This window comes from Schistocerca piceifrons, chromosome X (genome assembly GCF_021461385.2).
Source record: "Schistocerca piceifrons isolate TAMUIC-IGC-003096 chromosome X, iqSchPice1.1, whole genome shotgun sequence".
Lineage (NCBI taxonomy): Eukaryota > Metazoa > Arthropoda > Insecta > Orthoptera > Acrididae > Schistocerca > Schistocerca piceifrons.
In genome coordinates, this window is record NC_060149.1 from 744,008,939 (window position 1) to 744,153,117 (window position 144,179).

The 144,179-nt window shown below is 43.0% G+C and overlaps 1 protein-coding gene across 1 annotated transcript; it reads right to left on the reverse strand.

Annotated features, from left to right (window-relative positions):
• Positions 1–13,402: 13,402 nt before the first annotated feature.
• LOC124722914 (protein obstructor-E-like) lies at positions 13,403–98,342 on the reverse strand. The gene is made up of 4 exons (XM_047248065.1): positions 98,237–98,342; positions 43,607–43,834; positions 30,489–30,677; positions 13,403–14,099 (listed from the first exon to the last, which is right to left on the reverse strand). Exons 1-4 carry the CDS (start codon positions 98,283–98,285, stop codon positions 13,798–13,800), a joined length of 768 nt encoding a protein of 255 aa, XP_047104021.1. The 5' UTR covers positions 98,286–98,342; the 3' UTR covers positions 13,403–13,797.
• Positions 98,343–144,179: the final 45,837 nt, after the last annotated feature.

Here is a 144,179-nt window from a genome sequence, read left to right on the forward strand (position 1 = left end):
GAGGAGTCAGTTAATGGCGAGGACGAAAGAACTCATACAGGAGCAGTTGAGGTATGTACGCATTATACCGTGGGAGACTGAGTCTGGACAATCCACCATTAGGTTATTTAAAAATCCGATCACACCCCAAAACTTCCTTTTCTGTTTTCCAGTGCCATGTCTTAGCGTCATTGGATCACCATAGTAATCACAATAGTAATCCTCAACCCCCCCCCCCCCCCAAGAACAATGGACCTTGCCGTTGGTGGGGAGGCTTGCGTGTCTCAGCGATACAGATAGCCGTACCGTAGGTGCAACCACAACGGAGGGGTATCTGTTGAGAGGCCAGACAAACGTGTAGTTCCTGAAGAGGGGCAGCAGCCTTTTCAGTAGTTGCAGGGGTAACAGTCTGGATGATTGACTGATCTGGACTTGTAATACTAACCAAAACAGCCTTGCTGTGCTGGTACTGCGAACGGCTGAAAGCAAGGGGAAACTACGGCCGTAATTTTTCCCGAGGGCATGCAGCTTTACTGTATGATTAAGAAGCTTTCGAAATGTGGTGCTACAGAAGAATGCTGAAGATTGGATGGGTAGATCATATAACTAATGAGGAGGTATTGAATAGGATTGGGGAGAAGAGAAGTTTGTGACACAACTTAACTAGAAGAAGGAACGGTTGGTAGGACATGTTGTGAGGCATCAAGGGATCACCAATTTAGTATAGGAGGGCAGCGTGGAGGGTAAAAATCGTAGAGGGAGACCAAGAGATGAATACACTAAATAGATTCAGAAGGATGTAGGTTGCAGTAGGTACTGGGAGATGAAGAAGCTTGCACAGGATAGAGTAGCATGGAGAGCTGCATCAAACCAGTCTCAGTACTGAAGACCAGAACAACAACAACAGTAATCCTCAATAACGACTCCACAGATCTGAATCAATTTAAAATGCTATTTATCTTGAGAAGTTAATATGTCAGCGTCGTTGCTTCCATATCCAGTGTTATTCGCAAAGAGCGGCTTGTAATTCTGAGAGCTACCAGCGTTTCGTGTTCAACAGAGAAATACTCGATTTTCAGACATGGATAAACAACGCGCCACGAACTGGGAGACCCTCAGTAACCTCAATCCTGACGTCTCACACACGTCGAGATATTTGCGTATTTGTCTTTGATAATTGTCATTCGTCATTGGAAGTGAAAGTAGGATAATTGGTGTGCAAGTACAGATGTCATGTGACGCCGCTCTCTCCCGTTCTTGGTTGCTCGTTATGTAACAGTTGCGACGGCAAATGTCTCTACTTCAACCAGGTTTCCACCAAATTTACTTAATGCTTCATTGCTATAAGGGAAAATTTTCTCCAGTAGAACGTTTTTTTGTGTTCGAATGTAACGCCAGTCTCCTTTACCGACAAACAATATTTTCTGCGTTAGCCGTATAGATCACTGTGAAATCAAACACGAAATACTTTGTGAGATTATAGGTAACCTTTCGACATCAAGTGACTTTCCTTCCTTCTTCGCTTGGAACGAATCCATTTTTTATGGCGGCAGTTTTTCCACGTAGTGTCATGTGTTGATCAAATTTTGATTGTTTATCGTTGATGTTGGACATAGCTGTGCTCAAAGGGCCAATGTTTTGTGGAGAACTATAGTTCTAGATTGTGAATGACGGTAGCGAATGCTCCAAACTGGGGTACGTAAGGCATTGGCGGTACAATTTCCCGTTTCAGTATTACCTTAAGATAGTAAGTAGCGACGAAAATCACTGGAGTGTCGTGAGCCATTAATTCGATTGCTATCAGTTTTAGACGGGTCCATAATTTCTGTGCAAGATCATCTCACGTCAGGAATGGATGTAAGAGACGCTCTGACAAGGCTACTTAAAAAACCCGAATTTCTTGTGATTGGTGAGAGTGTCTCTCCTCTGATGTACAACTACACTCCTGGAAATTGAAATAAGAACACCGTGAATTCATTGTCCCAGGAAGGGGAAACTTTATTGACACATTCCTGGGGTCAGATACATCACATGGTCACACTGACAGAACCACAGGCACATAGACACAGGCAACAGAGCATGCACAATGTCGGCACTAGTACAGTGTATATCCACCTTTCGCAGCAATGCAGGCTGCTATTCTCCCATGGAGACGATCGTAGAGATGCTGGATGTAGTCCTGTGGAACGGCTTGCCATGCCATTTCCACCTGGCGCCTCAGTTGGACCAGCGTTCGTGCTGGACGTGCAGACCGCGTGAGACGACGCTTCATCCAGTCCCAAACATGCTCAATGGGGGACAGATCCGGAGATCTTGCTGGCCAGGGTAGTTGACTTACACCTTCTAGAGCACGTTGGGTGGCACGGGATACATGCGGACGTGCATTGTCCTGTTGGAACAGCAAGTTCCCTTGCCGGTCTAGGAATGGTAGAACGATGGGTTCGATGACGGTTTGGATGTACCGTGCACTATTCAGTGTCCCCTCGACGATCACCAGTGGTGTACGGCCAGTGTAGGAGATCGCTCCCCACACCATGATGCCGGGTGTTGGCCCTCTCATCGCTGAAGACGAAACGTCTCCATTCGTCCCTCCATTCACGCCTGTCGCGACACCACTGGAGGCGGGCTGCACGATGTTGGGGCGTGAGCGGAAGACGGCCTAACGGTGTGCGGGACCGTAGCCCAGCTTCATGGAGACGGTTGCGAATGGTCCTCGCCGATACCACAGGAGCAACAGTGTCCCTAATTTGCTGGGAAGTGGCGGTGCTGTCCCCTACGGCACTGCGTAGGATCCTACGGTCTTGGCGTGCATCCGTGCGTCGCTGCGGTCCGGTCCCAGGTCGACGGGCACGTGCACCTTCCGCCGACCACTGGCGACAACATCGATGTACTGTGGAGACCTCACGCCCCACGTGTTGAGCAATTCGGCGGTACGTCCACCCGGCCTCCCGCATGCCCACTATACGCCCTCGCTCAAAGTCCGTCAACTGCACATACGGTTCACGTCCACGCTGTCGCGGCATGCTACCAGTGTTAAAGACTGCGATGGAGCTCCGTATGCCACGGCAAACTGGCTGACACCGACGGCGGCGGTGCACAAATGCTGCGCAGCTAGCGCCATTCGACGGCCAACACCGCGGTTCCTGGTGAGTCCGCTGTGCCGTGCGTGTGATCATTGCTTGTACAGCCCTCTCGCAGTGTCCGGAGCAAGTATGGTGGGTCTGACACACCGGTGTCAATGTGTTCTTTTTTCCATTTCCAGGAGTGTACTTCATTGCCTCCTTTCAGACAGGTGCACCAGCACTGAAATAAAATTTACGTGTTACGTTGTTCACTTTCAGGGCACCAAGTGTATACCACTGTAACTGTGGTAACTTCGTTATGCGTTGTACCGACTAAATTTATACGCTAGGTGTCACTAGTTTCATATTTTCGATCACAGGTCTTGATTTACACCGATTCTACGACATTCATCCTGTCGTGCCGTCTGGTAGTCATTAACTCATTCGTCATGGAGGTGGTGCTCCGCGTTCGTCACTTGGATATACGGAGGAACTTTTTACTGTACAGTAAATATGCATAAAAAGTCCAGTCAGTAATTTAACCCTTAATTATAAATTCATCTTATCATTTAAAAAAATCACACGTTCGTCGCTACTTTTGACTCCATGATCCTAAGACTGCAGCGTGCCTACACTTCAGCGCTGAAATACCGTCTCTCTCCGAGTGCCTTGGGCTGTGTCTACGGCGATGTGATAACCCTCCACGCACACGTGTTGCTTTCCTCCTGCCTCCTGTCACTACGACCTGGCTTGCTAATTGTACAGCGCTCAGCGCTCACCATTCACCCTTTCTCCACGATCGTGCTTTACAGCACTCACGCCCAACGATGTGCTGCTTAATGTCTGCTGAGCAGCAGTTGCTTTTCCGTGAAGGCTTTCATTCTTCATCTTCACTTAGTATGTGTCATTACCTCTACTGGCAAAACTTCGTTACGTTGCTGCACAATACATCGAGAGTATGCAAATTACTGAGATATTTCACGTGGTTTATACGAGGGTAAGGTGGACAATTCTCGATGTGGTTGTAAGATGGCGCTGTCCTTATATTGTTCGATGTTTTCTAGAGTTGGCTCTGAGCACTATGTGACTTAACATCTTAGGTCATCAGTCCCCTAGAACTTAGAACTACTTAAACCTAACTAACCTAAGGACATCACACACATCCATGCCCGAACCAGGATTCGAACCTGCGACCGTAGCATAGTTACGAACTGTTCGTCCGGTCATTGGTGTGTCTGTTCACTGCATTGAAATCTGTGTATGTGTCGTGGCGTAATGTCCATTTGCAATAGCGATGTTTAACAATGGGACGTCCAGATGTGCGTGCCTCCAATTTGTTCTACACAGGTAGCGCATGTTATGCCTCTTACGTTCAGTTTTGGAAGTTTTTGACTCTTGAATTCCTTCGTGGTAACATAGTTCATACCCATTTATGTGTTGTTTTCATTTCTGTGACAGGTCTATGTGGCATCTCGCAGTCATCACGGAATATGAGTCATGTGGTAAGAGTATGTTACCCTCGCATGTAAATGTGACGAATATTGAGACCAGGCGAGATGCCACATACGTCTCCTGAAAACAACAAATAAACTGGTGTGAAGTACGTGACAATGAAGGAATTCAAGAGTCAAAACTTCCAAAACGAACGAAAGAGGCATAACATGTGGTACCTGTGTAGAACAAATAGGATGTATGTACGTCTGCAGATCTCTCCGTTACACGTAGTTGTTGCAAACGGACGTTACGCCACAGAGATATGTAAACAGGCAGAATACGGCGCTGCGGTCGACAACGCCTATATAAGACAACAAGCGTCTGGCGCAGTTGTTAGATCGGATACTGTTGCTACAATGGCAGGTTATCAAGATATAAGTGAGTTTGAACGTGGTGTTACAGTCGGCCCACGAGCGATGGAACACAACATCTCCGAGGTAGCAATGAAGTGGGGATTTTCCCGCTCGATCATTTCACGAATGTACCGCGAGTATCAGGAATCCGGTAAATTTCAAATCTCTGATATCTCTGCGGCCGGAAAAAGATCCTGCAAGAACGGGACCAACGGCGACTGAAGAGAATCCTTCAACATGACCTTCCGCAAATTGCTGCAGATGTCAATGGTGGGCCGTCAACACGCGTCAGCGTGCGAACCATTCAACGAAGCATCATCGATATAGGCTTTCGGAGCCGAAGACCATCTGACGTACCGTTGATGACTGCTCGACACAAAGCCTGGGCCCGTCAGCACCGACATTGGAATGTTGACGACTGGAAACATGTTTCCCGGTCGGATGAGTCTCATTTCACATTTTATCGAACGGATGGACGTGTATCGGCATGGAGACAAACTCATGAACCCGTGGACCCTGCATGTCCGCAGGGGACTGTTCAAGCTGATGAAGGCTCTGTAATGATGTGGGGCGTGTGCAGTTGGAGTGAAATGGGATCCCTGATACGTCTACGTACGAGACTGTGACAGGTGGCACATACGTAAGCATCCTGTCTGATCACCTGCATCCATTCATGACCATAGTGCATTGCGACGGACTTGGACTATTCCAACAGGACAATTCGACACCCCACATGTCCAGAATTGCTACAGAGTGGCTCCTGGAACACTCCTCTGAGTTTAAACAGTTCCGCTGGCCACCAGACTCCGCAGGCATGAACATTGTTGAGCATATCTGGGGCGCCTTGCAAGGTGCTGTTCAGAAGAGATCTCCACCCCTCGTACTCGTACGGATTTATGGACAGCTCTGCAGGATTCATGGTGTCAGTTCCCTCGAGCACTACATAAGAGATTACTCGAGTCCATGCCACTTCGTGTTGCGGCACCTCTCCGTGCTAGCTTGCGGGAACCCTACACGGTATTGGGCAGGTGTACCAGTTTCTATGGCTGGGGCACGGGGGAGATTTAAACCCAAATCTCCCCCTTCGTAGTGTAACACCGTGACTACACAACAACGACAAGACGGTCAGAAACGTATTGACTGTTCACTGTTTCTATTTTGCTTCTTTTTTCCACAATTCAGTACTCCTTCTGCCTGTTTTCATGCTTGATCTGTGTTCAGTTTTTGACAGGCTATCCAAAGGGCCCTTACCACTAAATCTGAGGTGGGTGCGATGGGGGGTCTCCCTTGGAAGCAATACTGCATGGTCCAGTCATATTAATGTGTAATCACAGCCTATGTTAGACGTCAACGTGCAATAATCACTCGCTCACAGCCGGTGGCAGAACTTACGGTGGAGGATATAGAAAGCGCATCGGTGGGACGCGGAAAACAGTGCAGTCGTTGTCGTAATGCGGAAACGGAGCGATTTATTTGGTATCCAAAGGTCGCATGGTCATTTGGTTTCGAGCCAACGGTGGAAGCATTTTCGAAACGGATAAGTTTGTAAACCGTTCGCGTACCACCATGGTTAAAGTATACCGTGCGTGGGAAAGTGGCGCTATCGAAAACTTGTACCAAGGTAATTGTGGTGCACCACGGGCCATAGATGACAGTGGTGAATGACGTCTGCGGGGAAGTGTATAGGAGAACAGACGTGTAACTGTTTAGCAACTAACCGCCCAGATCAACTAAGACGCTACCAACAGTGTCTCCTTAACGATCATTCAGCGCACATTGCTGCGTAAGGGCTTCCGCAGCAGACTTCTGGTTCATGCACCAATGCTGACTGTTGTTCATCGATGGCAAAGACTGGAATTCGTACGCCAGTACCGCAACTAAGCGTCCACTGAGTGGCGACAGGTGACCTTTTCATATGATCGCGTTTTATTCTCGAACGGACAGACGGCCGTTGGCGAGTATGGCCCTACGACAATCGTCGTAAGGGTCCAGGCCGGAGTAGGATGCGATGTGATCTGGGGAACGTTTTTGTGATATTTCCTGGATGTTCACACCATTCTGGAAGGCACTAAGGCTCAACACAAGTATGCATCTATTTTTGGGCACCATGTGCACCCCTACACGCGGTTTGTTTTTCTTTGGCACGATACATCTACCAGCAGGACAATGATACGTGTCACATAGCTCGCAGCGTATGTGCGTAGTTCGAAGAGCACAAGCGTGAGTTTATCGTACTCCCTTGGCCATCGGCCACTGGCTCACAAATGTTATTTTTTTGTAAGTGGTCAGACGGTCACATACCCCTGTGTCGTTGTTTTAGCTCCTCTGCCGATTTACGTCAGATATAATCCCTAATGTAGCATCTTTCACGCTTTCTCCTTTGTGTTAAGGTGTGTGAGATAGAGTGTGTGAGAGAACGCAACTGAGTGGGGATAAGTGCATGAGAGCCTTTTGTGTAGGTTCCAGTCTCACTCTCGTATTATTACAATCAGTTCCCATTAAACGATGGAAGTGCTGTGAGCCACCCTATTGCATGATCACTGTACGTAATTTCGTATCTGTGAGGACGCTTTCCACCGATGGGAAGGCTTCGCGGATTGTAAGCCACAAGGCTGACCTAGTTTGAAATACCATTTGCCATTCTGTTTCCTGTATTCTGATGGGGTGAGTCTTGTCCTGTGTACAGACTCGGGAGGAAGACTGCCGTGGTCTTGGTGGTAATCTGTGCTGGTGTGGAGATTATACAATGATGGAAGAATTGGATGTGACTATTTAACTTGCTAGCTTAAGTATAGTGGTTAGGTTATTTCGGGATTGCTTGGTCACGATTACTCCACAATTAAGAATGTGGCAGTGTGCTTGCAGGTGGTAAAGTAGAAACTCGTAGGTTGCTCATGCTTGATTGAATGGTAGTTTATTATAGTGCCATACACTATTTTTCAGTTCATCGTGCTGTAAATCAAAGTTGTCACCCTCTTCTGAATTATGAAATAGTTATTGTTTTGTCGAGAGTCGTGTGATGGAAACGTGATGTTCGGATTACTTGTCGTGGATTTGAATTTTGCGTTTGTTGCTTTGAGGACGCATGTGAGCTTGTAAATCATTTACCTGTGTTTAGTAATAACATGTGCGGTTCTCAGTCTACTTCTTCTGGAATTATTTCAATGTAAACCGAATCATTTTTGTTAGTGATGCATAGTATAGTGCCATGCTGTACGGCCGTCATCTTGCTGTGTATCGATGATTCGCCTTACGCTCCCTGAATATTGTGGCATATCGGAAACCACATACTGAGCTGCAGTCGCTGAACGTCAGTAGTACGAGAGGGTAAAAAACAAAAAAACAAAAAAAAACAAAAATAAAGGAAATATATTGCCATGGATTGAGCTTGTGTAGTACGCATTCCTGCCGCTAGGTGTGTGTAGTGCAACTCATTGCCAGTTCAGTACCGCCTGTGTTGTCGATCTGGCTTGTTCTGTGCATGTGCAGCGACTGTTTCTGCAAGCGCTGTTTTGTTCTTGTTTCGTTTTGTATGACGGAATGTTTAAGTGAACAACGTGTACCTGTGAAATTTTGTTTTCTACTCGGTAAAAATGCTGCTGAAACTGTTTTAATGTTGAAAACAGCTTACCATGGTCACGCTATGGGAAAAACTGAAGTGTACAAGTGGTTTTCTCAAGTTAAAAATGACAACATGTCGATTGATGACAAATGTCGTTCTGGACGTCCATCAACTGCCAGAATCGACGAAAATATTGAAAAAATTCGAGAACTTGTGCTCACAGACCGTGTCGACAGACAATTCATCACCTGTCAGAGATTAGTGCGTTTTCTTGGAGCCTGGTCCAGCGAATTTTAACGGAAGATTTGGGCAGACAAAAGACTGGTTCTTCCACCACGAAAACGCACCTGCAGAGACAGCCATCGCTGTTAGACAGTTTTTGACTCAAATGGCTTGATTCCGCTGCCCCATCCACGCACCTTACTCGCCTGACCTGGTGCCGTGCAACTTTTTTTTATTTCCGCGCATGAAAAGGGGCATGCAAGGACACAGATTTGACAAGAAGTCAAGAAAAAACGAGGGAGGAGCTGTCAGCCGTTTCTAAGGATGACTACTAAAAAAATGTGTCGAACAGTAGAAGCACCGATGGGACAAATATGTTAATTGTAATGGAGAGTATTTTGAAGGGGATAAGGTTGTTTTGTAAACAATTTGAAAATATGTAGTTTTTAAAAAGTAATTACGATTTTTTTATACCCCTCGTTAGTAGTTCTTCTTTGGATGCTATGAGTTTTCAGGTGCAGATAATGAAAATCGACGGGTGGTGTTTCGACGACAGTTGCGTGCTAAATATCGTGCGCAGTGAACTCGCACTTTACCCTGATGTTACGTGAAAATGATATTCATGATTTGTGTACTGGTTCTCATGGTTTAATTATTCCCTGCATTTAAAGTCAATGATCAAAAAACTGTGGAAACATTCTCAATTAATGGCCTCTATAAGCAGCGAGCTAGATCTTGTTTAGTTCTGTATCGCTACATCGATCAATCATTACTCACTGTGTAGTATTCTACGTGCTATGCTGCATTACGAAATGTGTATGATTGTAACTACTTCTGGAAAACTCCACGAGTCATATAGCATTTCTAAACTGATTTCTGTGGAATAAGAATTATTCGGTTGCATAGCTTGAAGGTTTCAGGCCTTAATTATCATTAAGTGTGGGAGTAGTCATTCCTTTATATGGTAACACACGGTTTTCAGTTTCTATCGAATTTTGGTTAAAATGTTGGATTGTGATGTCGACCAGTAATTTGTAACAACCCTCCTTGTAGCCCGCCCGGATGGCCGTGTGGTCTAACGCACGGCCTTCCGGGCGGGAAGGAGTGCCTGGTCGCCGGCACGAATCCGCCCGGCGGACTTGTGTCGAAGTCCGGTGAGCCGGCCAGTCTATGGGTGGTTTTTTGGCGGTTTTCCATCTGCCGAGGAGAATGCGGGCTGCTTCCCCTTATCCCGCCTAAGTTACACTATGTCGGCGACTGCTGCGCAAACAAGTTCTCCACGTACGCGTACACCACCGTTACTCTACCACGCAAACAAAGGGGTTACACTCGTCTAGTGTGAGACCTTCAGTGGGGGCGTCCACCGGGGGCCGAACCGCACAATAACCCCGAGTTCGGTGTGGGGCGGCGGAGGGGTGAAGTGGACTGCGGTAGTCGTCGTGGGGTTGTGGACCACCGCCGCTGCGGCGGGGACAGGGCCTCTCCGTCATTTCTAGGGACCCGGTTAACATAAAATACAATACAATACCCTTCTTGTAAAGGTCTTCTTCAAGATTTTGGCTGCAGCGTAGTAGTGCCGGTATTATGAGAAACGCAATGCTATCAAGTGTATCTCCCCCTGTCCAACTGTCATTCGAACGATTCTGAGTTACATTCTAAGGGAAAAAAAGACGCACCACGAATGAATTATCGGAATGGTACGGAAATCGGTAGATATGATGTACGCGTACAGACAAACAAATTTTTGTAATTTCAGCAAAACTGATGATTTATTCAAGAGATAGAGCTTCACAAATTGAGAAAGTCAATAATGCGTTCGGTCATCTCTGGTTCTTATGCAAGCAGTTATTCGGCTTGACATTGACTGAGTTGTTGGACATCCTCCTTAGAGATATGGTGCCAAAAGTTTGCTGAATTGGCGCGATAGCTCAACAAAGCCCCGAGCCGGTTGGAGGCCCATGCCCATAATGTTCCAAATATTCTCAATTGCGGAGACATCCGGCGACCTTGCTGGTCAAGGTAGCGTTTGGCAAACACGAAGACAAGCAGGAGAAACTCTCGCCGTGGTCAAAGGATATTATCTAGCTGAAATGTAAGCCCAGGATGGCTTTCCATGAAGGGCAACAAAACAGGACGTAGAATATCATCGTCGCACCGCGAATGACAACTAAACGAGTCCTGCTGTTAAACGAAACGGCAGCCCAGACCATCACTCCTGGCTGTCGGGTTGAATGACAGGCGACAGTCAGGCTGGTATCCCACCGCTATCTGGGGCGTCTCCAGACCTATCTTTGCTCGTCATTGGGTCTCAATTCGAAGCGGGACATATTACTGAAGACAATTCCACTCCATCCAGTGAGATTCAGGCCGAAAGTGCCCGACACAACTGCAAATGGGCATGTTGGTGTACAGAGGTCAATGGTAGTCGGAGCAAGGGGTGCCGTGGCCTCAGCCCCCATTCTGTGAGCCGCCTAAAGGACCTCGTGGTCATCGATGATAATGTGAAACCAGGGCTCTGAATGCCTCTCTGACGATTGCTCGGTTCTGTCGTTCTATCGTGTCTCTAGGTCGACGGCTTTCTTCTTGAAGCTTTTTTCGGCCATGGTTCACCCATCCCTGCCAACATCTTTTAATAGTGGGCATCGCTCGTGTTCAAATGTTGAGAGATTCGCCGATTACTCCAACCAGCTTCTATGAGACCAACTAAGCGTCCTCTCTCAAATGCTGACGCATGTATGTAATGAATGTTGGGCTCCATAAGGTTCCCTTTCTGTGCAGCGACCGTGGAATATAAACTTGTAATGAATGTAGCAACCAGACGCGGAAACCTAATTTATTTATCTTGTTGCAAATCGATTTCGACTGATATCAGTCATCATCGGTGCTAAAACAAATACAAGAAACAGGGCATAAACAACAACTGCTTTAACAAACGAAAAAATTGACAAAAAAACATAGTTACATCAATTACAACATATACAGATGTCTGAAATTAAAATTTAGAGTCATAACATACCATTTTCCAAACCGATATATGCCATAAGTAGAAGTTTGGGTAACTTCTTCGTTGTACCTCGTTTCTTTGTCTTAGAGTGGATTTGGAGTACTGTACTTGCATGTATACCCTCAATTAATTTTGGTAATAATGCTGCTTTCTTCACGTGCACAAGAAGAAATTAGCAAATGTGACTGAACAGTAAGTAGATTTGTGACCCACACATAAGAAAGTGTTTCAAATAGAGATCCCGCGTGTCTGGGTTCTGTTCCTTCAGTGTGAGAGGCAAAAAATACAGATGATCTGCATTTCGCCTCTCACGTGTGGTAGGTCTCTGTACTTGTTCAAAATATGTCCTTTTTATTTTAAATTTAAGGCGTTATTTACGTCAGCAGGAGGCATTATTTCACATTATTACGAGCTGTAACTTGTGTAATGAAGCTGCTGTATTGTCTGAAGCTGACAATAAACTGAAAATTTTATGTACGCTTTTGCCACTTTGCAGCGTTGTCGCAGTAATACTCCAATTTTATTACATTATTACTCCCTTGTACAGACTGACTATATAGGTAACACTCAAAATTTTAAAAAATGATAATAAAGTACCGTGAAACGAAAGGGAAATGTCCTGTTAAGTATGCAGTTATCTGCAACATTTGCAGCTTTCCTCTAATGATGTGTTTTTGATAAAGGACTTGGCAGTTAAGGAGCGAGGTCTGTGCGTAGGAACATACAAACAGTTAAAACTATTTATGATTTTTATTGTAATGTTCAATGAGAATTACAATGACAATGGGAACTGTAACAATAAATTTATCTTGACGAAATTGGAAAATATTCACAAGTGAAATACTGGGTACAAGAAAAATTTACAACAAACTGTTAAGTTGTAACTAGAAACATGAACAAAACGATTTATCTCTATTGCTGGTTGGGAAAAAGCTAATACAAAATCAGTCTTAATTAGAATGAAAAGAAATCATTAGTTTCCTTTGACAAACATTAATGAGTAATGAAAAGGTATACGAAAGTGAGGAGACTTTTACGGTTGAAATACACGGATACAAAGTGATGGGAAATACTATGAGAATTCTACAATGAATATCAAATAATTACACAACAGAAAATGTAACACATTATTTAGTCTACATATATAAGATAAAATGTAAAGAGTATTTGAACTTTTCAAAGTGTACAGAGACACTGGAAGACTGAAAATGAGGATCTTCAGGCGATTAAAGTTTATTTTAATTTTATATACACCACAGGAAAATTATTTCGGGAAGACATCTGCCGTAAGATTGAAAACTATTGTCTAAAGTTTCATTTGCTGTTTGACTACATATCACAAAATTTATGTTAATGGGTGAGGTACATCAAGACTCACACCGTCGGTTTTTGGTGTTAAAATGAGCGACATAATTTTATTTTCTTCGAATTAGCTGTTGGCAGCAGCAAGGCATACTTATTCGATAAATATACCGTAATGTGACAAATATTGACCCGTAGTTAAATCTGGACGGAAATTTAGCATTTATTTAAGGTAAGGGGAAAGACGTAAGTCGTAACGAGGCGGTTTCGTTAATGTGTTGTTTATAGCACTGGGTAATAACGCCGCCGCTCCCTCCTACTTATCTCTTTCCCTCAACCTTTTCATATCTATTAGCAATAATTTTGCCCACGGTTGGTGAGCTTTTGTTACTATTGGCATTTAGCGATAAGAAAAGCTTTCCACTTCGCACAGGTTGCCATTTCTAAGTAAAAACCCGAATGATAACTGACTCTAGAGAGGAGTACGATTTTTTTTATTTTTTTTTTCTCCACATAATCGTTTAAAGTTATCCTCAGGTAAAATAGCTGCAAATCATGTGGCTGAGAGTTAACGGAATACGCTCTAGAGTCCTATCGTTGGCAGATTAATGAAGAAAAAAATTTTTTAATCGGGTTTTGCTTTCACACTCGGCCTCTCAAATGTGAGAGTGTGGAAGAAGTAAACGACGCTATTGCCCGGATAGGACAACAGCACACGGCGCGCCATTCACGCCCGTTCTCTTATACACTAGAACAGAGTCCATTAGATAGGAGAGGTGAGCTACAGCTAGAGCACGATAAATAAGAGCGGCGTGCGGCCTAGTTGCGCGGGCGAGGCCGCAGCGGGATGGGCAGGGCTCCGGGCGGCAGGTCGAGCGGCTGCTCACGGCCGCGTGCCGGGCCCGGCACGTTGCGGTCGTCCAGCTCCTCGGGCGGCGGCGCCTGCGTCGTGGGCACGTCGCAGTCCTCCGTGGGCGGCACCACGCAGCGCAGCGACCGCCGGTCGAACACCAGCATGGCCGGGCAGCGCTGCAGCCGCGGGTAGCCGCCCTGGCACTGCCAGTACCGGTTGCATGACTTGCCCAGCGGCACGTTGCCGTTCGCGTCCTCGTTACACAGCGCTAAAAATCACAACAAAACATACTTTACCCTTCTCAAAAGCAAATCTAGTACAACGGGGTGTACTCGAATTAAATCAGTTTATTGCCGAACCAACTACACTACTGGCCATTAAAATTGCTACACCAAGAACAAATGCAGATGATAAACGGGTATTCAATGGACAAATATACAGGGTGTTACAAAAAGGTACGGCCAAACTTTCAGGAAACATTCCTCACACACAAAGAAAGAAAATATGTTATGTGGGCATGTGTCCGGAAACGCTTACTTTCCATGTTAGAGCTCATTTTATTACTTCTCTTCGAATCACATTAATCATGGAATGGAAACACACAGCAACAGAACGTACCAGCGTGACTTCAAACACTTTGTTACAGGAAATGTTCAAAATGTCCTCCGTTAGTGAGGATACATGCATCCACCCTCCGTCGCATGGAATCCCTGATGCGCTGATGCAGCCCTGGAGAATGGCGTATTGTATCACAGCCGTCCACAATACGAGCACGAAGAGTCTCTACATTTGGTACCGGGGTTGTGTAGACGAGAGCTTTCAAATGCCCCCATAAATGAAAGTCAAGAGGGTTGAGGTCAGGAGAGTGTGGAGGCCATGGAATTGGTCCGCCTCTACCAATCCATCGGTCACCGAATCTGTTGTTGAGAAGCGTACGAACACTTCGACTGAAATGTGCAGGAGCTCCATCGTGCATGAACCACATGTTGTGTCGTACTTGTAAAGGCACATGTTCTAGCAGCACAGGTAGAGTATCCCGTATGAAATCATGATAACGTGCTCCATTGAGCGTAGGTGGAAGAACGTAGGGCCCAATCAAGACATCACCAACAATGCCTGCCCAAACGTTCATAGAACATCTGTGTTGATGACGTGATTGCACAATTGCGTGCGGATTCTCGTCAGCCCACACATGTTGATCGTGAAAATTTACAATTTGATCACGTTGGAATGAAGCCTCATCCGTAAAGAGAACATTTACACTGAAATGAGGATTGACACATTGTTGGATGAACCATTCGCAGAAGTGTACCCGTGGAGGCCAATCAGCTGCTGATAGTGCCTGCACACGCTGTACATGGTACGGAAACAACTGGTTCTCCCGTAGCACTCTCCATACAGTGACGTGATCAACGTTGCCTTGTACAGCAGCAACTTCTCTGACGCTGACATTAGGGTTATCGTCAACTGCACGAAGAATTGCCTCGTCTATTGCAGGTGTCCTCGTCGTTCTAGGTCTTCCTCAGTCGCGAGTCATAGGCTGGAATGTTCCGTGCTCCCTAAGACGCCGATCAGTTGCTTCGAACGTCTTCCTGTCGGGACATATTCGTTCTGGAAATCTGTCTCGATACAAACGTACCGCGCCACGCCTCTTGCCCCTCGCTAATCCATACATCAAATGGGCATCTGCCAACTCCGCATTTGTAAACATTGCACTGACTGCAAAACCACGTTCGTGATGAACACTAACCTGTTGATGCTACGTACTGATGTGCTTGATGCTAGTACCTTAGAGTAATGAGTCGCATGTCAACACAAGCACCGAAGTCAACATTACCTTCCTTCAATTGGGCCAACTGGCGGTGAATCGAGGAAGTACAGTACATACTGACGAAACTAAAATGAGCTCTTACATGGAAATTAAGCGTTTCCGGACACATGTCCACATAACATCTTTTCTTTATTTGTGTGTGAGGAATGTTTCCCGAAAGTTTGGCCGTACCTTTTTGTAACACCCTGTATTATACTCCAACTCACATGTGATTACATTTTCACGCAATTTGGGTTCATAGATCCTGAGGAATCAGTACCCCGTAATAACGGCCTTGATACGCCTGGGCATTGAGTCAAACACAGCTTGGATGGCGTGTACAGGTGCAGCCGCCCATGCAGCTTTAACACGATACCACAGTTCTTCAAGAGTAGTGACTGGCGTATTGTGACGAGCCAGTTGGTCGGCCACCACTGACCAGACGTTTTCAATTGGTGAGAGATCTGGAGAATGTGCTGGCCAGGGCAGCAGTTCACCATTTTCTGTGTCCAGAAAGGCCGGTACAGGACCTGCAACATGCGGTGGTGCATTGTCCTGCTGAAATGTAGGGTTTCGCAGGGATCGAATGAAGGGTAGAGCCACGGGTCGTAACACATCTGAAATGTAACGTCCACTGTTCAAAATGCCGACAATGCGAACAAGAGGTGACCGAGACGTGTAACCAATGGCACCCCATGCCATCACTCCGGGTGATACGCCAGTACGAATACACGCTTCCAATGTGTGTTCACCGCGATGTCGCCAAACACGGATGCGACCATCGTTATGCTGTAAACAGAACCTGGATTCATCCGAAAAAATGACGTTTTACCATTCGTGCACCTAGGTTCGTCGTTGAGTACACCATCGCTGGCGCTTCTGTCTGTGACGCAGCGTCAAGGGTAACCGCAGCCATGGTCTCCGAGCTGATAGTCCACCTGCTGCAAACGTCGTCGAACTGTTCGTGCAGATGGTTGTTGTCTTGCAAACGTCCCCATCTGTTGACTCAGGGATTGAGACGTGGCTGCACGATCCGTGCCATGCGGATAAGATGCCTGTCATTTCGACTGCTAGTGATACGAGGCCGTTGGGGTCCAGCACGGCGTTCCGTATTACCCTCCTGAACCCACCGATTGGGGTAGCAATTTTAATGGCCAGTAGTGTAGATGTGAGTGTTAGGAAGTCTTTTCTGAAAGCATTCGTATGGACTGCAGCCATGTATTGAAGTGAAACATGCAGATAAACAGTTTAGACAAGAAGAGAATAGAAGCGTTTGAAACATGGAGCTACAGATGAATGCTGGAGATTAGATGGGTAGATCATGTAACTAATGAGGAGATACTGAGTAGAAATGGGGGATAAGAAATTCGTGGCATAACCTGACTAGAAAAAGGTATCGGTTGATAGAACACATTATGAAACATCAAGGGATTACCAGATTAGTATTGGGTTGGGTTGTTTGGGGAAGGAGACCAGACAGTGAGGTCATCGGTCTCATCGGATTAGGGAAGGAAGTCGGCCGTGCCCTTTCAAAGGAACCATTCCGGCATGTGCCTGGAGCGATTTATGGAAATCACGGAAAACCTAAATCAGGATGGCCGGATGCGGGATTGAACCGTCGTCTTCCCGAATGCGAGGGTTCGGTTGGAAAGTGTGTCATAACGTCGTCACGTCAGGGACTGCACGACCCCTCCCGCCGGGGGTTCGAGTCCTCCCTCGGGCATGGGTGTGTGTGTTGTTCTTAGCATAAGTTAGTTTAAGTAGTGAATAGGTCTAGGGACCGATGACCTAAGCAGTTTGGTCCCTTAGGAATTCACACACATTTGAACATTCGAGAGCTAAGATTTTGTTGTTGCTGTGGTCTTTAGTCCGAAGATCTGCAAGCCTCTCCATCTCCGAATAACTACTGCAACTTACATCCTTCCCAGTCTGCTAACTGTATTTATCTCTTGACCTCCCTCTACAATTCCCCCCCACCCCCCACCCCACCATACCTCCATCCAATACTAAACTACCGAGCGAGGTGGCGCAGTAGTTAGACACTGGGTTCGCCCTCGATCTTGCATTCAATACTGCTCCGTTTCGTCTACAGTTTGTGTTTTCGGCAATGTCAGTTGCACGCTAATAGCTACACCCAGCAGTAAGGGTACGTTTACCGTTGAAGAGGTGGCGGATGTGCACCTCGTGTCTGGGTTCACATGTGCAATGGTGCAATTGCAAAACGACGGTATGCTGAGCTGTTCTACAGCGATGACTACTGTTGTGGGTTGGCAGGAGAGCCAACACCGGGTTACTAGAGGAGGCCGAAAGGCACGCGTTTTAGCTCACGCAGGCTGGCGTGAGGTCTGGAACAGGTCAAGGAAATTAGAATTTAGAAAAACGGACGTAGCTGGTGGAATACTTAACTTTAATCCATAAATGGTGAACGTCGGTCTTGACGATACATTATTACAGTATCAATAGTAACTGGTAATGGTGCCTTGCTAGGTCGTAGCAAATGACGTAGCTGAAGGCTATGCTAACTATCGTCTCGGCAAATGAGAGCGTATTTTGTCAGTGAACCATCGCTAGCAAAGTCGGTTGTACAACTGGGGCGAGTGCTAGGAAGTCTCTCTAGACCTGCCGTGTGGCGGCGCTCGGTCTGCAATCACTGATAGTGGCGACACGCGGGTCCGACGTATACTAACGGACCGCGGCCGATTTAAAGGCTACCACCTAGCAAGTGTGGTGTCTGGCGGTGACACCACAACTACCACAGTAATTTTTGTGTGCAAGTGTTGCAAACTCTTCATGAGTAAACGTATCCATACTGCAGTGTATCACTATTGACATACAACTAAAACTGCAGGAACAATAAACCCAAGATATATCGCTCGTATATGTGCAAGAAATTCATTGATACCTTATAGCGTGTAATACGTTAAGTTAATTAGTTAGTTAAGTGTTCCATAGATCACCTACACGGTTCTTTTATCGTAATGGTGTGGAAGAGTCAGGATACGGGATAGGTAACATTAATGTTAACATCAATGAACACATCACTTTTTAGTCCTACTCATGCCACACATTTTATATTATTGGGCAAATGGTTTGAGGTTTTTGCTGCTACATGCAGAACTCTTTTCTGAGCCACTGACAGCTTCAATAATAATAATTAGGGTCATTTTTCCTCTAGTATTGTAGGCGTGGACATCACTATTTTTCTCGAATTGTGATGGGATATTTACGGGGAATTTCAGTAGCGAATATAGAGGATGTCTCTCCTAAGAGTCGCATTTGCTCTAGTATTTTGCAATTTTGTTTTTTCAACGTGTAGGTGGAGTCAGCCCAAACAAATGCAGCTTATCACGTCTTTCATGCGACATCCAGCGTCGACCAGTTTGTTTGCAGTTACAAAAAAAAAAAAAAAATGATTTTTGAAGTGAAATTTTACCAGCACATTTGACAAAACTGTCCCAAATTAGTCTACTGCGGTATTCGTTTGACCGATGTGTTGCAACAGGGACAGTGAAATGAACTGTCGCGTGGCTAGGGCCTCCCGTCGGGTAGACCGGTCGCCTGGTGCAAGTCTTTTTAGTTGACAGCACTTCGGCGACTTGTTTGATGATGGGGATGAGATAATGATGATGATGAAGACAACACAACACCCACTCCCTGGGTGGAGAAAATCTACGACGCAGCCGGTAATCTAACACGGGCCTCTTTGCATGGTATTCCGTCACGCTGACCACTCAGCTATTGAGACGGACGCAGGGACAGTAAAACACGAGGGATAACTACTATTCCAGCAGCGACAGCAGCGTCCTGGACAGCGGTGTCTACTATCGCTATGCAGAACCACGATGCTCAATCACTGCTAGAGTACTGGTTGTTCTTCGTGTTTAACTGCTCCTGTTAATACATATTTGTAAAACGAATATCACACTAGACTAATCTGAAAGCGCTCTGTCCAGTTGGCACGCAAAATTACAATTCAAAAATCATTTTGTTTGATGCGGGAAACAAACCAATGCATTACGTCGACGCTGGGCGTCGTTCGAAAGACGGGATGAACGCGATTTGTTTGGACTGACACCAGCTACACGTTGCAAAAACGAAATTGCAGATATCTGCCAAAACACCAGAGAAACTTCGCCTGAAGACTTTTAGGAGAGATACGCTATATGTGAAACTTCCTGGCAGATTAAAACTGTGTGCCGGGTGGAGAGTAGAACTCGGGACCCTTACCTTTTGTGGGAAAGTGCTCTACCATCTGAGCTACCCGTCCTCACAGCTTCAATTCTGCGAGTACCTCGTCTCCTACCTTCAAAACATCACAGAAGCTCTTCTGCGAAACTTGCAGAACTAGCACTCCTGGAAGAAAGGATATGCGGACACATGGCTTAGTCACAGCCTGGGGGATGTTTCCAGAATGAGAAACATCCCCCAGGCTGTGGCTAAGCCATGTCTCCGCAATATCCTTTCTTCCATGAGTGCTAGTTCTGCAAGGTTCGCAGAAGAGCTGCTGTGAAGTTTGGAAGGTAGGAGACGAGGTGCTGGCAGAGTTGAAGCTGTGAGGCGGGGTAGTGCGTCGTGCTTGGGTAGCTCAGATGATACAGCACTTGCCCGCGAAAGGCAAAGGTTCCGAGTTCGAGTCTCGGTCCGGCACACAGTTTTAATCTGCCAGGAAGTTTCATATCAGAGCACACTCCGCTGCAGAGTGAAAATCTCATTCGGGCTACCCTGTATGTATTGCAGTTAAAATGCCAACTCATTGGAGAGGTACCTAGATGTCGACAGCGAGCGAACACCACACATTATTATTATTACAGCTCGCTTTTGCGCAATACATACTTTCTTTCTAAGTGATGAGTTACAGCAGAAAATTATTCGATAAAACATTATTGAGTAGAAATATGCATAGTATATTAGAAGTGTGATTCGTTTGTTTCCAAGACTAAAAATTATACGAAGAACGTAACTGAACTTAATTGTTTTAGAAGCTCTGTAGTGTGCTTCTCCAAGTTCAAGTTTTTGTCAATATGCACACCCAAAAATTTGGGACATTCTACCCTATCTACTGATTCCTGTTTATGTGCTACATCAACTGTTGGTATACTGGTTGTTGTACGGAACTGAATACAGCGTGTTTTCTCAAAATTAAGGGAGAGTCCATTTTCAGAGGACCACTTAATAATTCTTTGATAAGCATTATTAACATCTCATCGTCAGACATGAAAGGCGTACATTCCACACGAATCGACAGTTTTCTTTTAGTTAGAAGATCACTCTCTAACAAAGCTACGAACTGTTATGTGTGCGCCACAAACACAATAATTGGGTCTTCCCATCTGAGATAAATGTCATGCAATACATGTTCGTGGAGCATAATTCCATCTCCTGTTAAAATATCACATTGCCTAGTGAGAAATATGTCCTCAAACTAAGGAATAGTTATGACACGATACGCCTCTTTACCGCTACAAAAGTTTGTTTGTAACCCCTGATTTATTCATGCTGTGGCCCATGCACCAACATAATTCGTCTTTTCCTATCTTTTTAAATCACTGGAAGACGGTAAGTGAGGACGTTACAAATGCGCTCTTACAATCATGCAAAAAAGCAGGTGCTTTGGTAATCACGAAGCTAGTCAATTAGTTGCAGTACTTTAAAACATACACCCAGCGTAAGAAATTCTGCAAGTAGTGTTCTCCACTCTCTACTGGCTCAGAGCATCTCTTGTAGCGACAAGACTGGTTCTCCGTCTCCGATACTTGCCAAGGATAGCTGCATTCCGTAAAAAGAGTTAGTCACGGTTCGCTGTCATCGAATAGAATAAATGTAGAGCTGGAACAGTTTAGCAAATTTTCTAATATCTAGTTCTTCCTATAAAGCTTCTGTGCTTGACCCGTGAAACCCTTTGACTATGTGATGTGAAAGTAGAGAGTCCTCCCAGGATTCGCCTAAATGGCGGGTTAACTCTGCCTGTAAACTAATGAAGGGTGTACAGAGTGTTAGACTTTCTATTGCCAATCCGAAAAGCGTACTCGGTTTGTGCTTCATTCACCGCGTTGTTATGCTCGATGAGTACGTAATGGCAGTTTTAGACAGATACTAACCCGTCCCTTACCATTCCAGCTGTCTGATAACAATTCCACGAGACTCAGCCGGTGCGACTAGATTTTTACAAAGGCCACTGAATTACCGGCTTCGTACGAGAATTACATACGTCTCTTAGCTTAATATCATTTCTGATATTTTAATGCTGGAAGCGGGGCAATATATGGTAAAAACGTAAATAGTTAAGTCCCTGTTAATACTGAACTCTGGTTTTATGTGGCAGTACTACTATAAAGACGTCAATGGCTCTACAGCGTCAAATATTTTCATTTCTCGTAATCTTAATGGAATTAGCTGGTTAGTATGGGAGCTATGTATCTGGATGCATTCCTTTGCGTCTTAACATGCCTAGCAGCAGTTACATATTTTTGGTTGTGCGATTTGTCTTTCAGACAGCGATTTACATCCCATTGATATCATTTGAGACAGATAATTAACCCATTACATGGCTATAACTTGTTGTCGAGAACTACCCTGACAATCCCAAGGAATGATTCATGAACAGGCAGGGAATGGGTTAGTTAGCTAAGATTTCAGTTACGTTATTTCAACAGTTTCGTCATTATGCCGAAGCATACACGGCAAGAATCTCAAGTATACGGGACGTTTACAGTCTTAATAGCCTGTAGCTGACATCCAGATAGATGCAGGATGCAGTAATTGAGATGAAGATCCACAGACCCATATCTCGCAGTGCTTTCTGATAGACTGAGATAGTGCCCTCCTTACCCGTGGCCTCCGGCTTCAAGGTAAAAGTAGTATCGCCACTGCCACAAATGCGCCCGCCTTTCACTAAGTCGCCAGTCCTACTCGGCCTGGAGGGAGTACAGCGTAGAAATATGCGGAACTCTTAGACCGCAGCTATACGTCTTACTAATAGGCTCTATCGGCCTGTTACACAAGTTAGCTGGACTAGATTAATATTTCACTGGAAAATTAAATATTGAAAAGGTCCAGTATCGATAATATCGTGGAGGCGCCCACCGAAAACAACTTGATATCGTATGTTCTGTCCCAGTTGTGTTAACAAGGAGTGAAACGGACAAGCACTACTTTCTACGTGAACGGCGGCTTGTTAGGGCTCCTAACGTCATCCCTTATATGCCTGAAAATAATAATCGACACCTATTTCAAAAATCGTAATCAAATATCTCACACGTGAATATCCAATCTGCTTGTCGATTGCTCCACGGATACTTTTACTGCATTCTGAGAGGACATATGTTGATAAGCGGATCACAAAAAGTTGATTTTCTTAGCTTCGTTCTTTATCTTAACAGATATTTCCATTAACTACTGTTGCCAGAAATGTCACTTGAGACACTTTAACGCACCGATAACTTCTTTTCATGAGAGCGAGAACCATGCTTGTAGAAGCAATCGTAGTAATTGGTTCGCTTCCTATTGCAAAACACTTTTTCAGATTTCTTTCTCCCAAATATGTTTCAGCAGATTTGTACCACCGTCTATGAGTCCTTGTTTCTATCGTAAGACTGCAAATTTTAAAATATTTCAACACTACCAGAGAAAATGAAAAATGAAGACCACACGCTTCTGTTGTCACTGTTGTAGTTTCTCTTTTTCTTTAATTACTATTTTGTTTGGTTTGTAGAACAATCATTCATTTTGTCTGTGTAGGCTCTCATCTGTATTAACATGACCAGTTCCATCTTGCCAGACAAGCGCAACTCATTTGTATATTTAAGACATCGTTTTTTTTTTTGGTCATCAGTCTACTGACTGGTTTGATGGGGCCCGCCACGAATTCCTTTCCTGTGCTAACCTCTTCATCTCAGAGTAGCACTTGCAACCTACGTCCTCAATTATTTGCTGGACGTATTCCAATCTCTGTCTTCCTCTACAGTTTTTGCCCTCTACAGCTCCCTCTAGTACCATGGAAGTCATTCCCTCATGTCTTAGCAGATGTCCTATCATCCTGTCCCTTCTCCTTATCAGTGTTTTCCACATATTCTTTTCCTCTCCGATTCTGCGTAGAACCTCCTCATTCCTTACCTTATCAGTCCACCTAATTTTCAACATTCGTCTATAGCACCACATCTCAAATGCTTCGATTCTCTTCTGTTCTGGTTTTCCCACAGTCCATGTTTCACTACCATACAATGCTGTACTCCAGACGTACATCCTCAGAAATTTCTTCCTCAAATTAAGGCCGGTATTTGATATTAGTAGACTTCTCTTGGCCAGAAATGTCATTGGTTATTTTACTGCCTAGGTAGCAGAATTCCTTAACTTCATTGACTTCGTGACCATCAATCCTGATGTTAAGTTTCTCGCTGTTCTCATTTCTACTACTCCTCATTACCTTCGTCTTTCTCCGATTTACTCTCAAACCATACTGTGTACTCATTAGACTGTTCATTATGTTCAGCAGATCATTTAATTCTTCTTCACTTTCACTCAGGATAGCAATGTCATCAGCGAATCGTATCATTGATATCCTTTCACCTTGTATTTTAATTCCACTCCTGAACCTTTCTTTTATTTCCATCATTGCTTCCTCGATGTACAGATTGAAGAGTAGGGGCGAAAGGCTACAGCCTTGTCTTACACCCTTCTTAATACGAGCACTTCGTTCTTGACCGTCCACTCTTATTATTCCCGCTTGGTTGTTGTACATATTGTATATGACCCGTCTCTCCCTATAGCTTACCCCTACTTTTTTCAGAATCTCGAACAGCTTGCACCATTTTATATTGTCGAACGCTTTTTCCAGGTCGACAAATCCTATGAAAGTGTCTTGATTTTTCTTTAGCCTTGCTTCCATTATAAGCCGTAACGCCAGAATTGCCTCTCTCGTCCCTTTACTTTTCCTAAAGCCAAACTGATCGTCACCTAGCGCATTCTCAATTTTCTTTTCCATTCTTCTGTATATTATTCTTGTAAGCAGCTTCGATGCATGAGCTGTTAAGCTGATTGTGAGATAATTCTCGCACTTGTCAGCTCTTGCCGTCTTCGGAATTGTGTGGATGATGCTTTTCCGAAAGTCAGATGGTATATCGCCAGACTCATATTCTACACACCAACGTGAATAGTCGTTTTGTTGCAACTTCCCCCAATGATTTTAGAAATTCTGTTGGAATGTTATCTATCCCTTCTGCCTCATTTGACCGTAAGTCCTCCAAAGCTCTTTTAAATTCCGATTCTAATACTGGATCCCCTATCTCTTCTAAATCGACTCCTGTTTCTTCTTCTATCATATCAGACAAATCTTCACCCTCATGTAGGCTTTCAATGTATTCTTTCCACCTATCTGCTCTCTCCTCTGCATTTGACAATGGAATTCCCGTTGCACTCTTAATGTTACCACCGTTGCTTTTAATGTCACCAAAGGTTGTTTTGACTTTCCTGTATGCTGAGTCTGTCCTTCCGACAATCATATCTTTTTCGATGTCTTCACATTTTTCCTGCAGCCATTTCGTCTTAGCTACCCTGCACTTCCTATTTATTTCATTCCTCAGCGACTTATATTTCTGTATTCCTGATTTTCCCGGAACATGTTTGTACTTCCTCCTTTCATCAATCAGCTGAAGTATTTTTTCTGTTACCCATGGTTTCTTCGCAGCTACCTTCTTTGTACCTACGTTTTCCTTCCCAACTTCTGTGATGGCCCTTTTTAGAGATGTCCATTCCTCTTCAACTGTACTGCCTACTGCGCTATTCCTTATTGCTGTATCTATAGCGTTAGAGAACTTCAAACGTATCTCGTCATTCCTTAGTACTTCCGTATCCCACTTCTTTGCGTATTGATTCTTCCTGACTAATGTCTTGAACTTCAGCCTACTCTTCATCACTACTATATTGTGATCTGAGTCTATATCTGCTCCTGGGTACGCCTTACAATCCAGTATCTGATTTCGGTATCTCTGTCTGACCATGATGTAATCTAATTGAAATCTTCCCGTATCTCCCGGCCTTTTCCAAGTATACCTCCTCCTCTTGTGATTCTTGAACAGGGTATTCGCTATTACTAGCTGAAACTTGTTACAGAACTCAATTAGTCTTTCTCCTCTTTCATTCCTTGTCCCAAGCCCACATTCTCCTGTAACCTTTTCTTCTACTCCTTCCCCTACAACTGCATTCCAGTCGCCCATGACTATTAGATTTTCGTCCCCCTTTACATACTGCATTACCCTTTCAATATCCTCATACACTTTCTCTATCTGTTCATCTTCAGCTTGCAACGTCGGCATGTATACCTGAGCTATCGTTGTCGGTGTTGGTCTGCTGTCGATTCTGATTAGAACAACCCGGTCACTGAACTGTTCACAGTAACACACCCTCTGCCCTACCTTCCTATTCATAACGAATCCTACACCTGTTATACCATTTTCTGCTGCTGTTGATATTACCCGATACTCATCTGACCAGAAATCCTTGTCTTCCTTCCACTTCACTTCACTGACCCCTACTATATCTAGATTGAGCCTTTGCATTTCCCTTTTTAGATTTTCTAGTTTCCCTACCACGTTCAAGCTTCTGACATTCCACGCCCCGACTCGTAGAACGTTATCCTTTCGTAGATTATTCAATCTTTTTCTCATGGTAAGAAGTGTCAAAATATTAGCCCGTACGTGGGGCAGAACATAGCATTCGGTGAAGATTTCATTTCTATCTTAGACCAGAACGGAAAGGCGCCGAACATATAAAAACTGGCTTCTTCGAACTACGATCATGAATTCTGTACAAATTCTTCCTCAACCAAGGAAAGTTCGATGAAGCAGCTTAAAAAGATGCAGATTTTTCTGTGATCTACATACAGATTGTCAGAGGTAAGGTGACCATAATCACAATTTTACAAAGACAGTAACGGTGCAGTTAAATAATATCAAACGTATTTTTCATTGTTTGAGGTTAGTGACATCCCTTTCGACAACCGTAATTTGGATTTATTATGGAACAAACAATAAAGAAAGGCAAATAATTAATCTCCATTTGCAAAAGTGCTGTCTAAAAGTAAGCTTATTTTTAGACTTTCTGTGCTGTATGAACACCTGTGAAAGAGGGAGGCTAACACGAAAAAATTCTGATTGTGAGAAGTATGAGGAGTGGAGGAACTGTGCTCAGTGATGATACGACGTATCTCTGCCAAAACTTTAGCAAATAATATGATTGTGGAGTATGGACACTGGACAGTACACACTACGGAGCTTTCGGCATGGCTAGAACGGGATCGCGGGAGGGGATTCCGAATTAACATAATGATTTTTTTTTTTCGTGTCACAGATCTGCTGAAATCTAAGATCGCTTCAAACTTAACAAAAAATCATAAAACTTGTAGAAATACTCGAAGACTTTGCAGCTAAACGAGTAAATCGTTACATGTCCACTATCATTGGGAACATTACACTGCAGTTTCTGATTAAATATGCCAGAACCGGTGCCGCTAAGAGAAAGGCTACATAGGCAACGCACGTTTACGTAACGTTGTGTACCGTGTGGCAGGAAATCCCACTAGAAATTTTCGGCACGGACTCAAACCACTCTCTCTCTCCAGTGTATTCGGTGGATGTTGGAGTCCTGCGACTTTCTATCGCTCAATAGCTCGCAATTATTTCTCAGAGGTGATGTTAAATAGTTGAAGAGATATCAAATTAATTTTTCGGAGGTGGTAATTGTAGCTAAATCTGCCACATGCGTCTGAGTATTCTTACTGCCCACCTCAATCATCTACAGTATTTTACGGACTACAAGACGCTGCGGACTATAAGATTCACCTTAATTTTTAAGAAATTTTAATTTTTTTAACCGTTTTTATTATTAAACTGCAAAGTCTGACTACAAAAAAATTCTTAGTTTATTAAACCGAACTGATCCCTTAAAATATCTGAAAATTGTCATCTGACCTTTCTCCTTTTTTTCTTCTTCTTCCTCTTCTTCGTTGTCATCGTTGTCCGCTTCGTATATAAGATGGTCTTCACTGCCATCGAGAGCGTTACTTATGCCGCACTTCTTGAAAGATTCAACATTAATATCTTATCTCACTCTAGGCCACGACTGTTTTATCCACTTACGCACTTCTTTGATTGAAGGTCGTTTTAAAGCTCCCTTCGGCGTGAATTCATGTTGGATTTCACCCATCATCCATTTGTTCCATTCTTCTCTCATATATACTTTAAAAGGTTTATTTTTCGAGACATCAAAAGGTTGCATTTGTGGAGTAAGTTCTCCCGGAATAACAGGAAGCTCCATACTTCCCTGTCTCAATTTCTCTTCAACAGAATTTTTCTAAAGACTATTAAACAGATCTGGTACAAGAAGAGAACATTTCTTCAATAAAGTACCTTTCCTTCTCTCCTACACTCTGTTAATCAACAATTTCATACAATTTTCGTCCATCCAACCCTTGTCATGTATGTGCTTTTGGCACTGTTTTGCGCTTGAAAACGATCGTTGGATTAAGTTTAGTACCGTCGGTACAACATGAAAGGACAACAATTTAATGCATTTTTTCATGTCCACTTGTTTTTATAGCTACAGGTTTAGCACATTTCATGGCAACAGTTCTATTACTCGGCACATCAAATGTCAGTGGAATTTCGTCAATATTCGCTATTTGAGTTAGTTCCACATTGTTTTCTTTCGATGTTGAATAATAAAGCGATGGAAAGATAATATTTTCCCTTAATACTCTTGTGGCATTCTCTGAGATAATTTCGTTTTGGTTCGCATGCTGAGTCCATGACGCTACATAAACCTGTAGCACCAACCAAACTCCACCCGTAAAGTCTGTTAAGTGCCACTGTAGCGCAAGCTTACGAGAGTGTATTCCTGTGTTAATTCCAATACCATTTTGACGGTGTCCTTGAATCCATTTCGATACGTCATTTTCTAGTTTTGGCCATATCGCATTCAATGTTCTATTTGCACCTTCTGTCTTCTTCATTTTTTCCATTTCTTCTTTACTAGCCCGCCAATCGCCAATGGTTTTTCTGTTGGTGGAGGGTCGATATGCCACTCAGCTGCTATAAATACCTTTTATTTTTCCATTACGAAACTAGCTACAAAAATATTGCGCTCTTACCGATAACACTAACCACTTTCAATTCAAGTTCACTGGCACTTTATACAGTAACTGCAGTATTTCATCATAGGCTAGACAGTATTCCGGATTTTTAATGGCGGAGTGGGAGGGACACTATATTAGCAGGCTTGTGAATCCCCGTAACTCATGTTCATCGCGTCGGTACACTGCTGCTCCCAGTTGAATCCAGTGTTGCCAGATAGAGATAGGTTTCCCGCTGCATCGAATATATGGCCATTTTTAAGACTCGAGGGAATTTTAACTTATATATAAATTTTATATAAGTTTCAAGTATAGGAAGCATCTGAATTTTGAAGTCAATATTTCGAAGAAAAAGGTGCGTCTTTTAGTTCGTAAAATACGGCAGTGCTCAATCTAGCTAGCTACTGACGCGGAGGTTCCAGGTTATGTTCCTGGAAACCACATAGGGTACGAGTCTGAAATGAGGCTCATTTAGCCTTTTTATTGTTTAACTTGTAGTTATTTGAATAAATACGTAGTAGTATCGAAACGACAGTGGCATCAAATCGAAAAGTTTACTCTGGTATCCAAGTCACGTCATCAGCATTATTCTCATATTCGCATTAAATTAAATTTAGCAGACATGGACACAATGTCTGGCAGTATTACGTAATTATGACTTACAACGACCAATCACAATCCGTATACGGGTTATGAATGATCACAACAACAGCAGACACGAGAATCACTTGTTCCTGACGAAGCAGTTGGGCGATTTCGTCAAAAATTCTAGCTTCAACACAGACCTGACTCGGAAAATAAACCGATTAATATTTTATACAAGGATTTCGGTGCGAGAAACTTCGATCCCCGATCAGAACTTTGCCGGTACACGATTTTCATTGATTTCCCTCTCTCGTCTGGAGTCAGAGCTGTAATGGAAGATCCTGAATCATCGCGGACTGGTATGAAGAACGCCCAGACGTTTCGAAGGCATTTTCAGAATATGGTTTCCTGTATATCCCCCTTATATGGCATACACCTCGAAAAAGATCTCGAGAATCTGGAGCGTGACGAACTAATTTAATGAGTAAAAATTTCATTTTCAATCTTTATTCGATGGTCTTTCATTTACGTGACGGTCATTAGCTCCGCAATTTGGGATCGCAGGCAAATATTTTTGTAAAGACAAATTTTATGGGTTTAGCTAATGTAGAATGATGATATTTCAGACTTCTGATCACATTTAATGTCAAAATGACTTGAGTAATGGGCATCTTTCATCGTCCAAGCCGTTCGGGGTAGCCGCGTGGTCTTATGGCGCCTTGCTACGGTTCGCATGGCTGCCCCCGTCGGAGGTTAGAGTCTTCCCTCAGCCATGGGTGCGTGTGTTGTCCTTAGCGGAAGTTAGTTTATGTTAGATTAAGTAGTATGTAAGTCTAGGGACCGATGACTTCAGCAGTTTGGTCCCATAGGAACATACCACAAATTTCCAAATTATCGTCCAAAAGCTTCAGGTTTAGCTTTAGGTAAGTTCCCAGGAAACCCAATAAACACCTACTAATGGAGTACAGCCGTCATTTCAAAATGTGTTGAACCATGCTTGTCGTATGGCAGAATACGGCGTAGCTTCGGGTCATACCAAGTATCGAGTTATCGCGTGCAGGTCACACTGAACACTATCCCTTCTCGTTATTGTAACTAGTAATGCCGAGAGTAAATTTCATGATGCGTGTGTTGCTTACGGTGCTTCTGGCAGCCGTCTACGTTGTCGGGCCAGTCGCAGGAATGTGTGTCCTCATTGTAGAGAAGGCCGCCGATGCAGAGCTGCTCGGTGGAGGTGCCGTTCCAGCACGTCCAGTAGCGCGTGCAAGACGTCTCGTGCCCGAAGATGCCGTACAGCCAATCACAGTGCTCCGTGGAGATGGGTGGGTCTGCAAGATAGGACATGCGCTAGAGCCACGGCATACATATTATTTTATGGTACTGAATCCCGATGTTCACTGTGTTTGTGGGTCTGAAAGAAAAATAGACAATAAAAGAGGGATTAGTGCAAAAGAGCTCCGTGTCTCATAAGCAGAATTTTATAGCAGAAGCATACAATTTATTACTCGAGGATGAACAGGGAGATTGCACGAAGTGCTGCATGGTGTCTTCGAAATTCAACGTGTAAATTTTTATAAGATTGACTATTTGAGTAAGGTTGTCATATACCAGGTGGTTCCGTGATGATGTTACAAACTTTTAGGGATAATGGAGGAGGGTAAAGGTATCAGTTTGGGGTAAAGGACTCTGGTCCGAAAACAATCGAGTCGAAGGTTGTATGCGAAAATCGTTCTGATATCTCTGACAGTAGATTACATGTACCTATACTGTTGTGGTTTCGGTTTTAGGGTAGGAAACTTTCAGAGGTGGTAGTATCGACCAAAACAGGAAAGAAAAGTGTAGTAAACATGGACCATACAATGCATAACTTAAGACCTATGAGCACTTGTTAATCTTGGATACTGTGAAACACATCTCTTCTACTGGGAGATATTTGGTTTCCATGTGTTTGGAGGACGTAGTATGCAGCAAAACAAGGGAAAAGTCTAGTAAACACGGTGTATAACATCCATACTTTAAGAGCTATGGGCACTTGTTGAGTAGAAGAGTTGGGTGTCACAGTAGCTCTTAAGGTATGGACTTCAGAGCCCTTGTTTACTGAACATTGTTTTCATGTTTTGGTCCATACCATCTCCTCTAAAAAGTGAAAACCAAAGAATCTGCAAAAAACGAGATGGGTTTCACAGTATCGGAAATGGAGTGCTCATAGTTCTTAAGGTACGCACTTCGGGACCCATGTTTTCTATACGTCTTTCTTGTTTTGGTTCCTGCTACCACCTCTGAAAATTGCTTATCTTATAATCTTAGCAGCCTGCCAGAGTGGCCGAGCGGTTCTAGGCGCTTCCGTCTGGAACCGCGCGACCGCTACGGTCGCAGGTTCGAATCCTGCCTCGGGCATGGCTGTGTGTGATGTCCTTAGGTTAGTTAGGTTTAAGTAGTCCTAAGTTCTAGGGGACTGATGACCTCAGATGTTAAGTCCCATAGTGCTCAGAGCCATTTGAAGCCAATCTTAGCAACAACACTACCGGCACATGTATTCCACAGTCAGGGGTATCAGAAAGACTTTCACTTGTAACTTTCGACTAGGTCGTTTCGGGACCAGCGTCCCTCATCTCAGATTGATAGATTTACCGTTCTTCATTATCGCTAAAAGTTGGATACATCATCACGAAATCACCCTGTGTAACTGAAGTGCGCACCTCATTTATACAGCGACGGGTGTGGCGTGTATGGCAAATAACGAGTTCTGCAGTTTGCTCTTTACAGAAGGGATCACTTCCCCTTCTTTCAACCCTTCCTGAACTGTCTTTATCTCCTCCTCAACATATACTCTAATTTTGGGATGTTAAGGTAAACAGTGATAAAAAATTATTTTACAGCAGTGTATAGTCGTATCTATAATATACTGTGTGATATTTCTTGGGCGTAGATATAAGCTTCTAATATGATTGATTATGCGGAACAGCCACGTAAAATATCGATAGGAAATTGTCAGTCTCGGCCGTCACCGGTAATTTTCAGATCTGAGGGACAAGCCCAGGCGTCGATTCGGAATTCAGCATCAGCGGTGAGGCTAAACAGGTGCTTTACGACAATGATACTCAATAACTCGTTGAGCAAAGCATGAAGCATCGGTTGATATTCCCAGGCAAACTTCAGTGTGTATGCCCAAGACTTAATATAGCTGGCCTGACAATTGCATATTTAAATCTGTCTGGGAATATCAACCGGTTTGGTCACCAAGTCACTGAATGTCAGTAATCGAAGAGCACCTGTTTAGCACACCGCTTTCGCCACCGCTGGTGCTGCGTTGGATTCAGAAATGGCGCTGGAGCTTATCATTCAGATCTGATGGTGGCCGGTAACGACCGAATTTTATCTGAGTGCGTCGGACAATAAATAATTTCAATAAAAATGTTATCAATGACAGACTTCTCCATTACTACTGAAGTGTAGTTCTTTCGAAAATTTGTATAACTACTTTCTAGTTTTATTCCCATGAGTACATCTGGCGTGGTTTTAATACTCAGTGTCACTGATTCATAATTCCCCAGCTAGTAAACAGAGGGAATAACTGTGACAAAAGTCAAAGCAAAGTCATTAATCTAGAATTAAGCAGCAATATGAAGCTGCAACATTTCACCAGTTGCGCTTAATCCGCAAAAACTGCCTGACCATGAAGTTAATTACTTATAAATGCAAGTAACATTGTCTTATGAATACGGTAAGGTACAGGTCGATAAGATGAAAACATTGCAGAAACGAACAGAAGGAGCAGATAGAACACCAGCCGTGTTCTGCAGCCAGAAAGTAAAAAAGGACAACGTATTCCTGCAGGAAAAAAACAGGAACTGATATAATACTAAATATTCAGACTTCAAACCAAATAACAGAGGAAGAGAGGAAAATGAAGGTTTACTGCCGCGTCAACATTGAGATCGTTAGAGACGGAAATTGGACGTATGGCAGGAAACCGATACTAAAAATTTAAAGGAGCTGTCAGGCCTTTTTGTAAAATCAAGGCAGAACTATATCCGGATGTTCGGACGGTGATTCGAATCCTGCTCCTCCCGAACGCGACTTCAATGCCCTCATTGCTGCACCACATCACACCGTAATACAAGTACAGACAGCTCAGATTGGTTTACTTAGGCTTCAAATGACCACTTCATTCAACTGCGGTTACTAATACAGTGAGTAACTAGTCGGGTTTCAAATACACACATCAAAAAAAGTTTTGATCGTCTCAGTTCCCAGAACTCCTCAAGATAGACGTTGAGTGCGTATATTATATCACAGACACAGTCCCTTTGACTGTTCAGAGATGTCGCTAAATCCGCCAAAAGATGTAAACAACTATGCATGAGCAGAGCCTATTAGACGGAGGGAGTCCGACAGCTGATCATTTCCAATCAATCCACCAGGAAGGAGGTATACAGCTCGTGTTGTCTGTAGTTCAACCGTGCCTAGACGGTCAATACCGCGGTTCGATAGCGTCCGCATTGTTACTTCGTGCCAGGAAGGGCTCTAAACAAGGGAAGTGTCCAGGTGGAATGAACCAACGCGATGTTGGTCGGACATGGAGGAGATACAGAGAGACAGGAACTGTTGATGACATGCCTCGCTCAGGCCGCTCAAACGCTGCTACTGCAGTGGATTACCGCTACCTACGGATTATGGCTCGGAGGAACTTGGAAAGCAACGCCACCGTGTTGAACAATGCTTTTAGTGCAGTCACAGAACGTTGAGTGACGACTCAAACTCTGCGCAATAGGCTGCATGATGCGCAACTTCACTCCCGACGTCCATGGCGAGCTCCATCTTCGCAACCACGACACCATGCGCGGCACAGATGGGCCCCAACAACATGCCGAATGGACCGCTCAGGATTGCCATCGCGTTCTCTTCACCGATGAGCGTCGCATATGACTTCAACCAGACAATCATCGGACATTTGGTTTCAGGCAACCCAGTCAGGCTGAACGCCTTAGACACACCGTCCATTGAGTGCAGCAAGATGGAGGTTCCCTGCTGTTTTGGGGTGGCATTATGTGGGGCCGACGTACGCCGCTAGTGGTCATGGAAGGCGCCGTAACGACTGTACGATACGTGAATGCCATCCTCGGATCGATAGTACAACCATATCGGCAGCATACTGGCGAGGCATTCGTCTTCATGGACGACAATTCGTGCCCCCATCGTGCACATCTTGTGAATTACTTCCATCAGAATAACGAGATCGCTCGACTAGAGCGGCCAGCATGTTCTCCAAACATGAACCCTATGGAACATGCCTGGGATGGATTGAAAAAGGCTTTTTATGGACGACGTGACCCACCAGCCACTCTGAAGGATCTACACCGAATTGCCGTTGAGGAGTGGGACAATCTGGACTTGTGGATCGTATGCCACGACGAATACAGGCATGCATCAGTTAAAGATAATGTGCTACTGGGTATTAGAGGTACCGGTGTGTACAGCAATCTGGACCACCACCTCTGAAGGTCTCGCTGTATGGTGCTACAACATGCAATGTGTGGTTTTCATGAGCAATAAAAAGGGCGGAAATGATGTTTATCTTGATCTATATTCCAATTTTCTGTACGAGTTCCGGAACTCTCGGAACCGAGGTGATGCAAAACTTTTATGATGTGTGTATCAAAAATGCCGAGAAAAAGTACAAATAACTTACTTTCCAAGTTAAAGATTGTAGCATGAACCAATAAGATTGGAAGATGAATGTGTGAGAAAGTTCAAAATTTCAGATCGTCCTACAAGATCTACGGCACTCATTGCATGGTACAGTCTCTTAGAATCGAAGACGTTAAGTATAAAAACATCATAGAAGTATTAAGTGAATAAAATGAGATATAGGAACATTTAGAATACAATACGAGGTTGAGTAAAATACATCAGCGTAGATGGGCACTGGCAAACGCCCTTCTCTACGTACGCTTATGTTATTAATCATACTCACATTACTTCACTGCACCTGTGGAATGAAACATAACAAGTATAATTTGCGTGTAAAAGCCTTTAAATTTCGTTAGTTCTAACGTGTATGAGATACAGATGAGTCAAATCCACGTTACACACCAAGACTCGCAGTGACAGTTACTTAATAGGAATGCTTTCTGTTTTGGATGATTGTGCGTTAACACGTAGCATGCTCGCCGGGTATAGTGTTTTGTAAGTGAACTAACATATAATTATCACCACTACACATCTGACGCTTATCGATACATCTATGCACGTTTCCAAACGTATGAAATTGGACTATGAAGCTTATGGAAAGAAATTAGGAAATGAAGTCTGACATTTACTGAAATAACGCAGATACGTTCTCGAACTGTACCCTGTTGCCTTAATTTTCTTTGAGACTCCACCTGCACGATACGGTAAGTGATAAGGTCTAAATAGTTACACGAGCGTCCCTTCACTTTATAGACATATAAGAGATATGAAAAGATAATGAGAGAGCAGTCTTCTTGTTAATCACTATTTCTGCTTGCACACTACATAAATAATATAACTACGGTTAGCGTTTACATCAGAAGAACGTATTTCCACATTTTCTTCACAAATCTTCAAAACTGTTTCTGAATTGTGAAGACTGATTACTGACCGTAAAAGAAAATGAAATTACGTATCCCTGCATTTGATGGTCCCCATAAAATGTGTTTGTGTTTATGAAATAAAAATGATATTCAAACTTGACTGCATTCCACGGACTTCATATCTTGGATGAATCCAAAAGTAAGAATGCTGTTGGTAGCGCTGGTGCAGAAAACACACGTGGAAACTTCCGTTAGACATCTTGAAACTATGAGGATGTTATTGGAAGAGGCACAGAAATACGGAAGTTCCTAATTTTGTTACTATGTTGTTTAACTATAACATACTGAAATGAGTGCGGGCTGAAAGAAAGTATTTTAATACCACACCTGGTTACACTTTTATAGAAAGAGACTGCATGAGTACTACAGTTGTCCTTAAGCCTGAACTCATTCTTAAGCCATTACGTGAACCAGAGCTTCCTTTATCAACTTATAACGTACTCTGTGAATGAAGACGTGATCCCATCCTGACAGGAAAACATTTAGCTGAAGAACAGAATGTAGTAATCCTCGGTGAAACTCATTACCGACGAGGTGCTGCAACTTGACGTTGCTTCAGACAACCGTCGCCCCATTTTCCGTTGTGACGACATACGAATTGTTCTTAGAATTGACGAACAGGAGAAAGCAGTCTACTCTCTAATCACGGTCTGCGATGGCATTGCGTTAATTTGAAGGTTTCGCTAACAAGGGGACCGCACCATCTCGCATGAGCGCTTTTGTCCAGAGTTATAGTACGTACAGGGCTCGGACAAAAATGAAAGTGATACAAGTGGGAGCTCCAGATGGCCAAGCGTGAAGAAAAAATTGCATTTTGTGGAGCGCCGGGAAAGGCATGAGCCATTTATCTTAGTGTAGTTTCCAGGCAACGGGTGATACAGCGGAAGAAGTACAGAATCGTAATCCGAGGTTCGTGAGGTCGAATCTCTAGACGGAAATTTATCTTTATTTTCAACTTTTTGTTACTTACTCAGCAAACAAACGATACACACTAAAGTGCCAAAGAAACTGGTATAGGCATGCGCATTCAAATACAGAGATATGTAAACAGGCAGAATACGGCGCTGCGGTCGACAACACCTATATAAGACAACAAACGTCTGGCACAGTTATTACATCGGTTACTCCTGCTAGAATGGCGGGTTATCAACATTTACGCGAGTTTGAACGTGGTGTTATAGTCGGTGCACGAGCGATGGGACACAGCATCTCCGAAGTAGCGATGAAGTGGGGATTTTTCCGTACGACCATTTCACGAGTGAACTGTAAATATCGGGAATCCGGTGAAACACCAAATCTCCGACATCGCTGCAGCCGGAAAAATATCCTGCAAGAACGAGACCAACGACGACTGAAGAGTATCGTTCAACGTGACAGAAGTGCAATCTTTCCGTAAATTGCTGCAGATTTCAATGCTGGGCCATCAACAGGTGCCAGCGTGCGAACCATTCAACGAAACATCATTGACATGGGCTTTCGGCACCGAAGGCCCACTAGCGTACACAAAGCTTTTCGCCTCACCTGGGCCCGTCAACACCGACATTGAACTGTTGATGAGTGGAAACATGTCGCCTGGTCGGAGGAGTCTCATTTCAAATTGTATCGGGTGGATGGACATGTACGGGTACGGAGACAACCCAATGAATCCATGGACCTTGCGTGTCAGCAGGAGACTGTTCAAGCTGATGGGGAGGCTCTGTAATGATGTGAGGCGTGTGCGGTTGGAGTGATATGGCACCCTGATGCGTCTAGATATGACTCTGATAGGTGACATATACGTAAGCATCATGTCTGATCACCTGCAAATTTGGACAACGAGAGCGGTGTCCGGTGTGGCAAAAGTTGGTGGCTTAGCTCTTCTGCTGATTTACTTGTAGTTTGCACGTGTTACATTACTCGACCCATGGATTAAAGTAACACTGGATGGTGGCATGGGAGAGTTGGAGGGTGTGGTGTGCAGCTAAGAAAGCCGTGTCGTCAGCATATAACAGGAAGCAGGTTTGGCAAGGGTGTGTGTGTGCGGGTGGGGGAGGGGGGGGGGGGGCAGGTTTCGGAACGTTGTGGTGTAAAGGATGGGCCGGTCGGAGCACTATGGGACTTAACATCTTAGGTCATCAGTCCCCTAGAACGTAGAACTACTTAAACCTAACTAACCTAAGGACATCACACACATCCATGCCCGAGGCAGGATTCGAACCGGCGACCGTAGCAGTCCCTCGGTTCTGGACTGCAGCGCCTAGAACAGCACGGCCACCACGGCCGACTCGGACTTAACATCTGAGGTCATCTGTCCCCTAGAACTTAGGACTACTTAAACCTAACTAACTAACCTAAGGACATCACACACATCCATGCCCGAGGCAGGATTCGAAACTGCGACTGTAGCGGTCACGCGGTTCCAGATCGAAGCGCATAGAACCGCTCGGCCACAACGGCCGGCTTTTGACACGGGAAAGACTGTGGTGGAGGTAGGATGGAATTAGGTGGACATAGTTAACTTAAAGTACATAGGTTAGCAGCTTGAAGAGCTGTCCCGAATGCCATATCCGATCTCAAGCTTTTATTATGTCAATGGACACAAATATGGTGAATCTTCCTTAGTGCAATGATCGGAAATAAAATGTGCAATGTAAAAAAGTTGTTCATCTGCGGACTAGTTGGAATAAAAGTCACATTGTAAATAGGTAGGCGTGTTGGCAGGTATTGATAAATTCTTTGAGTAAGGATGCTTTCAATTTTGTTACTGATAACTGATGTAAGGTTTTAGGGAGATTTTGGCTCTGGATGTTTTCGACTGCTCTGACAATTAACCTATACAGAGGGTGATATTTTAAAGGTTGGCAAGAGTTTCGTGATAAACTCTGGGACATTTCTGAGTTGGCCGTAGGTAACTGAATATTGAATGAGAGTAGTGTCTCGGTTTTTAGCGAGTGTTCTAAGATGTTATTGGTGACTTTAGTCCTACTGGTGAAGTAATATGTAAGAACTGGAAGTTTGGTGTGAAGTGTGGGATATTTGTGTTAAAATTCATTATAATAAATCAAGAGAACAAAAAGCCAATTTTAAATGCGGGTATGATAACACGTCTTGAGAGACATAATGAACAAATCTTAAAATATATAAAAGAAAACAAAAAGAAAAGGCTTTCTTAATATGGACATCGCAAGATGAAGGGTTAGACAACAGCATTAAAAATTTGGAATTGGATGTATCCTGGAATATTTCTACGGAGAAGATCAAGGAAAGTATGCGAACATTTGCACAAGAAACTGTATACGAAATCCCAATGAACAAGATGAGTGAAAATAGCCCACTACCAACGTTATAGTCTTATGACCATCAAAAGCTGCCTACTGCCAGAGATCTACGTTACAGGGCATCTGTTTAAGTGGCACGTGTTATGTACAACGAGGTAACGAAAGTCATGGGATATAGATATACACACGTACAGATGGCGGTAGTATCGCGTACGTAAGGTAAAAAGGGCAGAGCATTGGCGGAGCTATCGTTTGTACTCAGGTGATTCATGTGAAAAGATTTCCAAAGTGATTATGGCCACACGACGGGAATTAATAGACTTTGAATGCGGAATGGTAGTCGGATCTAGATGCATGGGACATTGCATTTTAGAAACCGTTAGGGAATCCAAGATTCCGAGATCCGCAGTAACAAGAGTGTGCCGAGAATACGAAATTTCAGGCATTACCTATCACCACGTACGACGCAGTAGCCCACGGCCTTCACTTTACGACCGAGACCAGCAGCGTTTGTGTAGAGTTGTCAGTGCTCACAGACAAACAACACTGCGCGAAATAATCGCAGAAATCAATATGGGACGTACGACGAACGTATCCGTTAGGTCAGTGCGACGATATTTGACGCTATCGGGCTATGGCAGAAAACGACCGACTCCAGTACCGTTGCTAACAGCACGACTTGCTCTGCAGTGCCGGCCGGAGTGGCCGTGCGGTTCTAGGCGCTACAGTCTGGAGCCGAGCGACCGCTACGGCTGCAGGTTCGAATCCTGCCTCGGGCATGGATGTGTGTGATGTCCTTAGGTTAGTTAGGTTTAAGTAGTTCTAAGTTCTAGGCGACTGATGACCTTAGAAGTTAAGTCGCATAGTGCTCAGAGCCATTTGAACCATTTTTTGCTCTGCAGTGCCTCTCCTGGGCTCGTGACCCTATCGGGTGGACTCTGGAAAATCGCGGCCGGCTCAGAAGAGTTCCGATTTCAATTGGTAAAAGCTAATGGTGGGATTTGAGTGTGGCGCAGATCCAACGAAGCTTTGGACCCAAGTTGTCAACAAGCCTCTGTGCAAGCTGGTGGTGGCTACATAATGGTGTGGGCTGTGTTTACATGGAATGGACTGGGTCCTCTGGTCAAACTAAACCAATCATTGACTGTAAATGCTTATTTTCGGCTACCTGGAGATCATTTCCAGCCGTTCATGGACTTCATGTTTCCATACAAAGATAGAATTTTCACCGGGCCACAGCTGTTCACGATTGATTTGAAAAACATTCTGTACAATTTGAGCGAATGATCTGACCACCCAGATTGCGCTATATATGTCCCATCGAATATTTATGGGTCATAATCTAGAGGTCAGTTCGGGCACAACATCATGCGCCGACAACGCTATCTCAATTACGGATGACTATAGAGGCAGGATGGCTCAGTATTTCTGCAGAGGGCTTCCAACGTTTGTTGAGACCATGCACGTCGAGTTGGTGCACTACGCCGGTTAAAAGAGGCGTGAGACGATATTAAGAGATATCTCATGAGTCTTGTAACCTCAGTGTATTGAAAACATTGCTACAGACACGAGCGACAGAGACGTTCAACTTCGGTTGGGTAGTGAGCTGAATACTACTGTGATCGGTTGAATCGACCGCAAAAGGTTAATACTTTTTTATTATGCAGCAGATGTCGTTGAGATAGTCACTGCAGGAACCGATTTAAGGACCGTCCTATCACGCTTTTTGCGGCTCCCCACGTCGGAGTTTCGAGTCCTCTCTCGGGCATGGGTGTGTGTGTTGTCCTTAGCGTAAGTTAGTTTAAGTTAGATTAAGTAGTGTGTAAGCTTAGGGACCGATGACCTCAGCAGTTTGGTCCCATACGATCTTACCACAAATTTCCGATTTTTTAAGGACCTTGAGTGCAATGCCTCGCCGGTTCAACCACCCTGGCGTTCATCTGAAATGATTTAGAGAAACTGCGGAGAACCAGTGTCTGAATGATCGAACCGACATCTGTAGCCCGCTTCTCCAGAAAACAATCTCGATGTTTCTATCAGCGAGCAGCTTCGCCCTATCCACGAGTTCTATACTAATCTGTCTTGGTCTCGAAAACATCTCTTTCTGCAGTCTTAATCTTATTCATTCATATTCCTCAAAAATGCACAGTTCTTGAAATAAATAAAAAAAATACAGCTCTAAGATACATGAGCTAGAAGTCTCTCTCTACTGAAAGGCAAAGACACACAATCTTAAAGTCATAAAGAATAAATTTTATTAATTTGGTTCGTTACTAATATTATTACTGCATTTCTGCCTCTTCTTCGTCTCTTGAAGCAGACTTGAGAAGCGATTGATTTGCACGACCTTCCTTTCTTGATCTAGACTACAATGAACTACCCAAAAGTTTTTCCCTTAACAGTAATGTAATAAGTTTTCAGACGGAAAGCGTGGCTGTTATTCTGATTCAGTAGTTAGAAATACTATACGTCTTGTTATACTTATAAGGTCATTTAGATCTTAAACGTTATCGTTTAACGTGTATCAAAACTTTTCCATCTCTGTTTGAAATCACTCACTTAGGGACGCTGACGTAAACAGCTTAGTCCTTAAGGTCGAGACGATTTATCCACAGAGCGAACTTACGAAAACTATGTAAAGCGGATAAACACATTTAGAGTTACAGATGAGAAAGCGAAAGTCATTATACGGGGGAAGTTCTTAGCCAGCAGGATTACCTTATAATGGCATCATTGGTCTGTTTGTTTCTATATCATTTGAGCACGTGTCAGCGCTCATGGTACGTAAAATAAAGCGTTAATACAATGCGTAACGCTTCTCTTGTGCATGATGGGATTTATCAGAATCTCTGTATTATCGTTGGTTTTTCTTCTGAATTGGTTTAAGAAGATCTAATTTCGGACAGTCTGACTTTTTTATGGTGGTTGTGACATCCCGGTCTCTACGAATACGAGTCGAGAGTACTAACCATTGGATCATCTGTTTCGGTGTTGGCCCAGATGTATGGGCAGTATGGCACGTTACGCAGACGGCCATAACGTTTCAAAAATAGCTCAAAAATCGGAACACGGTTCTCGACAAGTTCTAGTACTCATTGGGGCGAGTGTTTTATTGCGTGGTCAACGCCCGTCACCTTTTATTCCCAGAGATAGCGTATGTTCCGAAAACAAGGCAACGTATTATTTTCACCCACGTGAAGTTGATGGGAAAATCAGAGGAATTAGACCTCATGCAGAGGCTTACCCGAAGGAACAGGAAAGCGGGGAATGATGGTCATACCCTCCGCCACACAACATAATGTGCCTTTCGGAGTATAGATGTAGATTCTGAAGCAACTGTGCCTTGTTAGAAGACTATTTAAATGTATTGTAGATCTCTTATAGAAAGGATTTTCGTTATACGGCTTTGGCCGCGACTGTCGATGGAGCACAGTTTCATTTACTTTGTAACGTAAACGTCATGTTTCCCGACACCTTTCAGACAAATTTCAAATCGAACTTTACTGACAGTTATATCTGCACATTCTTTTCAGTAACTCTTCATTTCTGTTATTAAAGAACACAGCTTCGTTAAACAAAATGAAGTTTTTTTTAATATCTTGGTGCAGAATTTAAGAGCATTGACATTCAGAAGAAGGCTCAGCATTTTGCCGAAAACCATCTTTCGATATCTTGAGATTATTGAATACTGGTCCGCCTTTTATGCAAAAACACTGTTTCGCCACCTCTGTGCCATCCTCAGTGGGTTTTGTTTTTTGAAAACGTTATTTTACATTATATGGTTTTGCAGGACCATCTGTATGGTGTCCTGCATGGATAGTTTGTCATGTTTTGTTGTGACTGATCTTTCTTCTTTTGGGTTCTGAGGGCACTCCACACACATGTTAATGTACTTTGTGTATCACGTTTCCAATAAACAAAACTCACTGAGGATAGCACAGAGGTGCCAAAACAAATCTGAATAACAAGAAAAACAGTGTTTTTGCATAAAAGGCGGACTTATATCCAGTAATTTAACTGCAAACACGGAAAAAAGACAAGAGCTGCAGATCCAAAAGACGAATATATCTTGAGATGTTTACGAAGTACAAAATTTGTCTAAATCACAAGAGACAGCCTGTATATTGAGATATAGACGTACGATTGGAAAGATCGTTTCTGGTGGACGCTGTGAGCCGACGGGAAATGGAACAATCTGCTGGATAGTGCATTAGTGAAGAGTTGCGTAAACGTAAGGGAAGCAGTTGTTCTAAGGAAGTGATGAACCTGACAAAGTTTGAGACTTCACGGGCAAGGCAAGTCCTTGACCATTTTATTTCTCCAAAGGATCAACGGGAGTTCATGTAGAGTTGGGGTAGACCACTAAGACTGCTGGGTACTTACTGGCTAGCTGCTTGCCGTCACAGTAGTTGGAACGCCAGGGGTAGTCGCAGCCCTCGGTGACGCCACGGTGCTTGCCCGCGAACACCAGCCCGTTGGGGCAGTCGTAGAGTTCCGGCTGGCCGTTGACGCACTCCCAGTAGCGGTCGCAGTACGTTACGTCGCCCACGACGCGCGACTTCACTTTGCACGGGTCTTCCTGGTCACGCGATTTCTGCGCCTCGCTGCCTCCTGTAAACAACAAAAACTTGCATTTTAGACACCCAGTGTTAAGATCGATGGTGAACGGTCTTGCCGCAGTGGTATCGCCGGTTCGCGTCAGATCACCGAAGTTAAGGACTGTCGGGCTGGGATAGCACTTGGGTGGGTGATCATCCGGTCTGCCGAGCGCTGTCGGCAAGCGGGGTGCACTCAACCCTTGTGAGGCAAACTGAGGAGATACTTGATAGTGAGGTAGCTGCTCTGGTCTCGTACACTAACATAGGGCCGGGAGAGCGGTGTGCTGACTACATGCCCCTCCATATCAGCATCCAGTGATGCCTGTGGACTGAGGATGACACGGAGCCTGCTCGGTACCGTTGGGCCTTCATGGCCTGTTCGGGAGAAATTTGTTTTTATTGTTAAGCTTGTTAGAAAAATAGAAATTTCTTCTTAATCAAGTGTCATTGTATACAACAAAGTTTTGAGAACCACTGTGTCTGGTCAATAGCAGCGCTTCAAACAACAAAAAGAATTGCCGGAATCCAATATAACCTGCTACTGCAAGTTTCAGCAAACAGATCCACAAGATATAAACCCATTATCGGTCATGTAGTACAAACTGCGGCATTTTGGTAGGGAGATTTCTTACGTTTGCAAAGCGGGTATGCGGGTGAACCAGTGTAGTTGGTGATTTAATGTGTTCTCTGGATGTTTCATCTTTTTCCACACACTCCACAAAACTCTCTTCAAGAAATTCATACCCCAGGAATATTCCCCAGATAGACAGCTCGATAACATTATTTGTAAAGTATATTAGAGGGAGCACAGCTATGAGGTCTACAAATACGTCTATACTCAAAAGGCCACCTTGTGGGACATTACAACATAATCTTCATTCTTCCTTCCTTTTCTGGTGTATTTCGATTTTCTTCCTCAAACCAACTTAGTATATGTTCCAGCTTGCCAAATAATAATCAAAATTTCTCGGAAGAGAGTTTTGTAAACGACGATGTCCAAAAATGAATTACTCTTAAGTATCTTTCCAGTGGATGTCAAGTTACAGTTACGCTGTCGTTTCGGCTCAAGTTGGTCCGTATGGTTGGTCGCAGATATATGACGATTATGAGTTGTTCCCAATGACTGATTGGCGACTTAGTTAAACAATATTTGGTCTTTTCACTTACCTACACTCTTTACATTGGCTGTGTTGATTCCAACCAACCAATAATAAAATTTCTGTATTTAGCCAATCAGGCCATTCCGCGCACTAACTGAAGCGGCCCGCTAGAGACAGTTAGTGTCAGTTGTCATAGCTTAATTGATAACGCACGAGACTGCTCACCCTTCGGCTCGGATTGGATCATTACCACCGTCCAAGTTTTATTGCTGTCTTGTTCGGTTTTAGGAAACAAACCTAAGAATATGTTTGGCGACACCGTGTCTGGTGGGCTGCTTGAATTTTATTTGGGCGCGAAACGGTCTTATTGGCTAACTTCAAAGCTAATTAACTCGAAAGCGGCGCAACGTATCGAATTTTTTCTTAATAACTATTTCTCAGCACGACCTACCCTGTAACATCCTTACAAGCTTTTCAGTCTGTTTCTCATCACTCTTTATATGGATCTGTTTCACTGTTTTGCTAATATGTCCTAACAACCGTGAGCTTTGCTAAAGCCTTCAAACATTTTCTCAGAAGTATTGCACATGCTTACACAGAATTACAGTTATTGAACTATATGAAAAAAACGTAAATTACTTACAAACTACGGCGTGCGCACACTTTATTCAACATGTAAACGTCCCTATAGATATTCGGATTTGGGTTATGACAGGTTCGATATGTCTGCCATCATTGGCGAAGATGTGGCACAGACGAATAGCGAAATTCTGCATGACCAGCTGAAGCGTCGGAACATCGACGCTGCCGATGACCTGAATGGCTGTTTTCTGCTCAGCAATGGTTTTGCGGCCTCTGGGTAATCCAGAGCCAGAACGCGGTCCAAAAAGTGCCCTCCACGACATCAAGCACTCTCTTGCTCCGATGGGGTCCAGCTCCATCTTGCATGAACCACATCTTGTCGAAATCGGGGTCAGTTTGATAATGGGGATGAAATCATTTTCCAAAACCTTCACGTAGAGTTCGGTAGTCACCGTGCCATCAAGGAATATCGCACCGACTATTCCGTGACTGGATATTGGACACCACACAGTCACCCGTTGAGGGTGAAGAGACTTTTCGATTGCGAAATGCGGATTCTCTGTCTCCCAAATGCACCAATTTTGCTTATTGACGAACCCATCCAAATGAAAGTGTGCTTCGTCGCATTCTTGCGCATACTAATTCTCATCATGCCCCGTGGCCAACCGTGCAGTTTGAACGTCCTACCGCAAACCGTTCAGAAGTTATGACGATTTTATTTCATATAATTCAATAATTGTCACCCTGTATGTTTCACTCGATATTCTGTCATCGAATGTCATTTGAGAGGAAGTTAGTACTTATGGATACAAAACATTCATTCATAAAAATACAGCCATAGCTGCGGTGGGGGCAACGCAGAGAACAGCAACACTAAAGTGAGCGACAAACCTAATGTAAAACTGAAAGTACCGGGCTAAGAAAAGAGCGAGGGTTATCAGATTTTGTAATACGTTTTTTGCACTCAATGCGGCCACAGTCTAAAATGTTAACGACATGGCCCATCTACAACCAATCCTCTCAAGACACGGTGCTTTATTTATACCCTGAAATCAAGACCGTTACATAAATAAGTGTGGCACTCAGATACTGGACAGACGCAGTAACTTTTTATACCTCCAAATTCCTAGAAACTTCCTTGAGGATCAAAAATTTGTGCCGGATCGGAACTCGAACTTGGAACCTTCACTTTTCGCAGACAAGTGTTGCAGCGATTGAGCTTTCCGAGCCCAACTCACACTCCGGCCTCGTAGCTTTAGTTCCACCAATACCTCTTCCCCTATCTTCCAGTTACTGGACTAGAATTACTGAAGAAAGGATACTACTGAGATATGGTTTAGCTACGGCCTAGAGATGGTTTCTAGAAAGAATTTTCACTCTGCAGGAGAGTGTTCGCTGATTTCAAACTTCCTGGTGGATTAAAACTGTGTGCCAGACCTTGATTTCCTTGTTGACACGAACTTGCATCATCGCAACTTCTACGTTTCTAGCCTCTCTTATCGGCATGTGGTTAGGTCTTCTTTTTCAGTCCATTTTCGGGAGAGTTTCGTGAGCCTGGGTTTCATCTGTATACTTCTCTATCTGCCTTTACCAGCTTACACCACGTAGCGATATTTCTTTTCACTCCCAAGCCACAATTTCATTTTCGTTCACAATGTGTGTTGACGGCGACTCGTCTCTGTCCGGCCTCTTATTCAGCAAACATGTAAACTTAATGTGAGCCTTTGCAATTTTAAAGACATAAAACTAAATAAAAACGGCCAAGTTAGTTGCGTCTCAAACTTCTTTATGTTAATTGCTCCTTCGGTTCTGAATTAAATATTGTCCTATTTGTTGATTTTTGACTGTACTTGACCTTGCGATCCAGAAGGAAAGCGATAAATAACCATATCGTATCTGGAAAACAGGAAAACCGGAACAAACCTTGTCTGACCTCCTACTCTATCTCGATACGCTTGTTAGTTCACTTAGGGCTTCGCTGCGCTGGATGGGAAACGATTATACGCTAATTTGCACAGACCTCTGGTTCACATTTAACGAGCAACAGCGTACCTGAAAAGCGTATAGCTACGTTTAAATCAGCTCTTTCCGGTTTCTACATGACAATGGAAACTCATAGCTTCTTCTATCCTAAAAGTGAAAAAAAGCCCGTTTAAGAGCAAAACCATTTCTAACGTGGATCGATGTAGAACTCCGTGATAAATTAAGTGCAAGGACGAAGGTCGAAAGAACACAATATAAAATGGGCTTTCTTCTTCTTCAGGGTGAAAATTATATCGTAATTACACATTAGATTTGTTCACTTTGATGTCTATATGGAGCTGATTAACATTTTAAATAGAGAAAAGTACAAGACCAACGTTTTGTCTTAGTGTCGCCTTGTTATTAGCTACAAAAATATTGATGAAATATGTTAATGGATTACAGCCTAGAAAACGTCAGACATGTCGGAGAATTCGAGTGCCACAAAGTAATTCGAAGAGGTAGCGTGTGATATCCAGTAGTTTGTGCACTGGGATTTCATCCCACATGGTAACTAAGTCGTGTAGTTCGCATTTAAGTAAAAAATAATTTTTTTGACACAAAATAAGGTATTATGTTTCTAGCTAATTATAGGATAGAAAGTTCTCGTGCTATGACATAACTACAGAAATTCTAGCTAATCTGATTTGGTTCTTCGGGTTTCCGATGATTAGTTGCACTTACTGCTGATTCTTTCTGCTAGCAGCACTGCTGTGGATGCCACTAAAACACGGTGTTTATATCGACTACCACATTCAGAAGAACAGCATGTTCTAACGAAAATATTATGAGTGTTGTATGACATTTTGATTGCTCGGTATCAGTCGGTAAGCCGGCCGGAGTAGCCGTGCGGTTCTAGGCGCTGCAGTCTCGAGCCGAGCTACCGCTACGGTCGCAGGTTCCAATCCTGCCTCGGGCATGAATGTGTGTGATGTCCTCAGGTTAGTTAGGTTTAGTTAGTTCTAAGTTCTATGCGACAGATGTCCTCAGAAGTTAAGTCGCATAGTGCTCAGAGCCATTTGAACCATTTTTTCAATCAAAAACCACAACAGATAATATTTAAGAGACGGAAAACATGTTAAAACTCACTGAGTATAGAAAACGTTTGCCTAAACCGCCCTGGGTTAGACGAATAACAGCGGCTATTATAGAAGAACTAAAAATCCCAGGTTGCCTTCTGCAGCCACGCACTATTGCAGGTAAGATCCGAAGGTGGTATAAAGACAAACGCAAGCAATATACTTGCCGGGACAGAAAGTACTTATTACTCCCCAGGGCAATATTGGCAGCCAGCATAACCCACTGAACCTGTCTTAAAATGCGTAACTTTCTCAATGTCGTCTCTTCCCCTCCGCTCATCGAGAGGTATTTGTCGGAAACAGGTGTAGCAGAACCAAAGTCAGATGGATTTGGAGTCGGAGCTACGGTGACCTTCTTACAATACAGCTGGCAACACCGCGAATAGCGCTAGCGTCTCTTTCTCCCATTCCTCTCCCTTCGAGTTTCTGCAGCCGTTTTATACATCAAGGATAACCGAGAGTCTGGGAAGAAAATGGAAGTAGCTCCTTCCTTGTCGCCTCCAACCACCAAACGCTTCTTTAGCAGCTGGGAAGACTTAACAACTCACTGCAACCGCTTTTTTACTTCCACTTCAGAGGAGGACTTTTACTTCCACTTCAGAGGAGGACGTACTCACTTTCATCTGTTGCGCAAAACAAGCATCTGCAGGAGTGTTATATAAACAACAGGGCTTGGCGGCGTACGGCGAGCCTCCGTAACAGCGGCAGACTAATGAATGTGATTTTTCGTGTGTCCCGTTCGGTCGCAAACGTGCTGCCCTATACAATCAAGCAACTAAAGAGAAAGAAAACCTGTTTTCGTTCATGACTCCACCTTAATACTTCTACTGAATGAGTAGATTGCTAATCAAGACCAAATAAACTGGCGCAACACAAGACCACAAAACATTTCAATGGACATCGTGTAAACATTACGTCAGAAGTTTGTGGCGGACCATCATTCGAATACGAGTCTATGCGTCGCCTTCGTGTTGAGATATCTGAGTGGGAATGGCGACCCCATTCAAAATTCACACTGGACTGCAATCACTTTTTTTTCTCTCCCTAGCTGTTCAATCTACAGCATACTCTTAGGTTAATAATTTCAGTTCTTCATTGCTTGCAGTTGTTCTTCAAATATGGCAACGTAGTAAAAGGTACCGGAGCAAATACCGTCGAAAGTAACTGAATAGTTTTCGGTATTTGTCAGCGCAGTGGAAGCATAAAAAAAATGGTTCGAATGGCTCTGAGCACTATGGGACTTAACTACTGAGGTCATCAGTCCCCTAGAACTTAGAACTACATAAACCTAACTAACCTAAGGACATCACACACATCCATGCCCGAGGCAGGATTCGAACCTGCGACCGTAGCGGTCACGCGGTTCCAAACTGACGCGCTTAGAACCGCACGGCCACACCGGCCAGCAGTGGAAGCATAGCAGAAATCTTACCGAGATATCGTAAAATCATTCCACTTTTGCGGTGTTATGGATGTCGTCGGAATACGTCTGGACACACACATTTAAATTGTTTTCCGGTTTTGATATTTGAACCAAAATGTTTCAAATGGCTCTGAGCACTATGGGACTTAACTACTGAGGTCATCGGTCCCCTAGGCTTAGAACTAGTTAAACCTAACTACCCTAAGGACATCACACACAACCACGCCCGAGGCATGATTCGAACCTGCGACCGTAGCATCAGCGCGGTTTCGGACTGAAGCGCCTAGAACCGCTCGGCCACAGCGGCCGGCAATCTTTGAGTCAACTGGTGCTGACCTCTATATGACTAAATTCACTTTACGTCCAAATTTCATTCCAGTGCATGTAAACGGGGGTTGCCAAACTTTTCCTCTGACGGACCACTTTGAGAATGCAGATGCTTTGACGGGACACCTTGTTTAGTTTGAAAGTTAATATAATTTTTTAAAAATGAGACAAATTTGTTTTATTCAGTGATTACTTCAATTTTAAATCATAACTAATAACGCAGATATTATAATAAAATTTTAAAAAGTAATTAGCGCCGTCAAAATGTGGAAAAAACGCATGTTATTAATAGTTTTTCGTGGAGCCCTTATCCTCTTCCACCGGAACACCAGACTTCCGTGGAATACAGTAATAATCTACTGTAGCTCCCGAAACCTAGAGCTACAAAGCTGATTTTCCTTATACCAATTTAAACTCGAATAAAACACATAATTTACGGAAAATAGAAAAGTGCTGTGTGAAGAAAGATATAAAGAAATGTTTCCTTGTTGTGTTTCTGTTCCGCTAAAACCGAGAAATCCGTGGACATCCTAGAATTATCTTAGAGAAGTGCAAATAGTGAACATGAAAAGGCATTTTAGCTAAGAAAAACACAAAATATAGACAACATCTACGGAGTCTGATGAAAAAGAAAACATGTAGAAGCAAAAAAAGGTAGGAAGTTTAAGGCGTAAACTCTCGTCAACTACTAGGTCGGTACGTCCTCTTCGAAAGCTCGGACTGGACAAGGCTGTAGCAAGAGATCAACTGTAGCCTTTTCGAAGCAACGACCCCGGCATTTGCCTTGCGTGGCTTGAGTAAGCCACCGAAAACATAAATGTGGATGGCTGGACTGGGACTTGTACGCCGCTCCTTCCGAATACGAATCCCGTGCTTTTACCTCCGCGCCGCTTCTCGCTGAGACAGAAGAGACCGTGACAGTTAAGAATTACATATGCAAAGAAACCGTGATAATGGTTCTTTAAGAACAGAGCAGGAACAATGACGGACATATGAATAGAGTTTTAACGTTCCCCCGACGATGAGGTCATTAGAGACGGAGCACAAACTCCGAAAGGGGGAAGGTAGAGAAGATAAATTTGGCGTGTTCTTTCACGGCATTAGCCTTACACGATTAATGGAAACCGACGGAGACTAAAGCTGAGCGGCTGGACGGGATTTGAACCATGGTCCTACCGAATGAAAGTAGGCATTACTACGGCGCCACCTCGCCCGACAGATGCTGAAACAGGCACTCAGATTACAGCCGATTAGTGAAGCCAAACAGGAAGAAACGTGTGGCATACACCGAACGAGTACAGCGGCTAACACGCCTCTATCCTGTGGTAGGCTTTCGGTCCTACATCCTGCTGATACTTGAGAATAGCTTCAAATGATTGTAATTCGTTGTCCTTGTGCGTCAGGTCTATAGCAAATCATCAGCACCATTATTAAAACTACAGTCCAAGTCGAAAAGGCTAAATTTGTAACTCAATTTCCCCTAAAGTATCAGTACACTTCTTCCAAAACCTTTCAGAGATATTGTTCAATTCCTGTATTATTTTACCGAAACGACTTCTAAATAATTATGTACTCCCACACATCATAGGCTCTCAAGGCCGATGTTGAAACCCCAAAGTTCCTTCCGCGTCTGCGGAGAACATCTTCAAGGGGGCTTTTAGCTTTTTCGAAGGTCTGCAATCCACCAGTGAGCCACCGGACTTTCGAGAAATCTACAATCCCGCTTGAATATGTCCTCTGAAAACGCGGACGAAACTTTGAATTTCGGCAAGAAATTCATCCGACCACAGTTTAATCGCCAGAAATATTTTAATAAATGTGGAAGTTTATATTTTGCAGTTGCCGCTTTACCTCCGAAGATGTTCCCTACAGTTGGAGGTGAACGATCAGTGAATTGTGTTATATATCGACAACGCCCTCGGCTCGGAAGTTTTAACTCAAACAATTATATACTCTCTTTAATATTCTCAGCGACCTGGCATCCAATGTGTTTATTTCTGCAGGACAGGAATTACTAAAATGCCGAAGACAATGCGTCTTTCGAGAAACCAATAACTTCCGAAAACCTAAGAACGCAAATAAATAGCTTTTATTTGAATTACACGTGCTAAATACGGTAAATATGTATCACTTCACAGGCTTAAGTAGCTGATTTCAACACAGCAGGTCACTGATTTAGAATATTTTTGAAAAAAGTTCTCATAAGCTTCATAATTTCAAACTAGGCCAGCAACAGAGGAAGTGACTAGCGATGGTATTTATGTAATGGTGCTTTACGATGCATACCAGTAGTGATTTAGATGGAAAGCTGGCAGTTAGTTTCGAAGAACTGTTCTCCAAAGTTCAGTCCACTATTGTTCTATTTTTCTTGTTATAATATACGACGACAAACAGGCAGATAAAAAACACGCTTCTTTTTCGACGTTGCCTTCTTTTACACTTTGTCTAATGTTTTTCGAGTGAGTAGATTCCAGTCCTGAAGTGCAGTTTTGGAAGGCCTGCAGAATACAAAAAAGGCCCTTTACCTTTCCGGTAGACGAAACTGGTCCGCCTTTTTTAGTGCTACGCCACCAACTTCCATTCAATGCTTCGATAGCTGTTTCGTTACTGATATGAATTAGCCGATCAACACCACCCACAGTAACAAGTTAGTGTACAAGATTTTTTTCTAATCGGGCAAACCTTACTGAGCAATTAATTTTCACGTTTGTCTTCGGTAAGAGTTTAATAAAGGTGCCATCTAGTTAGCACAAAGCGTTCACATTCATTGCATAAAACGAATCGAAATTTTCCTTCTGGTATGCTTATTACGTCAGCTATTTCACACGTATTCAGGCGTGTCCAGTAACGTATCTTACCCCTCTGTAGCGATGTTTTCATTTCTTAGCATTTGCAAATGGATTAAACTTCTTATAATCGTCATCCAACGTTACATGAATTTCCTTTGGCTACAGATCGCCATACACAAAGCAGTTACGATGGAGCGATATTCTGGCTAACCCATTTGGACTAAAAACACATACTTCGTTCTGTTTCTTTTATTTAGTTACTGTCTTTACTACGGTTTTAAACGCCTCCTGAAAAATGTGTTTTGCCAACTCTGTTGTTTGCACTCGTTACGTGCGGTTAACGGTAACAAACGTCCAGCAGTTCTAGGGTCAGTTGGCCATGTGTGGTACTCTTAATCTGTATATCCGATGCCTATGTGATTTCCAGTGTGCTCTTTCGGTGACGGGTATGAATTATATCGACGACATGGTACAGAGGTTTACTATTACAGCAATAACCAGCCTCGTTTAAAGTCACTGAAGTACCTCCAGACAACTGATGAAGTTTTGTTCAATCACGTCAAACCAAAGTAAAACTAAATCTGTTTCTGAAGCAGAAAGTATAGTGGCTAGCCTTCGTATCATGAAACTTGAGCCTCCAGTTGTTTATCCCGTTCTGTTAATCACTCCGGTGTAGGCAATTTTATGGAGATCTGCTGTAATTATAGTGGGGGACACGAAGTCAGAAATTACGTACTCACCACCTCTAAGACTGTGGCTACGAGCTTAATGGAGAGGAAAGTAACCTTCGTCGATCGTACAGGTGTTGCCATGGACCGCTAAACATGCAACGAGCAGTTTTCATTTGTTGTCATACATTAAATCGTGATCCAACCGTGAGCTGGCTTCAAAAATAACGCCTGGCCATGAAGTTTCACTCATAACGAGCGAAAGGCAGAGTTCTTTGCAGCTGGACACGTTTCTGATAATAATACACGGTAAGCGAGATTTAGACACGGTCATCAGCGATCCGCTTATCATCGATTTAACGCGTATTGTGAATAAGGACATACAGGCATGACCACATAAGTTACCACTACCTCACTATGCTCATAGATGACTCAATATATCTAAACCAAGCTCTTAGATAGTTTTAGTACTTAACGGGGAGAAAATTTTGCTATGCAGATAATACTCGAAATGTTTTACTGATAAATCTAAACTTCTGAAATCGTACGCAGTATGATGCCGAAGTCTGAGGGCATAGTGAAATTCCAATCTCCTTCAAAATATTTGGAGGGAAATTGAGCTGAAACAGCGGAGTTTTAAGGAAGAAGGAAGATTATGGTTTAGCGTCCCGTCAGAGACGGAACACAAAGTCTGATCGTGAATAATGGGGAAAGAAATCCAACGTGTCCTTTCAAAATATCTGTCCACCAGTCGTGATTAATAGAATCACGGAAAACGTAAATATGGAGGACTGGATGGAGAATTGAAATTCGGTTCTCGAAGCTGTAAGGCCAATGTTTAAACCATTGAGCCACATCGCTCACTTCAGTATCTCCAGACACTTCTTCGGCCGGGAATCTTATTGACTGTAGTAGAATTGTCTTCATTGGTGAATCCGGCTTCGAACCGAGTCCCGACGAGCAGCGGAGACGTCCCTGGAGACACCCTGGGCAGTGGTAGGATACCAACCTGACTGTCTGCCATCATACGGCCAGACATCCATGAGTGATAGTCTGGTGTGCCATTTCATTTCAAAGCAGGGTCCCTTCGGCTGTTATCCTCGGCACCCCAACAGCACGGCAGTACGTCGACGATATTCCACGCCCCGTTTTGTTGCCCTACATGGCAAGCCATCCCGGGCTTATGTTTCAGCAAGATAATGCCTGCCCATACACGGCGAGAGTCTAACGCTTGTTTTCGTACTTGCTAAACCTACCCTTGGCCAGCTAGATCGCTAGGTCTCACACCGATTGAGAACGTTCGGAGCATTAAGGGAAGGGCACTCCTATCATCTCGGAATTTTCACGGTCGAACGCACCAATTGGACAGAATGTGGCACGATATCCCTCAGGAGGGCATCCAACAACTCTTTCAATTAATGCCAAGCCAAGTAATTGCTTGCATAAAGGCTAGAGGTGGATCAACGCGTGATTGGCTTGCTTAATTTGTGAAGCCTTTTCTCTTGAATAAATTATCATCTAATTTTTCTGAAGTTGTAATCGTTTGTTTGTCTATACATGTACATCACATCTACCAATTTCCGCCCCATTCGGATACTTCCTCCGTTGCGCGTCTTTTTCTCTTGTCTTAGGATGTATATAGGCTAGCTCGCACCATATCCCAAAACTGACACTGCTCTAGGACGGTGATACATCCTAATTGTTTTCAGGGTAGCCGATCTGGTCTATTTAAGATATTTATAATTTTATGTGTCATCTTTTTAGAGTTTATCACCGCCATTACTGTTACGATTACTCGATAACTTCACTTTTAACAGAAAGCATGCAGTTTTCCTTGGTAACATTTTAACACTTTAACGCCATCCTTCAAATTAATGGACTGCGAAATTACACTTACTTTCCTGTTTCTCTCTTGTGATCCTCACGAAGAACATGTCGTCTGCCATTTTCATCAGTTCAGTAACGTTAGTGCTATCACTTATCTTCCGTATTACGGAATTCCAAAAACTCTGGACCGCACATTGCCCCATATGGACAGTCTTTCGTGTTGACTTTCATTGTTTCTTGTCCTGGACGCACTAGAGATGTTTATATTCCGCATCATTAGTCTCTTAGGAAGTTGTATAGCGTTTCTGGATTCTCTAACTGCTACAGCGAAAAGTCATATGGAGTGACGTGATTAGAGTTGTAGGCCTCTAAACGGCGAGGCCATCAGCGAGAAAGAAAGAAGGCTTGATGCATTTCCGCGTAGTGGATTAATGCAGAGGACTAACAGCTGCGCATTTAATTTTATAGAGGAAGGAAATCCAACAAACAACTACAATTTTAAGAAATTTTTACCAAGTTACTAACAAATAGAGTTTACAAAAGTGTTGCTGAAGCGGAGTTGCTTCCTCTAAAAAATAAAAGAAAGAAGTCCCGAAATATCTGTCATCGCGTACATAGTGTACATAGACTGGGCGTCTGTCGGAAGCAGCCGGCCGAAGTGGCCGCGCGGTTCTGGGCGCTGCAGTTTGGAACCGCGAGACCGCTACGGTCGCGGGTTCGAATCCTGCCTCGGGTATGGATGTGTGTGATGTCCTTAGGTTAGTTAGGTTTAAGTAGTTCTAAGTTCTAGGGGACTGATGACCTCAGAAGTTGAGTCCCATAGTGCTCAGAGCCATTTGAACCATCTGTCGGAAGCTAGACTCAATTATTTATTTATTCGTCTTCTGACGTGCCTCTCCTAAATTCTTACTGGTGAATGCTAATATCGTGCGTGGTCTATAGTCTTTCAATGTTTCATATATTATTTTCTCGAGTATATTAGCCAAAACCACCGACAGAAAAATGGGTCTACAAGACTTTGGTATCATCAGACCTTTGTCCTGTTATTTAGTGACAACCATCACTTCAGCGTTCTTCCAAGATGCTGCTCTCGTCATACAGTATATACGAATAGATGCTCATTTGATCAGCTAAGGCTTGTTTTACTTCCGTAGGAAATTCATCCTGTACTGGAGACTTTGTCTTTTTTAGAATCATAATTTTTGGTTCAGTTTCTTGTTCTGTGAAAGGATATACATGCCTATTATTTAAATAGCCTTTCCATAACATTAGTAATCTGGCATCTTCTGTTTCACATTCTTCTGCATCTTCGGGAAGCAGTGTTTCCATTAGCAGGCAACTAACTCTCCCCGGCTTTCTATAACTATCCCAATATATGTTTTCGATGTTGCCAGCCGTATTTACTAGATTGACGTTTATGTCTGAAATTACTCCTACTCTGCCCTAGTCGGGGGCCGATTTTGAGGTGTATTCATTATCTCTAGACTGAGTTTCACGACTGTTTGATATAGTTGCCTTCCACAGCCATCTGTCAGTTAGCCAAACCACAACACAGATTCCACGTTCCTCTCGATGACATGTATAAAGCGCTTAGTACGTTCCAGTTGATTAATATCCTTTAGTGTGACTGAAATCTCGTCCGTCTCATCACTGAATTGACGATACATGTAACGCAGGATGTTAGTCTCCCAAATTCCCCACATACTACAAATTTCTAATAAAACAGTGTGGAGGCCTGCACCAAATCAATCTTAAGACTGGCGACAACAACGATAACAACAACAATAACCGCGCTGTAATACTTAGCCAATTTAATGAGTCATTAAAACCAGTATTGGTGACGTAGAGCGTTGTCAATGAGTGAGTATCTGAGCAGCCGTTGGCATACTAGGGAACTGTACTATACGGTCCTTGGAGACACAATACATCGAAATTCAGTTGTTCAGTTTCTTCTCGAACTTCATGCAATATGCAGTATTTTTCACTGCGGTGAGTTATCCGATTTGTATTCCTCCTTACTCTATTGGGGTTGATTGGATCTATTAAACAGTTCGGACATGCTCATCCATAAATCCATTCTATACGACCATACGTCATGACGAAGTACTTGCATAGCCTATCTAGGCAATGTAATTTTTTTCTTATGATAACTGTTTGAACAGGCTTTCTAGCTTTTCCACATCCACTGGGAACTTGTTGTTATAAAGAGAGCCTATGTACGAAATCAGGTGCAGGAAAGGTAAAATATTCCCCTTCTGGGTGCATAATCCTGACTGTATGTCTTGATACTGTAGCTGGTGTCATCTGCTCTTCTAGCCTAGTGAACTGTACAAATAGGACTAACTGCATGCTTCCGAGGAAATCAGAAAAGCCCCACTAGGAAAGTATGAGGTTACTGTAACTCATACTAAAGTGTAACAGTGGTTGACAGGGAACTCTTAATCGAAACCTTCGGAAGGAAGTTAACGTTGTTGCAGTGATGCCATGTTGAGTAAATTTAATCCTGGGACACTAAATGGGGGAAAATATTACACTGCTGCTAAATCATCGTAAATTTTACTACTGCAAATTTATTGCAAGGAGAACATAATTTGTAGGTTACCCATTATTTAACTACAAATACTATGCTTCCAATCGCACGTTACATACCAAATTAAGTACAGAATGTCATGTTTTGTACTTACAGCAAGCGTAAATTTTGCGAGGGTTTAGTAATCTAGGGTTAAAGATCCATTTTTCGAAATTGCGTGTGGAACAGCCTTGTCGCATCAGTTGTGTACAAGGGCGTACTGAAGATTAATGCCTCCGAATTTTTTTAATTATGTTCTTAATATAGGCTGAGGTGTTACATGTCATGCATATTACTCGATCGACTTTCCCATTTCGCAAACGCAAATTACAGTTCTCTGCCGCTAGAGGCCTCCGAATTAAAGTGCGTAACGTGGCGATGTTTAACGTAACTACACTGCTGGCCATTAAAATTGCTACACCAAGAAGAAATGCAGGTGATAAACGGGTATTCATTCGACAAATATATTATACTAGAACTGACATGTGATTACATTTTCACGCGATTTGGGTGCATAGATCCTGAGAAATCAGTACCCACAATAACCACTTCTGGCCGTAATAACGGCCTTGATACTCCTGGGCATTGAGTCAAACAGAGCTTGGATGGCGTGTACAGGTACAGCCGCCCATGCAGCTTCAACACGATACCACAGTCCATCAAAAGTAGTAACTGACTTATTGTGACGAGCCAGTTGCTCAGCCACCATTGACCAGATGTTTTCAATTGATGTGAGATCTGGAGTATGTGATGGCCTGGGCAGCAGTCGAACATTTTCTGTATCCAGAAAGGCCCGTACAGGACTTGCAACATGCGGTCGTGCAATATCCTGCTGAAATGTAGGGTTTCGCAGGGATCGAATGAAGGGTAGGGCCACGGGTCGTAACACATCTGAAATGTAACGTTCAAAGCGCCGTCAATGCGAACAAAAGGTGACCGAGACGTGTAACCAATGGCACCCCATACCATCACGCCGGGTGATACGCCAGTATGGCAATGACGAATACACGCTTCCAATGTGCGTTCACCACGATGTCGCCAAACACGGATGCGACCATCATGAAGCTGTAAACAGAACCTGGATTCATCCGAAAAAAATTACGTTTTGCCATTCGTGCACCCAGGTTCGTCGTTGAGTACACCATCGCAGGCGCTCCTGTCTGTGATGCAGCGTCAAAGGTAACCGCAGCCATGGTCTCCGAGCTGATAGTCCATGCTGCTGCAAACGTCGTCGAACTGTTCGTGCAGGTGGTTGTTGTCTTGCAAACGTCCCCATCTGTTGACTCAGGGATCGAGACGTGGCTGCACGATTCGTTACAGCCATGCGGATAAGATGCCTGTCATCTCGACTCCTAGTGATACTTGGCCGTTGGGATCCAGCACGGCGTTCCGTATTACCCTCCTGAACCCACCGATTCCATATTCTGGTAACAGTCATTGGATCTCGACCAACCCGAGCAGCAATGTCACGATACGATAAACCGCAATCGCGATAGGCTACAATCCGACCTTTATCAAAGTCGGAAACGTGATGGTACTCATTTCTCCTCCTTACACGAGACATCACAACAACGTTTCACCAGGCAACGCCGGTCAACTGCTGTTTGTGTATGAGAAATCGGTTGGAAGCTTTCCTCATGTCTGCACGTTATAGGTGTCGCCACCGGCGACAACCTTGTGTAAATGCTCTGAAATGCTAATCATTTGCATATCACAGCATCTTCTTCCTGTAGGTTAAATTTCGCGTCATCTTCGTGGTGTGGCAATTTTAATGGCCAGTAGTGTATATCGGTGTATGAGAGGTCGTCAAAAAACTCAAAGTGAGAATTCGAAAAATTCGTCATACGTGGAGTTCCCTCTCCTTCAGCATGACATTTCCAGACCGCACACGATTGCGGCGACGTCTGCAACAATCCGACGCCTTGGGTTCTCTTTCATCGATCATGCTCCATACAGTCCCGACTTGGCCCGCCCGATTTCTGTCCGTTTCGAAGACTTAAAGAACACCTTCGACGACTTCTCTCTGACAGTGATGTAGCGGTTCAAGCAGAGGTGAGGTTGTGGCTCCGTGAACAAAGTCAAACATTCTGCAATGGCGGTATCAATAAACTGGGTGTACGTGCTTTAGGAGTTTTAACATAAAAAATTAGGAGTCATTACTTTTCAGTACGCCCTCGTATTATGAGAATAAAATAACAGAGATTAGGTCGTTTACACAACCAGGTAGACATATTTCATTCTCTCAGAAGGGAAGAACAACTCTCCAGCATGCACTGGGCAGTGACTATCGAAACAGGCATACATGCACGTAGGTATAAGCAGGAAACATCCATGGCCTTGTTCAAGTAACAGCTGTTACTTACTGGGCACCATGAGTTTACACGATCCAATATTGAATTCATGCTTTGGCACGACACGATATTTGTCTTATTATTTCGAGTTGCAATAAGGAAAGGAGCTCCAACGAAGTCACCTATGATTTCTTGCACACTACGTTCTCCGTTTGGCAACATATTGCGGATTGCGTAACCAGTAGGTCAGAGCAACGGATACTCGTTTACCGGAGAAAATCTGAGACTTCCCAGCGACAACGAGATAATCGTCAGAGTGCGTGGGCGTGGGAGCAGTACTGCGTGAGAAGCATTTAGGGATGGGGAGAGGAGACGAATACGCAACGTGCCTTGCATATTGCATGAAGACGCGGGAACGCACGTAGAATGCGCCAGCCACTTGTGAAAGTGGTGGCTGCCATTTTGACGTGGAGGTCGACGTCTCGCCTGGCCTTCTGGAAAGTTCTGCACGTACGGTAGATGGCTCCGTTAGGTAGCTCAGCGTGCCCAGTTTTGCTTCCACAGGCGCGAACTGCTGCAGCTTGTCTCCTGGTGGTCGCTCTCTGAAGAATGCGTGTGTCCTCCGTCCCCGTCCGTGAACGGCTTGGCATGACAAATGTGCCGCTGTAACCTCAGATAGCACGCTCTGACACTGCCAACTACCTTCTCGATGCAGATACTTCTGATTTCAATCACAGGTATACGCCATTTCTAAGGAGAGGAGAGGCTTTAGGTTCCACTAATCTTACTCTGATCAATAGAAAATGTTAGACCCAAGAAATGCGAAAGAAGTACAAGGATTAAATTTTATTTTGTACGAGGTGTTTCTTAAAAATCCCTACAAACACCTCGGGCGTCTAGTGGCTGCTAGGTAGCTAAATAATAATTTTAACAGGAACTTCTGTCTGAGAACGAGCCCCTTCCGTGCTACAGGAAAAAATGTGGGTAATGTTCTCCACTCTCACGCCTGGAAGAGCGATAGTAATGTACTGTCGCTCTGGAGATTACTACGTATGTAACCAAACAAGTAACGTGGTAGCAATGATATCTCCTAAGTTACATGCGGTCAGCGCGGCTGAATGGTAGGGGCCCGGTTTCGATTCCCTGCCGGGTCGGAATTTTTCTCCGCTCGGGGACTGGGTGTTGTCCTCACGCTCGTATCGTCATAACTGACATTCCACTGTTGAGATGGTTATGTGGGCACGGCCCAAAAGCCAATAAAGTTACATGGCAAACCTACTGTATTAGGTAGGTAGGTAGGTGGTTAGTGTTTAACGTCCCATCGACAACGAGGTCATTAGAGACGGAGCCCAAGCTCGGGTTAGGGAAGGATTGGGAAGGAAATCGGCCATGCCCTTTCAAAGGAACCATCCCGGCATTTGCCTGAAACGATTTAGGGAAATCACGGAAAACCTAAATCAGGATGGTTGGAGACGGGATTGAACAGTCGTACTCCCGAATGCGAGTCCAATGTGCTAACCACTGCGCCACCTCGCTCGGTACTGTATTAACATGTCTCATTGTATACGGGTGTCCGTGCATCCACTATGCATCCGAATAGATTCTTACAATAGCGTTTAACATCGGGCATTCATTCCACAGTGGTTACTTCATTACAGATGAAATAATTACTGCAGTCACAGTAAATTATACCGCCCGTTCACTCAGTAGGCGCGGGAGAGCGGAAGATATTGCTTAAAACGTTCGTCCCTACAGTGCGGAAACTGTATGTTTCCGAAATGGATTCCAACCGCCACCCCTTAAGCACTCTAGGAGCTGCTGAACGGAATCTTTAAGTATTCTATATAATATAGAAGTTCTTCGAATATTGAAGTTAAAAGACACATTATCTCCCAGTATGTGTGCATCTCCATCGTCTTTTTACAGATTTCTTAACTTTCATAGATGTTAATTATCGACACATCTTTCTACTCGTGTTTAAGACTGGAACAGACGTAGTAATAATTAGCTACTACCATGAAATTCTTTATATTTTAAATGTTTTAATAAACATAAATACTCGTGCTACAATCTTCCAGTTTGTATACTACGAAATTTTGAATCAGCGGAGAGATAAAGAGGATATTTTGAACGTATTTTCGTCACCTAGTGCCTTCGAACTAGTTAGATTATTGTACAAAATTATCAGAGGGTTATTAAATATTTTCATTATTGTCATTATCATATTTTAAACTACAGTTTGTAGATTTTCAAGGTATTACAAGTTGTGAACGTGAAAAATCGCCAAAATTTTTTTATATCTCGATTTTGACGAATTCTTTGTTGTCTGAAGTGAAAAACAACAAGAATCTTTCGTGTAATATGCCTTGCAGTGTTCAGAGTAAATTATCAAGAAGCATGCACAATATTCATTCGTTGGCCAAGTTGTTAAGGAAGTTATTAGAGATTGAATACTAGTGGTACAATAGAGATTGCATACTAGTGGTACAATTGGCATCATCACGAAGCGCAAGTACACAACTAAAGGTTCAAAGACTAACTAACAGTCACTCAAACCGTTTACGCATCGATCTAGAAGATATTCGAAAGGAGGAAAGAAATGTATAATTTTACGTCCTGTCGAGAACGGGGTCGTCGGAAACAGAGCATTAATGAAACTGACGAAGGATTTTAGTAGTCGCCCACGGGCTAACCGAAGGAGCCATTACGGCATTCGCCTAAAATCTTTCCACGCAACTGAGGAAAACGTAAATTAGGATGGTCACCTGGGAATTAGAACGTCACTGGTCCCTAGTAAGAGGCCAGTGTATATATTACTACGCCACCTCGTTCGGTAAGAATTTCAAACTATCCGCATCTGATGAGGAAAAGTCGTCAGAAGTAGCCACAGAGGTAGGTTAGCAAAATGTATTTCACCTGTCTCACGAGGTCAGCTAGGCAACTGCACACAATCTCTCTGCACTAGCTGGGTGAAGGCTGCTTGATCTAGGAAAGCCTCGCGCGTCCAGTCTCGGTATCATTTCCCTAACAGAACATGTTTCCTTCTCAAGCCACGAGTACCACGCATAGGTGACCCGTTTCTAACATGGCAGTGAAGCAGGTCAAGTACTTCTGCAGTGATCATCAGTTTTAAGGGCTACAAACCACGAGCTAACCAGCCGTACCGCGTCTACATATTCGTTGAGAGCCGCGCTACAACAGGTTCCGCGCGCCGCATTCACCGGAGAGCGCTCTTAGCATTCTCCTCGGCCGACTAAGTGACCTTCATCCGGTTGCCAAGTATTCTGAGTATTTCCTTTGCCAGCAACTTTCGAATCGTTATAGCACCCTCTCGTCTTCGCGTGTGCGTGTGTCCTTGCAGCTGCCGCCGAGGTTGCAGTATCACTAATGCTTCTTAAGCCACGTCAACCGTTTTTTCCTTCGTCAAACCCTTGAACTAACAGGAAGATCCGTGTGTGTGTGTATGTGTGTGTGTGTGTTCGTCAGATCACCTCACCTAGGAGATACTGAAAACTTCTGTAAGGTTGTGTTTTGAGGTAGCGAGTTGGAAGAAAAATCAGAAATATTATGCTTCACACCAACAGACTGGGCCAGGCCGGAAAGAATTTATCGATAGTTTCATTTTAGGATCTACATCACTACAGGTGAAGGCTGACTATTTTCGTGAACACGACTGAGTTCTTTCTCTTTCCTGGTCCGTGGTGCAGGTTATCAGTCTTCAATGACACCCCTGTCGACTATTCTTTACTCCACGTACCAACACCAAAACTTTTTTTCTTTGTACGACCATAACAAAAAAAAAATGGCTCTGAGCACTATGGGACTTAACATCTGTGGTCATCAGTCCCCTAGAACTTAGAACTACTTAAACCTAACTAACCTAAGGACATCACACACATCCATGCCCGATGCAGGATTCGAACCTGCGACCGTAGCGGTCACGCGGTTCCAGACTGAAGCGCCTAGAACCCCACGGCCACACCGGCCGGCTCGACTATAACACCTATTAGCCATTTACAAGCAATACTATGTGGAAAATTTACTTCAGACAGTTGTGCCGTCACACAAATAGGTTGAAAAATTAACTGAAGAACTCTTCTTGAGAAATCTGGGCGTGCATTTACTGATATGTTTACATGCATGCAAATCGTGTCTGTGTAGCAATATCATCTGCGTGGTTCCGGTACATTTCTAGTGAGGATTTAGCGTCCCAGCGAGGGCGAAGTCACGGGAATGGGAAACATTGCTGTGTACTGATGAAAATCAGATTTATCTGGTTTAAATAAACATCCCATTAACATAGAGTGACTCAACAAAGTCACCGATGGGGTCATTAGAGACGGTGGAAAGGCTCCGTTTCGGCAATAAGCCGCGTGGTCTCTGGCGCCTTGCCACGGTTCGCGCGGTTCCCCACGTCTGAGGTTCGAGTCCTCCCTCGGGCATGAGTGTGTATGTTGTCCTTAGCGTAAGTTAGTTTAAGTTAGATTAAGTAGCGTGAAAGCCTAGGGACCGATGACCTCAGAAATTTGGTCCCATAGGAACTTACCACAAATTTCCAATTTTGGCAATTATGGTGGTGGGGGTCGGCCCTGTCCATCCTGTGATATTCGTATGAAGATACATAGAGAAGCATCGGAACAACTAACTTTTGATGGCAGGAATAAAATTTTAATCCCAATTCTTCTGAAAGCTAGTTTTGTTTGATAACCACTACATCGCCTTGATTGGATGAGTGATTTTGGAAAACGGCGTGAAACAGTATTACGATGCCTCGACGTAAATTTGACATCGACGTATACCATTAATAAGTTCAATTTTCTACAGCTGCACTATCTTCAGTAGCACCATTATTTATTTATTTAGTAGAGACACGCTCCGGCTTCGCGCGAGTGGCACTGAATATCTATAGACGGACGTAACAGTATACACAAACTTTCCGCATGAATCAGTCTGTTAGTGAAAACCCTATCAAAATCCCTACTGTAGTTCCTGAGATTAGCCTACACATACAAACTGAAAAACACGGAGGGGGACTTTAATATGTTATATGTATAGATTTAGCGTGAGGCATACATTAAGAGTTTTTTAATCACAACAGTTGCTACACATATACAAAGATTACTAAGCTACTACATATCAACGCTTCAATAAAGTTCTTCAACGTAGGAAGGAGCATAAGGGCTCTCAACGCCGAGTTTCTCTCAGCGATTTCTCCAATGTAATATAATACAAATAATACGACTACTAGCGTCCGTGGCATTCATTAAGCCACACCTGTTCTCTGGGTAGCGCTAAAGAACATTCCCTTCGAAGCAAATATTTAAATCCAAGAAGCAGAGGTAGTCAGATAAACTCAAAGACACCCCTGGCTAAACTGAATTTGTCAGAAATGTACCACTACTTTTCATAGACGGAAACAGACCATGCATCTCACTGTGGAAACAACTATGGAAATTTTCTTCGTGTTTTTTAACATTTAAATTTAGCAAATCAAAGTAAGTCTATCATCGTAAAAAAACAAAGAATCAAAATAAACGCAGACTGATACTAATATGAACTCTGGCCGCTCATATCATCTGCTGAGCGCCGTTTTCTAATACAGAACTAATATGAGGAAATAATTATTTTGAAATTATTCATTGCAATGTTAGGGTCAGGTTGGTAGCAGGGAGGCGATTATGTTCTGCTTTGTTTTATTGGCAGAATTTGTGGAAAGTGTTACTCATCCATAAAGGAAACGGGTCATATAGCGCTAGTGCGGTCCATACCTGAGTACTGTGCGGGTGTTTGTTATCCTCACGAGATCGGATTACAGAAAGACATTGAAGCAATTCACAGGCATGCAGCTGGATGTTTACGGTAGGTTCGATCAGTATGCAAGTATTACGGAGATGCTTCATGAACTCAAATGGGAATCCCTGGAGGGAAGACGATGCTATTTTCGCAGGGCACTGTTGTGGGAATTTAAAGAACCAGCATTTGAGACCGGCTGCCGCCAATCTACATTTCCCGTAAGAAGAAGATAAGATGCGAGAAATTAGGGCTCGTACAGAGGATTTTAGACAGTCGTTTTTCCCTCGCTCTATTTGCGAGCGGAACAGGAAAGGAAATGACTAGTAGTGGTACAGGGTACCCTCTTGATCACCGTTCGTTTAGTTTGCTCATTCGTGCTAGAACTTCTGCAAACCACTGATCAGTTTTTTCCTACAATGAAATAAACCTTCGAGCATGATGGACAACTGTATCAATCGGAGACGAGACTACACTACACGGCTCCCGGCAGCTACTGTCCAATTTCTGTGTTGTTTGGCCCAGTGAAGCTTAAGTTCCTCTGTAAACAATGGCCTTTTGCGAGGCACCCGACTCCAAATGTCTGCTGCAGGCAGGTCCATTCACTACATTCTCTAGCACACTGGTTGAGATGGACGTGTGTTCACTGACAGCACCAGTTCCCTGTCGAGCTTGAAACCCATTGTCATTAACAGCGCTTCACACTCGTCTCCAGTCCCTGTCGGTTACGATATTTTTACGACTACCTCTCTTGGGCCGTGTTGCACGGCTGATAGCGGTACAACGTTCCTGGGTGACACGTTAGACGGTTGGCGTTGATGCATCACCACTTCGGAAAACTTCATTTACCATGAGGTTCCTTTCTAACATTCTGTCGTCTCTCCGCGTCGATCCATTTTAGTGCACTGATTCTATACAAATGACTGTCACATACACACCAGTTCACTGCCATGACTTAGGTCATTAATAGAAGGTCACGTACCATCCTGGTACAAGTTCTACATGCGCTCCAAAGAGGGTGATTAACATTTCCTCGCATAACAATAGTGAAGAAGCATCAATATAGATTTCCGATGAAATTGTAGGGAATGACAGCTTAATCAGTTCGTTAATTGCCTCCTCCCCGCTTAGCACTGTGCACCATATTTCTGGGAGGCATACTTCCCACGTTGTTGGAAGTACATCTACATCTACATACATACTCCGCATGCCATCGTACGGTGGGTACCCTTACCACTACTAGTCATTTCCTTTCCTGTTCCATTCACAAACAGAATGAGGGAAAAACGATGGTCTATATACCTCTGTACAAGCCCTAATTTCTGCTATCAAATCTTCATGGTCCTTACGTTCAGTGAATGTTGGAGGCTGTAGAATCGTTCGGCAGTCAGCTTCAGATGCCGGTTCTCCATATTTTCTCAATAGGGTTCCTCAAAAAGAACTTCTCCTACCGTATATGGATTCCCATCTGAGTTCCCGAAGAATCTCCGTATACTAGCGTGTTGACCGAAACTACCGGTAGTATATGTAGCAGCCCGCCTCTGAACTGCTACGATGTCTTCCTTTAATCCGACCTGGTACGGACCCCAAACATTCGAGCATTAGCCACGAATGCATCCCACTAGCGTCCTCTATGCGGTCTCCTTTACAAATGAACCACACTTTCCAAAAATTCTACCAATAAACTGAAGTCTATCGTTCGCCTTCCCTACCACAATCCTTCCACTTGATCTTCGTGAACATATATGCTGCCATCATGATGGAGAGCCACCTGACTTTTCACATTTCGTCTGTCAACTCCTTCATTAGAAGTTCCCTGAAAGGTGCCTAGAGAGAGGAGATACTGTTTGTGCCTAGCTAGTGCACTTGATCTGAACCCACTTGATATCTTCAGGCACGTTCTGTGTACGAGGCACCTGTAGAGACTGAAAAGTATATCCTAGCAAGAATTCTCGTACCGGTGGCATTATTCGAATAGTGGTACGGTAGTGCGTGCTGGTCCGATAGCTGGTGCCACGGTGTCATGCCTGCATAGAAGCTGGGGTTGGGGGGATTGTAGGGGGCGGGGGGGAAGACGCCACTTTGCACAATTGTTGTGCAGATAAATAAAATTATTACAAAAATTTGTCGACTTCCTCAAAGTTGATGTCATCAACACAGATGTAGTCTGCTTAGAGACTCTACGAATTATGCAGCCAACTGAGCTTATCTGTTGTGAACAACAGAGGATCAGACACATTTATTTCGTGTCGTTATCCTGTTAGCTGTATCCACACCTGAGTCTCAGGTCATGGTGATCGCAACTCTACAGTAATGTTTTATTATAAACAAGGAAAGGACGTATACATAATATGGCTAATGATCATATAAACTCTGATCTGGTGTTTTTTCAACTGTTTATGTTTTTTATATCTAAGGTTTAGTTGTGGAATCAGCTCATTGTTTTCGCTTAAAGAAGTGGAGAACCTTTCACACAGGCTGACTGACGTATCAGTCCAATGGATTGAGTACGGGACTATCTCTACTCCTTTTCAAGCAAGCTGGCGTGTTACTTTATATGAGAAGGTCCACGTACGTATAATGGCCGTTATGACCCTCTAATTTTCAAGAAATTGACTAAAAATATCCGAATGACCAGGTAATTTGCTTCTGTCAGCATTGCCAAGAGTGGCAACGCTGGAAACACCGTGTATTTGCATAACAGGGACGGAACGAAGTGTAAGACTTCGTAAGTCCTCTTGCGAAAGCGGTGGCAGTTAAATCTACATGCATGTCAAACAGGAAATGCCAACTCACTTTCACCTGGCAGACCTGACAAGCAGTTAAAGATGTCGCATCACCACTACTTGGAAAAATACTACGGATTTCCGACAGGGTACAACAAGATGAAGACTACGACACTGTCGTAGCGAGAAATGGTAACACCACTGAAGTAACATCATTACATATAACTGAAAATTAATGGCATAACCTCGATTTTATTAATTAATAATATCGCTGTTCTGTTGCACTGATGACATAGATCGCCCTTTCTTGCCTTTTCGGCATTCTCACTACTACACTATGTGTATCCGGACACGCCCAGAAATATACGTTTGACATATTAGTGCATTTTGCTGCCACCTACTGCCAGGTACTTCATATCAGAGACCTCAGTAGTCATCAGACATCGTGAGAGAGCAGAATGGGGCGCTCCGCGGAACTCACGGACTTCGAACGCGATCAGGTGATTGGGTGTCACTTGTGTCATACGTCTGTACGCGAGATTTCCACACTCCTAAACATCCCTAGGTCCACTACTTCCGATGTGATGGTGAAGTGGAAACGTGAAGGGACACGTACAGCACAAAAGTGTACAGGCCGACCTCGTCTGTTGACTGACAGAGACTGCCGACAGTTGAAGAGGACCGTAATGTGTAAAAGGCAGACATCTATCCAGACCATCACACAGGAATTCCAAACTGCATCAGGATCCACTACAACTACTATGACAGTTAGGCGGGAGGTGAGAAAACTTGGATTTCATGGTCATAAGCCACACATCACGCCGGTAAATGCCAAACGACGCTTCGCTTGGTGTAAGTAATGTAAACATTGGACGATTGAATAGTGGAAAAACGTCGTATGGAGTGACGAATTACGGTACACAATGTGGCGATCCGATGGCAGGGTGTGAGTATGGCAAATGCCCGGTGAACGTCATCTGCCAGCGTGTGTAGTGCCAACAGTAAAATTCGGAGGCGGTGGTGTTATGGTGTGGTCGTGTTTTTCATGGAGGGGGGTTGTACACCTAGTTGTTTTGCGTTGCACTATCACAGCACAGGCGTACACTGATGTTTTAAGCGCCTTCTTGCTTCCCAGTCTTGAAGCGCAATTCGGGGATGGCGATTGCATCTTTCAACACGATCGAGCACCTGTTCATAACGCATGGCCTGTGGCGGAGTGGTTACATGACAATAACATCCCTGTAATGGACTGGCCTGCACAGAGTCCTGACTGGAATCCTATAGAACACCTTTGGGATGTTTTGAAACACCGACTTCGTGCCAGGCCTCACCGACCGACATCGATACCTCTCCTCAGTGCAGCACTCCGTGATGAATGGGCTACCATTCCCCAAGAAACCTTGCAGCAGCTGACTGAACGTATGCTTGCGAGAGCTGTTATCAAGGCTAAGGGTGGGCGAGCACCATATTGAATTCCAGCATTACCGATGGAGGGCGCCACGAACTTGTAAGTCATTATCAGCAAGGTGTCAGGATACTTTTGACCACATAGTGTATTTTGCCGCGAATAACTGTGTGACTTGGCATTCACTTTGCTTGATTAGCTGGCATCCTCATTGTGCTTATTTGCTACTTTTCGTCTTTCTCACACTGAAGGGATAGACCGCGAGGAACTTCATATTTTATGGAGCAAGACGGAAATAGGATTTGGCCACAGTTTTTACTGAGGCAGTATCCTAGTACCGTCTAATCTTCTCTCGTGATATTTCACTAGGGAAGCCATATAACAAGTTGGTTTCATTGTTTTTAAGTGGACGTTTGAAGAAATGCAAAATTTGTGGATTGAGGTTGTGTACAAGAACCAAGTATATATAGTTTGCTAACCTGCGTGAAAAGTCTGTTGTGTAATTGGTAATGTACACGCTATGTCGGTGTTGATATTGTGTTTTTTTATTATGAATGAATATGGAAAAGCAGACAAGAGTCCGTCAGATTCGGTGCATTCATGTACCGCAGTCCTCTCGAAAGACACCTACTGCAAAGTGAGGCCTAATGACATAATACGGAAGACGGATAACCATGAACAGCTTCTAATTCTTCACCTGCTAAGACGCAGTGTCCAATCATCGTGTTTTTCTGATTTTCGAAATGTATCCCAAGACGCTGATGCATAGTGTTGTGTCTGTTAATGTACGAATCCACCACCTGTCAGAGAATCGATGAGCTCTGACTCTGTCATTAGATAACATTATTTCAGATTATACTGCCCTTATAATGCCATTTCAGTACCGCTTATAGCATTGACGGCTACCGCAAGGTATACAAACAGATATGATTTAATTACATGTTCAACAAATAATACCTGTTAGCTGGCATAAAAAATAATGTCTGATTTTGTTATGATTTGAAGTACTAACAACATCAAGGTTCTCAAGAAAGGAGAAGAGGTTCAGTTTTGGTAAACACACCGCTAAAAAAAGAAACAACACCCCCAAGGACGGTGCACAGTGACCCCAGGATGGAATATGTGCATCCTGAGGGGTTGTAGTGTTACTGATCCATTTGTCACGTCCATCGGCGATCGGATGGTGCTCAAGAGGTCTGTCTGTGTGCCCCCTGGTTTGACTCTGCAGGCAGTAACTGTGCTGAGGTTTAGAGGCGAACAGTGTTTGCAACATTCTTTCTAGGGTATAACAATGCCCTGCCGAGGAATACGTACGCCTGTTGAAAAACTTCAGCCATTTGAAAGGAGTCGCATTGTGGGCCTTCGGGAGGATGGATGTATCGACAGGTTGCTGCACATGTTGGATATAATGTACTGGTGATGTATGTCGTTGCTTTCATCAGTGGTCTGTGGCACATTCCCACACCCGTAAGCAAGTTCTGGAACGGCGCGTCGTATTAACGCACGTCGAACTCAACGCATTATGCGAGCAACGGTGGCAGACAGAACACCGTCCAAGGCTGAAATATGAGCCCATGTTTCACCTGCTGCGTCACCAGTAACCAATGCGCTCCCTCTGCTTGCAGCAGTACTAAGCTCGCGCGTGCCTCTGTCCAGGCTACCACTGACGTCACGACACCGCCAACCACGACTACTCTGGTGTCGCGAAAAAGTCAACTGGAGAGTGGACTGGCGCTCTGTTGTCTTCTGTGATAAGAGTAAGTTCCGTATGAATGAGAGTGATGGACCTACACGTGTACGGTGTAGACCTGGTGAGCGTCCATGCATTCACCCACAGCGCATATGTCCCTCCCCAGCTTTCATGGTGTGGGGGCCCCATCAGTTACAGCTCAAGGAAGGAAGAAATATTGAATTAACATCCCGTCGACATCGAGGTCGTTAGAGACGGAGGACAAGCTCGGATTGTGACAAGGACGAGGAAGAAAATCGGCCTTGCCTTTTCAAAAGAACCATACCGCCATTTGCCTGGAGCGATTTAGGGAAATCACAGAAAACCACAATGTGGATGGCCGGACGCGAGTTTGAACCGCCGTCCTGCCGAGTACGAGTCCGGTGTACTAACCAGTGTACCATCTCCCTCGGTTAGTTACAACTCGCGGTCACCTTTAGTATTTCTGCAGACTAAAGAACCAGCTCCAGCCACATTGCACAGGTCGTTGGTGCTATTGCCACTTCTTCGACGGGAAGGTGATGTGGTTTTTAAGCAGTACAATGCGCTTTCATATACGGATCCTACGACGACACGATCTCTTCGTAGACTACAGCAACTGCTCTGGCCAGAAAGATAACTAGATCATTGAACACATATGGGTCATGGTGAACCGGGAACCTACTCGTTCTCCAGAGCCTGGAAGAACCATTGTCGAACTGCAAAAGAAGGTGCAAGATGCTTGGGAAAATCTATCGCAGGATGCCATTGGGCAAGTTTGCGATCATTTGCAGACAAGAATGAACACCTGCGATGCCACTAAGGAGGAGGGATGGGCACATTGTGTATTGATTTGGCCGGCCGTTGTGGCCGAGTGGTTCTAGGCGCTTTAGTCTGGAACCGCGCGACCGCTACGGCGCAGGTTCGAATCGTGCGTCGGGCATGGATTTGTGTGATGTCCTTAGGTTAGTTAGGTTTAAGTAGTTCTAATTTCTAGGGGACTGATGACCTAAGATGTCAACTCCCATAGTGCTCAAAGCCATTTGAACCATTTGTATTGATTTGACTGTTTGGGCAACCTTTACTGTGACAAGCGTGTTTCGTTTGGTCGGAATTTGTCATCAAATACCCCTACAATGATTAGCAACCTTTCACATAACTTCTCAGCAAAATCACCTTGCCCTTGAGGGTGTCGCAACTTTTGTCCCGGTAGTGTGTCAGAGAAGAAGCTTGGAAACATAAATATGGGTAAAATTGTCAAAATAAACCCAAGACTGGCAACTAGCTACTGGCATGAGAAATATCAAAGTTTCATAATAGTTAAGAACGTTATAAGACACTTCATCCTCAATCAAATGCGATACAGTAAATTTCTGTCCTCCCATTGCTATGATGGGACTGTGGTAGACAACAGGAGTCCAACTACATCTCATTTCGTTGTTAGAACCAATGCGATAACCCACTCCAGCGTCTATATCACTTCTTTGGTGATTTTGGTAATAGTTTCGTAGTACTGTTTCAAGCAAAAGATTTTTAGAATATATCCTCTACTGCACTTGCATTTAACGGAAGTTTAGAAAGCTGTCAAGTCAAATCGTACAGTTTTATATGAATGTTTATTTTACACTGTTATTAATCTATAATGCGCGCTTGTGGATGTATGTGTGTGTGTGTGTGTGTGTGTGTGTGTGTGGGTGGGTGTGGGTGTGTGTGTGTGTGTGTGTGTGTGTGTGTGTGTGTGTAGGCACCAAACTGATACCAAATAAAGGGTCCGAGAAGCACCTGAGACCTTAAATAAAAAATTAAATAAAATTAAATGGAAAAGTAGCGTGTAGTTAACATCATCACAGGTCACATTTCCACCACTGTTCCTCATATACCTTACAGGTAAAAACAGGAGAGGCTGTCTAATCAAACTTAATTCATAACTAGTTAAATGCAGTTATAATACTGATCGGGAACCTATGATGTAATTAACATAAAAGTTCTGCTAATTCTTGTTCAACAATAATTGTACAATGTTATTCATAAGCTAGATCTTTTGTTTATTTCCTGTTATTGAATCCGTTGATGGTTTCCACAGAGAAAACAGCTCTAAATTATAGCTTCTATCGACACATCCATGAATTTAAAATTCAAAATACAGCAAATATTGGCCGTGGTACTGGTTGCGGACGCTCTTTGAATTTGCTTAGACTGGTTACGACGACAAATATAAACTTAATGTAGAATGACCACATTGTTCAGCCATTTACACGTACGTTCCATTTACGATGTGTTTCATTCAGCGCAATGAACAGATTATCCAAGAGGCCTGTGTGTTACGCGAGTTTTATACGACAGAGATGCATATGACCCTTGAAAGAAAAGAACCAGAGTCTAAAACGAGGTTGCCATCAGTCTATGAATAGCATAAAAGTGATTAATGTTGACATTTGGATTTCCTGAGGTAAACCGCAGAGCGTTCGCTTACACGATTGCCGAAACCCAACTGAAAACTGAGACTGTATTTCATCTTACAGCGAGGCCACTCCCTTCAAGTTCATATATCGTTGCTTCACAGCTTAAATGTTATAAATGATGGGTAGCTGCTACATTTCAGATGCCGATTGATCTTCGCTGTCGGGTATCATTTATTTATTGACCTCACAGTAGACTGCAAGTAGACGCACCGACTGCCGTCAGTTTTGTGAGTCCCTTTAAACTTCGGAACACAAACAATTCGCAAGATCCCATTTTTACCATAAAGACAATTGCATGTTGGTGGAGATGATCCTCGCGCAGCATTATTGTTTCGTTTATCATTTATCTGATGAAACTGCTGTCGCTATAATAACATTTAACGACAGTGGTGGTAGAGTGCATTTTTCACTTGCAAAAAAAAAAAAAAAGTCTCTACCAAACGGTAAAATATAATAACTTTTACAAGATATATTTAACTCCTTTGACAGCAAGGAAGACTACACGGTGAAAGATTTATTTCTACAGCTATCTCCTGTGGCTCCAGGATAACGTATAGGCAGTTTTTCAAGTCCTGTCGTGCTGTGTTGCGCTTTCCCCTTAAGCCACTGAAGTCGACACGAAATATAATATATACGACTATTAACTGTGACCTACTGCGCCTTTATGAGGGGGCTGGAATAAAATGAAGTGCGAGGTGCGGCTACAAAGGCAGGAACTCTCAGCAACAGGATCTCTTTAAGCTGCCGACGATAACATCCACGCGCACAGGCCTCTCTCACAGCCAGCTTTCTACCGCGTGGAGAAACTTCATTTCCACAGCCAGTTAGCGTCAATGAGCATCGTTCCTGTGACCCTCACCCAGCGTTTCGAAAACAATAACGAGGTATTGTGTCATCCACCCACGCAAATTTGTCCTACTAAATAATGACACAACAAGCCTCTACAAGGTGTTTTCGTGACACTTATTTCACCGTTTAGACGATAGCATATTGGTTAATATATACAGTAATGTTGTGTTTAAACTATTTATTCTGCTTCACATATTCAACTGTACTACGAAAGACCACGTCCAGGCCTAATGTAGGTCATATATACCCACTTCTTTTCAAGTGAACATGTAAACCTGTAAGTACTTACGGTCTGTTAAACTGTAACCAAATCTTTCAGCTGTCCTACAACATGTCGTCAACTTGACTAGAGAATAAATTATATGTATTAGACTGAACATCCTGTCTTGTCATATTACTTATGACAGCGCCATGATAATCGCCTTTAGAAATTTTGATATTGTTTAACAGTCACATATAATTATTGTTTTATGAATTCTAGCATTACTGAAATGAAGAACCTAAACTAGTACATAAAGTTCGCCATGAACTCAATGTGTCTGCTGTTTTGTTCATGGCACGAACTCAGTGGTCCATTATATATTTCTCCACTGACAAACCGATTTGGCATCCAGCTGAAGTTCTTGGATAGATACTCGCTGAACTACATAGCTATCAAGGCCATACATCCGTTTTCTTCACAATAGACTTCGTAAAAAAACAATAACGACGAAAATGATATAATTACTGATTCTGTGAACTGAACGACCTCGCAAAACTGATATTAGTGCAAATATTTTGTTGCAAAATTTTTTGCACTCAGTAAGATACGAGAGGGGCAATAACGAACGGTATCTTTGATGACCAGATAATTTTTCATAAATACCGTAAAACCACATTTAGACAGAGGTAAGGACCTGAACTTCTTTTTACGTCAACTACAGGAGAGAAGCAACCTGCATTTGAGGAAACCGTGACATCAACACTTCAGTCTGACAGTCAAACGTGTAAATTTGAATCAACATGTCTTAAAATGTCTTACACTAAGCTTATCTTTTGTAAGAAATAAGTGAATACTGATCAAACTCTTATCAGTTATGATGTAAAAATGAACCGTTGATCTGGGACTTAAGTATAGTTTTAGAAGTTTTTGAATTTCATATCTCTTGACAATTAATGCGACATGAGTTACTCTAAGAACTTCCACATCTGGTAATCTCTTACATTTTGCGCCATAAAAGTGGACATTGACGTCTAACCAAGATTTCTGTTTCCCACTCCTTTTTAGCTTCTTTGTCGCTCATCTTGTTTATACATTGAATACACGTAAACTTGTGGTACACCTCCTTCATAAAGTGGACGTCCGCAGTCACAACTATGCGTCTCATAGTTGTATAGCCTGCTAACTTGCTGAGACAAGGCATCCGCGCGCCACATTAGCCAACCTTGGTTTAGTATACCAGTCCGGTGCGATTTAGCACACCTGTCTGAGCAAATTCCGCAGTTCACACCCATCTCTAATTCAGAAATAAAGCACACAAGAAGTTAAATAATGACAACACACAGCACAACAGTTGTATATCACGCCTTCACCTTAGATTAAGAAATCTTTGTGGCGTCTGCAAGGGCATCTTATTCATAAGAATAAATTAATTCCAAATATAGGTGGAGCCATTGTCAATCGCGTGTGGTCTCTGAGAAAGCGGAAATAACGCAGAAAAAGAGTTGTTCATATTAACTAACAATAGATAGAATAATATTTCTGTTCTATTATTTACGCCGTTTTCTCGAAGCTTTTAAGCCACTGACGAGAATTATTATTATTGAAAGTCTTATCTAAATAATACGTACACCACGAAGACAATATAACTATGAAGGAAGTTTTAAAAACAACGTTAACATTCAGGAGATACTGGGATCCATTTTTCATGCAAATATCATTTGGTTACTGTAGGCTCTTGAAGTCGTTCCTTAAGAAATATTAATGAGGTTGATAATGATGATATCATAACCTAATGTCCTTTTCTGATTCGGTAATTAAAACCCGATGTCACTGTAGAAAACTGGGAAGAATATATTACTAGGGGTGGTAGCACAGTCGATCTACGGAGCGTTCTCGACATCATGAACTAGAAGAATTGTGTATTAAGATCGAGTTACAAAAACTTGTTATCACCCAGCATATTCATAGTATATACAGAAATTCTTTACACAACAATATTAATTATTATCAATACTTACACAATGAATACTTATCATGCCACTCTTACTTCTGACTGTACACCATTGCCTATATCGCGGAATTTGAATAACTGTCGTCAATGTTTTCAAAAGTGACCGATAGTACATACAAAAATTAGTTATTTGTGATCTCATTTACGTTATTTAGTATATTTTACTTTATCACTAAGACCACTACGTGCGAAATAAGCAAAAATAGTTTGCTATGTAAATTTCATCTTATACAAGATGCTATTTACTCAGTTTCCCTTCGTTCATACATGTTTCAATATTCCCTTTGCCGTCTCCAATGGGCTCTTATTTTTCATTTCTGCCTGCCTTTCCGAACAACCAACTTGTGGACACTGAATGAGTTTTTATTTTTGTGGCTAAAAGGAAGAACTGATTTGGAAATTTATAATTAATGGAGTCTTCGATATTGCACAATTAGCCTACTACCTTTTTTTCCTTTTCCAGTACCAAATTCAAGCGCTATAATATCCATTAGCGGTGGCTCCTTTATAGTGCCTGACAATTCAGAACTCTTAGCATTTTCGTAGTAGACTCATGATTCTGACCAAACCTGAAGATCCTACAGTGTGCTATGTAGGAGGACTTTATCGCCAGCTACCTGTGTGCCCCGACGTTTATGGTAACATTGCTTCCTTAACTACAGTTACTCATCAAATACTACGAAGCTTTTTTGCTCCTCCACCTCCCCCCCCCCCCCCCGCCCAGTTCATATCCAATGGTATCTTTTCTACATAGTCGGTAAATAACGGACTGACATGCATCATGTAAACTAGACCTATAAATAACCGGTCAGTCAACGAAGCGGATAACAACTGGGAGTGTTTTACGTGCTTACTCTAATATTTTTAGCAGACAAAACAATCCTAACATAAAATGGTCATTCAGAACATTTACAGCGTGAGGGAGAAAAAACGCTACTGGGTATATATCAGCGCATAAGAGAATCCAGTATAACATCCTAGATAACGCAGCCAAGGAGATTTTCAAAGCGCACGCCTGCACACTGTTAATATTACGAAGGAAAGCCATGTGCCACTGAGGCAGCACTGGTTGAAATTGAACTTCATTCAGTTAAGTCAACAACCTGTTCATGCGAAAATTCTCTCAAGCCGCTCGTGGGAAGAAATCGCTTTAACCTCGTTCCGTAAAGAGCATTGTCCTGTGAACCCGGCCTTTCTCTTCCAACGAGAAGACCCGCCAGTGTGTGACAGTTGTGCGCAGTCACTCTTTGTGTATTAATTCTGAAGTGAATGCATTTAATTTGCACACAAGATCACAACTCTTCGCTCTCCTAGAGACAGATTTTCTGCTTTAAGGTAAAATGTAACTATTGTTATATCTGTAATCAGTGGTCCTCTTTCCACCTAATGAGGAGGAAGTCAGACCATTCGTGCTAAATATTTATACGAGATCACCATTTGTGTGACAGAGCATCCTCCTTCCTAAAGCAATACATTATCGTAAAAAAGCGAAAGAAGGTTAAGGTTGTAACGTCTAGTCAATGTTAAGATTATTGTTGATTGAGGAATGAACAGCGTTAGCCTATTAAAATAAACATGTCAGCATCTGTTTCTAGTGACGCAGAGATAACGCAGTCAACCATATTAGGTTGCTAGAAGGTCTATTCCTTTATATTAGCCCAGTGTTAACCACTGTGTCATCTAATTTGGTAATAAACAAACGAATCAAACGCTCCACTTGCAACGACTTTATACTGCAGTCATTATATGTTAATTTAGCGACAGCTTCCTTGGTGATTATATTCCAGCTATTACGATCATCTTAATATCATTTATTGAAGTGGCGCAGCGAGAAAACTTGAGTATCAGTTTATGTCTGTCTTATTTGCCATCTGAGTTTTTCTTGTTTTTGGGAACTTGTCAAAAATATATTTAAGAAGCAAGTTTTTGCTACTTTCTTCAGATTCTTTTTTCATTGGGCGAGGTTATTCCCGAAGGACATACCGTCTGAGTACCATCGCCTGGAATAATTTTATTTCAGTTATTCCTAATTGCTAGGTTCATTAGTTCCTTCCACAGTTGGGTTGAGAAGTTGTTCTAAATTCACATCGATTTTAGCAGGAGAAACTACAATTAAATTTCAGCCCACTCTTCACATTGTGGTTTTCCGCGTTTTCTTAATCGCTTTCAAGTTAATGGCAGTTCCTTTAACAAGTTCACCAGAGTCCAATAACAGAGGTAATGATGTGTCTATGAATTTACAGCAGGATCTTCAATACTTATGCCGGATTGTTCAACGACAGCTGGACCGAAGTTTCAGACCAAGCTATTGCACCGTCGGTTCAGTACAGTGTATTGTTGTAATCGGGAATAATATGAGAACGTGTTGTGAATTAAGGCAGGTTAGATCTTAACATGGTCCTTATAGATAGAGCACAAGCTCTGAGTGATCATTAATGGGGAGGGAACTCGGTCATCTGGCGCCGTTTACAGAACCATCCCAGTATTCGCTTGAAGTGGTTTGTTGGGAACTACAAGGTGTTTGAGGAGAAAAAAAAAAGGCCGCAGATCTCAAGAGTACAGGTGAGCTATAAGCTGGATTAATAATGTCACAATAACAGTAAATTTCACCTCAATTCTGCTCAACGCCGCCATGGACATGTCACACGATGGAAGGTCGGTACACTCTCTCTTACCCACATTACATCCCCTTCGCCGGCCGGTGTTGCCTTGCGGTTCTAGGCGCTTCAGTCTGGAACCGCGTGACCGCTACTGTCGCAGGTTCGAATCCTGCCTCGAACATGGATGTGTGTGATGTCCTTAGGTTAGTTAGGTTTAAGTAATTCTAAGTTCTAGGGGACTGATGACCACAGATGTTAAGTCCCATAGTGCTCAGTGCCATTTGAAACATTTGAGCCATTTTCATCCCCTTCTTTTGATACCTCAACGTTGGAGTTTAGGTTAAAAAGTGGTTGAAATGGCTCTGAGCACTATGGGACTTAACATCTATGGTCATCAGTCCCCTAGAACTAAGAACTACGTAAACCATACTAAGCTAAGGACATCACACAACACCCAGTCATCACGAGGCAGAGAAAATCCCTGACACCGCCGGGAATCGAACCCGGGATGGAGTTTAGGAAATCCTTTCGACACCCCTTAGGTGGTGTTAGTCTCCCTTCAGGTGCCAGAGCAGCCGAAACGCAGAATGTGTGTCGACGTTTCTGACAGGTACTTATGTAACGTGCTAAACTGAGGTACGTTGGTGGCACCTTGGTGTGTTGCCGAACTGGTGGGCGGGGGGGGGGGGGGGTGGCTTAGGGGAATCTTTGCCGTTTTCTTCACGCACTCTTTAATGTTGCATCCTCCCTCCGCCCGTGATCACGACACAGAAGGGCACGAAAAAGGAGTGATGAAAAGCACATGAACCCTTTGTTGCTTCGGTGCACGTCCAGTTTCCGTTAAATGGTTTTTAACAGTTCGTGGTGACTCCTACCTGTACAGAAGAGCAAAAATTGCAGTCCGTCTACACTCGAAAGGGGTTGTATCATGTTTAATGGTGTTGCAGCCCTACGATGTCATTAGAGTAAGGTTGAAGCGCCCAGAAGGTGGGAGCAATGCCGAACGTTGTCAAGCACGTCTTCTTGTTGCCCATCGCGCAATGGACTGTCATTATCGACCGCGAAATGTGTGGGAATCAACGCCCTCCGGGAAGGGGTGGTTTCACTCATGTCCTTAATGCACCTACCTGAGGCCTTTTCGTGGCGATTCGGAGCACCAGCGTGCCTGAAATGTTTTCCTCGGCCACGTGATTTCAACGCAGGGTGTCGCGTTTCTGACCATGGCAGAGGCCTCAGAAGAAGGGGCGAAATGTGGGTACGTGACTTCTGAGCTGCGGACTTTTTTTCCGCCATTCCAGAGGAAGTTTTCAGGCGTCTTTGAGCCAAATCTCAAACATATGTGTCGAAATGGGACAATTACGGAGACCGAAAACGTGATCCTTTAATTTTGTATAGTGTAGTTGCTACTGGCGAAATACACTTCTAGAGCCTTCGACGCAGCGGCCTGTGTGAGTGCTAAGGCATCTGCATATCGGAAGGAAATAATGAAATTTCAGATAATGTTCCGTCGACGTCACGGTAATTACAGACCGAGTACTAGTGGAAATGAATGGAGCAGGAACTTGGTCGTGGCCTTGATAATGTAGCTATCCCGGTCTTCGCCTCGGGTGATTTAGGGTCAACGCGGAGAAACTAAATCACGGTGGGCGGACGGAGTTACTATGCCCACTCCTCCCAGATGTCTTAACCACAGCATCACCGCACCAAATTAGTGTTGTAACGTCAGTGGTTATAAAACCCCCAGAGACCAGACACATTTATGAGAGGATATTAAACACGAGAGTATTATTTGGATTCTGTGGAATGATTTAGAGACTGATTGGCTTCTCGGAGCTGTAAGAACAGGGGGAAGAGCGGTTTCTCTTTCTGTCGCTGGACAGACGGGGCGTGGGAAGACGCGTCGGCGGGCAGGTGCGCGGCGTGTGCGAGCAGGTGACAATGTCTGGAGAGAAGCCGCACGTGTGACTCTCTCCGCTTTCTCCCTGCCAACGACTTTCTTCCCGCGGCACCGCCACTCAGTGAAAACGAACGCGGAAGACGCAGCGCGGCCGCAATGGCCCCGCCCGAGTCCTCCGGCCGCTCCGTTCCGATCGACTACATAAATAAAAGCGCCGTTCTGCAACCTGCCTGCTCCTCTCGACCAATTCCGCAAAAAATATCACGCCGCCTCCGGCACTTCCTCGAACCCCACGCTGACGAGCTGCCATCTGCCAGCAACGCTATATTAACCACTAAATGAAGAAGATATTTCAATCGTGGCTGATGGCAGACTCTACGTGCGGCTAAGTGAAAGTCGTTTAATTCCGCAAGCCCGCCGATTATCGCCGGGTCTTCTTCCCCCTAACGTTTCTTGCTTGTTACGCACAGCGGAGCTCCATGATACTATTACCTAATCTTTTTCCTTGTCTCCTAAAAACTATAAAGGACAGTCATTTGAAAACGAGACAGGTGGAAAAGAAGTAATTAAACTCTTTATTGCCGGCCGCTGTGGTTGAGCGGTTCTAGAAGCTTCAGTCCGGAACCACGCGGCTGCTACGGTCGCTGGTTCGAATCCTGCCTCGGGCATGGATGTGTGTGATGTCCTTAGGTTAGTTGGGTTTAAGTAGTTCTAAGTCAAGGGAACTCATGACCTCAGATGCTAAGTCCCATAGTGCTTAGAGCCATTTGAACCATTTTTTGAAACTGTTTATTATATCGAAAGTAATCGCCGTAACTCTTAATACCTTTATCTCAATTTGAGACAAGACGGTCGACGTCTTCTTGGAAAAATGCTTGCAGTTGCCTACGGAAACCTAATAGTACCCAGGCAAGCACCTTTTCGTCCGAAAGAAATCGATGGTTACGAATGTCTTCCTTCAGAATTCCAAAAGTATGGTAACAGCACAGGGAAAGATCGGGAGCGTATGGAGGATGGGCAAGGGCTTCCCAGCGAAACTACTGCGGCGTACTCGAAGCAAACTTAGCAACATGTGGACCCGCCAACTACGCTGCAGGAATTTCGCCGGCAAGCCGTTATACAACCTCCATACAGTCCTGGTGTCTCCTCACGCGTTTTCCATATCTTGGGAGCCCTGCAAAAAGACGTTTGTGGCCGTCGACGTACTTCGTACGAAGAGGTGTACTCGTGGGTACAATCAAGCTTCTTGCCTTGTCGCACAGTGGGATAAATATATTACCAGTTATGGCGATTACTTTTGACATAATAAAGATTTTGCTTACCTTTTATGGTTCCATACCTCAATTGGTAAAAAAGAACCCTTATAGAATAACTACGATGCCCTTCTGTCTGTCAGTCCGTCCGTCGGTTTTATTTTCAGGAACGGGTAAAGGTATCAAGCTGAAATTTATGGCAGTAGGGTATACCGCCCCGCCGGCCGGGGTGGTCGAGCGGTTCTAGGCGCTACAGTCTGGAAACGCGCGATCGCAGGTTCGAATCCTGCCTCGGGCATGGATTTTTGTGATGTCCTTAGGTTAGTTAGGTTTAAGTAGTTCTAAGTTCTAGGGGACTGATGACCTCAGAAGTTAAGTCCCATAGTGCTCAGAGCCATATACCGTCCCTTGGCAGTGTAAAACATTTAAGCTTGTAAGTCAATGCACTCAAAAGATAAGGCCAGACCTCAAATTCATTCATTAAAACCTATAAATGAACGATATATACATATGTGGAGCCTGGTGGTGCGGCAGTAAAGTGCGTGTCTGGACGCCAAGAGGTTGCGAGATCGATGTGAGGAGTCGCCACAGACAACACGTGGTTCGGGTTCCACGTTAAACTGTAGGTCGCCTTTCCTCGGTTGGGTACAGGGGTACATTAGGGACATGCAAGTCATCGAAATGGCGTCCATTAGAAAGACTTCCATCAGACCGTTGAGCTACACGAAAGTTTCATTATTATCTATGTAAATAATCTCCGTCTGTTTCCATCTCTCTCGGTTTCATTTGACTGTCTCTTATAGTTTCTTGTGTCCCTTGAGACAACGAGAGATATTCTCAACCGAACAGTGAAAAACTATTTTGTGGTGAAAATGCTATTATTTTTCAACTTTGTCTTATATTTCGTCAACACATATAGCCCAACGTTTCTCTTGCAAACAGATTGTCCTTTTTCCCGAATCATCTGCTGAATTCAGCCACCCAGTTCCTAATTGTTTTAAATCAAGATCTGGAGCTGCCACTTCTCCTTCAAATGGCACATCGTTTATCCTGAATTATGATCACAAACCTCCACTAACGTAAGACGTATATACTTTGAAAATAAACTGTCCAAATCAAAAATATATTTTAACCTCTCGGCGGCAGCGCATCTATATCAACGTAACACATTTTGTATGACTGCTTTAAAAATGACCTACGAACGAAATCATTCCGCATTTCAAGTGGTCACTCACATTACTGCACAAAAGTACCAACATAAAAAAAACAAGAAGTAGTATTGATGTCAATAAGCAAAACGAGTACTACGCTACTGCGAGGACATGTGAAAACATGGTGTAACTGACTATGAATCAAGAAAACGTGCTCTTCTTATTTGTTGAAAGTGTATTAGACACCTGAGCAGTCCCAGAAGGATAAACGTGACCTCTGATTAGATTAGATTAGATTAGATTAGATTAATACTTGTTCCATAGATCATGAATACGACACTTCGTAATGATGTGGAACGTGTCAGGTTAATAAAAGATGTCTGTACAAGATATTACATTACACAAAATATCGCATGACACTAACGTTTAAGTTGGTTTTCTTTCCCTTAATTTATATCTAAAAATTCAGCCAATGAGTAGAAGGAGTTGTCATCCAGAAATTCTTTTAATTTATTTTTAAATGTTGGTTGGCTATCTGTCAGGCTTTTGATGCTGTTTGGTAGGTGACCAAAGACTTTTGTGGCAGCATAATTTACCCCTTTCTGTGCCAAAGTCAGATTTAACTCTGCATAGTGAAGATCATCCTTTCTCCTGGCGTTATAGCTATGCACACTGCTATTACTTTTGAACTGGGTTGGATTATTAACAACAAATTTCATAAGTGAATATATATACTGTGAGGTTACTGTGAGGATCCCTAGATCCTTAAATAGATGTCTGCAGGATGACCGTGGGTGGGCTCCAGCAATTATTCTGATTACACTTTTTAGAGCAATGAATACTTTTCTACTCAACGATGAATTACCCCAGAATATGATGTCATACGAAAGCAGTGAATGAAAGTAGGCATAGTAAGCTAATTTACTGAGATTCTTGTCACCAAAATTTGCAATAACCCTAATAGCATACGTAGCTGAACTCAGATGTTTCCGCAGACCATCAATGTGTTGCTTCCAGTTTAACCTCTCATCAATGGACACACCTAAAAATTTTGAAAATTCTACCTTAGCTATAGACATCTGTTCAAAGTCTATATTTATTACTGGAGTTGTGCCATTTACTGTACAGAACTGTATATACTGTGTTTTATCAAAATTTAAAGAGAGTCCATTTGCTGAGAACCACTTATTAATTTTGTGAAAAACATCATTTACAATTACATCACTTAGTTCTTGGTTTTTGGATGTTATTACTATACTTGTATCATCAGCAAAAAGAACTAACTTTACATCTTCATCAATGTGGAATGGTAAGTCATTAATGCATATCAAGAACAGTAAAGGACCTAAGACCGAACCCTGTGGGACACCGTACTTGATAGCCCCCCAGTTTGAGGAATCAGCTGTTGTTTTAACATTACTTGATTGCGGGTTCGTCCTCTCCATAAGAGGCCATTTCTTTAATTTATGTATTCTTAAGGGCCACGTTCGGCTGGGTTTGGAAAGGAAATCGGCCATGACCTTTTCGAAGGAATTATCTCAGCACTCGCCTGCAATTATTTAGAAAAGTTAGGGGAAACGTAAATCTATGTGGCTGGACAGGACTTTTTTAAACCTAGTGCACGCCCATTGCCACTTCGATCTTTCCCGTGTCATTGGAGGGCAGAACTGGATAATCATGTGGTTGGGATAACGCTCTACCCATCTTCAACATCGGTATTTAAAACTGGAGCTGTTGCTTCTCCTTGAAATAACACATCGTTTATCATGAACTATGTTCAGAAGTGAGGGATAGAACGAAATGTCGCAGTGGTTAATGGACTGGATCATTGTAACCAGGTGAACTACCACAAACCAACCATTTACGTTCAATCATACTGACATCAACAGCGGCAAGAGCACATGGTGGCATGATCGAAGCTGAATACGGGGTTTGAAACACTTCCAGTGATGTTACTCCCAGCTGAAACATCGCAGAACTATTTTTCAAATTCATTATTTGATTCTGTGTGCATTCTCTATCGCCCAACTTCTGAGAGATCCGGTAAATTATTTCAGTTGAACGTCACAGAACTAGCTGCCCAGTCATTGTTCGCCAATCAAAATTTCTTAATAGGACACCACTCAGCTCTAGGGATTTGGTTCCTGCAGCACCCATCCTTCCTGACGTTTGGATCAGGTTGCCTATCCCTGTACCGTCACTCATCCTAGCAACAACAGTAATAACATGTCCTACATACGAAATGTCTAAAAATAGTGTCTCATGTTCCTACAGCAGCCCATTTTAATCAAAATTAAAGGGTGTTCCAAAATGATCTCTACACCTTTGATCACGTATTTTTAAGAAATGGTGATGGGTAGAAAGATTCGGTTTGCGGCATATTGCTCACACGCACCTAGTTTTTGTTCCGGGCTGGTTACTGACGAAACTGGCAATCCGCAGCAGGTGGCACAGATTGTGTAATGGTTGAAAAGACCAAATATGACATCGACGTCCAGCAGAACTTCCAGACACGTCACAGGAGCACACCAACATCACGTACGACCATCAGACCGTGGTACACGAGTTTCAAGAAACACTGAACTGCCTCGAAAAGGTTGAGTTGCGGGCGTCCAAGCGCGAGTGATACAGATGTGAAACGAGTTTGCATTTCCACAGGTCGAAGAACTGCATCCTGACATCACGTTGCAGCATGATGGTAACCCTCTTTCTGGAGCCTCGATCGTTAGGAAGGCTTCAGACGATGCATTTCCAGGTCGCTGTAGTGGTAGAGAAGGACCCATTTCTCATGGATTAAACTGCCTATCCCTGTAACATTACTCATCTAACAACAACAGTAATAAATGCATCCTACGTACGAGGTGTTTAAAAACGGTCTCCAGACATAGCTCGATTAGATCTTTTTTCTTGGGGGGGGGGGGCGGGGAGGGGGGTCGAGGGGTGGTTTTGTGAAGCATCCTGACTGCTACACTACAGTGCGGGACCTGCAGAAACTGCGAGTCGCATCAGAGTAGCAACCGCACATTTTAAAGAGGACATGCGAGACAGGGCGTGGATGGAATTGGAATATTGCTTAGATATCCTGCGTGCTACAGATGACACATACGTTTAACTCTGCTGAAGGCTACTTAAACTTCAGTTTTATGTGAACATTATGTCGCAAACCACAACTTCCTACCTGCCCCCATTTTAGATGGCTCTGAGCACTATGGGACTCAACATCTTAGGTCATAAGTCCCCTAGAACTTAAAACTACTTAAACCTAACTAACCTAAGGACATCACACACACCCATGCCCGAGGCAGGATTCGAACCTGCGACCGTAACAGTCCCGCGGTTCCGGACTGCAGCGCCAGAACCGCTAGACCACCGCGGCCGGCTTCCCATTTTAGAAATATACGTGATCAAAGTTGTAAAGATCACTTTATAACACCCTGTAGATGAAAAGTTCGTATAACTGTTTACATGTGAGGAATAATATGTAGCAGACCGCCTTACTGTTGCCGTTTACTGCACGTGTCTGAATCACTGTTATTAGCTAGACACTGATGGCGGCGCTCATAGGAGTCATACCATTGCAACGATCTGCCACATCAGTCAGTTGAGGCCAAGCTGCTCATGCGCTACGTTAGTTGAACAAGATTAGTGACTCCATGCAATGTGAACAAACTGTACTGCAAAAAGTGGAGTGCAGGCATACATCTCCTAGTTCCCCTTTATGTTTTTAACCCCCCCCCCCCCCACACACACACACACACTTCCCTCCAATACTGAATGGTGATCCCTTGGTGTCTCAGAATGTGTCCTATGAAGCGATCCCATCTTTCAGTCAAGCTGTACCACAAACTTCTTTTCTCTCCAACTCTATTAAGTACCTCCCCATAAGTTACGCATTCTACCCATCTAATCCTCAGCATTCTTCTGTAGCACCACATTTCAAAAGCTTATATTGTCTTCTTATCCAAACTGTTTATCGTCCATGTTTTACTTCCATACGCGGCTCCACTTCGGACAAATAACTTCAGAAAAGAATGTCTGACATATGTATCTATATTCGATGCTAACAAGTTTCTCTTCTTCAGGAACGCTTTCTTCTCATAGCCAATCTAAATTTTATATGCCCTCTACCTCGGCAACCATTACTTAAATTTGTTACCCAAACAGCAAAATTCATCTATTACTCTATATGTCTCGTTTTTTAAATCTAATTCCCTCCGCATCTCTTAATTTAATTCGATTACATTCCATTACCCATGTTTTGCTTTTGTTGATGTTCATCTTATATTCTCCCACCAAGACATTGTCCATTCCGTTCAGATGCTCTTCCAAGTCCATTGCTGTGTCTGACAGAATTACAATTCAAAGTTTTTGTTTCTTCACCCTGAACTTTATTTCCTCCTCCAAATTTTTCTTTATTTTTAGTGACTGTTTGCTCAGTGTTCAGTTTGAATAACGTCAGGGATAGGCTACAATCCTGTCTCGCTTCCTCCACAACCATTACTTCCCTTTCATGCCCCTCGACTGCCGTTTGATTTCGGTACAAGTTGTAAATAGCCATTCGCTCCCTGCATTTTACCCCCGCTACCTTCAGAACTTCAAAGAGTGAGTCCAGTAGGAATTTGTGACACTTTTTAAATATCTTGTATGTTAATTATTAATTAATTTGAAATTTGTAAGTGAGGTTGGCACTGTATACCACGATGGTAGATGCGTGCAAGAAACGGCCAGTGTGATGCATTTGAGCCAGCTGACGAGTCCTTTTAGCAGTGCGTTATGGAAGGTTTACTTTATGAGAACAATTATGGTTCTTTTTTTGCCAATTGCCTATTTCAAAACAAAAGGATTACTATTGTTCTAAGTCTTCTTAGGGCTTCCCTAGTCCATAGCTAATCTTGGGTTCCTTCAGAAATCCTTCGGTGCGTGCAGAGATTTAAACGTTACCTCACCCACAGACCAATGAATGATTGTTTGTCTTCGTTCATCTGTCACGCACACGAAGTTGCGCGGGCCATCGTTCAACAATGAGCTCAGCTAATTTTAGTTCTCCGAAGAGCAGCAGGTGAATTGCGGGACAATCCGAAGGCCTTGCCAGTCCCTTGAGGTTTCGTAATCAGAATGAGCAGAAACTGGTTTCAGTTTGCAAGCAGGCGGCCACCAATGCCAAGCTCTTCTTTCAATAAGTGTGCGTGACGTCAGCCTTCCTCTGAAGCATGACGGCAGGGATGACCACAGCCTCCTTAATAGCGGAGTGCATCCATCAGCACCGTTCACCATACGACCTTGACAAACTTCAATAACGTTTATCCTTCACGGTCGCCAGTTCTTATGACATCCGCAACGGATCCGTGTTTGTCATACTGGCGTCCGTTGTGCCAGCTAATGCTGCGATGAGACAGCGACTAGTATCCGAATTGATGCTGCTTCTCAGTCGACTGTCTTTATTAAAACGCTTGGTGATGTGAGGCTCTTTTATGAATCAGAGCTTTATTAAGTCGGAGGACGGCTCAGACATCTACAGGGTGATTCAAAAGTAACTGTACTCACTTCGCAAGTGTAATGTGTGCACCAAAGTAAGAGTAAAATGTGAAATAAAGTTTTGTGTGAAATTTCTTTATTTCCGAGATATGCAGTAGAGTAGGGATCACAAAAGCAATTCTTCTCAGAAAGCAACGACACTAAGGTATTCGAAATTCAGCACAACTATGTTCTGTAATTTTCCCCAGAATATATTCAAAATGATATCCATATAGACGAAGACAGTGACGTGCTCGATGCCTTCCCGCTCTCGGAACGTTGCAGGCTCCGTTTATCAAATTCTGCACACTTCAACATGCATTTTCAGGTAGTTACTATAGTTGTGCTACATTCTCAACTTCCATACCATACATGAGTTTCTAGAGACGGCCCCTAAGGTAGAAGTGCAGGAGGTTAAGATCCGGAGATCTGGTGGGCCAAGCAACAGGTTCTGCACGGCCTACTCACTTATCGGGATAAGCAACACTGGGCTACTCTCTTGCCTGGGGCACCGTCGTACGTAAAGGTTAAGTTGTTTCGTGCAGCGAATGGGACATCATGAAGCAAACCAGCCCATTCATGTTCCAAAATCTGTCGATATATTCTGCCAGTTAGGCACTGTAGAATAACATGCGGTCCGAGGAAATGATTGTCCACAATACTACACGAAACGTTAAGTGCAAAACGATGGTGATATCCTCTTACTGTAACTACGCGATGATTCTCAAACACCCACACGTATATGTTATGAGCGTTCACGATACCCGCACGAGTAAAGAGGCTCTCATCCATAAGCAGAACCCGACGACCGAACACTGGATCAGCAGCATGACGCTAGAGTAACCACTGACAGAAACTCTGACATCAAGGGTAGTCTAAATTTGCCAGCTCCTGCAGCCATTTTAGTCTTATTTTGATGCTTACATTACATCCACGACGTGTGTGCAATTAATTTTGGATCACCCTGTGTATGTGCTCATCTGTGAACGTTTAGTCGTCAATGGGACATGGACAATAATGCCTCTCATCTGATAGGATATCGAATGTGTTTAGCAGGAGCTTGGAACTAAATAGTTTCTACTAGTTCTGTTTCCCGTCCAGCGGAGACAATGAAGAACGTATGTCGAACTTATGTATTCTATTTGTTTTTAAGCCATATATAGATATTACTCCAGTCGGTAAATAAAATAGTCAAAAAACAACATGCACAAATTACACACAAATAATAAGAGTAGGATGTAAGTTCCACTATACGTCATATAAGTGGAATTGGGAAATGAAATAGTGATCTATGTACTGCGGATCCTACTGCGAAACAGAGTTAATAAAATGCCTCAGTTTCTTTCGGTCAAATTAAAAGGAAGTCATATTTGATGTCCATGTATAATGATTTGCCAGGAATCTATGTCCACCAGCGCAATAGCATGTTGGGTCAATTATGGTAAAAAAACTGTTTAATTTCGTCGTGACATGAAGGTTATAAGTCTTTGATGGAGGTACGGATCCAGATGATATTAGATGTCTACTCGGAGGATATAAAAGTCCAGTAGGAAATTGTACATTAATTCCGACATCCACCCCGATTTCTGTAGGAAATCAAAGGCCAGAGCATTCGTAAAATAATTTCGTTCTCTTCAGCCAAGCGATATGGCACAGTACTGAAGTCACTGAGCATACATTCTAGAGTAGCTAGGTGCAAATACTCGTCTGGCCATTCTGACTTAAATTTCCCATGCCTTCACCAAATCGCTTTAGGTGAATAGTCAGCACAGCTCCACCAAGGCTGCGGCTAAATCTCTCTACCATCCTATTTCAACTGAGCTGTTTGCTCATCGTTAATGATCTCGATGTAGACGGTATGTAAATGTGTAACAATTCTTCCTTTTCAAACTGTACCTGAAAGGAGACATCTGCTACCCTATGTACGATAAAAAACATGCAGGGATCCTTCCACTCAAATTCGTATGAGCGCTAGCAGTGGCAAAGAAGACAGACGAGCTGAGGGATCCTTGTTGTCTATGACAGGGATAAAATAGCCCTCGACAAGTGAGCTAGGAGAACAGTGGGTCATAAGAACAGAGCGGGCAGCAGTAACAGGGCAGGGAAAGGCTTCGTTTCACTCAATGAACTACTTTCACGTCAGTCCTCGTTCATGAACGCTCCCGCTGTCCAGTTATATAGCTCCAAGTGTATTTCTCGTGGCTGCTGTGAATAATGAGTAAAACACTAGTAGATAATCTAACGGCGCATACTTAAATAACAGATAATGGAAGTATTGGTGTGATGGTAAATCAGTGAAAACGAACCAACAATCACGGCTGCAGTGCAAACGAGAAAAACGACAGGAAAGTGGAAGCCACTCAGTAGTCGTTTGCCATAGTCTTGGAGTGGCACGTTGAAAATATCCTCAGCGAGATGAATCAACGAACGGAGAGTTCTACGTGGTTTCGTTTTGAATCTCAACTCTATTTATTAAGTTATATATCTCTATTTAAGTTATACTCTAAATAAGCTAGATCGTTTCGCGAACTATCAAAAGCCAACACACAGACAGTTTCTATATCAATACCATAACAAATTCCTGAGCTCAATCTATCTGCCAGCCACCTATAGTGGGAATATTGGAGGAACTGCGATAGGTTAGTGTGGGGAGGATGGATGATGGAATAGAACCATTCGAATATTCAGCTGGAGTTATTTGGAAAAGCCTAGAAAAAATTAAAGCTTGGGCATAGGAACCAGAGTTTGTACCAAGAATCACCTCAACTGTCCCTTTGTCTCGAATTCGTCATATTATTGTCAAGAATGTCTGCGAAAGTTCATTAGAAAGAAAGATAGTGTCGGGTTTGTCCAAAGAGAGCGTGATAGGACAGTTAATGTTCCCCTTATTTGTATACGACTTATCAGAGAAAATAAGGGACATTTTCAGAATATTCTCTGCTTGTATTATTCCTCCACGATTGTTAAATAAGTATCGTCAGAGTAGTCTAGACAAAATTACAACTTGGAGTACTGAATAATAAATGTGCATAAATACGGATGAAATATCTTCTAATATTCAATTTCTTTACTGACAAGGGTTTTTACTGGCAAATCGAAGAATAACAGAGATATGAAGTGAAATGAGCAAGAAGAACTTTTGCAGTAGGGGTGGACGGACTTCGATCAATTGGTAGAGTTCTGAAAATTACTGCGAATCACGCACACGTACATTTGATGGGATCTGTTATTCAGCGCTGTTCAAATATTTGTAATTCTCATCAGGCCGACTTGAAGGAGAACGTAGAAAGCGTTTAGAGGTATGCTGATAAAACCAGTTTAGTCAGTACGAGAGTTTTCAGGAGACGCGGCCGTACGTGGAATACGCTAAAGAACAGCGACATTTTGTTGACTCAGGCTGTACTATTTACTTAGCCCTTTTTTCAGTGACTGAAAAGAGGATTTAATAAATATTACATACTGACTGACTAGATGTCGCCTTCATTCAACAAATTTATGGTTATAGTGATGTTCTCCTCGCACACCGCTATTGCATAAATTTATGGAACGATTACTCAGAAAATCTGCAAAAGAGTTCTGCTTTGTCTACCATATATATCGCGTAACGAGCGTGAATACAAGGTAATAGATGTTTGGGGTGCGTATTAGAGCATGAGGTCAGTTTTACCTCTTTCTATTCGCAAAATGGGAGAGGAAAGTAATGAGTAACAGGGAACAGGGACATACAAAAAAACCAAGAATTTTTCCATTTCCTTCAAATGGAAAAATACCTGATGAATGAAGGCAGTGTGATCAGAGTACGCTACAGGGCTTGTGAGACATGGGTAACAGAGCTACAATGAGAAATGTGTCAACTAAAACGACAGAAAAGCGATCTTGTTCAAATAAATTTATTTTTCATGAGAACGGTCGCGCTAATAGCAGAAAAAGGGTGAACAGTTCACTAAAAACCTAGAGGCAGAAGAAAGCTGATATGTATCTTAAACTTGAACAAATAGACTGCCACTCATTGACACCGATGCGAACTTAACTTTGAATGCCGTGATAACTTCATTGAATTGTGCCTTTTCGCTTCTATAGAGAGCAGGATTTCCTATGTTTGTGAAACTAACGTCTACGAATGGTATTCAAGGTATATATTTGGAAATATTATTTTTTATAGTGCTTCGTTACAATTCTGGAATGTGCACGTTCATCACCGACTTACAGTCGAGTCTAAGGCATTTCTTCAGACTTCTCTTCTATCCCACTCGATATGCAACAATAATCGAACCTTCCCAATTTTGTATTATCGTCTGAATTTATGCATCTGAATTTATCGTCTGAATGCATGTGTGACAGAACTAAAATAGTTAAACTAGACTTGAACTTCTACCTCGATGGTTTCCAATTTCAGAAGAGTGCTTTGCGCTCATGAGAGCGCGAGTCTGGCAGAGAAAGACAGAAGTGTTGCTGAATCGTGTTAAATCCCATCTACGATGTATTAACGCCAGTATCTCGCGTGATTGTCTAGAATGATACTGGATTCGCATTGAGAAGGAGCGCGGTTTAGCTGTCCAGTGGACGACGTTACTTCGTGTAGTCTTCCTAACTTACAGGGACTATTGGGATGACCCCCAAGCAACTGTCAATCCGCTATTCCAGCCTAAGTGAGCTACTGGCTCTTACTCAAATGATTCCAAAGCCAGTGAGACGTTAAATTCTAACCTTCGATCTCCTTGTTTCACGATGACTTGCAGATTCCTACTACCTACGGAACCTCTCTTCCTCCCCCATCCTACTCCCCCACTTCCCACACACGCTCCATCCACCCAAAAAAATTACTTAATAAATGTGATGCTTCTCAGGATGAACGTATTTTTAACACGCATTTCTGGGAGAAAAATAGAACTAAGTTTGCAAGTACAAAAAACGGGAAGGTTAGAGCTAGAAATATTGTCTATGTTGCTGTCTTTAGAGACGGTGTAGTAGTTCAGAAAAGAAATGGCCATAAGCTCTTTAAGGTATCCTCCGGCTTTCGGTTGAAGATATTTGGGGAATTCACAGACTCCCTACATCAGGATCGACGGGTGGGGATTTGTACACTGCGAATACGACTCCAGTGTCGTAATTACTGCACCACGCCCTCGGTTCAAATACTATATGGGCTTCTTTCTATCGCGCATGCGTCCCTTCGTAGTCTCTAACCTTGTTTTTCTCGCTGTTGGAAGGCGTGGCTGCACAAGTAAAACCAAAAGCATTTCGCACATGTAGAAAATAAGGTGTGGTATGGTTAGCTTACAAGGGTTTTCCCGTTTTACGTGCACATGTTGCTAAAGATGATGAAGCAAATCTCCACCTCTTTTAAGGAGAAACAAAATATTTTAGGAGGCAACATCCACGCTACGGATGACGCAGTCGTCTTCGACTTTTTATCTTGCGTGTAGAAGGTCATTTCACTATTTTCTGTATTTAATTTAATCATACTATTGATCAGAATATCCGTCGCATTATGACGCAAAAATTGGTCCATGTACCGATCGTCAATTAAGGTCAGCATTGCGTTACGTAGACGGGATATCTCCATCTCGAAGTTTCAGATACGGACCTGTTGCATGGAAATGTAAGATTATGGTTCAAATGGCTCTGAGCACTATAGGACTTAGCATCTCAGGTCATCAGTCTCCTATAACTTGGAACTACTTAAACCTAACTAACCTAAGGACATCACACACATCAATGTCCGAGGCAGGATTCGAACCTACAACCGTAGCGGTCGCGCGGTTCCAGTCTGTAGCGCCTAGAACCTCTCGGCCACACAGGCCGGCGAAATGTAATATTAAGATTAGCTTTTAGCCTCAGGTCAACAATGATTAGGGGAACAATCAACATGACATTAAAGCATATACCTGATGCACCTTATAAGTGCTTGAGAAGCTCTTTTCATTGGCAAATTACTTTCATGACCTAAGGAGTCATAAAAAAATGATACAGACAAGCACGTCTATGATAGCAGATACGAGGGCCTCAAAATATTCCATGGTATCGAGGTAAAGTTTTTACATTGTGTATAAGAGCCAGATAATGACATAAAACATTGTCTTATATACTCGATGAAGTTTATATGGCACTCTTAGACTACTGGCTGTCTACGTCTTGAGAAATCTCCCGGTGCGACCCATTGGACTGGCGTAATGCCAGAGTGCTAGCTAGCTAGCCTTGTACACGGGAACTGCTAGTCTGTGTACCTGGTTGTTAGCAGAACCTCTGATGTCCGGTCCAAATGACTGCTGGTTTGTTGTTTCTTTGAAAAGAACAGCCCTTATCAGACCACAGAAATAATTTCCATGTTCAATAGTGTTAATTCCCACGGTAAACTAGGACACGAAGTACCTTCGCTGAGTAAATGGATTCGAAATTTAACTAATTTAATGTCTCGTAAAACGGCAAGTCTTCAAATGCAGTGCACATGTTGGTAACTCATTGGTAATGCAACTCCTAAAGATGAAGCGATCGGTCGTGATGAGAGGGGATCGGCTTTGTATGGATAAATAAGAGCTGTTTTCAGTGAAACACCTCCGAATTTGCTATATTACTGGTTTAAATACACTGTAACTGCAACAAGGAGATTTTCATTGAGGACAAAAGCATTGCTAGTTCGAGATATTAAGTAATTCCTGAATGCTGGAGGATAAGGCTATCGTGCTTCATTAATTAAAGCTTGTTTTATACTGTCATAGCCGAGCAGAAATGTACTATGATTACAGTAATGTTTTGATGCAACAATATATGACAGGCAATAAATATTCACCTTCGTGAAATGTGTGATAGTTTACTTTATTTGTTATTAAATTGTGGGAAAAAAGAGATGAATTGGTGGGAGAAAACGAAACTTTGTTCGATTATAGACGACGCAATGAAACCCCACAATCAAATTTCTCTGTATGTGAAACGGTGCGAAAACATTAATCAGACTTCCAATTTCGCGACGCAGTTGTGAATACAGTACAGCTTATCTGCAGTTTTAATACGTAAAACTCTTGCGAAATATGTCACTGTGTCGTTTTTAATTGCGTGGGACCACCATCAAAAAGGATCAACGAAGAATATTCAGGGAATTTAGAAATCGCCCTATCATATACCGACTGTTTTGTCAGGAGGTGAACATCGGGTGAAAAGTCAGAGACATGTGAATGTAAGCTTTCACGGAGTTACTGCTGATGAAATCCTCTCGGGCTTCCATCCGGGTGGCTGCGTTCAAATTCCGCGACATTTCGATGAGTATCATTCTCATCTTCTGGCGACGCTCGAGAAAGTTTGACCAAAAGTTACAGACTTTCAAAATGGTTCAAATGGCTCTGAGCACTATGGGACTTAACTGCTAAGGTCATCAGTCCCCTAGAACTTAGAACTAATTAAACCTAACTAACCTAAGAACATTACACATATCCATGCCCGAGGCAGGATTCGAACCTGCGACCGTAGCGGTCGCGCGGTTCCAGACTGTAGCGCCTAGAACCGTTCGGCCACCCCGGCCGGCGTTACAGACGTTCTTTGGGAAACTTTGTGAGAGAGCTCACGCGCTCCTTGCGAAATAAAGATGTAAATTATTGGGAAGCTATCCGGGGTGTACCTGAAAGTTATTGCATTGCATTTCTAGTACTAACGTAGGCAAGTAATCGCATCATGCGCAGTATACATTTCCAGTTACAGGCATTCCACAGCTACTATGCGAATTTTTAGAACAACTCTGTAACATGCTCTAGAATGTCACGCATTGTGGAGGTCTTCTTCCAACATTTCCAGCCTCTGTAGATTTCTGCACGGTGAGTACATTGGAGAGAGGAACTAGAGTTTTCTGACGCAAGGCATCGACCAAAATTAGCAGGCTGCTATACACAAGAACTACCAATGCACAGTTCCTGTTAGATTTAAGAGTAAACGTCCAGCTTCTGATGAAACTGATACTATGTTTCAGAACCTGAACATGTAATTTGTTAATACTGGCTCAAAAGTAGATGCATACAGCGAATGTGCTGAATTTTATTTTTCTCTTTAGGGTGAGAGAGCTTTCGGCGTTACGCACTTTAGCGAGATGACTGGCGGAAGGTGAGGAGCCGTACTAACAACTTTCGCTTTTACTAAATGGAGAACCGGTAAGGGTCCTTACGGTCAGGAAGAGGATGCCTACCTGCAAGGAGCAGCGCTACTACGAAGAGCGAGCTGGCGGGGAACGTCATGCCGGCGTTGCACTAAGCACTACTGCGGTGGCTGGCGTGCTGCCGCCGCCTTTTTCTGAAACATGCTACGCGCCCGCTCGCTCGTCATTGGCCGGGACGGCGCGCCGGCGCTGGCTATTGGTTAGCGCTCGAGAGGTTACTAAGTGGGCCACCGGGGAAGCGCCAGTGAAAAGTCCGTCCCTGGAGGGTTTCAGAAAACCGAGCTCCGGCCTACGTCCGCGATGCGTAAAATTCATCGGCGAAAAAGAAAGGGGGGAAAAAACAACGCCGGCTCTTACACAAGGTGACTCCCGTTGGCGCAACTGGCTGTTTGAATAAAGCAAACTCTTTTCCGCTTCAGGACAGCTTCCTGGCTGGGTGTGATGGTCTATCGAGGAGGGAACAGCACTGGCCTCTTCGTAACCCGGACGAAATCTGCTACCTGACGAAACACGTTGCATAACTTCTCTTACTTCCGAACTAACTACATAGCTGCTTAACTTATACTGAATTGTAGCGAGCTCGGAAACGTGCTAATAGCGCCGTGGATCGAAAGTCAGCACCATGCATGATGGTTCGGAATAGTACCACTTGTGAGTACTTTGTTCGGGAGGTAACATTATTGGGTTGGTGCATGAGTTCCAAGCATTTTCCCGAAGTTTAATAAACACAACAAATACGCACAACAGAGACTATAGCCATCACTAATATATTCTCCTTCACTATTTACAAGTCTACCAATGCGGGGCAACTTTTCGATTCTGTGACTGTAATCACGTGGTTCTGACACGAAGAACTCATCGAGCCATTTTCGGAGCTCATTCCCATCCGGAAAGGAAGTTCCTCGAAGGTTGTTCGGTAGACAGCGGAAAAGGTGAAATCAGAGGGCGCAAGATCAGATGAATAAGCTAGGTGCGGAATGAATTCCCAACCCACGTCCTGTATAGCTTTTTTTGCCAGTCTAGCAGAATGCGGGCGATATCGTGGAGAAGCAACACTTCACGCAATCTCCCTGGTCGTTGTTCTCGGACTGCGTCTGCAAGACGGGGATGTTTACACCTCGGGGACGCAATTTGTAGTACACTACACCGTCTCTGTTCCATCAGATGCATAACATTATCTTTTGTAGATGCGCACAGAGCTTCGTTTGAGCTCAACCATACCTTTTTTTTCTTATGTTAGTATACGAGTAAAGACACTGTTTCTCACCATCAGTAACGATACAGCATAGGAATGATCGGTATTGTTCACGAGCCAGTTGATGATTAGCAAGCAGAGATGCATATATGGCCATCCGCTGTGTTTTGTGATTTTGGCTTAGAGCATGTGGTAACCATACACCCGATTTTTTCGCCTTCCCCTCTGCATGAAAATGTTGCTCGATGGTGGAATTATCACAGTTCCATCACATTTGCCAGTTCTCGAGTACACTGACATGTCTCTTTGTCCATTAATGCGTTTAATCCACAAAGATGACTCAGCCTCGTGATGCCAATTGAGGAGCTACTCGGCTGCCCGCTGTGGTCGAGCGGTTCTAGGTGCTTCAGTCCAATTCAGTCCAGAAACGCGCTGCTGCTACGGTCGAAGGTTCGAATCCTGCCTCGGGCATGGATATGTGTGATGTCCTTAGGTTCGTTAGGTTTAAGTAGTTCTAAGTCTATGGGACTGATGACCTCAGATGTTAACTCCCATAGTGGTTCAAATGGCTCTGAGCACTATGGGACTTAACATCTGTGGTCATCAGTCCGCTAGAACTTAGAACTACTTAAACCTAACTAACCTAAGGACATCACACACATCCATGCCCGAGGCACTATTCGAACCTGCGACCGTAGCGGTCACGCGGTTCCAGACTGAAGCGCCTAGAACCGCACGGCCACACCGGCCGGCTAAGTCCCATAATGCTTAGAGCCATTTGAACCATGTTTAGAGGTGCTACTTGACTGAACAGTAGCGGCTCAGGTCAAATAAAACCATAATAACGACCGGGAGAACGGTGTGCTGACCACACGCCCCTCCTATCCACATCCTCAGCTCAGGATGACACGGCGGTCGGATGGTCCTGTTGGGCCACTTGTGACCTGAATACGGAGTGCTTTTATGTTCTTCATCACACCCCGAAGGTCTTCCTGAACTTGGAGAGTCACTAATGTTGAAACGATCCTACGTAAAACGAGAAACCCATCTTACTGTGCCCTGTCCAGTGCCATTATCCCCATACGAGGGACAAATGTTTCTCGCTGCCTCCACTGCTGTCACGCCTCTGCTGAACTCAGACAGAAGAATACGGTGGAAATTTTCCGATTTCTCCACTTGGCACGCCAATTTCTAGCGTTCACATCTCCACTCACTATCTCCCTACGATTAAATAACAATATGTAAACTCAAACAGCAACAGTGAACTGAAAATGAAAAATGTCAATCGATAAATAAGCCCATAACAACCAAAATATCAACATGCAAAACGAAAACGCTTCGAACTGATGCACCAATCTAATATGTTTGATGACACTTCTACTGTCCTTATTAGGGCAATACCCGCGGTGACTCGCAGTATTCTGTTTCTCCGCAGTGCCAGTACACAGAGTCGAGCGAGAAGGTATTAACGTAATAAGAGCGTAATGCAGAAAGTACATGAGTAGTAAATGCCACAGAATACATACTCGTAGAATTACGTACGGGGAATATTTTTTTCTCTGACGATACATCTACAATTCCGCTTATACGATGCTGCAGTATGAATATACCAACATCAGTCTCATAAATACTGAAGAGTTAATCGTCAGAGCGAACAGTTGCTGAAGCGATAGGACAGCTACAGCTTAACTTCTCATCAGGGAATAGAATATTAGAGACGAAGCAGCAACTCGCCTGGAGAATGATACGGAAGAAAGTCTGCCGTAGCCGTATTCAAGAAACTATCCCAATATTTGTCTAAAGTAATTCAGGGGAACCACGGGAAACGTAAAACTGGATAGTTGTATAAGAATTCGAAGTGTCTACTTGACACTGAACATTTTTCGTTCATCTCATACGTTCACTCTAACACTATTGCAGGTCACTTCACTGATTAGTCTTTCAGTAGTTATAACTACAAAGTTACTCTAACTAAGCTTTAAAATATTGAGGCTTGATAATACAAATGTTGTCGACCATAGGGCAAGCTAAGCCGTTAGTTCAAATGGCTCTGAGCACTATGGGACTTAACTGCTGAGGTCATCAGTCCCCTAGAACTTAGAACTACTTAAACCTAACTAACCTAAGGACATCACACACATCACCCGAGGCAGGATTCGAACCTGCGACCGTAGCGGTCGCGCAGTTCCAGACTGTAGTGCCTAGAACCTCTCGGCCACTCCGGCCGGCAAGCCGTTAGTGTTAGTTCTGCTTGCGTTAAGGACTGTTACATGCAGCCACAGTAGAACCTTCACATTCACCTCTGCAGGGTCTTATTGTATCATGTTAAACCTAGACCTCGAGCTTTGCTGTGTTCAATGGCCTATGTTATCGCTACCACGTCATATGAGGTGAAACTGTAAAATGGTAACACCACTTATGGTACATTTATTGATGTTAATGCAATCTGGTACCTGGTATTGTAAGCTTTGCAATTTTTTGTGAGTACTGCATAGATACTTTTTTTTAAATATATTCTCATCTGTTAGATAATTGTACGTGATATTACGTTGGAAGGTGCTGCAATAGATTAAAATAGAGCACACCAGCGTGTTTTATAGATAATAACGCCGTGTCACCTCTAGTGTTTTTGTGATTATACCTTGCAGCTTTTCCCCCTCCTTTCACATTTAAACATGGAGTTTGGTCAGAAATTTCTGTATAATGAGTCAATATGTAACACGTATCGTAACCTAGACCATGACTCAGATAACAGACTTATACACTGGACCATAACCTAGACCTCGAGCTACCCAGCACATGTCAGCAGATCGTTGAAAACACGTTACTATACGAGCCTCTACACTCGTGTATAGTAAAGTCACACAACATCGTTTTCATACTTTTAATTTTTATATATCAGACTTTATTAATGCAACGATAATAGTTTACCACTTTATGTATCTGGTAACAACGACCACAGCAGTGATATAAGATAGAGTAAAAATAGTTTTGTAATAACTATTTTTCGTATACATTTGGAAAATCAGGTATATAAACCCTTTACTTTTGTGGATTTTTATATATATATAAATATATCAAATTCTTTACATTCTATTTCGAAGCTATAATAGTATGTTGCAAAAGACTGCTGCCACCTGGTGGCGCCTCAAAACACAATGTATTCTGATGGTTGTCTCATAAGTTTCCTATCAGATGTCAACAAGGGCACAACATGAAAGGACTTTATATATTTCTTATGTATTTTATTTGTGACTACTGTACACTTTTCGCACAGTTATTCTTTTATTGTATGACGAGAGACTATACTATGGAATGTCGTCTCTATAAAGTATGTTAACTTTGAATTTGCATTCATTTTATGTTGGTTTGATGTTACAATTTTCCAGAAGTGTTACTTTATGTACGTTACGTCTGTGTTCACTTAGTGTGAGCAGTCGACGAAATGGATTGGCCCAGTAAAATATTTTTCTATGCAAATGATCTGAAGATGGCGATTTAATTTCGCTAAAGCTAGTAGTCATTATGTATTTTTATGCGATCTGGGCTTATAATCTTCTGTAATAAATTACACAAACGTGCTTTGAAGGCTATTGTATAACACTACAGATATTATGTTACTTACCTCACTATAACATACGCCATGTTTCATTTTAAAGTCGCAGGAAAATTACGGAAGTTCCAAGCTAAAAATGCCTACGTAATTCTAGCACTGCCTTCTTTTTAGGACAATATTCAAGTTGTTGATGTTTCCATCCCCTTAGATATACTCTCGTCCTGGACTGACTTGCCCTTCAATGCAGAGTTCATGACTTGCATTTTTTTATTTTTTTGTTATTTCTTGGTTAGACGGAAATCATCGGCTCTTGAAGTGCTTCACTGGAATGCGGGCTATCAAACATTACATTCAGACAGCATAAACTTAAAAAATACATAAAAATAAACTTTCAAGCTCGCTCCTTTTACCAAAAATCGTAACAGCTGGTAGTACCCCTGATGGCTATAGTTGTTACAATGGAGATTTAAAGCTCAGGGTTCATCGGTATGCAAATAATCAAGTACCAAAATAATTTCGTGGTTCCTGTAGCTGGATCTCTGTGTATGTTTCTATACGTTTTTCAATGTGACTGTGGTTACAGGACGACAGTTATCGAATCATGTATGCAGAGTGGTTGCGACATGTATGGGTTCATAAATTTCGCAGACTGTTTGGGTTTTCGTAATTTTTGATCTGTAGGGTCAAAATCATGCCCACAGCACACCAAAGCTGGAAGAAGTGATGCGGTGTATAAGGAATTGCATTACGTTTGGAGAGATCCTCGTCCAGCCATCCAGAGGTAGGTTGTCTGTGAATTCTCTAAAACTATTCAAGAGAATGCTGGGAAGACTCCTTTAAAAGACCGCCGTCAATTTTCTGCTCCGTCCTTGTCCAAACAGAGTTTGAAGTACATCTTTAATGAGTTACCTTTGATGGGGCCATAAATCTCAATTTTCCTTCTTCTTCCAATCATGTATAGTAAACTGCAGACTACTTTTATTTATCGGCGAAATCAACGTTCATCCTCGGCAATCAGTTGTGCGATGCTACATACCATTATTTCTCGTTTGTTCGTGTATCAGAGGAGTAAAAAATTTCTATTTTTTTAAAACCAACTGTGTGTATCTCTAATGTCTCATTTGGTTCTTATGTTAACAATTTTTCATTGCGTCCATAGCGACATGGTTTTAAGCTCTAAGCTTCGTTCCTTTTTGATTACATTTATAATAACACTACATTAAACGAGTATTGAAGTTTACAGATTACTGTATTCAATGTCTAACAAACCACTGATTATTTGTCATACATCATAAATTATTTGTTGTAAGTATGGAATTATTTGTTCAATGTTAGTTATTTAGAATTTTGTCTTTTGTGCAGTTTGCTGACTGCAATGCTTTTATACCAAAAAATTAACAGGGCGAGGTGACAATTTCTCGGGCTTACTACACAGACGGCACTGAAATCAATGAACTTTTATTTTTCTTGTATTTGTATATGTTGCGTAATAACGTAGGTTAATCCAGGTGTTAGCTCGATATGCTCAATATTTTTGTTTAGATGATGTTTTGAAGTGGTCATGTTTTTACATTGTTCAAATGCGTAAAATATAGGATCACGCTATCATAAATTTCTTTTGTTTTGGTCAGTTTATTTCCAGCAAATCTACACAAAGTTGTGAAGGTCTATAAGTAGGTCGTATCATTTTCAGTAGTTAAGAAACACACCGCTGAAATCAAATATGTCGAACTTCTCTCGAAAATGACACATGTAAAAGACGCCCTGGAAAAAATGCCCAATATTATACAGAGCGATCAACTGTTATAGTAATGCGAAATAGCTAACATCATCAGCATATCATATGAGAGAGTGCGGCACATTTTATATGATGGATTAACTATAATAGTTTAATGTAACCAAAAGCGAATATGGGATAATGAATATATGAAAAGGGATTCTCCTTACTGATTATCCTGAAAAATGAAATTACCAATATTAAATACTGCCCATATCTTGCAAACCATACTTTGAAATGGATATATTCCGTTTCAACGATAGAATGTACTCACTTGAAAGACGTATAATAAGGTATACTGAACTAAAAGGAGAATAAACAAAAAATAATTTTACATAAGAACCACAGTGTCGAGCATGTATTACCTCGCCTTGGTATTGTTAACGGTTGAGTACCAACCTGACAAGATATCGTAACGGGGATTAGAGACGGATAAAAGATTAGTTGAATACGAATGAACGGGGAACTCGTCCTTGTCTTTGTTGAAGAAATTCATTTATGGACAGCCTACATCAATATGGCAGGACATAAATATGAACCGTGATCGTCCCCAACACGAGTTGAGTGCTTCACCCGTTGCGCCAACTTTTCCCGTGAAATGAGATACAAGCAACTCATACTCTTCGTGTAGTATTTACAAAACCTCTAAATAGACTTTCCGTTAGTGACAAGTTGTTTGATTTTCAATGTGTATCTCCTGCTTTGTTTAAAATGACTTCACAAATCTGAAGTGCAGTACCTGATGCTCACGTTGAATTGTAACCCTGTGTGCTGACGGTTCGGCTTACCGTATAAATGCACGGAGGGAAAAATCGCAACAACAAGAAGGATTTGTGCGACATAAACGGAAGTTGATAGGCGTGTTTCGGCATCTAAAAGATGTCTATTCAAATTCCGCGCCAATAGCATAAGACTGGCAGTAGTAGCGCCACTATAAGAATGCAAATTAGGTCCGCTTTAAATACACGCTGTAACGGTCGCCAGCGCTAGTTACCTTTGAGATTGGACGTGGTGAATTGATGTTAGTCAAGAATGGCTTTAAGGCGACAAAGACGCCTTTATTAACACCTCACTGCGTTTGAACGAGGTCGTGCAATAGGGCTACGAGAAACTGGATGTTCCTTCAGCGATATTGCAGAAAGACTTAGGAGGAATGTAGCTACTGTACATGATGGCTGGCAGTGGTGGTCACAGGAATGTACGGTCGCAACTATCGAGCGGCAAGACCATTGTGTTCAGCGTGTAGTTCTGGCGCATCGTACTGCATCTGCAGCAGTGATCTGAGCAGCAGTTGACACTACAGTAATAGAGCGAACTGTTACAAATCGGTTTCTTAAAAGACAATTCCGAGCCAGACGCCTTGTAGCATGCATTCCACTGACCCCAAACCACCGCCATTTACGACTTCAATAGTGTCAAGCGAGCGCTCATTGGGGGGCAGGGTGAAGGTCTGTTTTTTCTGCTGAGCGCTGGTTCTGTATCGGTATCAGTGATGGCCGTGTGTCGGTTAGAAGGAGGCCAATTAAGGGCCTGCAACCAACCTATTTGTGTGCTAGAAACACTGAACGTACACCTCGAGTTATGGTCTGAGGCGCAATTTAGTATGACAGCAGGAGCACTCCTGTGTTTATCCCACACCCCTGGCTGCATCAGTCTGGTGATTTGTCCTGTTGTGTTTCCATTCATGAGCAGCGTTTCAGGGGGTGTTTTCCAACAGGACAACTCTTGCCCACATACCACTGTTGTAAGCCAACATGCTCTACGGAGTGTCGACATGTTGCCTTGGCCTCCTCGATCACAAGATCTGTCTCCAATCGAGCACATATGGTACATCATCGAACGACATCTCCAGTGTTATCTACAACCAGCATTAACCGTCCCTGTATTGACCGACCAATTGCAAGAGGTATGGTACACCATCCCACAAACTGACATCCGGCACCTGTACGACACAATGCATACACGTTTGCATTCTTGCATTAAATATTCTGGCGGTTACACTGGTTATTAATGTGACAGCATTTCACATTTGCAATGGCTTAATCGTGCTTACATTAACCTACGACCAAGCAATGGTAATCACTTACGTACGTTACCTACTTTACATTATATATATTTTGATGTTGCGATTTTATTTCCTCACTGTACTTCCTTTGGGTCGGTTAGAAGTAGAGGCTATAAGAACAAATTTACAAGCAGAGTTCGGTTGTTGGAGCAGTTTTGTCACAAAAACAGCTGGCCAATCTTTCCAGAAAAGTCCATAAATCTCCATGTTTCCTTATAAGCAGTTGTTTAAACGACACTTCAGTCATGAAAGTGGGTAAAAATGCGTGTCCAATTTAATGAAGTTTGGCACGCGTCATGCACGACTATTTTTTGATTATGAAACGTCCCTTCAGAAAAATTTATGAATGATTGTGCTGATAAACCTCTTATATTATTTGATTTTCAAACAGCTGAGCAGAACAGAACGTACTCAGACATTTCGCTCTTTACCTATTCTGATCAACACTAAACTGACACACAATATTTTTAGCGCAACGCAATCTGACTTTCAATAATCTCTGCAGAAGAATGGCCCTGACTAACAATAACCTATACCTTTCATGAATCATTTATCTCACAAAAATCTTCGTTACTCGAACTACTGCAATACAGCGAGCGCCAATACTGCCAGCTAAATAAAAGATTCTAACTACTGAAGGCACTAACCACTGATAGGCATAGTTAGCAAATGAAAGATTTTGATAGAGAACAAACAATGTATTTACCTTAATAGTGTTCAAAAGTGTATATATATATATATATATATATATATATATATATATATATATATATATATATATGCCCCGTCGGCATAGAGGACATTAAGAGTCGGAGTACTAGCTCATACTGAACAAGGCTAGGAGTAGGGAACGCTCGTGACCGTGTTCGAGAATAGAATTACGTAAGCATATATATATATATATATATATATATATATATATATATATATATATATCAGTTCATGACATCCAGTCTTACAAATTTACTCTTTCTGGCGGACACACGTCCAGATCCTCCGCTCTTAAAATTCTGCCATCTCTCTCCCCACATCCACCACTGCTGGCGGCTCACCTCCAACTGCACAACGCTACGCGCTGTTCACATCTAACTGCCCAACACTACAATAGCAAATATTGCAACAATGCCGACCAGCCTCAGACTGCACACAGCACAGTCAGTGATTTTCATACAGAGCGCTACGTGGCGTTACCAACATAAAAACCTAAACAGCCTACTTACAACATGATAATCGATTTTATGTTTACAGATATATTTCTTCTAACAATAAGCACACGTTTCTGTAAACACATGCTACGTTACTCGAAATGACGATATACCTTGAGTGAGAGGTGTAGCACATGAAATAATGTAGAAGTCATTAAGCTCACGCAACTCCCTGATATTCCAAGAAGAAAGAATTTGTTATTATTTGTGTCGCTCACTCCAGCCTAGTTGGAGCTCTCTCCCTCGTGGTTCGCTGGACAATGGCGCTGGGAGAAGTGCACTGACCCAGTTGAGGCGCGCGGCTGGAAGGAGAGCGAGTGTATCTTTCCGCTTAACGAGACTTTCAACATTAGCCTTAGCAAGCATTGAACTGGTTTATCGTTAGTGTGTCAGCTGTGTCTCACAACCGCAGAATGACGCTCAAACAATGCTGCGAAAGTCTATATTATTCACTAAGAAATGGCAACACTATTTCTTAGCACTTTTCACCTTGCCGACAGGAAGATCTGCCCCGTCGGCATAGAGGTCATTAAGAGTCGGAGTACTAGCTCATACTGAACAAGGCTAGGAGTAGGGAACGCTCGTGACCTTGTTCGAGAATAGAATTACGTAAGCATAGATCTGTTTTTAACGGCCCCTCCGCTAGATGTTTTATACCAAAATGAAACTAGCTGTCTTCCCGTCATTGTAAAAAAGAGTTTGCTGTCTTTAACACCGTGAATGAAATTTCCCACTGACAAGTGAAACTCCCCATTGTAATCCCCTCACATTTAGTGGTAAGATGGGTCAGTGGATAGTCCGTCGAAAACTGAACACAGATCAAGCATGATAACAGGAAAACAAAAGTAAAATCGAAACAGCGAACAGTCCAAGATCAAGATCTCCAACATCGAGCGAAATGATGATCTGTCTGTCCAGTCATTGACGTGTCTGTTTGCTTAATTCAAAGTTTGCAACAGCAAGGTGTAGGGAAGGGACCTCCAGACGTACGTACCTCTTATTTGTTCAACATGAGTACAACCTGTTATGGCTCTTGCGTTCTAAAAAAAATGGCTCTGAGAACTATGGGACTCAACTGCTGTGGTCATCAGTCCCCTAGAACTTAGAACTACTTAAACCTAACTAACCTAAGGACATCACACACACCCACGCCCGAGGCAGGATTCGAACCTGCGACCGTAGCAGCAGCGCGGCTCCGGACTGGAGCGCCTAGAACCGCACGGCCACCACGGCCTGCTCTTGCGTTCTACATCTACATCTACATCTACATCCATATTCCGCAAGCCACCTGACAGTGTGTGGCGGAGGGTACCTTGAGTACCTCTATCGGTTCTCCCTTCTATTCCCGTCCCGTATTGTTCGTGGAAAGGATTGTCGGTATGCTTCTGTGTGGGCTCTAATCTCTCTGATTTTATCCTCATGGTCTCTTCGCGAGATATACGTAGGACGGAGCAATATACTGCATGACTCTTCGGTGAAGGTATGTTCTCGAAACTTCAACAAAAGCCCGTACCGAGCTACTGAGCGTCTCTCCTGCAGATTCTTCCACTGGAGTTTATCTATCATCTCCGTAACGCTTTCGCGATTACTAAATGATCCTGTAACGAAGCGCGCTGCTCTCCGTTGGATCTTCTCTATCTCTTCTATCAACCCTATCTGGTACGGATCCCACACTGCTGAGCAGTATTCAAGCAGTGGGCGAACAAGCGTACTGTAACCTACTTCCTTTGTTTTCGGATTGCATTTCCTTAGGATTCTTCCAATGAATCTCAGTCTGGCATCTGCTTTACCGACGATCAACTTCGTATGCTCATTCCATTTTAAATCACTCCTAATGCGTACTCCCAGATAATTTATGGAATTAACTGCTTCCAGTTGCTGACCTGCCATATTGTAGCTAAATGATAAGGGATCTTTCTTTCTATGTATTCGCAGCACATTACACTTGTCTACATTGAGATTCAATTGCCATTCCCTGCACTATGCGTCAATTCGCTGCAGATCCTCCTGCATTTCAGTACAATTTTCCAATGTTACAATCTCTCGATATACCACAGCATCATCCGCAAAAAGCCTCAGTGAACTTCCGATGTCATCCACAAGGTCATTTATGTATATTGTGAATAGCAACGGTCCTACGACACTCCCCTGCGGCACACCTGAAATCACTCTTACTTCGGAAGACTTCTCTCCATTGAAAATGACATGCTGCGTTCTGTTATCTAGGAACTCTTCAATCCAATCACACAATTGGTCTGATAGTCCATATGCTCTTACTTTGTTCATTAAACGACTGTGGGGAACTGTATCGAACGCCTTGCAGAAGTCAAGAAACACGGCATCCACCTGTGAACCCGTGTCTATGGCCCTCTGAGTCTCGTGGACGAATAGCGCGAGCTGGGTTTCACACGACCGTCTTTTTCGAAACCCATGCTGATTCCTACAGAGTAGATTTTTAGTCTCCAGAAAAGTCATTATACTCGAACATAATACGTGTTCCAAAATTCTACAACTGATCGACGTTAGAGATATAGGTCTATAGTTCTGCACATCTGTTCGACGTCCCTTCTCGAAAACGAGGATGACCTGCGCCCTTTTCCAATCCTTTGGAACGCTACGCTCTTCTAGAGACCTACGGTACACCGCTGCAAGAAGGGGGCAAGCTCCTTCGCGTACTCTGTGTAAAATCGAACTGGTATCCCATCAGGTCCAGCGGCCTTTCCTCTTTTGAGCGATTTTAATTGTTTCTCTATCCCTCTGTCGTCTATTTCGATACCTACCATTTTGTCATCTGCTCGATAATCTAGAGAAGGAACTACAGTGCAGTCTTCCTCTGTGAAACAGCTTTGGAAAAAGACATTTAGTATTTCGGCCTTTAGTCTGTCATCCTCTGTTTCAGTACCATTTTGGTCACAGAGTGTCTGGACATTTTGTTTTGATCCACCTACCGCTTTGACATAAGACCAAAATTTCTTAGGATTTTCTGCCAAGTCAGTACTTCCGTTTTGGAAGTTCTGACTCTTGATTTCCTTTGTTGTAACATAGTTCACGACCGTTCATTTATTGTTTTCATTTCTGTGAGAGGGCTATGCTGCACCTGGCCTGCTCTCACTGTTCATCACATTTACTTGCGACAGTAATATATTCTTATCGCATGACTCATATTCTGTAACCAGTGCTCAGTATGACTACTGCGAAGACTACAAAAGCAGAACAGACACATCAATGACCGGACGAACAGCTCACAACTTTGCGAAAATAAAAAAAAAGTGGCGCTCGGAAGGTTTGAACACGGCTCTCCCGCCTTGCTGTCCAGAGAACCATGACGCCAAGATCCGTTGTCTCCGATCGATGTTGCACAACTTGGGCTTGCACCGTTCACTGTTTAGATTTTGCGTCTTTTTTTCACAGATCAGTACACCTTCTTCCTTGTTTTCATGCTTGATCTGTGTTCAGTTTTTTGACAGACTATCCACTGGGCCATTTTATCACTAAATCTGAGGGGGATGCTTAAGCTACTTACAGTTGGTCGTCGGTATCAGTAAAACATCTCTATCTTCGGTTTTTTTTTGTCGAATACTGACATTTTTTCAAGTACGACAATGGTAAGATTACTACTCACAAATTTCCGTATTAAGTGAACGAAGTTTTTTGTATATTTTTATAGTACACAAGGATATTATTTCCTACTTCTAATTTAGGCCCCATAGCAGGAGAGGAGGTTGCTAAAAACGATATTGCGGTTGAGCTTGGCCAGGATGTAGTCAGTTCTAATGTTGAGTGTGGAGGAAATTTTCGCGGCTAGTATTTCTACCAGCTAGTGGAAAAGAGGAAGTCTCGAACACTTCATAATAACCAGAACACGCCAAAGTCCTGAGTTAAATCCTATGCCTCTACTCAGTATGTTATTGCGTAAAAGCGTGTGATATTATTTCATATAATCCACAAAATTTCTAGAGTTCAGCCGTAACCACACTTTGTGATCCAATAATATTTCAACTGTATATTGTTCAGCCATCTCCGGAGCGAGCTTAAGGTGTTATATGTTCATGTTCACAATTATTTGTGCATTAAATTAACTACTATCCTATTTCAATTTTTACCAAATTAATAAATGAAGAAAATACACTAGAAAAAACCAGTCGAAGTATTAGTTCCGTAGCAATCACGACATCAAAATAGTAAGAAATAGACAGACTACTTTCATCTGAAAATTAAAGAAACGGTGCGCCCACAGCTTAAAATATCTGTTACTATTGTGCATTCTACAGGGTGATTCAAAAAGAATACCACAACTTTAGGAATTTAAAACTCTGCAACGACAAAAGGCAGGGCTAAGCACTATCTGTCGGCGAATTAAGGGAGCTATAAAGTTTCATTTAGTTGTACATTTGTTCGCCATTTCAGCCAATAAAGTTTTTGGTCCCTTTCTCTCCGAAGGTGCTACTGTAACTGGACTACAGTATCTGGAGATGTTAGAGAATTGGCTGTTCCCTCAGCTCGAACAAGAAGCACAACAATTCATATTTCAGCAGGATGGAGCGCCACCACATTGGCACTTATCCGTCCGTAACTACCTGAACGTCAACTACCCGAGGCGATGGATCTGCCGCCAGGCAGCCCGTGACAGAGCACTTCATCACTGGCCTCCAAGAAGCCCTGATCTTACCCCCTGCGATTTTTTCTTATGGGGAGTATGTTAAGGATATGGTGTTTCGGCCACCTCTCCCAGCCACCATTGATGATTTGAAACGAGAAATAACAGCAGCTATCCAAACTGTTACGCCTGATATGCTACAGAGAGTGTGGAACGAGTTGGAGTATCGGGTTGATATTGCTCGTGTGTCTGGAGGGGGCCATATTGAACATCTCTGAACTTGTTTTTGAGTGAAAAAAAACCTTTTTAAATACTCTTTGTAATGATGTATAACAGAAGGTTATATTATGTTTCTTTCATTAAATACACATTTTCAAAGTTGTGGTATTCTTTTTGAATCACCCTGTACTTTATTTAGTGGGCGCTAGGCTGCTATCCACTAAACCTGTAGTCAGTATACAAAGACGAAACATTTTTATTTTTAACCCGAAGTAAGGCATCGTGTTCAACAGCTTGGACTCACATGTTCAAAAAACAGTGCAAGTGTCAATAATTGTTTTAGCATGTGTGTGTGATACAGGTAATACAGCAAATAATTCTGCACTTCAGATTACTAAATTTCTTCTCAGACCACGCATTCTGTGCGTTGGCCATTAAATTTCTACTCTCGAATGTTTGGTAGAAGTGGCATGAGTTATCCCGCTTGTAAAGAACTACTGCCTATAGGCGCAGATTCATATTTAGTGGTAGATACAGAATATATAAAATATTTGATTGACTAGATTTCACCTACAGGCATTTTTTGCAATGCGTCTTAAGGTGTCCGACTGTGCAAATCACAACATTTTTTGAGGAAGCTTTTGATATACACTGAGTAAATGGTTCACTATATATTTGATTGATAGGAAGCAAAATACGATTTAAACATGTCATGCAGCTCTCGTGGCGAACGTTCTTCTATGTGTGGACGAATTGATAGTGGTGTTCCACAGGGTTCAGTTCTAAGACCACTATTGTTCTTGCTAAATATAAACTGATAAAGCAGCAATATTGCTCATTCCTGGCAATAATATCTGTTACTAATGTGCATTCTACTTTATTTAGTGGGCGCTAGGCTGCTATCCGCTAAACCTGTAGTCAGCATACAAAGACGAAACATTTTTATTTTTAACCCGAAGTAAGGCATCGTGTTCAACAGCTTGGACTCACATGTTCAAAAAACCGTGCAAGTGTCAATAAGAAGTGGCAGTAAATGATACATTTAAAAATATGATTCACTGGTTTTCGGTAAATGGTCTATCAAATTCATTCAATTTTGTACAAGACAAAATATGTCAGCATCAATAACCATACAGCATGGATGAAAGACACAATGTAAAACTGATTATTCGGAATTCCTTGATGTGTATAGTGATCAGAGATCTTGAAGTAGAACTCATATTACAAAAATCCTCAAACGCTTGATTTCAGACATATTTTCCCTATATGTAATTGCGGTCTTGAATGATTAAAGCACTAGGAAATAAGTTTACTGTAGGGACTTCTATTCATTGATGTCTTATGGCATATTTTTTGTGTAATTCGAAATATAGACACAAATTACTCATTGCACAGAAACGTGCTCCAACCTCAGGCAGGCAAGGGTTCAAAAATTAGCTCTACTAATAGGAATCTCACAATACAATTACTCTCTTATAAAGTTTGTTGTGTTGTGAAAATTACAATGGCGCTCATAAATATAAGACTACGTACAAAAATAGCTCCCACTATCTACAACTAGTACTTACTCTTGTGTAGAAGGGAACGAAGAATGAACCCATAAAAATTCGAGTTAAAGGTGCTGGCAGGCAATGAAACTCTTAAAAATAATTTGAATTTTTTCTACTTGATACCTCCTTCTACTTCATGTACATATTTCTGGATAAATATTACGTAAATGTTATTAGACTACAATTATGAAATTTTTATGTAAATAAAAATTTAAAACAAATACAGTAATGTAGAGGTCCATTATGTAGCCATTGTCTCACAAAGAAAAATCTTATTTGTAAACCGACTGACACATTCCACATAACAGCGAGTTTTCACGAATATGATCCACAGCACATGCAAATAATTAAGTTAACTATTAGCTAAAACCAATTCCAATGCAAGAGGCAACGTTTGCTTTGAAATTTTCAGCTTCCAATTTCCTTCCCATTCTATAGGCAGATATATACTTCCGTGCTGGAGCATACGTCCGAGCTGAATGGAAGCTTCAAGGACACAACTCCGAGCACCGCTCTCCGTCTCGCCGCGTCGGCTCAGAAAGCGCGACCGAGAAAGGAGCCCCAGGGATTTAAGCTGCGTCCCAGATACCACCGGTCGTTGTCCAGAAACACGAGTCGACTTACCGGAAAGTAACAGTACAAGTGATGGAAACGCAATCTCACCCTGTAGTGTCCGTTATAGAAAACAATGAGACATTTACGTTGAGGAAAATATGCCTTCAGACTCCAGGGAATGACTGGTATTGTGTCGCAGAAGCCAAAATGAGTAATTTAGAAGTAGATATCCGTGGAGTACTGAAGCAACTTAAATCACTCAATAAAAAAGTCTTCCGGTCCATCCGGCCGGTGTGGCCGAGCGGCTCTAGGCATTTCAGTCTGGAGCCGCGCGACCGCTACGGTCGCAGGTTCGAATCCTACCTCGGGCATGGATGTGTGTGATGTCGTTAGGTAAGTTAGGTTTAAGTAGTTCTAAGTTCTAGGGGACTGATGACCTCAGAAGTTAAGTCCCATAGTGCTCAGAGCCATTTGAAGCATTTGAATCTTCCGGTCCAGATTGTATATTAGTTAGGTTCCTTTCAGAGTACCTGATGCCATAGCTGTATGCTTAACAATCAAATACAACCGCCCACTAGATGGAGGATCCGTACCCAAAGGCGGGAAAGTTCTGCAGGTCGCGCCAATAATCAAGCAAAGCAATAGGAGTTCTTTCTCGAGTCTGTGTCCCTCTCCAACGCGGGGTTAGTTTGTTATGACGGATTTGGCAGTGTTAATCTCAGAGGGTGGCCAGATGCCCTTTCTGCCGCCACCCCGAACCCCCCGGGACGGAAGTAGTGTACCCCAGCTGTCTGCGTCTAGTGTAAGTCAGGAAATAGTGCGAACGTTTTCAAATGTCTGTGAGTCGTGTAACTGAGGCGGAACTTGGGGACCAGCCCGGTATTCCAGGAAGCAGCGCATTAGCGTTCTAGAAAAGGAATAGGAGTAATCCACTAAATTACAGGCCCACATCATTAACGTCGATATGCAGCAGAATTTTGGAATATATATTGTGTTCGAACATTATGACTTACCTCGAAGAGAACGGTCTATTGACACATGGTCAATAGGGATTTATAAAACACCGTAACATTCTTCTTGTGAAACACAAATAGCTCTTTGCTTACACAAAGTGTTGAGTGCTATTGACAAGTGTTTTCAAATTGATACCTTATTACACGGTACGTCACAAGCGGCTTGTAATCAAATTATGTGCTTATGGAATATTGTCTCAGTTATGCGACTGGATTCGTGATTTCCTGTCAGAGTAACTGTCGTAGTAACTGACGGAAATTCATCGAATAAAACAGAAGTGATTTGGAGCGTTCCCCAAGGTAGTGTTATAGGCCCATTGTCTATAGAGACGGTTTAGGAGACAGTCTCAGCAGCCGTCTTAGGTTGTTTTTCAGATGATGATGTCGTTTATCGTCTAATAAACTCATCAGAAGAAGAAAACAAATTGCAAAACGATTTAGAAAAGATATCTGTATGGTGCGAAAATTGGCAATTGACCCTATATAATGAAAAGTGTGAGGTCATCCACATGAGTGCTAAAAGGAATATGTTAAACGGTTCTGCGATAAATCTATCAAATCTAAAGACTGTAAATTCAACTAAATCCTTAGGAATTACTATTATGGCAACTTAAATTGGAACGAAAACATAACAATGTTGTGGGGAAGGCGAACCAAAGACTGTGTCTTATTGGTAGAACGCTTAGAAGATGCAACAAATCTGCTTAAGAGACTGCCTACACTATGCTTGTCCGTCCTCTTTTGGAGTACTACTGCGCGGTGCGGGATCCTTACCAGATAGGATTAACAGCGTACATCGAGAAAGTTCAGAGAAGGGCAGTACATCTTGTATTATCGATAAATAGGGGAGATAGTGTCAAGGACATGATACAGGATTTGGGGTGGACACCATTAAAACAAAGGCGTTTCTCGTTGCGGTGCGACTTTTTTTTATTACAGAGGGCACCTACCCCTCTGACCGAACACGCTGAGCTACCGTGCCGGCTGTCTTAGACCGCTCGGCTAATCCCAAGTATCTTCGTTCAATACGCTGCAGCTGTGCTGGGCAATTACTGCACGTGGTAGAGTTTTACGAAAGTTGCGGTAGAGTGTTTTACTTCGAAATTTTGATTACAGGCTGAGGTGCAAACTCTTTAACTGCTAATTTTATACTGCGTGATATGGTTTTTGTCTTCTTAACCGTTTTATACAGCAATTACAGGGGGTCTTATGCAAAACAATTGTAATTATTTAATGCTAACACACAATTGAAATGCAACCGCTTTTGTTATATCGCTTTTAAAGACATATTTTGTCTTTAAGCGTTAACCCAGTCTTCTTCAATGCACTACACTCCTCCCTACCATCTGGTCCATTGTCGTAATTGCTTTCTTTTCTTCAGTTACACCCCTTACCCCAGACTTAAAACAATATTCGCCACACTTGCTGAAGATAGTACGTATGTAACATCTCCACTTTGATATGTCTTTTATTTATTTCTGTTCTTTGATTGGTATTTTATTTTGTAACTTATTATGAATTTTTCTGACATCCCTGACCAATAATTATGATGTTCAGCATTCAAAGAACTATAACTGAAACATATGAATCATTGAAGAAACACTGCTGGGCACATTAACATTATTTTAGAAAAATTCACGTGAGACCGGTATCGAACTCTTGAGCTCAAGTGTTCTAACTCATACCGATACCAGTTACAAGAGCGTTTATATTCCTTTAATATGCGGGTCTCCACTTGCCCCTCCGAGCCCAGCCTTATGCTCCGCTCACCAGTTTGGCCACCTTTGGCTTGCTTCACAACTGTACAGGATGTCCCAGGAGGAATGACCAATAATCAGGGTTATGTCAAGAACGATCATTCGAAGCAAATTCACTAAACGTGCGCTCTAAAACGCATACCTTAAGAGCTACAAGCACTTGTTCACTGGAAGAGGTGTGTTTCACAGTACCGAAGATAAAGAAGTGCTCATACCTCTTAAGGTATGCATTTTAGAGCTCATGCTTTGCTTTTTTGCTTCGAATGACCGTTCCTGTCATATCCCTGAATACTGAGCATTCCTCCTGGGACACGATGTATATTTCTTCCAATTGAAGAATTAAAACTTTTTCCATCTGGTAAGCTTTGTTAATCTGTGTTGACTTACACTTCCTTTATTATAAAAAGGGAACTTAACAAATATTTCTATCTGTGCATTGGAAAAAGAAATGGTTGTAAAAAGTAAAATTCATTGTGCGTCATGAAACTAAAAAGATTTCTCCTTTATATTAACACACGTGTTTCTTGTCAAGAATGGAAACAGAACTGATTGTAATACAAATGACGTAAGAGGCTGTCAGGCTTCAGCCGCAATCGGGCATTCAAATAAATCCAACGGCGACATGTGAAAATTTTTACCGGACTGGGACTCGAACTCGGATTTTCCGCGTTGCGCGAACGGTGGTCTTAAACGTTTTTCTTTTCCCGCGAGCGTTGGTCTTCACATTTTTTTTAAAAATTGTTTATCAGTTTATCCACATACAATTGATTCATTCAAGATCTGGGAATATCATCAAAATAACAAACAACAATAACTGAAATAGGAACGCCCTCCCGACGAAACAAAACAGCGACCGAACACGAACGAGAGATCAGTCGGTCCACGTTGATCCACAAGTGTCAGCGGGTTTGATTTGGGCACGTCAACCCGAAAAGTATTCCACATTCGTCACATGGGTCATGTGCCGGAACAAATAACGAACTAGAACTCAACTTCATACCCGACAGACCCAAGCTGTGAGAAGAATCCATGACAATACTGCTCAAAAAATTGGCATAACATTGACGATATTTCGAATGGCACATTAAAGAGCTACGATTATCTTGGGGAAACGCCAAAAATCAAGGATGCTCTTGCTGTCATCTTGAAACAAGCGGCACAACAGTGTTTGGAGCGGCACAAAAAAGAAAAGTAAGTATTTTCTTTATTGTCAGCTACATCTCTGCAGAAGGTCCACACGCCAACCGATATTCATCCGTGTAAGTCGTGAGACATCGAAATCAAATCGGAGAACGTGCCATATTAATGACATGTATCCGTAGTCGTGTCATGTGTTTCTTAATGACAACCAGATACTGGGTCACACCAGCCTCTGTGGCGAGGAGGAAAAAGTGTACAGAACACCACACTATAGGCCCTGCGATCTCAGGATGCTGGCTCTCCACCATGCTCCAGGCGTGACTTCTCATCATTAGGTAGTAAACGGCACATACTGTAGGAGTCCTGGTACGCGGCAGTTCTGCATGGACGCAACTGTATTCGATGAAAAAGTTGTCGAGGTGCCAGAGGGAATTAGAAATATGCGCTACTGCAATCGGCGGCACTCGGGACTGAGGAACAAGTTCATCAATCAAAGCTCCTGACAAACCACGTCAGCCGGCCGGAGTGGCCGAGCGTTTCTAGGCGCTACGGTCGCAGGTTCGAATCCTGCCTCGGCCATGGATGTGTGTGATGTCCTTAGGTTAGTTAGGTTTAAGTAGTTCTAAGTTCTAGGGGACTGATGACGACAGCAGTTAAGTCCCATAGTGCTCAGAGCCATTTGAACCAAGCCATGTCAGATGCCGGGTCCACAATTTAACCATCGTGGACAAGTAGAGGGCAGTCACTCTAACAGGCATGTTGACAAGATCAAGGCCACCTCCGTGAGGGAGAAGAGCCCTTCCGGCAGACCCCTGCCTATGTCCAAAGCACCAGACTTCGTAAAATTCATACGATTGCCCACAGCAGTTCAGTATCGAATGATCCATTCCAAGGCCACACACACATCATCCATCGAAACAGCCAGAAATACCAGGTCATCCATGTATGCCCAACAGATAAGAATGTCCCGTCATCGTTATCCCACTTAACCAGCTCCGCAATACATATAACAGTGGCTCAAGAGCAATGGTAAAAACGATAATCGACAACGGGCATCCCTGCCAGACCGATCGCAAAGTAATAACGGGACCCGCTGCACATCAACTAATCAGCTTCCATGACGAGGCAACTTGGAAGAGTCGTATGATGATATGTATAATGTCATGGGACAAGACCATCCCTTGCATCACTTCCGCACGATATTCATGGCTCATCTATCAAAGGTGCGGTCAAAGTCCACCGACACCAAGGCGCCTTGAAAGCAGCGGGTCGCTGCTAGAGCGATAGGTTCATGATAGTCGCTGAGTGCTGTCTGTATGTTACTGTCCCCACCAAGTCACGACTGACTCAATGATATAACTTGAGGCAGGATGCGCTTCAGATGGACTGTGAGGAGCCGGCTGAAAATCTCGAAATCACAAGTAAGCACGGTCAACGACTGGTAATGCTTAACTCCAGACCCCCAGACAGTTTGGGGACCAGAATTATCAGTCCTTCCGCAATGGTAGTAGTCAGTGGAGTGTCATGGGACATTATTTCTTGGTACACAGCAATCCTAAGAGGATCCATAATGTCCTGGAAGACCTGATAAAATTCCAGAGGGAAACTGTCTGGGACTGGGGAATTGTTTATTGCACCCTTACAGAGAGCGGCGTCGAAGTCATCAGCCATAACCACAGTCATATGCATATCCACAGCAGCCTGTCGGGAAAACTAGCAAAGGCCGGAAAACTTCATCCATTGCTGTGGCATCCTGGTCCACTTGTGCGTGGAAGTGTTGATAGTGGTCCACAAAGGTGCTCGCAATATCTTTGTGGGACGCCAATTGACAACCATGCGACGTGTGAAGGACATGCCGCAGTACTCTCCAACACTGCTGCTTCTCTCTGAAAATGTGGTGCATTGACGGGGGTTCCCTCGCGGACCCCACCCTGACATCTTACACGTGTCATTGCTCTCTCAAGGTGGGGGAGTGTAATCGAAATAGTCTTCGCCTTTAGCCTCTGAATTTCAACCTGTCAATCAAGAGATGGTGCTTCGCAAGAGAGCTCCCAGAGCAGTGTGAAATAAAATTCAAACGTATTTCGATGCCAATACATCTTTTCGTGACTATATTGTATCAGTATGTGACGAAAAGTATGCTTAGCACATTCGAGCCACCTGCAAAGCACTGAAGGTTATGTCGGAAGGTATCTTTCACAGATGGTCCATATCGTCTCTGTTAATTACCTGCCCTCTGGATGCTGGAGATATGCGACTTTGAACTTCCACATTTGACAACCATGCCTCACTCTCTGCCATTGGAGACAGACAGTTCATATGTATGTGATGCGGTCAGAGAAGGCCATAGTCCACAACTCAGCGTTAAATGATGCAGCCGTGAGACACTGGGAAACATTGACACGATAAAGGCGACTCGTCGAATGGCTCATAACATATCTATATCCACTTCGATCACTATGCATACGTTTATCACGTTTCAATGAGATTCAAATCCTGGACCATCAGCTGTAGTTCCTGGTATGGGGTATAATGGGGAAATTGAATCTTCTGGGATATAGCACAGCCGAAGTTTCCATCAAGAATAAAGAGGTCGCACCATCCCGAAAAAAAACCGCGATCTCTTTTGAATAAAACCGCGACTGTTCCTGACGCTTTTAGAGGCCAGATGGAGAATAGACATTGATGGTCCAGACATCATGGAAGGTCACTGATGGATTATTGGCCGATGGCAGATAAACCGCATCTTCAACCATGATCCCTTCCTGTAGGAGAATCAACATCCCACTATCACCTTCAGCGCACCACATAATTTAGACATAGTATCCATAAAGAGCGGATAACTTGTCGAGGTGAACGTCTTGCAAGAGATCAATTTTGATGTAAATGCCCGCAACATTTCACAGAGCAAGCGAAGTTTGACCTATATCCGAATCCTGTTTACATTTATAGAGCCAATCCCGTAAGCCTGTAGTGGTACTGCAATCACAGAGATGCTCGTTAAAGCAAGAAGACGAGGAGTGTCCATATGTGACTCTCCAACAGACGGCGCAAATTCATTCACATCTCCAGCCAATTAACAGTCATGGGTTGTGGTAGCAGGAATCGCATCTACTCCAACGTTTGTTGGTCCGTCTACAACATCATCGGACCACACTGTAGTGCGTGGGCCTAAATCGTCCAGCGTAACCTTTGTAGCGCCCAAGATCTACAGTGCGGTGTCGGAGGAAGAACGGCGCTGGCCCGGTTGCTGACTGTCGATGGGAGGCATGGCGCTAGGTGAGTGCGATGATTGTTCTGTATCCGACGGGAGACACACCTAATGTTCTCCCCCCCCCCTCCTTCCTCCCCCGAGAATCATCCAAACGGAAAAGGTCTTAGCAGAGAGGATAATTATCGTCCATAGAGTGTGGCAGGCAGTTGTTGACAGAGTAAGACGACGTTTCTTACGTCTCTGCAGCGACTGGTCTTTACGCTTGCGTGCTTCAGTATCTGAAGACGCCAGCAGGTCCTGACGGTCAGGTACGAATGTGGCAGTAGGTACGACCATTGAGTCGACGGTCGTCCCCGCTGCCAGAACCTCCTCGCCATCCTACAACCTAGGCAGAGCAGGAAAGAGCACAAAAAAACTTGGGGTTACCGAAGTTTGATTTCAAATGGTTCAAATGACTCTGAGCACTATGGGACTTAACATCGGAGGTCATCAGTCCCCTAAAACTTAGAACTACTTAAACCTAACTAACCTAAGGACATCACACACACCCATGCCCGAGGCAGGATTCGAACCTGCGACCGTAGCGGTCGCGCGGTTCCAGACTGAAGTGCCTAGAACCGCTCGGCCACAACGGCCGGCAGGAGAGAGCACAGGCATTAACAACTTTCCCTCCTCATCTCCCAAATGTACAGTCGTAGGTGGCAAAGGTTGAATAGTGGCAGGTGGTGCAGACAGCAGGTGGAGTCATTCTAGAGAATCTTGACGCACACCAGTGGAAACGTCATAATTTTATTCTAAATCAGTGCATCCCCAGTCGGCAGGTGCATGACCCTCGGCTGCATGCGCTCAGAGTGAACTTGTCTGTCTCAGCCACAGCCCAAGCATGTTTTCAGCTGTCTATTTCAGTTTACAATGGCGCAGCACCCTCCAATATAAAAATATATGAAGATGGTATCTTTATACCATTAGCGATCTTGCAGTTCTCGAGGAATGAAATTGCAACAGTTCTCGAAGAATGAAATTGCAATGAAATCCAGACCGTTACCTGCTTACAGGCGTTCATAAATATCAACGAGAACAGTTGAAAATATATGTCCCGAATGGGACTCGAATACGGGATCTCCTGCTTAGATGGCACACGCTCTATCCGAGTGAGCCACCGTGGGCACGGAAGGTAACGCGACTACTGGGACTTATCTCTGGCATGCTCCCCGTGAGACCCACACTTCCAACTTACTGTCCACACACTTCATTTGTAGTGCCCCTGGCCACTATACTCATTACTCGCGGTAGTCAATCTACTGATACCCATAAGAGTTTGAGCAATGTGAGTGCATCCGCACTGAAGAAGATCATTGGCCGGTAAGCCTTATCTGTGTGAAGATGGTATCTATTCTTTCTGTCATGTCCGAAAGAACAGATACCATCTTCATATACATAAGGCTTACCGGCCAATGATCTTCTAAGGTGCACATGCACTCACAGTGCCCACACTCTTACGGGAATCGGTAGATTAACTACCGCGAGTAATGACCATAGTGGGCAGGGACAGTACAAATGCAGTGTGCGGACAGTAAGTTGGAAGTGTGGGTGTCACGGGGAGCATGCCAGAGATAAGTCCCTGCAGTCGTACTAACCTCTGTGTCCTCAGTGACTCAGTCGGCTAGAGCGTCTACCATACCAGCAGAAGACGCCGTAGTCGAGTCCCGGCCAGGGCACACATTTTCAACTTTTCCCATTGATTTTTGTCAACGCCTGTAAGCAGCTAATGGTCTGCATTTCATTGTAATGTCAATATAAAAATAGGTTGGCCATGTGTGGTTAATTCATTACAGGTATGAGGTAAAGTGAGCCCCCATCACAGCTGTACAGTTTATCAGCTCCCTATAGTGGTGGAGTGCAGCAGTTACCATCTCCAAAGGTACTTCAAATGAGAGCTGAAAAGCACGTATTGTCTACAGTCCAAGATCCACATAGTCTACAGACACTTCACCAATATTGCCTTCTGAATGGCGGAACTTGAGACCACACCTCGTGTCATTTAGAATCCTCTCACAAGCTGCATCTTTAATTAGCATACTAACTACTATGGATAGGTTTGTGCCAACAAAATGGTTATAGTCAATCTTAACATTATCTGTGAGAAAGTTTTCGATATCATGTGCTTTCGGACGTGCATATTCACTTGAAAAATTGATATTCAATGTCGATTTAGGCAAAGAAAATATAGCGACCGAAGGCGACTGAATGAAACAATCCCCAGCTCGAAGTCTGTTGCAACGACGTAAACAGAGACGTCCGTGCAGCTATACTGAAGAAGGCAGACTTTCCGCTTCGGCTGGCCGACCACGCTTCCTACCCAGCCCACAGTCGCACTGTACACATGTAGCATCCACTGTCCGTTATCCTTAATGCTAGCAGCTCTAACTGATTCCCGCAAGAGCTAGGACTTAACGTGCATCCTCACTGAAGATATCATCATCCGAGGTCAGCTACATACCGTATACTACTGTGTATGTTGAGTCTGTTCTTCTTGGACGCCGTGCGAAGTGGCCGAGCGGTTCTAGGCGCTACAGTCTGGAACCGCGCGACCGCTGCGATCGCAGGTTCGAATCCTGCCTCGGGCATGGATGTGTGTGATGTCCTTAGGTTAGTTCCGTTTAAGTAGTTCTAAGTTCTAGGGGACTGATGACCTCAGAAGCTAAGTCCCATAGCGCTCAGAGCCATTTTTTTCTTCTTTGACGTCTCCGAAAGAGCAGAAGTCACACATATAGTAATGAAAATATTTATCCTTCTTGAAAAATGTGAAAAGAAGAAGACATTTCTTTTTGTGAAAAATATTTTAAAATTTAAAAACTATCTAAGAAATATAAATGAATGAAACATGCTTGAGGTTTGTATACGCCAAATGTTCTTTTACTATTTTTTTATCATACCCTCATTCTTTCACATACAAGTTTCAGCATGTTGCCATATTTTCTTTTGGGCCCGTATACCCGCTAATATTGTAATATTTGGATTGTGTATATATCTTGAAATCAGTGGTGGTATCAGGTCCAAGGTTGTTTCTTACATAACTCATGTAACTGCCATTAAACCATTAGACGGCGTTGTTTCTTTATTCTTAGGGAAGTATCGCGTTTATGGCCTGCACAGCATGGATGATGACACGTTCGCAGCAGAAGATCTGGTAAAGATTGATGTCTTCCCTCCGACCTGCTTCCAACTATTTATGTTCGCTCAGCATGTATAACCGTGAGTAACTGTGTCGATTAAACTGCAACGTTGGCAAAGGCTTTTTTGACTCAGTCTGATTTGGTATACTCGTTCGTTGGTGCTAACTATGCTGCTGACTTATATCTACAAAGCTGTTACTACAATGATACGCAAAATGTAAGGACGAAAGTAATCTTTCGCATGATGTGTCACATAGCTCCGTGAAACTTGGACCATACGAAGAAAGAACTGCTGCAATATGCTACAGGAGGTAACTGAAAGAAATAAGTAGTGAGACGAATATAAATGACACTTTTATTCAAAAACAATAATTGCGTTGAAATCACTGTGATTGATGATAGCTTCCTGGACATTACAAAAGGCGGGAAGTGGTTCTTAATAGGGTGTGTAACCAGCATGTGTAAAGACATTGCTTTCCCCAAAAGTCGATAATATTTTTTTTTTCTTTTGTGCATTACCTTGTCATAGTACGTATGTATCGTTTATTTCAACTATTCTTTATTTGTTAATACGTCACATTGTTTCTTCATTCATTTTGCTACTGTTTTATATTTTATATTGTACGAATATGAATGTTCTGGTTCTATAAGCTTTGTATATCTTTGGTTAGGCTCGGAGAAGTATTGTGTCAGAGAGAGAGCGAACGACTATCGATAGAGAGCGTGCGAGTTGTGGTAGCGTGGTCGGTTCGCGGGTGTAAAACGTTGCAAATTTCGGCGTGAAAGACGGTGATACGCGGAGGAACAATTAATTACAGTGCGTCCGCTGTGTTAATAGGAGATTGTGCATTATTAAGTGAACAGTAAAACCTGAAAAGTATATCGAGTGTTTGCAGTGACGATTTTACAAACTGTGTGAACTTGTGACAACTAGCCATGAACCAGTCACCATTGTCGTGTGGAGACACTAACTGTTAGAATTGCGTGCGAGTGGACCAAACCAAAATGTTAAGTAAAAGAACAGTGCTGTGATTTGATCAAGAAACATTTATTATATCGTCCAAACTATCTTAAAGACGACGGCGTAATTGAACTGATGTTTAACGGACTGTTATAGTGAAAAACACATGTGACTGTTTTCCTTCGGCAACACGGTGAAAGAACTGTACGAAGTATTAGCATTAACCGGATATATATCATAAATGCTAAAGACGTTGCATAATTCCGACCTACCCGCACCGCGTGATTATTAAATTTTTAATAATAAAACGCGCGCGTGACGACAACGCGCATACTGGAACTATTATTATCGCGCCAGTGCTGCCAGCTGATTCGACTACAAAGGAGACGTGGACCACCGCCGTAACTGGAATATTAATGAAATAGGAGGATCCATCATTATCCTCACGCCACGAACCAGGATTCACTTCACACATCGTCCGCGCGGGCCACCGCTGACGTCATCGCACTGCCTGCAGCAACATTTAAGACATTAAAAGAAAATTATTACGCTCTCTCTCATTTCAAAATTAAAGACAATTGCAGTTAAATTAACTATTTTAAAAATACTGTCACAACATCTCAATTTTGTTTAGTTCCAATAAATATTCTTTCCACTATTTCGTCTTGTTGAAAGTGTTGAAAACCCCCCAAAGTTCAATTAATAATTTTCTTTCAAAATTCTTCTCAGACATTTTGCTGCTCATTATAATTTTATTTTAATGTTTGTTTGTAACTTCTCTTGGAGGGAGTAAATATTTTATTTTTTGTGTAGTAAAATTAGCTACCATAAAATTACCAGCTGATGCTGTCCGCCATTACTGCTTGAAAACTGCACCTATTTTCTCATTATCTTTCAGCTTCAAAACAAAATTACGTATTTAGTGGGCATCTAGCAGATGCGCGATGTCTATGTAGGCCCCTACAATAATTTGTTTTTACTTTTGCAAGTTTACTGGAATTATATTGACTTTAATTGTTCATTTGGCCCCCGTTAAAGTGATTTATCGCATTTATATAATAATTGTACTGAATTACCTAATATGTTTTTTTTTTTTTTTCTTTTTCGTCCCTGTCTAACACAGGTAATCAGATTCCTTGTATAGGTCATGTTTTATTATTTACAAGGTTTTTTTTAGAAGTAGAGTACCAGTTTCTTTACACACGGACGGCAGTATATGGTCTGCAACGTACTCCCATGCTGGCCAAAAGGTTGGAAAGGATTTTTTGGAGTGGGGCGTTCCATTCCTCCACCTGAGAGGTTCACAACTGTTGGATGCCCGTTGGTGCATCTGAACGTGCTGCAACACGTCTCCTCAATGCATTCGACAAGTGCTTGGTGGAATTTAAGATGGAGGAACGGGCAGGCCAGTCTATTCGACGAGCATCCTCTCGTTCCGCAAGCCGCGCCACCAGCGCTGTTCGATGCGGTTGAGCATTGCCTTCCATAAAAATGATGTCAGGGTGGAATGCACCTCTGAAAAGACCCGGTAAGGAGTATAGTGTCACAATAACGTTGACTGGTTTGTGTACCGTGTTCAGAGATCTGGAGACCAGTGCGTTCCATGCAACCTTATGCATCCCCACATCATAACACCTAGACCGCCAAAACGATCATTTTCGACAATGTTCCTGGGTGGATTTCGGGTTCCCATTTCTCGTCGTATGAGGGTACATTGCTGTAAGTTGAAGAAGCAGTTAAACATGTTGTCACCGGTTATCGTTTTTAACAAGTTTTCTGCGATTTTTGAAGCATCATAAAGGAAATTCCTTATGAAAAAGGAGAACTGTGGATTCAAAATGTTATTGACTAAGACAATCTTCACTTTCTCAGGAGATCGTGGGCCTTTCTACCTGATAAAAAGTGTGAAGCATCGAGAAGGGTCGGAGAAACGAAATGAAACTTCACAGCTTGAGAGGGTATGTGAAGCTACTTCAGTGATTACAATGTCGAGTCAAATTTACAAAGAAATGGGACCGTACTGCCAACTTACCATTATGACGTTGCACCCTCTGGCCTTGATACGTGCACTTATTCGTCTGGGAAAGGTGTAATAAGCCATTGTATCCTCTCCTGAGGCAAGCTGACATACAACTATTGTAACTAGCCCTTGATATTTTGGATACTACCTCTCAGACGGAATTGATATCCCAGCTGATCCCTAATACGATCTTCTTGGGACGGATCTGGGGATCTACTGGGCACAGGAGTATCTCAGAACCACGCAGACAGTTCATTGAGACAAGAATAACGTGTGGACGATCATTCTCTTGTTGAATAAAGGCACCACAATACTGCCGCATGAGCGGTAACACATGAGGACACAGGATGTCCATGTCGTACCATTGCGCTGTCGGAGCCGTGACATGAAGTCATACCCGATGGCTACCCATACTACGACGCCAGATGTAACAACGTTGTGTCTCCCCAAAATATTGCGGAAATGGGACCTCTCCCTAGGTCGCAGCCATATTCGCCGGGATAGAGCAGAACCGTGATTCATTGCTGAACGCAGCGAGGCGCTATTCATCAGCAGCCCATGCTCCTAGTTTATGGCACCGCTCGAAACACAGCTGTTTGTATTGAGCTGAAAACGGCAACCCACACATGGGACAAGAAGTCACTTCTCCATCTTCTGCTAGACTCCGATGTCCAGGGATACGATGTGCTTCGTGCACAGTAAGGTGATCCTTCCTTGTGTTGATCAGAGGTGGTTGACCGAAACCTTGACAAAGAGTATGCCTGGCCAACTTTGGATCATTGTCACTGCACAATTCGACAAAAATAGAAACCCAGAACGAGGTCTAACCTCTCTCAGGTGATGATAACGCTGTCTTACACAAGTACGCGGCATCCTTTGTCCTTTATCATTATCATTCAACTCTGATGCTGTTAATGCCACTTAAACAGGGTGAAAAGTATTTAAACCGGCAAGCTCTGGGAGGTTGTAGGGGACATAAAAACAAATATTTTCCCATAATGTCATTTTTTTCCTATGAGGATTATTTAAACCGGTGGAGGCCGTATTACGCTCTTCAGATGTTAGAGGGCATATTACGCTCTGCAGTTGTAGGCAACTGCTGTCCACCAGTGTAGTAGTGCATTGTCTCTGTTACTAATGGAGCGATACACCAGGAGTGAGTACACTGATATGGTTGGCGCGTACTACGTAGCGCACCACAATGGACGAGCTGCACAGCAGGTTTATCAACAACAATATCTTAATCGCCGTATCCCGCATCATACGATCTTTGCTGTTGTGTACCAACGTCTGCGTGAGACCGGGTCATTTAGCAGATTACCTGGACAGGGACGCCGTCGCACGGTAAGAACGCAGCAATTTGAGGAAGCTGTCTTGCAGCATGTGGAGCGGGATCCTTCAATCAGCACTCGTGCAATTGCACGTAACATGGGGACGAATCAGACGAATGTAAGAACAGTTCTTCGAGAGCAGTTGTTACGTCCATTTCACTTACAGCGTGTCCACAACCTGGAACCAGTTGATTATCCATCCAGAGCACAGTTTTCGCAGTGGTACCTGGAACAGTGTGAAATGCATCCTACATTTCCATCTTCTGTGTTGTTTACCGATGAAGCAACGTTCTGGCGTGATGGAGTCTTCAACATGCACAATTCGCATGTTTGGAGTGAAGATAACCCACATGCCACAGTTACTAGCGCTCATCAAGTGCGGTTCTTCGTTAATGTGTGGGTCGGTTTTGTTCGGGACTGTTTAATTGGGCCGTATCTGTTACCTAGGCCATTAAATGGCAGGCACTATTACAATTTTCTCGCCAGAGCATTGCTAGAATTGCTGGAAGACGTCCCGCTCCCTATAAGACAATGCATGTGGTTCCAACATGACGGGCCGTCGATTCCTGGACCGACGGTTCCCAGAAACGTGGATTGGCAGAGGTGTTGCTGTACCATGGCCTGCTCGATCCACAGATATGTCCCCTCTGGACTTTTGTGTGTGGGGAGAGATGCGCAACCTTGTTTACGCAACTCCTGTTGCATCAGAAGAGGATCTGGTTGCCTGTATAGTAGCAGCAGCAGGAACAATTCAGGATACTCCTGGGGTTTTTGCCCGTGTCAGACAGAACATGATTCGACGATGTAACCTTTGTTTACGTGTCAATGGAGGCATTTTTGAAAATCTACTGTAACTGAAATTAGGTTGTGTTAATGTGTTGTCTCTTGGTCATAAAAAAATGGAAAAGTGTTCGTTGGTTTAATTAATTAGCCGCCAGAGAAATCTTCCTCTTCCGGTTTAAATACTCCTCATAGGAAAAAATGACATAGGGAAAAATATCTCTTTTTATGTCCCCTACAACCTCCCAGATTTTGTAGGTTTAAATACTTTTCACCCCGTATACCCTACCAAGCCTGGTAACAACAGTAAACACGAACAACATTAATGCTCTCTGTTGGCCGTTCTACCTGTCACAGAGGATTACAATTTTAATCGTGTACACAGTCGCTGATGGTCCGAACGTACATTGACATCCAACCATGTCTTCCTAGTGTTTCACCTTTTCTCAGGGAGTGTAGTTTCAGCAGGAACAACATCACAGAAGAATTGGCCCACTAGCATACTCTATAGTTCGTAGCATGTTACTCAAAGTCGCTGGCCGCGTGAAAACCACAACACTGTTACACGTTTTACGCGAGAAAAATGTGAAGCGAATGTCGCGCTTCCGGAACTGGGATCGCCGCTAATGAGCGACAAGCGAAATTTTCTGCAGTTGATAAGTTCCTGCCGCCGCAGCGTGTGCCGTTAGGAGCGTTTCGAAAGCGTTGATGAGGAGCGCTTGCCACATCACACGGTATGCGACAGCACGTCTTATCCCGCTTCCGGGATTGTAGTTGCCGCATTATTCGCGTCTCTCCCTTGTGTCCCCGTGGCAACACCCCAGCCGTCTCGTCTGGCAGGCGGGCTCTGGCTTCCTGGCCATAGAAGATCCACCGTGACACCATTTGGTAGAATATAGCACTTTAAATCATCAGCCAATTTGCTTGTGTTTCTTAAGCGAATTTGTACCTATCTCTATGAATACACCCCATCACGCCTGTGCTAAATTCAGGGTGTATAAAAACACAACTGGACGAACTTTGCGGACAGGTTCCTCATACTATAACAAAGAAAAATAGTCCGAATGTGCGTAGTACAAATGCACTTCATGCGTCTACCATTGTTTACACAGTGTAACTGTTCAAGATGTCCTGAATTCGGAGAAATTGAAAGAAAATAACTAAAGTATTCTCTTTTTTCCTGCTTAGCATAAACCCGGTGGATCAAGGACTGTCGCAGACTTTCGAAGACCCTTAAATGATGTTGCAACTTTTCATACAATTCCTGGATTTGCGGTCTTTTTTCAGGCTATGGAAGGTCAGCTGCATAAAATAATTCATGTATGTGCCCCCCTCTCCCCACCTCTTTCTTAGCAAAAGCCTCCCCTGGACTGACGTGTAGCTAACGTGAAGTCTGTGGAACTCGTTCCTCTTGAATGTCAATCTGTCACGGTTAGCATTCGCCAGTACGTCTCGAAAGTGTGCTTTAATTGTGCTGGAACCCCATCACGCTCAAACTAAATTCTTATCACCAGTGATATACTGTGCAGAAAGTCTGAGACAGTTCATCAGTACGTCAATTTTATGCGTGGCATAACGTATAATGTTCTTTCAGTAGCAACAAAAATTGAAGCGTTTCTGGACGTACCAACGTAAAGGTCTCTGGTTTCCAACCTGGTGAGTTCGACGAAAGTTGAATTAATTCAGTGTACCGGAAGAGACAACGACGCCATATGTCCGCACTTCATTTACATGACGTCTTTTCTTTGTTCTACTTTGAGGAACTCATCTCCAAAGTCTGTCCAAATATTTTTGTTGCACTCCGTACACCTAGCAGAATCTAATATTTGCGGAAACTCAACGATTTACACTAATTTATGGAAGCAACATAGGCTTCCTTTACGTGACTGTTGCTCAGTCCCTGGAGAAGTTGCGAAACATAAAAACAGAATATCAAATCAAGCACCTTTCAGCCGTCTAGTTTCCAAACTGTTATTTTACTGGGCTATCAGCTTCGGTGATTTATTATGCCACCTTCAGGCCCCTGTGTACAGATAACAGTAGTAACAGTATGAAATGGGTAACAAAAATGGGGTACAAGTCTTACATACAGTTTAATAACATAATTATAACAAACTGTACAGGAAGTTACATAAAAGTTACAGATAAATTAAGGAACAAAATAAGAGAACAGTTGCATATTGTAGTAACTTGAACTAGGGAGCAAAGTATATATGTCACATAATCGTGAAAAAGAACTTACTAAACGGAGATCAATCACCCGGGTTTCCACAGCTTTTATTGACTTAGCAATTGTCGTTTAGACAACATTACGATGTATTTAGCACTTTATAAGTTGATGACATGAGTCTCATTTTTTGGGTTAACGGTTTCACATTGCAACGGTTTATTATTGGTTCCTAAGAAAGGAATCTGGGTAACACATGTTCTCAATCTGATATGGATGTACTTTCTTTCTCTGATTTTTCCCCTTTGTTTAGTTCATGCCAGTTTGTTAAGCAGTCTTTCACATATTTTTTTATATCGTAACCACGGTTGATGGCTTGTCCAATAAATTCTTTCTTTTTCCTTTTAAGATTGATCCACTTGAAATACAGGGGCTTGATTTCCCATGTATGGTTATTGGCTAATGTACAACAGATTGGAAATTTTAAATTTCTAATAATTTTGCTCATTGTTATTTAATATGGGGTTCTACTTTACCTTTGTGTTTGCCTGTATATTTGAATACATCAACATAGTTACCTGGTTATGACTCAGTACTGAGTGCAATGCTTTCATGTGTACTGAATAAATTGAGACACCACTCTGAGGAATACGTAATTGTAATTTGTGATTGTTGTAGTTCTCGCTAACAATTTCGTACAATTAACGTGTAACCGCAACCGATATTGCTTGATAGTAAGATGTCGTTAGATTTTTGCACCTTCCTAGTTTTTTCACAACTCCTGTGCGACGGAGGTTAACGTTGCCTTGACCTACTTACTTGCTTACTTTCATTCTTCGAAATGTAACCACGATGGTTGCTACACTACATTGGTTGGCATTATGGTGTTAGTGTTGTAAGTTCTTCCCACTTTACGTTGTTTCCGTGGTACATGGACGAGTGTTCGTTTTCACGTGACTGCTACTTTTATTAGTTGACGTGGGTGTTTATTCGGATTGTACACCTGTATCTCTAATGCCTTGATAATACCCGATAAAGTGTTATAGTATATTCCTTGACATCCACATTCTCAACTAACCATTTACTCATAAAGGTACCAGCTGACATATTACACATTGTATGGTAGATCCTGACATGTTTTCTGGTGGTTTTTTTGTCGTGGGTCATACTATCCTTTGTCTTCCCTTGCTTAAGGGCAATATGACATATAGAGGTATGCATCTTTGGTTGTTCTGATTGTAATGAGTGTCTTTCTAATATACTGCGCATGTATCGCAGTAATTTTCTTTAGACTTACTTCATAGCTTATGGTTCGTTATATCACTCAGCCACACGCCTGCTTACCAGCAGACTTATCACTTTCATGATAGCGTTCGTTATGCCCATTTCCATATGTTTCAATACTTACTGCTTAGTGGGAATTTCTTACCGTATGTTACATCAGATTCGTAGTTCGGGTCATTAGAAATGTTTTATTAAATAAGTTGTATCTTATGAGTCTTTGATTGATAAATTACATTGATGTCTTTATATTCTTGTTTTATTAGTTGTTATTAGTACATGGAACATTGTGATATAGATAGTTATGGAGTTGAGCTGCATTAAGTGGTATATGTTTTACCAGTATATGACAACATGCAATAAAATGTTTTACCTTCAGCCTATACTCGTCATTATATGACTATATTGCTTTACTCCAGTTGTTTCACGGCACTGCATTAGCATTACACCGCGATTATCTATGCATAACATAATATTGGCCTTTGTTCTTTAGGTTCTTCTTACAATTATACGACTTACATACTTTGCTCCCTAGTTTGTTATTACAGTGTGCAACTGTTCTTATTTCATTCCTTACTTTATCTGTAATGTCGCTGTAACTTCCTGTACAGTTTGGTATTGTTATGTTATTGCATATTACTACTGTATATAACACTTGCACACCCCTCTTTTTTTATCTATTTCATACTGTTACCATTGTTGTCTGTACACAGGGGCCTGAAGATGGCGTAATAAATCGCCGAAACTGGTAGTCGAATAAAATTACAGTTTGGAAATTAGGCGGCTGAAAGATGTTTGATATGACATTCTGTACTGAACAGCCGAGTCCCGCATCCATCTCTGAAAAGATGGAAATAGAGAGATATAAAAAAGGACGCATAATATCTAGAGAACTGGAATAAAGTTCTTACCTTTACTTATTTTTCTTGTTAGTGTAGGGGTAAGACCACTGCACCTTAGCAAACAAAAAAAAAATCAGTAGGGTTGTAAAAAGAATTGTTGATCTCCAGTTTCTGAAACTATCACAGTGTACCTCCAAATTAATGTGCGTAATTAATTTTTTCTTTTTTTTTTTTTTTTTGCTTTAAGAAGAATTTCCTTCGCTCAACAGATAAAAAATGATGGAGCCAAATGTTTACTTAAGCTACTGATGGTAGCTACATTGTGAAATGCAACAACTCAGACTTCCGCAGGAGGGATGCAAATCTCTGTAAAACAGCCATAAATACGTTTAACAGAGCATTCTACAACTTTATCTACATCTATACTTCGCAAGCCACGTTGCTGCTCACCACAGTAAACCACTCTTTCCCACCTCGCCCCATTCCATTCACGAATTACATGTGGCAAGAACAATTGTCAGTAAAGCCCTATTATCTCTGATTATCTCGGTGCGGTCATTTCCCATTAAGTACATCGAGAGAAGTACTATGAGGGCATGCTGAAAATTAATGCTTCCGTATTTTTAATGTGAAAACTCGTAAACATTTTAAATAAAATAAACGTTATTAACATTCTATATACGAGGGTTATTCCAAAAGTAAGGTCCGATCGGTTGCGAAATGGAAACGACTATGAAAATCCGATAAAGTTTTGCACAGATGTGTTGGGTAGTGTCTCTAGTATAACCCCAGTTAGCATCACGTCGCTCTTCTCATTTCTGAGCTCGCAGTGAGTGCGTAAAGATGTCTAGAAAATAGTGTCTGCCGCCAAGTACGAGGGCCTGGTGAGAAATTTCGCCTGAAGCTATGCAGCCAACATTACATAACTGTCGTGCTGTTTCGTCTTCACGACAATTCTCAGCCGCATTCTGCAGGGGCAATGAAGATGCTCCTGCATCGTTTTCAAATGGAAATGTGAGATTACCCACAATACAGTCCGCAATTGTCTCCCCCTGAGTTTCATCTCTGGTCACATGAACCGCTGTCTTTGAAGACAACATTTTGACACAGACAACGAGGTGTAGGCCAGCGTGGAGAATTGGCGGAAAGCACTGGCGGCTGCCTTTTATGATGAGGCTATTGAAAAGTTGGTACAACGCTATGACAAAAGTCTAAGTCAGAACGGCGACTACGTAGAGAAGTAGCTGAAAGGTGTAGCTAATTGTTACAAGTAAAACATTTCTGATGTTCACTGTGGTTTCAATTTGGCAATCAATCGGACCTTACTTTTGGAATAACCCTCGTATTTATTCTTCATGTCTACATATTTGCGGCCCTCTGCCGCTAGAGGTCACCGAACTGTAGCGTGTAACATGGCGCCGTGTATTATAGCTATCTAGGTGCGTGAGAAACAGCGTGCTTTAATCAAGTTTCGAATTCCAAGAATTCGTCCACACCTGGAGCACTTTCTCCTTCAGCTTGAATATACCAGACCACACACAAGTGCTGCAAAATGAACAACAACCAGACGCCTTGGGTTCACTGTCACTGATCATCCTCCATACAGTCCCAGATTGATACCATCCGATTTTCATCTGTTTCCACAACGTAGAGAACACCTCGGAGCACGTTGATACTGATGAAGCGGTGCAATCATAGGGCGAGGTTGTGGTTCCGTCAACAGAGTCAAGGTTTCTGCAGGGACGCTATCAACAAACTGGTCTCTCGTTGGGAGAAATGTGTTCGCCGCCAATGTGACTGTGTTGAGACACAAATGTGTAGGCATTAAGAGTAAAGATGTAGAATTTTAATTATGTTTGTTTTATTTAAAAATCTTTAATAGTGTTGTGTACATAGTTCCGCGTAGTCAGTGCGTACACAACTTTCCCAATAGAGCGCGCCCCGCTAAGCACAACAGCGCAGGCGCAGCGGTCGTCCGTCTCCGCACTACGAGATGGCGCTGTCTTAGAGACGGACCAAATTCTGCTTCCGCCGATCCGCGTATTAATATGTAACGCAACCAATGAGATTGCTGCTAACGTAGAAGCTTTTCTCCTCACGGATCACACTCGCGCAGTGATACCTTAACGCTCGAGGTATTATAACGAGTGTACAGACCTCCGATTAGTCAGTCTGCGTCAGTCTGCATTAGTCTGTACCAGTCTATAGTCAAGTTTCAGTCTGCACCTAATAAGATTATCATATTCCTGTACATAGCCATGAAGAGAAATGTATAGACACTTTGTCAAGTATCAGAGATATGTGAGAACAAGATTAATGTACCAAGACCAAAGGAACTTCAAATTGTCAGTTGTAAACAGCATCCAGAATCAAGTTACGTACTATCTATGCTTTTTATTATTTTAATAAATGTGTGTGAAAATTAATCAAGTTCTGTTTAAAGTTGGTCACTGTCAATCTGCTACTCTAAGCGTGCAAGTGGCATTTCTATCGTCTGACTAACGGCAGAAGATAAACACGCCACAATAAGACCACGAGACATATTGCTGACACTCGCCTACTTCGTTAGAGCGACAAGTCAAATAATCTGATGGTGTGTGTACCGAAGGTCTTACAGTACGCACACCACAAATAGTTTTCACATAAAAAATTCGGAAGCATTTCTTTTCAGCGCGCCCTGACTCTTCTTGGAACGAGCACTCTCGAAATTTCTGTAGTAAACCTCTCCGTGATGGGCTTTTTTGAGGATATCTGTAACGCTTCCCTACAGATTAAACTAAAGGATCCCGTGACGAAACGCGCCTTTCTTCCACTTTGGCAACACACTGCCGTCTTAATGTGTCCATATGTTATTAGCATTGTTTATGTGCGGAGCACATTTCTCTGAAACGTGATTATTTTTCTGGCTTTGCTAACAGGATTCTGTTGCAAAGCATTATCGCGACTGATTAGGTTTTGATGTAAACTAAGCATAGGCCGCTAGAAACTAATTTTACATACAATGCCCTGCAAACACGCTTGACGTTTCATCAAGAGAGATCGGATGATGACAATTTTAGAGTAGATCAAGACAGTAATGCTGAACTACCACTTCACTCACAAGTCACAAACCTAACCCAGTTATTATCAAATGTTACAGAGAGAATTCCATCTAAAACTGGAGAATAGGAGCAGTGTAACAGTGATTTTTTTAGTCGCGAAGTTCCATATTAATATGCAGTTACCTTCTGCTCTGACGAGACCCGCATTATTCCAAGTATTATCTATGGAACTGAGCTGCGTGATGTCTTCGACAACCGCCGATATTTCGACAGGTGCTCACCCTGTCGTGTTCAAGCCACAAATATAACTATAGAGCGTCACGCAATGAGATTTTAAACCTCGGTATGCAGAAGTAAGCACACACTGTAAACGCTAGCGCCACCAGACAACCAAGGATGACCAACGCCAGAACTTATCGTCAGTGAATATTATAAACAGAGATGGAGGGTCTTACTTATATTCTGCTTGGAATCCTGCTCGCTCCCTGCTCAGAGTTAATGCTACCTCACGCATTGGTTATCGATGTTCACTATCGATAACTTCTGACGTCGGTCATCTTTGGTTAAGTGGAGGCGCTAGTGTTTAGGTAACACTGATTTCACAAGACTTCTTGTAGATGTGACGTCATTTTGACGTCACACCCAACACCGACAACCGCAGGAACTGCTATCAACTTTCGTTAGCGCTAGGTGCGGGCCATCCTTGCCTGGGTAACAGCTCACGCATCTCGTTAGCGATAGAAATATACCAATCGAGAGTGCCACTGGTTTGCAGGAATTCTTGTGAGATGAGTCTTACCCGCGAAATGTTTGTGACAATGAAGAATATGAATGTTAAAGCTCACCATTTCACTCGTAGGAATTTAAGTATCTTCTTAAGTTCCAGCCTAACCACAAAACTAGAAATCGCCATTAGTTCGGACACAAAGTGCCAAATATTTGCGAGAAGAAACAATATGAATTTTATTGCTGCTCGTTCCAGTCGTAGCCATGAAAGCTGTCGTCTTCGGCTCCTGTCTAGCCACACACTCGGAAATTGCCACATATTCGGAAATAAACAGCCAAATATTTGTTTCATCCTTCGTACTCTAATCAAACAGAATTGTTAAATAAGATCGAATATTGCTCCGCAAACCACGACATTGCCCGTTATGCTAGGGCTTAGTCACCTGATTTTTGTCTCACGTCTCGGTTACCACGCTATCTCTTGAATACTTGTATCGTTATACGTTTGAACTGACATTTAATTATGAGGGTGACGTGTTAGTGAGACATTTTCAGTGCGCCGTTGCCTTGAAAAGACATACTGCAAATTATAATATAAAGCAGCTAAATATGCCAAAATGAATACGGCGGCTGCCGCATCGATTGTCGATATTGCATTTGACGTCAAAATGACGTCAGTTTAGCAGGAAGTCTTGTAAGATAAATGTTACCCGCTAATGTTTACTGTGTGTGTGTGTATGTGTGTGTGTTGCACACAGCTTTCTCATTTCGGTAGCCGAAGACGTCACCCGGCTCATCCCGGTAAGCTCTTTGAATATTTTATTCACATCACGTATGGAACTGTCCACATTTATGAAACTGAACTGTTTTGTAGTCTGCAGAATATTTTAGATTCAAAAGTTGCATGTCGGTGTTGTTAGCATGAGTGATGGCGCAACGATAAAGGCCCTGCATTCACAGTTTTTTGCAATTGGGTTGAGATCGCCGTCTGGCCACCATCCAGATCTACAGCTTTCCATGGTTTTTCTGAATCAGTTAAGAAGAATGGGCAGAATTATTCCTTTTAAACAAACCTTGCCCATGGAACTCTGTCTCCAATTATGTTGTAATCGATGGTACGTTAAACACAAATGTATCCTTCCTACGCAATTTCGAAGCTGGCTGGGCAGATAATGTATGATGGTCAAATTTGTTTGAACAAAACAATGAGAAAATTTCCTCCTTTAATTTTTTTGAACAGCTCCCTACAAACTTGTAAAGCATTACATCTCTAAACTTCTGTTTTGCAAGACTTATCAAAAGCCGTAAGTAAAGCATATTGTTCCGTTTCAAAAGCCATAGTTTTTTTTCAATAATCACTGCAAATAAAAAGAGTGTCAGAATTGCTCATACAATACATTTTTTCTCTGTATACACTCAGTCTTCGAGATCTTTATTAAAATAGTTTGAATCGTTTGTGTTAGTACACCCACGTCTGTAAGTTACATCATCTCTGAGATCCACAGAAAACATTGCGTCACAATGACAGTATGCTACTGAATTTCGTTGTCAGAACCTGACAACACGTGAGTTACATCACACGTCAAAATGAGACAGGTTAGTTCGAGCGAATTGGTGTAGTGGCTAGCATACTGGACTCACATTCTTGAGGAAGATGGCTCAAATCCCCATCCGGCTATCTAGATTTAGATTTTCCGTGATTTCCCGAAGTAGCATAAGAGTACGGCTGATTTCCTTCCCCATGCTTCCCTAATCCGTGATTGTGCTCGGTCTCTAATGACCCCGTTCTCGACGGGACGTTAACCACTACTCTTCAATCCTTCTCTTAAGACCGATTAGTGTTCTTACAACAGCCCGCGTGATATATTGTTCCTAATTGCGCGTTTTATGTTTGACGGATCGTATGCGAGCCCTAGAGAAGCAGAATGGCATAGTAAACACATCTTGATGACATAAGGTGTGACAGAAACACAAGAAAATTAGAGGTGCAAGGTGGACCAGTAGCTCAATATCATTCATAGCGTCAATTAACGGTTATTGTGAAGGGGTCAGATGTGATGAAACGTTCCACAGTACTACGAGAATAATAGACCAAGTGCTACAGCCGAGCGCCAGGCTCTTTATCTTGCAGGAAATGTGAACCGGGACTCGAACCGGGATTTCCCGCTTTCCGCGAGCGTTCGCTTAACCGCTTCGGTCATCCGAGCACGAATCATGGAGAGACCCAAATTCCCATATGTCGCCGTCCAAGTGTCATAACCTGCACTCGTTCTTTACGTATATTCCCGTCCAGGAAGGACATACTTACTGAGAGTCCAGGACCTAGTATTGGAGAATAAATACAAAATAGAAGAATTATGCAATGTTCCTTCGGACATGCACGTATGGGTTGTTTATAACTTGATAAAGAGATTTCTTATACGCTCTGCGAGACGTCAGACATTCTTCTCACACCAACGAACCGCGTCATTGGCCGATTGTGGTATCTTGCCCACAGTGAACGGTCCTAGCAACAATGAAGTAATGTACTGCTCTCTGAAGTGTAGTGTTTTTTCCTGGAGAGTGAATTTTCACCGTCCGTTCATCTGATGATCTACTGATACACGTTTCAACGTTATCAGTATATCGGAAATGGATGAATATGGGAGCGCTAGTGTTCTCGTCCGGGGCTGGCATCGTAGAATGAGTACCTACTCCCCTGTATTTGTTTCCTAGGAATGTTCTGACAGTTGCCTTTCTCGTGGTGATTAAGGGCCCTGTTTCTCCCTAATGGATAATAATGTCCAACTGTTCAGCAGCTGTCTGGTGGAGGAGTACCTCGAACATTAGGATGTAGAGTGCCAAGACTGGATTTTGAATGGACTGACTTGATTGATTTACTGAATGTGCACGGGATCCTTAGGCCAAAGCATTGCAACCCAAATACCACCACCACCAGCCAGTGCTCGCATCTTGAGGAGGTTTGTCCTGCAACAAAAGGTGTTATCGCAAGTCGTTTTGGATAGCTTCTTCCACAGTGTCGAAAGGTGTTGTGCATCGTCCGCGGGTATAATTTTTCACATTGACGAACTGTATGCTACTGACGGATGACACTACATAGGCTAAGCACCACACATTGACTCCAATTTTTGACATCATTTCAGTCCGTGTCACAGTGTGGCCAGACCATCAAAGTGGTTCAAATGGCTCTAAGCCCTATGGGACTTAACATCTGAGGTTATCAGGCCCCTAGACTTAGAACTACTTAAACCTAACTAACCTAAGGACATCACACACATCCATGCCCGAGTCAGGATTCGAACCTGCGACCGTAGCAGCTGCGCGGTTCCAGACTGAAGCGCCAGACCATCTTTTAGTACAAAAATTGTCAATCAAAACCTGTCTTCATTTTATAAATTTTGCGATCAAGACGAACAAATTTTATACAGAAAATTAAGATCGTGTAGTTCACAAACTAGAGAATGTTAAGTGTCATAAAATTTCCCTCGCGTTGCTTCTCAAATCCCGAAGCAACCTACGCTTATGGAAATGAGTGAATGTGTCACACATTATATGCGTTGTATGAATGACTGTACTGAGTGCTTCTATCGTGCAACATTGTGTTAGTGTTGTTATGTATGGTTATGGAAATCAAAGAAGGGGAGAGAGTGAAACCTAGTTTCGGCGCATAGCCTACATCTCTCGAACTGTACCAAGGACTGTCGAACTCAACATGGCTATCAGACAGTTCAAAATCGACAGTGCTGCATGCCTTTCCGCGAGAAGTATATGTCATCACTTTTCTTCTTGCTCACCGTGTATTGTTGGGTAAAAAAAGATATTATATCAGACTATTGGAGTCGATTCGGTCCAGTCCAGACGTCACCGTAATAGCGTACGTTAGCGAACTCAACTACACAGATGGACGGATGTCATTTTCTAAATAAAATGACATAGCGCTCCAAACGAACGAAGTTATCTCCCCTTATACATAAAAGCGTTTAATACTGTTTGTGGCATTATACCGCTTGATATAAATTTTGAAATGATTCCCTGTTTAGACAGTTAATGGTCTAAATTGTTCGCTATCAGTGAACAGTATGCCGCACATGTCTTTGAAACAACAATGACAGAACAAATAGAATGCTGCTGTCTTCACTGTAAGAATAATCTCTACTCCTCTGACACTGAAACGTAAAGGCTTGTTTACTTTGCTTATTTTCACCTTTATTGTCTCCAATTATACCATAATTTGAGAAAAATTTGTACACTCACTAAGAATGCTCTTACCCTAGAAAAGGACGATAAGGCAGATCTGCGTTGTCAGTTCGCGAACTTCGTGTAGGGCATTGTTCAGGTGTCTCGGAACCCTACTTATGCCATCCCTGTACATAAACTGATGAACCCAGCGCGATGTTGGATGCCACCTAGTGGCGTTGCGGGCACATGACGTCAGTAACAAAAGTCTGTAAACGGAGCTGACCCGGACGGGGGATTGCCCTAGTGAAAATATACGTTCAGATGGGTAAATCCATCGAGATAAGCGACTTTGGCTGGCCGCGGTGCCCGTGCGGTTCTAGGCGCTCCAGTCCGGAGCCGCGCTGTTGCTACGGTCGCAGGTTCGAATCCTGCCTCGGGCATGGGTGTATGTGATGTCCTTGGGTTAGTTAGGTTTAAGTAGTTCTAAGTTCTAGGGGACTGATGACCACAGCAGTTGAGTCCCATAGTGCTCAGAGCCATTTCAACCATTTAAGCGACTTTGACTATTGGTAGATTATTATTACGCAAAGCCTGTGAACGAGTATCTCGAAAACGGTTCGAGTGCTCAAGTGATACTGTCGTGAAAATCTACGGAAAAATGTAGAAGACAGTGGAACTACTACTAGACGCTAAATGGTTGGACGACCATGACTGTTCACATAAAGTGAGATTTGATGGCTCGTCCGTAAAGATAGATAGATAGAGATCTGTGGCATCTCTACCGAAACAGCACAATGCTGGTGCAAGCACAAGTGTTTCGGGCACACCGTTGATTGTACATTGTTGAACATGGAGTTCTGCAGCAGACCACCCCCACGTGTTCATATGTTGACCCAACGACATCGTTAATTACGATTGCAGTGGGCAAGGGGCCATCGGGATTCGACCGCCTATCAATGGAAATATGTCGGCCCTTCGTGATTACATATTTGCTATACTAGGTCGATGGTCGTATTCACAAACGTCGCCATCGAGGTGAACGGCGGCTCGAAACGTGCAGCGCGCCACGGACGCAGGCTGGTGGGACCAGTATTATGCTATGAGAGATATTCTCCTGCGCTCGCATGGGACCTGCGGTAGTAGTCGAAGACACGCTGACAGCTGCGAACCACCTGCATCTTTTCACGCTTGATGTCTGCCCCGACGGCGATGTCATCTTTCAGCGGTATAATTGTCCGTGTCTCAGGGTCAGAACCGTACTACAGTAGTTTGAGGAGCATTATAGTGAACTCACGTTGATGTCTCGGAGGCCAAATTCGCCTGATATAAATCCTATGAAACCCATCTGGCTCGCTATCGGCGCCGTCACCGCATACGCAAATCAGCGGCCCGTTATTTACGCGAATTACATGACCTGTGCTTAGACATCTAATGCCACATACCTCCACAAACCTACCAACGAACTGTCGGATCCCTGATACGCTGAATCAGTGATTTATTTAGTTCCAAAGACGGAAAAACAAGCTATTAAGCAGGAGATGATAATGTTTCGGCTCATCATAGTAAAGCTCATCACTGACAGTATTAACTCATTCAGAAGAAACACCAATATTGATTCAGTAAAAA

Excerpts from the sequence above, each read along its gene's own strand:
- LOC124722914 (XM_047248065.1), bottom strand. The coding sequence starts at position 98,285 with ATGACGTTCCCCGCCAGCTCGCTCTTCGTAGTAGCGCTGCTCCTTGCA. Across the intron at positions 43,835-98,236 it reads AGTAGCGCTGCTCCTTGCAG|GAGGCAGCGAGGCGCAGAAA; the intron begins GTAGGCATCCTC and ends TGTTGTTTACAG. Across the intron at positions 30,678-43,606 it reads TGACGGCAAGCAGCTAGCCA|ACCCACCCATCTCCACGGAG; the intron begins GTAAGTACCCAG and ends CCTATCTTGCAG.